This window comes from Manis javanica, chromosome 9 (assembly GCF_040802235.1).
Source record: "Manis javanica isolate MJ-LG chromosome 9, MJ_LKY, whole genome shotgun sequence".
In the NCBI taxonomy this organism is placed as follows: Eukaryota; Metazoa; Chordata; class Mammalia; order Pholidota; family Manidae; genus Manis; species Manis javanica.
This window is the reverse complement of record NC_133164.1, coordinates 103,901,564-104,045,742: the sequence shown is the minus strand read 5'-3', so window position 1 is coordinate 104,045,742 and position 144,179 is coordinate 103,901,564. Positions and strand designations below refer to the sequence as shown.

The 144,179-nt window shown below is 41.9% G+C and overlaps 2 protein-coding genes and 1 long non-coding RNA gene across 8 annotated transcripts; 2 read left to right on the top strand and 1 right to left on the bottom strand.

Moving 5' to 3' along the window:
- Positions 1-45,407: 45,407 nt before the first annotated feature.
- SKA1 (spindle and kinetochore associated complex subunit 1) lies at positions 45,408-61,275 on the bottom strand. Its single transcript, XM_017648627.3, has 7 exons — positions 61,146-61,275; positions 60,473-60,569; positions 54,243-54,367; positions 52,598-52,695; positions 51,608-51,745; positions 47,970-48,139; positions 45,408-47,123 (listed from the first exon to the last, which is right to left on the bottom strand). The coding sequence occupies exons 2-7, from the start codon at positions 60,558-60,560 to the stop codon at positions 46,975-46,977; spliced, it is 768 nt and encodes a 255-aa protein (XP_017504116.1). The 5' UTR covers positions 60,561-60,569; positions 61,146-61,275; the 3' UTR covers positions 45,408-46,974.
- Positions 61,276-61,528: 253 nt separating this feature from the next.
- Positions 61,529-135,857, top strand: LOC140843444 (uncharacterized). Of its 3 annotated transcripts, none has more exons than XR_012121220.1 (4): positions 61,529-61,664; positions 61,814-61,885; positions 76,121-76,211; positions 134,178-135,857. It is a non-coding gene; the product is annotated as an uncharacterized lncRNA (long non-coding RNA). The 3 variants fall into 3 exon arrangements; XR_012121219.1 differs by lacking the exon at positions 134,178-135,857 and adding an exon at positions 76,310-77,046; XR_012121221.1 differs by lacking the exon at positions 76,121-76,211.
- A 2,134-nt stretch (positions 135,858-137,991) lies between these two features.
- Positions 137,992-143,523, top strand: CXXC1 (CXXC finger protein 1). Of its 4 annotated transcripts, none has more exons than XM_017665468.3 (15): positions 137,993-138,213; positions 138,935-139,153; positions 139,255-139,355; positions 139,641-139,876; positions 139,964-140,140; positions 140,548-140,574; positions 140,657-140,902; positions 141,067-141,174; positions 141,339-141,520; positions 141,762-141,969; positions 142,048-142,158; positions 142,273-142,322; positions 142,464-142,560; positions 142,861-143,013; positions 143,093-143,523. In XM_017665468.3, the coding sequence occupies exons 2-15, from the start codon at positions 139,014-139,016 to the stop codon at positions 143,237-143,239; spliced, it is 1,983 nt and encodes a 660-aa protein (XP_017520957.1). In that variant the 5' UTR covers positions 137,993-138,213; positions 138,935-139,013; the 3' UTR covers positions 143,240-143,523. The 4 variants fall into 4 exon arrangements, with proteins under 4 accessions (XP_036872535.1, XP_017520957.1, XP_017520958.1 ...); XM_017665469.3 differs by having other exon boundaries at positions 137,996-138,213; positions 139,035-139,153; positions 141,336-141,520; XM_017665467.3 differs by having other exon boundaries at positions 137,996-138,213; positions 141,336-141,520.
- Positions 143,524-144,179: the final 656 nt, after the last annotated feature.

Below are 144,179 nucleotides of genomic sequence, written 5' to 3'. Positions count from 1 at the left end.
AGGGGGACCTGCCCCAGTCATTTCCTGGGTCACAAGGCACCTTGCTTTCTGGGCCAGCACATGTGGCAGGGGTGGGGTGCCATGCTGACCCACATCCCCTTCTTTTTCTCTCCTGAAAGCTTCTGTTTTTTCCTGTGACTGTCTTTTCCAGGGCTACTGCCCACCAGAAAAAAGTTAAGTAGGACTCTTCTAATAGGTGACCCTATTCTGACATCCCTCTTCCCTTGTCTCCAATAGAAGCAGCTGTCACACCCCTTGGGCTCAAGATTGGGGTCCCCAGAAGGGGTAGCTTGTAGTCTGCTTTGGTTCAAGGCCATTCAAGCCCAATTATTTTCAGTTCTAATATTGAACTTGGATCTAAAACCCCTCTGAACAGTAAGGAGTCACCTTTCCTTGCCTGGCTTCCCTTCTGCATTTTTCTCCCATGGCTACCGTGTGAAGAGGGTGTTCTGGGCTAAGGCAACATTTGCCAACACCTGAGTCCCACAGCCAAACGCATAATCAGGCATCTCCAACAAAAGGGTTTGAAGCCTATTAATATTTTTCACCATGTTCTATGATGAACATCTATTTTCCAAAAAGAAAAGGTCATTATTTTAAAAACTGTCATCATTACTCTCAACTGTACATTTTCCCAACTATATACAGTTCTGGGGTAACCCAAATGCAATCAGTTGCTCCTTGATTGACTTATTTTGCATAACAGACCAAGTATATGATGAATCATTGGGCTGATGATGTTTAGACAACAAAGATAAATAAATGTATGACTAGGTCATACTTGATCTTCTTTAGAATGGAAAGAAGAGGAGAAAAAAGGTAGATCCAAGGAAAGGACACATCTAAGAAAAAAAAGAAAGGAGGACCAAAGGGAAGGGTTCTGGTCTCAGGTTGTACGTGGCCACTACAGTCTTATACTAAAACTGTGGATGTTCAGGAATAAGAGAGAGGCTGGGAAACCACTGTAGAGCCAAGAGCCTGAGTGTGGCCTCCAGGCTTAGCCATTTGCTAGAATCAGTAAGTGCCTTGGGAGGTGGGTCATGAGTTTGTTCTGAAATTAGTACTTGGGGTGTGTGTGTGTGTGTGCATGTCTGTGTGTGTGTGTGTGTGTGTGTGTGTGTGTGTGTGCACGTGTGGTATATCAAGAAATTTAATATAAGTCTTAACTTTTGAAAAGATATTTTAATACTAGCACTTAGAGTATATTTGGTTAGATTATTATAGTTCTGTTGTTTTTTTAAGACAATTTTTTTGGAGCAGTTTTAGGTTCACAGCAAAATTGAGAGGAAGGCACAGAGAGTTTCCATATCCTCTCATCCCCAGACATGCACAGCCTCCCCAATTACCCACATCCCCCACCAGCATGGTGCACTTGTTATAAATGATGAGCCTATATTAACCATCATAATCACCCAAAGCCCATAGTTTACTTTATGGTTCACCCATTCTATGGGTTTGGACAAAAATATGACATGTACCCATCATGATAATATTATGCAGAGTATTTTCATTGCTCTAATTACTTTGCATTTTTACTCTGTCACAAAGGTGACTTTCTCCACTCTACCACAAAAAGATGTGCCCTACACAAATAGATGCTCCGTATTGCTAAGGAATATGGGATGCAAATCAAAACCACAAAGGAATATCACCTCAAATATCACAAATCAAGGAATGCAAATGAAAAACACAATGAGATACCACCTCATACGAGTCAGAATGACCACTATCCAACAGAAAAGAAACAACAAGTGTTGGTAAGGATGTGGAGAAAAGGGAACTCTCCTACACTGCTGGTGGGAATGTAAATTGGTGTAGCCACTGTGGAAAGCAATAAGGAGGTTCCTCAGAAACTAAAACTGGAAAGACCATTGGACCCAGTAACTGCACTTCTATGAATTTACCTGAGGAAAACAAAATCTCTGATTTGAAAAGATGTATGCACCCCTATGTTTATTGCAGCACTATTTACAATAGTCAAGATATGGAAACAACCAAAGGGTTCCATCAATAGATGAATCGATAAAGAAAAGTGGTACATATATACAATGGAATATTATTCAGCCATAAAAAAGAAATCCTGCCACTTTCAACAACATGGATGAACCTAGAAGGTATTATGCTAAGTGAAATAGGTGAAGAAAGACAAATACCTTATGATTTCACTCATTTGTGGACTACAAAAACAAAACAAAATGAAAAAAACAGCAATAGACTCATAGACACTGAGAAGTGACTGATGGTTCTCCAGGGGGAGTTTGGGGTGGGTGGGTAAGATAGAGGAAAGGGATAAATAGGCACAAAATTTCATCACAGTATCAATTAGTCACAGGGATGAAAGTACAGCATAGAGAATATAACATCTGAAACATCTTTCTATGGGAACAGTAACCACACTAGTTGGGGTGGGCATTTAATAATGTATGTAGTTGTTGTATCATTATGTTCTATACTTGAAACCAATATAATATTGTGTATCAACTATACTTCAATAAAAAATTTACTAAAGAAAAGATCTGCCCCTGACTTAAGTCTGCAAAACACGAGCATGGCTGAGCTCTGGAGGTTCTTCAGGGTTGTTCCCTGGAACAAGGAGAACTCAACCAGAGTGAGGACAGCTGAGAAAGGCAACTTGAGGGGGTGTGAACCTGCAGGAGGGCTGGAAGACACTCTCAGGCAAGGTGTTCCTCCTACTCCGCGGGAGCGCTACTGCCCTGAGGCTATTTAATTGAGCTTGGCCTTCTCTACAGATCTGATTACAGGAAGTCCTCTGTAACATCAAGAGCCTCAGGGTAGTAACCAACGAAGTTTGGCTGAAGTTCTCTGTGCAGTTTATTCAAAGGAGACGAACTGGAAGTTAGTTTGGTTGTTGGCCGGTTTGAATACTTGAAGAAAAATTAACAGCTAGAAAGGCTTAAAGTGGCTCCCAATTTTGTGTTTGTTTAGACCATTGCCAGATCACCCATTGAGAAATAAAGAGCATTCAGGGTTCCCTAATTCTTTTCGCAGGTACATTGCTAAATCAAATAGACCAGTAACATTTCTTTATCTTTATTATCTAAAAATCATCATCCAATTATTAACCTGTATTTGCACAATGTGTACTCTGAATAAGACCATTGATATAAATGATCTTCTTTTAATTTTGTCAATAGGCTTATGAGGTGAGCAGTGAAGGTTTGTCGTCCTATTTTGCAGATAAGGAATTTGAAGGTTCAAATCAAGTGGCAGAGCTGAGACCCACTCCTGGTCTGGAGTCTTCTGCATTGTTGATACAGCCAAATCCAGGGTACACTCAACACTCTTGCTACCAGTGGTAACTGTTAGAAGCAGTGATGAACTTGAACAATATTTGTTTTAAACACAGCCTTATACAAGAAATAAGTCATAACAGCAATGACTCAGAGAAGTTTAACTAAAATGCTTCTGTAGATTGAACCACTTTTATATGAAGTTGAACTGAACTGATTATAACTACTTAGGCTCAAAGGGAAAGACTGAAGGGAGCTTAGCTTTCATTTCGACATTAGAAACTAGAAACAATATCCCAAAGCTTGGGCCATGTTGTTTTAGGACAAGCACAAAAGAGCAAGGTCATGTCATTCACTATCAGCAAAGGAAGCCCTGCCTCTGAAGAGTTAGAGATGGTTTGCTCAAATGCCTGCCCCACAACTTGTAGACAGTCTAAGCTCTTACCCTAAATGTTTGCAAATTCCCAGAGCCTCATGTTTTCACAGTCCACTCTGGCTCTAATTTCTTTCTTCTGAGGAGCTGAGTTTATGAACTTTACTCTATTCCATGCTAATCCACCCTGATAGGAAACTTACCCTGTTTCTTTGATTCCTTTTGGAAATCTCTTCTTCTACCAAGAAAACAACAAGAAATAAACATAAGGTTTTGCTTGTATAGCAATATTTGGGGAAACCAAAGGTATTTACATATCAGAAACACAGTTCAAAATTGTATTAAGATTCCCTCTTCTGTGGGTCATTTTGGCCACTGAGCCACCAGACATTTCAACAAACAGACTCCCTACATAGAAGTCCTTGGACCAACTAGCTGGCTCCCTTTCCTCTACCATCTTTTTTCCTTACCCCTCCTCACAAATACTGTTCCCAGGAGCTACAGATTTTTGTTATTTATTGAGACTCACACTTCAATTCTTTTCAGCTCCTATTCCTTCACCCAGTACCTGGCCCATGTTAAAAGTCATCATGGCTGATGCTCAGTTGAAAAATAGGTCTGACTAGCATATTAGCACAGAAGACAGGCAAAGACAGGTATGTCTGACTTCTAGGGAATCTATTCTCCTTGAAGGCAATTGTGACTTTGAAAAGCATTCCCCCCTCTTCTTTCAATATTATCTTCTCAAAATATCAAGGAGTACCAGAAGGTTTTAAACTCAAAAAGTTGAAAGTTATTGATTACCCTGAGCATCTCTTGGGTTGTCAGGTTCACACACAGCCCCTAGGATGTGGCCCATTGAAGGTATTTCCAGAGAGACTGCATCCATGGACCACAGGGTTATGTCAGCATGGCTTCTTTATACTTATCTTGTTATAGGACCTAAATGTGGGGAGGAAAAATACAGGAAGGTTTCTTTTTGCCTTGTTTAGCAAATGGTCCTCAAAACGTAATGAGCCCCCCCAACCTATTAGGGACTGATCAAAAGTTATTTGAGTTAATTGTACATTGAAAGAGTATGTGTAAAACAAACTCAAAAGAGTGAAAAAGTTAGACCTCCTATCCATTTATCACACAAGACACTTTGCTTTTTATCTCATAGAAGCAATTTCAAAAGAAAATTCCTGTTCATTTAATTTTCTTTCTTTATGCTGAGTTTTGAAAGTATGAGGATATTAATGAGAAAAAGGAAGAAACTATTTAAGCCGGAAATGCCAGAAATAAACTGTCGTCTAGAAATATGAAGCCAAGGAAACTTGAACTGCTAACTTGAGAATTTTACTTTTTTAAGTTTCTTAATCACAGTCCAAGAACTTATTTATATGCAGTAGTTGAAATACTAAGTAAATATGTTAAATTGGAAGACAGAACCCTTACTTATCCAGTTGCTTTCTCCCAGTTAAGGTATAAGCTAACATAAATCATATCAATATTATCAACTTCAGTGTCTTTTATTAACTTTGTTGGTAAAAATTACTAGAATATTTTTCTAACATTCGATGCTTGTGATTATGCTTATATCTAACCTGTTTGAGTGCTTCCTGGGAGCAGAGGTAGACGGCATAGGCTATCTTTTTTTATTTTTTACTTTTCATTATGGAAAATTTCAAACCCACATAAAAGCAGAACATCCCTTTATATGAACACATCAGATTTCTGTATTCTTTTTTCATGCATTCCCCCTACATGCATTTTACAGTAGATCCCAAACATCATATCATTTCATCATAAACACTTTGGTGTATATCTCTAGAGGTGAGGACTTTTTAAAAAACCACAAAACCGTGTCACAACCAACAAAATTCATAACAATTCCTTGATGTCATATAATAGTTTGTGCATGTTCAAGTTTTCCTGCTTGTGGCAAAGAGGTCTTTCATAGCTGGCTTGTTCAATTCAGGATCCCGATGAAGTCTCTGCATTGCATTTTGTTCTTATAACTTAAGTCTCTTTTAGTTGTTTCCTCTCCCTTTTTTATAAGTGTAACTTAGTTTTTAATGAAGTGGGCACTTTCCTGTAGAATTAGAATTTCCCACTTTGGGCCTTGACTGATTGTGTCTTTGGGGTGTTGCTGAATATGTACCACTATCTCCTGTATTTCTCTGGTAGACGGAGAACTTGATTGGATTTAGGTTCAGTTTGGGAAAGGCAAGAATACTCAGTTTGGGAGAGGAAATGCTCTGTATATCCAATTATACTGATTAGGAGACACTTACTGACTAGACATCTACTTTTGATGATGCTAAGATTGATTAGTGGTTCAGTTGAAACCAGCCTGATCAAATCCTTTTTTGTACACTTAAATCTTGGATCCATCTGAAAGTTATTTAACTGCAAATAGTGAAATAGGAATCTAATCTTAAACCATAATTGGTTAAATAATCCATCTTTTGTCCAGTGGGATGGAATGACACCTTATTATGTACTATTTTCATGAACTAAAGACATTTCAAGACTCAGAAATTTACCATCCATAGACCCTCACTCAAACAACCACCAAAGAATATTCTCTATTGAACAGGAAAGTCAACCCAGAAAGAAGTAAAGAGAGGGAAGAAGTAATAATACACAGACAAAAAGTAAAATATATTAGAAATATTGTTTATAAAAATATTATTTAAAAAAGTAATTAAGTCTTAAATTCTAGATGATAACAACATGGGTGGGTATGTGCAAGGTTGCAGGGTGGCAGGGTTGCAGTAAGAAGTAAAAGTATACTTATGGTCTTGTCATGTCTGAAAATATATATGTGTGTGTATACATATATGTATTGATTAATTTGAGAGTTTTTGAGAAAAATATAAGCTTAAGTATGCATGTGAAACTTTAAAGATGGTCATACCTACCACAGTGGCTAAAATTTAAAAGTCTGACAATACCAAGAGTTGAAAATGATATGGAGGAACAAGAATACTCAAACACTTGTAGGGATAGTACACATTATTGCAATCACTTTGAAAAACAGTTTGGTGTTATCTACTAAAGTTGAAGGTTCTCATACCCTGTAACCAAACCCTTTCACTCCTAGATATAAATATTAGAGAAACTTGAGTATATATGTGCGGAGACACATACACAAGAAGGTTCATAGTAGCAGTGTTCTTAATATTCTAGAGCTAGACACACCAAAACAACCACCAGTAAAACAGAAATAATACACTGCATTATTTTAAACAATGAGAAGTTAAGTAACAATAAAGATGAACTACAGCATGGATGAATCTTAAAAACAATTTGGGTAAAAAAGGCCTGACATGAAAGGACATAAACTATTTCATTCCATTTATATTAAGTTTCAAAATAGGCTAAAACTATCTTATTCAGATACACAGACTGAGTGGTAGGCATTGATTACTATAAAGTTTGAATGGTGACTGCATCTGGGGAGAGGAAGGAGGATGTGGGTGGGAAGGTATAAAACAAATGTACAACATAATGCATTATGATAAAGCAAATGCCCTGGCATCATATGAAATAATAGAAAGCGTGCATGTTGGTTTCTGCCCCTAGTTCCTGGCAGACACCTTCTATTGTAATCTCGCAAGTTCTCAGAGCAGTAAGAGCATCTTTTGTTCTAATGAGGTGTTTAATGGTCTTTGACCCCAGTTCCTGACAATAGAGCTCCTAAATCCCTTGGAATTCCTTGGTGACAGGAGTGTCTTTTGTTTCAGTGAGATGACTTTTGCTGGGCTCTGGATGGGGCTGGTCACCAAAAAGACCAGCCATGATTAGAAGCTCAGAACTTTCAGCTCCATACCCCATCCTCCTGAAAGGGGAGAGGGCTGGAGAAGAGTACATGTCTGTGTGATGAAACCTCCATAAAAATCCCCAAAGTATAAGGTTCAGATTGCTTCTGGGTTGGTGAACACATCCATGTGCTGGGAGGGTGTCCCACCTCACCTGCATGGGGACAGAAGCTCCTGCATTCAGAACCCTTCCATCTGTTCTGTTCATCTGGCTGTTCATCTGTACCCTTTATCATATTCTGTAGAATAAACAAGTAAATGTAAGTATTTCCCTGAGATTTGTGGGCCCTTCTAGAAAATTATCAAACCCAAGGAGACAGTCATGAGAACCCTGATTTATACCATTTGGGCAGAGGTACAGATGACAACCTGGTACTTGTGATTGGCTTCTGAAATGAGGGGAGGGTGGGCAATCTTGTGGGACGGAACCCTTAACCTGAAGCTGCTGATTCTATCTCCCAGTAGATAGTATCAGAATTAATTTGAATTGTAGGACACCCAGTTGGTGATGGAAAGCTGCTTAATGTTTGGAAACCCCACACTTCTACTTCTGGGGTCTGAGTGAAGTGCAGAAGTAGTGTATGGGTAAAGGAGAAATAGGAGTTTTCTTTCGAACAGCACCACCCAGGTCCACAAATAAAATACTGCCAGTACCCTGGAAGCCCCCACATGCTCCTTCCTAAGTAGAAGAGCCAGTAGAAAGAATTCCAGACATATCAGTAATTTCCCAAAATATGAATGAGTTAAACACACTTAATAAAGTACATATCAACTGAGGGAGTATGGACATCTTTATAGCACTGAGTCTTCCTGTGTAGAAATTAGTTACACTTTCCCTTTAAATAAATCTTCCTTTATGATCTCCAAGAGAGTTTTAAAGTTTTCTTCATTCTCTTATGTCATTCTCAAGGGGTTCTTCCTCCTATCCTATATTTGATTTTTTTTTTTTGGTGGTATTTTGTAAAAGTCTGAGTAGAAGAGTTGGCATTTATTCCTGTTAAATTTTGAGCTTTGGATTTTTAATCTGTAAATCTAGTCTGTGCTTGCTTCACTAACAACTCTCTTCACACAAGTCACTGATGTAAAAGGGTGGTCAGGACAGAGCTTTAGTTCTATAACATGCTGCAAAAGATTTACACATGACTCATTAATCAAAAGTATTTAAGGATAGTGGTATAAACATCTGTAGCTTTATCTAACCATACTGTTTTATGATCTGCATTTCTCCATTTTGTCCTCAAGAATGTCATGGGAAAAATTTTAAGTGACTTTCTGAAATCCAAATAAAATAAACCACCATATGCCCTGATTTAGTTGTAAAGCAAATCTAAGGGAGAAAATAGATCTGAAATTAGATTGACCTGACTTATTCCTAAATGAAGTAATGAAGTTGTGCTGGCTCCTTACAGCCATCATTCTCTTTTCTAAGTACTCATGAACCATTCATTAAAGAATCCTTTTTTAGAATTTGCTGGGGATCAACAAGCTTATATTTTCCATAATCAACTTATATTTTCCCCTATACTTTCCATAATCAACTCTCTGTGATAGATTGGACTATTGCTACTGGCTCTCCTCTTCCCTGTATTAGAGCATCACATCCACATCTTTTGCTGCATGGTGTAACAGGATTCCCACAGGAGCTGCCAGATTCTATTTTCTGAGGTATGGACATTGGGCCTGGCCAGGAGGTTGCTGTAGCCAATGGGAGGAAGAGAAGCAGACAACACTGTGGTAGGTACAGGCCCAGACCTTAAAAGGCATAGTATGTCCACTCATTCCTCAGTATTCCTGCCATTTACCATGAAGATCACCCGTCCCAGGAATTGCAGAGCCAAAGATAATGACACAAATGGGGCTGACTTGAACCAGATCCACAGCCTGAAACAGAGCTGCCCCAGCCGACCTGCACATCTGGAAGTGAGAAAAATCAGTGTTGTTGTAAGGCACTGAGATTGTGAGGTTGCTTGCTGTGCAGCAAGAACTAACACATTCTCCTTGTCGAAAACTGGACAGAACTACTCTACCTGCAGCTTTCGGCACATCCAGTGTTCTCCATGAAGGCTTAAAGATTACAAAAGTATATATATACAATGGAATATTATTCATGCATGAAAAGGAATGAAATTCTTTTTGATAACAGCCATCTTAATTGTTGTCGGGAGTTACCTCATTACGGTTTTGCATTTCCCTGATGGTTAATGATGTTGAGCAACTTTTCATGTATCTGTTGGCCATTTGAACACCTTTTGAAGTGTTGAAAATGCTCTGTATCTTGATGTATGGTGGCAGTTCCACGACTGTGTCCATTTATCAAAACCATTGAACTGTATATCTCAAAAGGGTGAAAGTTACTATATGTAAATTGTACCTCAAAAAATCTGAATTTATTCTTTTAAAGGAATGCAAGTCTGATGCATGCTACAACATGGATGAACCTGGAAGACATTATGCTAAGGGAAATAAGCCGGACACAAACACTGCATGATTCCACGCCTGTGAGGTACCTGGAGTGGTCAGACTCCCAGAGACAGAAAGTAGAATGGTGGTTGCCAGAGTGGGGGTGGGATCTGTAGTTTAATGGGGACAGAGTTTCAGTTTGGGAAGGTGAAAAAGCTTTGGAGGTGGATGGGGGTGATGGCTGCACAACAAGGTGAATGCTCTGAATGTCACTGAACTGTATGCTTAAAAATGGTTAAAATGGTAAAAATTTTATGCATTTTTTAAATTATAATTTTAAAAAATTAAGATTTAATTTGGATTCCCAGAGAAGCAGATTTTGAGATAGGACTTGGGTTTAGGTTGTTTATTTGGGATTTGAAGCCAGGAAGCACCAGTGAGGAAACAGGGACCGTGAGACTGAAAGCCAGTCGCCAGCACCAGGGGCTGAGCGACAAGCGCGGCCTCTGTGGGCCGACCCTGAGCATGCGGATCGTGCCTTCAGAGCATCTCCGGGGGGGACGGGGAGGCTGCAGCATCTTGCACTGACTCCCATTCCCCATTGCCAGAGACTTGCCCCAGGGGGGCATTTACCCTTCTCCTGCTTTCTGGGCTGTTCCTGAGAGCAGTCAGGCAATATCCAGTGGTGACACAGAAAGCCATCACACAGAGAAGAGAGGCCAGGCTGCTCGAGGTGGGAGGCCAGCAGCAGGCTGGATCTGTCCACCTTAGCTGCAAACTCAGGTGCACCTCAGGTCCTGGAGCAAGGCACAAACACATCTCTGATGACAGCATGACAATCTTAACCACCTGGGAGCTGAGTCAGCTGGTCAACCAGGAGCTCTAACTTCTCACCTATCTTGGGTTTTAGGCACCAAGGCGCTGTTATTCCCATGTGTTCCAATTTGATTTTTCCAGCTCCTTGATAAAAACAGTGAAGAAGAAGGAGAGTTATGGCTTATTGCCATCACGTGTTCATATTACGACATCAACTCAAGCAACTGGATCCTATTCTTCCACTAACTCATAACAGGTAATTCAAGATGCTTCATATTTTTGTGGCTTTTCTTATTCCTCCTGATTTCACCACCCCACCACTGTCGCTTGTTTCTATAAGCAAGAGGGACCATTTAGAAAGGCCGAGTTGCTAATTCCAGTCTGTTTTGACAGTATGGTCAAAGCCTCATGTGAGTGTGTCAGAAAATACAAAAAGTTTCGGAGAATCCTCAGTTCGTATCTTTAGATATACTTGGCTTCATGGAATTTTTAAATTTTGAAAGTTGGGTTCCCTGATCTAGTAGGTGAGGGGCAAGTCCCCACTCTGAAGACTGTTGGGACTTTGCACGCTCTTACAGGGATTCATTTTGTGTGTTGGTCACTCATGGGGAAGGGGGTGGATAGAACATTTTATAATTGACCTACCACAAGAACAACTTGTTCTTTAAATTCAGAAGCCAAGAAATTTTGAATAGAATCAGTTGAGAGGGATTGGGTTGTTTTTTTAAAAATTCAAGTGGAGCAATTCTTATTCAGTCAGAACCAAAATCCTGTCTAACTTTATTTGCATCACACTCGTTGGCACAAATCGCCTGGTGATGAGAATAAAAGAGCCTGTGTAAAGGTCTGGGAATAAAAACATAAGAGAAAAACAACAAGAGTGAAAGGAGATGCAAGGGGAAAAAGGGCAAGAAGGGGAAATGGAGGAGGCAGGGAAAGGGGGAGGGAGAGCACAGTTAGAGGACATTCACATTGGAAGTGGCCTGAAGAACGGCTACACTAGCCCTTATTTTAATGGCTAGATGGTTGAGACTCAGGGAACCTAACGTGCACTGCATCCCCCAAGTAGTTAATGACAAAGCCTATAGCCATGGCTTCCCAGCCCTTGTTCAGTTTCCTTTCCTTACACCACCAATACATCCAAATTGCCCCATGTGGAGGGAAGGTTCACATGCAAGTTCATTCATTAATATTTTTAACACTGACTAATTTTTTAATTGGGTCGACTCATTGTAACCAAAGAAACAACTGCCTCCTAGAAAAGTTCAAGGAACGGTTGAATGTTTTTAGGAAAGTAGGCCAAAACCCAGGGCATTTTCATTCGAGCATCAGACACAGTGCTTTGTCCAAACACAGTTATTTGCTTATCTGAAAACTGAACTTTTGGGTTTTCTTCCAGGTGGAAGCTAGTCCCCCAACACAGTCTATGTGCCCATCAAGGTAACTCTTTCAGGCAGATTTCAAAGATCCATCCAGTTACTCTGGAAACTGGTTACTGTCCGCAGCCATCCCACCATGATCTCTCCGCAACCTGGACCCTGAGGTGTGCTGGGGTTTCCAGGTAGGAGTAGAATGAAGCTGACGGGGCTTCCATTCTAACGTTCTAATCTTGCCCTGAAGTACATGTGAGTCAACTTCACCTCCACCACCTCACAGTCACATAAAACACAAGTGCTCGAGGATTTTAGCCCTCTTCTTTTGTACCTTTTATCTACCTTTTGTACCAGTACCTTTGGCTATGGGTGGGGGGAAAGCACCATTCTAACTCACAAAAAGTTTGGAGATTCCTTCCCAGAAGTAAAGGTCCAGTTTCCAGAATTACTGTAACAGGATGTTACAAGTGTCTCTGACAGGTAGGTATGCAGAATCTGATTGTATCCAACATACTAGTGGGCAGGGTGGGGCAGTGAGGCCCAAATATTGTTTTACACCAGTTGAGACACTTGGAGGCAATGGTTAGTCTGTGGAGGAGGTGTAAGCCTAAATTCAAGTTAGGGACGATTGGACAAGACCTTGGGGCATTGATTTCATGAAGGAAAGCATAAAGTTTAGGGCACAAGCATTGTTGCTGAAGGGCCTAGTAGCCAGAGCCAGGCTAGACCTGGGCTGGAATTCCCCCCTGAGATGCAGTGTGGCTCTTGCAGTGTATAGACAGAGATGGAAGGGAACACAGACAACAGTGCTGGCAACCAAAGGGCTCTGCTGCCCTTTGCCCTGGAAGCAGCAGCCTTCAGCTGGCAAGAGCCATCGCTCTTGAGAGCAGACCCAGCAGCAGCGGTGGTGAGACACTGCCCTCAAGTGGCTTGTGGGCGGGGAGCTCAATGAGGAGCCAACAGCCAGCGTGGTCTGGGACGCACCTGAGACCCGAATCAATCAGGGACGCTGAAAACCCTGCAGTCATACAGGTGGCAACTGTGTGCTAGCAGATTCATGTGTTAATGTTGCCCAGGTGCCCACATGGTGGGGACACCTGCAAAGAGACCATGTTCTCATTCTTCCTCCTCCGCCTGTGCTCCATCTCCCTCCAGCATCTCTGGATTCCAGCTTCCCAAATCAAGCGGATTCTTGTCCCATAGCGCTCCCGCTCCCTACAGTTGTACAAGTTGTATACCTTTTATAGTTGTGCAAGTATGTATTACTTAACTGCAGGTACCCATTTGCCCCATAGACATCATGGAGTTGCATCATTACTGTGAATATTTTGGGACAGATGGCTGTGAAGAAACTTGAGATTCAGGACCTTTTTTCTAACTTGCACAAATTTGCCATATTAACTAGTAGAGGGCTTCCCCAGAGTTCCTTTAAGGCAGGCCTCTTTCGGTTATGGTAGCCCCAGAGATGCCCAGATGGATGGCCTTAGAAAAGACCCATCCCCAAGATTGAAACTAAAATGGAAGAACTATTAGACTTCCTGACAGTATTACTTAGCAGTACGGGATGGGGGAAGTGTAGAGAAAAACTTAGTAAATTCTCAGCAACTGACTTTTAAATCATGAGTTGATTTGTAAAGACAAACTTACCCCATCCAGGCACTAGTTCTGGGAGACAGTTCCGAGGGCAGAAGCTGTGTTTTATGCACCTCTGTCAGTCTCAACATAGTGCAGAGTGTGGTGTGGTAGTTCTGGGAAGTCTACCCAAAAAGAAAGAGTATAAGCCCCTCTCTATTCCTCTTGTCTGTTTGCTGGGACTTGAACATAACAGCTGGAGCTGGAGCAGCCATGTTGGGCCCTGGAGGGTCCATGCCAAGGATGGTAGGACAGCTAAAAGAAGCCTGGTTCCTGGTGACTCCGGAGCTACCACACAAGCCCTGGAGTGCTTACCTCTGGACTACTTTTAATGTGTGAGAGAAATAAACTTCTGTTTAGTTAAGCTACTACTTTATTTTTCTTCTTTTTGGTACATGCAGCCAAACTTGATTATATTTAAGTATTGAATCATCTGCCTTACACATAGCAGAATCTCAATGAACATTTGTAGAAGGAAGGAAGGCAGGAGGGAAGGAAGGAGAGCAGGCAGGTGGGCAGGCAGGCCCTGGTTGAGAGCGACAAGCACTGTATATGATGAACAGGTAAGCAAAAACCCACGAGAGCCCAGAAGACAGAAAAACTGATCCCAGCTAAGGTAATCTGGAAAATTCTCTCATTTGAATGTTCTGTTGCTTTCATAACTTGCTCTGTGCATCTCTAATGGCACTGCCATGCTGTGTTATTGCTTTTCTATTATATAAGTAATGTATGCTCATTGTAAAAAGAACGTTTTTTGAACATATGGAGGGTATAGTGTGGAAAGAAAAACGCTCCCTCCTTGCCTGTTTTTCCCAGAGCGAAGCCTCCAAAAATAACCAGTTATCCTGTATGTTTCCAGAAATGTTCCCTGCATATGGAAGCATATATGTCTTATATCTAGCTACAGGTATAAATATCTCTGTTACGCAGCTGGGATTGGGTATTACTCAGGCTGGCACGCCCCTTGCATTTTTCTCTGAATTATGAGTCTTTGGCCACCTCCAGGCTGCTTACATTGGTCTTTGTTGGTGTTTATCATGTACTAGACAGCAAGCCTTGTTAGAAGTGAATTCTGTTCTTGCTCATCTCTGTGAAGTTCTGGAACCGACAACAGGTGCTTAATAAAAAGGCTGCTGAATGAATGCTGAGGAAATATTTGAATTGGGCCTTGAAGCTGACTCAGGGCAAGTGGCAGAGGTGGAATTTTCCTCGCTGACAAGCTGTTCTTTTAAAGACAGCCTTTTGGCCACCGGCCACATCATTCTTCTGCCCCTGAGTCTCCTCAGGACTTGTTGACAAGCCCCAAGCAGTCATGCTTCAGACGCGGGGCACCAGCAGTGTCAAATGAGCTGGCCTCCGCAGACGGAGCTTGCAGTGCTGCCCAAGGCCCAGCCACCTGTGGGGTCTCAGGAACATGCAGATCCAGAGAAGTAGGGAGGGGAAGGCCCCTTCCAGGCCAGTCTGAGGAAAACAACCAGCTTTTTTTGTCCCTTTTCTTTTTTTTTCTTTTCTTTTTTTACCATGAAAAGGACACTGAAAAAAGATTCATGGCTGTTTCAGACCTGTGCCCTGTGGGCCCTTCCACTGAGAAAATGTGTCTGGAAATAAAACTGAGACACAACAGCAAAACAGAGCTTCTCCGAGTGTCCCCTTTACCAAAATTCTGTGTCACTTTTAGGTTTTGCTCACTTTTCATTTTCATTTATTAAAACCCAATTTTAACAGATCTGATGGAACATCAGGTTTGCTTTATGAAATTCAAATAGGTTTGAATAGAAATCTGTTATCACTGCGTACAGGGCCCGTGTTTGTAACGATCTCACTGGTTCTGTCTCCTCTTTTTCCCTCCCCTCCCCTCTTCAGTGTTCTCAGCCCTGACCCCCAGCTCGGAAACCAGCCCTGCTCTTAGGGAGAACCGAAGGCAACTCTTCTCCAGTTGACTATGAAGCAGCCCTGCCCTTTGATGTTCTCCAAGTTTTTGCCCAATTCTAGTAGCTACTCTCAGAAGGCGGCAACTGGAGTTGTCAAGTGTTTGCTGAGTGCTTATAGGGGAAAATTTGCTTCAGTGGAAACTGCATTCTCTAAAAGACATCCCTGGGGTTGTCTGCTTCTGTGGCAGAGATTTTCATAGCTGATAGCAATGCAAAACAAGTCTTGTCTATAGACATGTAAATACTGTCCTGTCTGATACGGGTTCAAACAACATTCAGTTGAACCCACTTTATTGCAAGCAGTAAGCAAACCTGCCCATTGTTAGGGAAGAAGATATCCTCAAGGTTGTTTGCTACAGACACAATCCTGAGAAATGGCCTTGTGTTTTTGGCATGCCCAGAAAGACACGCAGGAGCCCAAGAGAGCTGCAGAGAGCAGACTCTCCCAACAGTGACGTATGGCCATAGAATGCAGGCCATAGAATTGCATGGATGGTAACTCATTTCTATAAAGTCATATATAATACAGATTACAGATATATAATATATATTATTATATGTTGAATTATACATGTAATATATATATACATGCAGATGGCTGAAAGAATGTTTATCAAGCAGTTAACAGGGTTATGTCTGGGTGGTAGAAAGGTGATTTTTAAACTTTTCTCTTGGTGTCTTTTTGTGTTATTGGATTCATTTCAATGAGGATGTATAATTTTTATAAAAACAATAAAATTATTCTTTTAAAAATGGGTGGAATCACAGTTTGGGGTGAATTGCAAGACTAATTCACACTTGGGAACCTAGGTTGATAAAAACCAGAAGCAAACCAGAGGGTAAAGAGATTGGACATCCATCAGAAATATGGGAATGGGAGATAACCAGGCAGCCTGGCCTTGATACACACATTTACTGGTTGTTATGCCACAGACAAGGGAACAGCCAAGGCCATGATCAGATTCATTTTGACATTTGGAAAGCCTGGCTCCATGGTGAAAATCCAGGAATAACCAGGTCCATGTGGACCAGGACTCTTACATCATCTTAGCAGATCCCATCCCTTTGAAATGACAAGTCCAAATTAAGGAGAGACAGAAGGAAAAAACAGGGTTCCTCCCATTAAGTCAGTGTCTTTCTATATCTCTGGGCTAAGTGAAGTCACTTTTCAAATATAGCACCACTCTTATAATACAGCTTGTTAAGATATGCAAGGAGTTAAAACATGTGCATGAGCTATAATGGCAAAGGCATTATATATGGTTCTAGACTAATTTATGGGTTTCAATGTAATATCTGAATCCTTTAAAATGATATCAGGTTTTTGCTGGCAAAAAGACATCTCAATTATCATTGTTTTATTGCTAATGAGGATGCTCACCTATATTTGAAAATGACGGAATAAGTCAGTGGCATTCTCATTTGGAGATCCTGGCTTCTAGAGATCAAAGCTGTGTTTCCTGGTTGATCCTGAGTGTGGCAATTGTTTAAAATAAAGTTGCCAGAAGGCTCAATCCCAGCCTTGTCCCAGAAAAGTGATTGCTAATAGCTTTGAGCTGGGTGCAAACGGAGCCATTTGTGGAACTGGGGGACTGGAGCTGGAGTCTTCTGCCCTCAATGCTTCCCAGTTACCAGATTTTAAAAAAGAGGCTGGAGTTGTCAGAAGGGTTGTTTGTGGAGAACTGGGAGGTAATCCAGCAGACAGAGAGTCAGAGGAGGGAAGCCACAGAACGAGGAGGAGAATCAGAAAAGAGCGCGGGATCCAGCAGGTAAGACGAAGGTGCAGGTGCGAAGCACGGGCCACCATCAGAGAAGCAGCGCGCTCTGATGATACTGCACCAGCCCCAGGCTCTGGTTCTGCCAGAGGCTATGGCCCTGGTAGTGCCAGTTGCAGAGATCCTGACCTTGTCAGCATCTGGGAGAGGGATGGCAGCAGATGAGGTCTTGAAGCCCCTGTCAGCTCTCACATCTGCCCATCAGGTGTTTTATCATTGAGGCCCTCTCCATGCGCAATCCCCCAGAAGCACTCCCAGACCAGGGGCTGTGCAACAGGGCAGATCCCTGGCAGCTGCTACTTTCTGAACCAGAACACACATGAAATAATGCACAGCCATTGGCCCCACCACCATTTCTGCTCTGCTGCTTCATGACAGGAAGGCTAAGAATTTTATTTTCATGGTTAACTGAAAAATGCAAAATGTCAGATAAAAATCAAAGAAGTCTTGATTTGTTGTCTTCATGGTTTTAATTTTCTGTGTTTATCATGTTTTAATTTTCTGTGTATATATGTCAACACTATATATGCATTTATTCTCTATTACTATTGTAGCTCTATTACACTGTTCTTGGGGCATTTGATAAACGTCTTCTGTATAGGAAACACTCATCTTTCATGAAAAACCATGCTGGAATATACAGCACCTTCCAAAGAGTGAACATGTGACATCTATCAGTGGAATGAATAGATGAAACATCCATCGTGTAATGGTCAGAACCGGTCCCTTCCCCCTGAGGGTGGCCAGAAGGATTCTAAATCCTCGATGACTCTTCTTCTGTAAGGAGAATACCCCCGGCCGACAAATTCTAGTCTAAGAGCTAGAACTTCTATTTCAAGAGAAAGGCAAGGACACTTTAAATGCCTTTAGGGTAACTAAAGACATCTGGCAGGGACAGATGGTTCTGTCTTGAAGTGGCCCTCATTTCTTAAGACACCACAGGACCTCTGGGCATTGTCTATAAGCAGGAAAAAACCCCTGGGACTGCTCTGATTGTAATTGAAAGGGCATTATGGGAAGAAAGAATTGGGAGAGATTATGCTATATTCACAGAAAATAAGTTTCTCTTTTCTAAGGTGCTTAATACTTTGCAGTCTCTAATAATTATCGTTTGCTCACTGGAAGTGTGCTCATGTGCACACGTGTACACATGCATATTCCTTACTGCATTAAAATGTTTTCCAGGCTTTGCATTTTATTTAACTTATGATGTGTTTATGCTTTGTCTCTGCAACTAGACTGTAAGAACCCTGAAAGCGGGATTAGAGTTAAATCTCTGCACCTCTGTGGTCAACTATTCAAAAACAAGTAACAAACGGCAAATTAAAGTTCATTCCCCAACACAAGCTTCATTTTACCAGCTCTGTTCTGATTAGAGCAATAGCTCGACTGAGTAGAGCAAAAAGCGTCCTTGCCAGGAAAGCTGAACTTAGAAACGAACCATGATGGCGACTTTCTCAGTAGAACACTGATTTGCTGCAGCCGGTGGATCCAGGAGGCCAAGGAATAGGTGACCCTCCGCTTCACTCAGAGCCACCTTGTGCTTGACTTTTAAAGGCAGGGCAACTCAGAGTGACTGATAAATCTTGCTTTTCTAAATGTTCTGATTCAAATTGGATGAAAAGAGGCTAATTTTTATCACTCTTCTCTCCTTTGTCTTCCCTGTGCTTAAGAGCACATGTTGTCCCACTGTCTGGGCTGTCAGTGAGTAACTTCGGTACATTATGAGAACAGCAGGAGGCAGCAATGTCCCCTGCAGTGAAAAGTGACCCTGGACTCTGGGTCAGGAGACCTGCATGGGAATCCAGCCTCACTTACCAGCTGTGTGGCCTTGCGTGAGTTGCAATGCACATCGGCTCCTGGGTGATCCAGAGAGTGGCTCCACAAATCAACACATAATCCCAGAGGAACTCTGCTGAATCCTAGACCAGAGATTTGCCAAGTATAGCCCACAGGCCAAATCTAGCCCACCACCTGTTTTTGTAAATAAATTATGTTGGAACACAGCCATGCCCGTTTGTTTACATATGTCATGCTACAATGGCAGAGTTGAGTAGTTGCTACAGAGACTATGTAGCCTTTTATAGATAAACATTGGTGCACCTTATTCTAGATTCTTGCACTGACTTCTGTTGGCCTTGGAATTCCATTCCCTGCATGTCGTTTTCTTATCAACAAAGCCTGGGGTGCTATAGAGAATAACTAGTCATCAGAAGCTTTCCCAATAGGATGCCACAGAAAGAGGCCCCTCTCAGCAAGGAGAGCTAATGAACTTCTTTCTACAAAAAGCAGGTGCTCTCTCAGTCTCACAGAGCAGAGAGGGCCCTGTCTGCAGTGCTGAGTGGTTCTCATTTATTATTGATGCTTCTGCAGAGTGGGGGTGGGAGTAGCACCGGGCAGCTCCAGCCAGCACCAAGGGAGTCTTCTCGGCAGTCCTGCATTTCTTCCTGTTTTATTTCTCTGGATTTGAAGAAATTCACCAATGTGATAATGTGGCTGAAGTGCAGCAAGTGTGAAGTCTTGGAAAAGATTTCTCCACTAGTTCACGGTGGGTTACTGAGAGCTGGAAAAGGCTTTGGGCTGTTTCTAAGTTCAATCCTCTCATTTTATAGACGAGGAACTGGAGTCCCAGAAAGCCAAGTGATTGGCTTAGGGTCACCCATTTGGTTAAGGACAGAGCCATACTACAGTTCAAATTTCTCCCTTTCCAGGCCAGGGCTCTTGCCACACATTTATTTGGTCAATAGCCACTTAGGAGGCATCTGCTGTGGACCAGGAGCTTCAGTGGCTGCTGGTTGTAAGTCACAAAAGACAGACTTGCCAGCATCCTGAGCCTTTCAGTTAATGACCAGATGTTAGCTGAATGAAACATATTATAATACATATTACTAAAAATTGGGATAAGTGCTTTGAGGGAAGTGAATAAGGCTCAATGATAGAGAATAATAGGGAAAACCTACTTACCATATTTCATTGATTCTAGACATGCATTTTTTAAATATTTAAATATTTTTTGAAATCAAGATGCAACTTATCATAGATGAGACCTTAGATTCTAATGAGTGGCATTTTTACTTTCTGAGTGGTATGTACAATAGTGATATGTCTTACAATTGAGGGTCTCTTAGGTTCAATGGTACAGAGTAGATAAGGCAGTCTTTGTTCATTTAATCCAAGTCTGGAAAGCTAAGAAGGAGCCAGCTATGCAAATAACAGGGGAAAGAACATTCCAGGTAATGGTATTAGCAAGGGCAAAGTCTCAAAGGCAAAATGAAGGTAGGTGCCCTACAGGAACCAAGTGAAGGCCAGTGTGGCAGGAATGAGGAGGGATGTCCCAGGAGCACCTGAAAGTGTGTGCCAGCTCATCCAGAGGTTTGAAAGCTGTGCTCAGGAGTTTGGATTGAAACAGAAGAGTGACACAGACAGCTTTGTATTTCTAACAGATGGTCTTTCCAGAAGGGAAGTGTGAAATCTAGGTTATTTGTTTATGGGGCAAGTTTAGCATCAGGAAGCCCAGGTAGGGGGCAGTTTTAGCAGTGTAGGCAAGAGAAAGTCAAGGCCTCTATCAGAGTGGAGCGATAGAGGTAGAGAAAAAGGGGCTGATTTTCAAGATGCTTAAAAGTATCCCCCAACGTCTGACCCCACGCTGTGGAGATGATTGCAGCGGAGGGAGATGGAGAGGAACAACACAGGCCTTGAATAGGTTTGCTGCTGTCAGTGGGCGTGGTTTTCCCAGGTTTTTGTAGGTACCCCTTGAGGATATTCTGCACTCTCCCTAAGTCTTTTCCAAGCCTTACACAAAGAGCCCCCTTGGGGGTAAGGAGAGGGATCCCCAGGGTGAAGGGGTGGGATTGCCTTTCTCCACTTCTTGGCCCATCTTTCCTCTGCTCATATCTGCCCGATTAACCACTAGATACAAATCCTGCAGGAAGGTGGAACTCTGTATAATGCAATTCGCCACAGGCTCTTTGCAGCTTTCTCTTTCTCTCTAAAATGGTCTTGCCCAGATTGGTCAGCAGTAAATCTTCAGGGTTCCTGGAGCTCACTAAAAACCAGTCTGTTCCCATCTTGAAGCTCCACTCGGCACTTATCAGAGATGGAAAGGGAATGATGTGCTCTGCTCAGGCCCTCCAGCCCCAGAACACCCATGGCTGGGGTCCAGAGTATGGGGAGCCACGGCTCACTGCTCCTGCTGCCCAGGCCCCTAGTCTGTCTCCATTTTTCTAAGCCTGCATATGTCTGCTGTGAAGCCACCCAGAACTCTCGCAGAGCGCCCTCCCCCACCCAAAATGGCTCTTCTGCCTGTTGCTTCCCCAGGGATTTCAGAGCTCTGTGGGTGTAGATGAGTTTAAGTTCAGATAACGACAGGGAACCACGTGACTGTTCCTGGCGACCGGCACTCCTGCCGCGCGCCCACTCGCCAGCCTCCTGCAGCTTCAGCCAGTACCAGGAACATCGCCAAAGCCCCAGGAGCCCAGCCTGGAGGCAGGGCACCACCTCCTGCCTGCTCATTCTGCAGCACCTGGCTTTGCCTCCCCATCATTTGGCACTTGTGGGCCCGGGGCCAGTGACTGGGTGACGAATCAGGAGTTTCATCTGTTTGCTGTCTCTAAAAATACTTGCTCCTGTGTTTTGAGTTCCTCTAGCATTTGTCATCCTCTCTGCTCATTTAGCATTTAGCTTATGATGCCTAGAGTCTTAGGGTCATTTCACAGCAGCAGATCCTCTCTCTCCAACTAGATAGTCAGCTCACAGGGAACCAAGCCTGTCGCCTGTGTCAGTTTTCTCCTTCAGAGGGCTCTTCCCAGTACTGTGAGGAGGGCAGGCCTTCACTACACATTGGCTGACAAAGGCTTGATTCAGTCTCCAAAGATTTCAAAATACCCAGAACAATTGCCTCCATAACTCGTATCTTGGAATTGTTGTGTCTCAGGCAGACTTGGCCTCAAGACACCCAAGTTGAAGAGAGAAGAGAGAAGAGAGAAGCCAGGAGTAAGTGGGCCTGAGACCAGAAGTCCCAGGCATGCCAGCATTGCAAACTAGAGGACTGGGGGGTTGGAAAGCAGCCTGGATAGTATTGACATCCAAGGGGGCGGGGCTCTAGCCAAGAATGACAAATGGTTTCATCTTGATGGACAATGCTAATCCTTAAGAGTTGCTGCCTGGAGTACCATGTAGAAAGAAATTGTGAGGCTACAGCCATGACCAGTGGGAAAGATTGCTGGCTCATTGGCACTGCTTGCATAGGTCCAGGGTTGGGGAGAGGGCATGCATTAGCCATTCTCCTCTGGATAGTCTTGGGAGCTTGGAGTTGGGTGGACAACAGAATTCGTGGTTCCAGGAGCTACCTCTGTGAGGAGCAAAACCATGTCCAGAATTGAAGATGAGGAAGGATGGTCTGGCCTTCATGCCAGAGTGAGCTGGCCAAGCCACACAGTAGACCACTGAGGACAGCTCGCCTCTGGGACACCTGGAGCACATGTCAGGAAACAGAGACAGGTGTGCACAATCATGGAGATGAGGTGAAAGGAGATACGCCAGGGAAAGGCTTGGGCTCTCTGGGTTCATCTCATAAACCCCAGACACTAAGCTCTTGGCAACCAGACCAATTACAGACACCCTCATTAGTGGAGCTAAGCATTTTAACATAATGGCAGCCAGTTCAGATTTGCATGTGCAGCTGGGCCTCAGTGGGAAGCAGTGCTGCCAGGGACGGGAATTAGCAAGCAATGAGACCCTGTGTGCATCTTTAACCTAGGTAAGTACAATGGCTTCCAGCCTCCAGGTCTATTCTACTCTACTTCATCATGACTAATGCTTCTGTCTAAAGCACACATCTTTTCCTGGCAGCCCTTGGTTGAGACTCGTCAATGAAATTTCTCCATTTATAGAATAAAATCTACCTCTCTGGCCTAACAAGAGTGTCTTTGGTGGCCTTGGGCCCTGCTGGATAGTCTTTGCTGACAATGTGATTTGTGGTTGGGGGGCCTTGGGTCACATGGTATCAGCTCAGCCTCTGGAGGGGCTGGAGGCTGAAGTCAGCCATGCAGGTGATCAGCCATGCCTGTGTGGCTAATCCCCTCTAGAAACTCTGGACACCAAGGTTAAGGTGAGCTTCACTGGTTGGCAATACTCAGGTATACCATCACATATTGTTGCTGAAAGAAACTGGTGATGTCTGTTGTGCACTGAGGACTCAGCAGAGAATATCTGGAAACTATGCCTGGTGTCTCCTGGATCCCACCCTGTGTGCCTCTCCTCTTGTCTGGTTTTAATCTGTGTCCTTCAGCTAAAATAAATACAACTGTGTGTATAATGGCTTTGCTGAGTTCTGAGTCCTTCTAGCAAATTATTGAAACTAGAGGTGGTCTTAGGGCCCCCTGAACTTGGTATCAGAACAGAGGGTAGACTTGGGGACACTTGAATTTCTAATTTTACACTCTAATAAACACTGTAGATGTGTTTGGACAGTGATATGTTTAAGAGAAATTCCTGGAAGTTAGTTGCTGAGCCAATGTTTTTGAGCATTTTCAGTTGTAATAGATAACATTACACCATCCCTGTACCCCCAAATAGTTTACCCAATTGATACTTCCTCTTGCAGGTTGAGAAAGTCTGTTTTCTTATACTACCAATCTTCTCCCCCACAACATTTAATCATTAAAAAAATAACAAACAAAGCAACACATATTGTTTTGATTTGCATTTTAAAAATTGTTAGAGAGGTTGAAATATGAAAATATCTTTTCATACTGTGTTTGGATCATTTATATTTCTTTGGTGAAATATAAATTCTTGTCCTTTTTCTCTTCTCCTACTGCATTTCCACTTTTATCTTACTTAGTAGAAAAAGGTCTATGTATATCAGGGTTTTTAACATTTGGTCTTTGATTTGACCCAAAATGTTTAAAATTGGAAATCATGCTTTCCTGTAGAGAATTGTTCCTTCCACATGTCAGAGGTATTTCTGCATGGGGGGAAATTACTAAGACATTTCCCCAAAAGTAAAATTGTATTACTATTACTATTGTATTTCCCATATGCCATTGCATTAGCATACAAAAGACAATAAATTCCAGTGGCATTAGGAGCTCTGTGCCAGGAACTGGGAACAAGGACCAGATATTTATTCATTATACCACACACGGAGTTTTCAGTTTCAGGTTGCAAAGGTATACTTGTCAAAGCAGAAGGAGGACATATTTTAGTTAACAATTTGTTAGTTGGGTTTTAACTTTAAAATATTTAGATGTTTCACCATGTATGTGTAGGGACCAAGAGCAGGCTGCCCTGAGATGTGCCATTGTGAAGTGCACATTATTTCAGACTTGAAAACAATCAAAGTCCAAAAGGTTTAGAAAGAAACTTTGACCTCTCCCTTCCCCAAATGCATAAAAAGAATTTAGACCTGCTCCAGGAAGAGAGCTATCACCATTCATAACTACAATCATAATATCACCTAGGGGAGGTAGACTGGGAGGAATGTGGCAGAGTTTGTTAAAATTCCTTCCACATTTCCATTGTTTCTGTGGCCCAGAAAACATCTGTTTGCCGAACATTTACTCTTTTATATTCCTGTGAATTGCTTTCCTTTTCCTTTGAAATCTCAGCCCCCTACCCCCTTCTCCTTGGTTCAGGATGACATATCTACCTCACTGTCCCTGACTATCTTTGAAATCTCGTCTGTGTATTCCCTGTAAGTATGTGATTAAACTTTGGTTTTTCTCTCCCGTTAATCTGTCTATTGTTGGTCTGATTCTTAAACCAGCTAGAAGAACCTTGAGAGGTAGAGGAAATTTCTTACTCCCCAACATTTGCCACCATTTCAAACCTTGTCTAGGAGCAAGCCTGCCTGATGCCCTTGATCTCAGCCAGCTGGTTCAAGGGAGAGTTTGCACCTATGGGTCTCTCTCAGGGCTTGCAAGGATGCAGTTCGAATCTCTAAATTGGAATACTTGGGAGCTGCAGCTAGTGGCCAAGTAGCTTCTGAGTCACAGTCTGATTCCTGCTTTAGCTTTGCCACTTGCATTCTATATGACTTTGGGGAAAATTATTTCACCTTTCTGTTTCAAGTTCTTTGCCTGTAAAATGGGGATAATATCCATCTCACTGGGTTGTTAGAAGAATTCAGTAAGAATGACTCAAGTGCTTCACACAGTTCCAAGCACAACTTTCAATAAATGGTTTTTATGGTATTGTTGATATTACTACTACCTTTCTCTCTGGTCTAAGCAGCCCACACCATTTTAAGAGCTTGTAGAATGCTGGGCATACTAGTAAATGATCCCCACAGTTTTCCAACTAAGCATAGTCCTGGGAACCTCCCACCAAAGACCCGTTCAGGAAGGAGGATCCCTGGAGTCAATCCCCTGCTCTCAGACCCTAGGGACTCGCCCCATTTTGGAGTGTGCTTAAGTCCCAGGTGGCTAGGAGCAGGAAAATAGAGAATTTCATGTGGATCCGGAGGTTCCTGCACAGGATTTCCAGGAAGTGAGACTCCAGCGTGTGGCTGGAGATGGCAGGGTTCTCAGGACTGAAGATGTCTGAGTTTGTCCTGGGTCTGACCCCACCAAGGGTACTCAGCTGTGCCCACCCCAGCTAATTGGGAAAACTTAGCCAGAGACAGGCCTCTGAACTTCGTTGAGGACATAAATTTTCAGCCTAACTGTCCATCTCATTGCTCAAACTACTACCACTCTGGCCTCCAACTCAGCAGGGTAAAAGTAGTGCTATAGTCTGAATATTTGTCTCCCTCTCCCAATTTATATGTTGAAACCCTAATGCCCAATGTGATAGTGCTGGGAGGTGGAGCCTTTAAGGGGTGCTTAGGTCACAGAGGTGGAGCACTCACAAATGGGAGTAGTACCTCATAAAACAGACCCCACAGTCCTGCTAGGGCCTCCCAGCCAGGGTCTCTGGCCACCCTTCCTTTCTCTGACATGACACACTGGGCTGGTGGGCATAGTGTCTGCCCCCCTAGCCTCTTTGCCATGTGAGGACACAGTGAGAAATCTGTGACCCCAAAGAGGGCCTCACCCTGATCTCAGACTTCCAGAACCATGAGAAATAAATTTGTGTGTTTATAAGTCACCTAATCCATGGTATTTTGTTTCAGGAGCCTGAATAGACTGAGACACCCTCCAAGCTCAGAGGATGCAGAGATGGATCCTACATGATCATAGAGCTTGAAGTGTGAAAAGCATTTGGACACACCTTATGGAGGAAATTCAAACCATTATCATTGTTACTAATAATATTATAATAATATTTTTAATTTGGGGATGCAAAAGAACTTGGCACATATGCTCCAACAAAGCATCTTGACTGCTCTTTCTTGCATGCTCAACAAGTGTTATTTATATTTTCTTTTTCTACATAGCGAAAAGTGGTAGGCTACTGGGTTGGTTGCACTCTACCTGTTTAAAGTGTTCTCATCCACTCTTCCTGTATGAGTGAACTTTTCTTCCACTGACATGCAAGTCCATGTCATTTCTTTCCAGCTTAAGTGCTGACATATTTAACAAAAGGGGAGAAATCTCCACCACTGATATATTTAGCCTCTAATGGAAGATAACTCTGACCATTTATGAATGGGGAAAAAAAACATGAACTCCACATTCATTCAGCTACACAATCTGACCCAGCCAGTTGGGTCAGTTTACAAGAGGAGAACCTGGCTTCTAAGAAAAAGTGAATATGGGACAACAGGTATGAGAATGGGATGGACTTTCAGCCTGCCTAAATCCCCCTTTGCAAAGGGAGAAACTGAGGCCTGTGGGGTATGGGGGTTGACATGAATCACCCAGCATCATGGAAGACCAGAGCCAGTCTGATGCCATGCCCTCCAGCCAGTGTGTCACTTCAGAGGGAGGAAGGGCGCCCAGGGGCCAGAAACCCGGCTTGGAGACCCCAGCAGGATGACAGCACAATGGAACTGGAGTTGTCCTTCAGTGATGAAGACATCTACCTTTATAGGTCAAGGTCTATCAAGAATCTGCATAGAGAAGACTCTGGGAGAAAAATAATGACATTATTTCCCATGGTGGAAGATCATTTTATTATATACAAATGTTCAAAGCATAAAAAAAGCTCAGGAAATATAAAGCTTATCAAAAATTTTCTGCATTTGAAAAATCTCCTCTTTTAAGATTGGAAATAGAAAAACTGAGAGATGGGAGGAACTGATGCTGATTTATGTAAGATTTCTTAAAATGGTATGTGAGGGGAGTCCTGGGCAGAGACTGGCAGAGCTGAATTACATCACTGATGTACTGTGGAGGATGTGGGCAAGACATAACACCTCCCTAGACTTCAGTTTCTTTTCTTGTAAAATCGGGTTTTAAACTAAATAATTTCTCAGCACTCCTATAAGCATCAAAAGTTCCATGAAAGGTAATTTCAACCACTTGAAAATCCTTACCAGCTTCTTCCAACCTTTTGAGAGCTTTATTGATAATGATCACTTGAGAGAGTGCAGGGAGCCTTTATCTATTTTAATGAAAATGAGAATTATTTCTATCAAGCCAGGGACCCAGAGGCCCAATTGAATTAGCATAGATTGGCATTGTCACCATTCTCCATCAATTCAGCTTTTATTTTCCATCTTGGAGACAAAACTTTTCAATTTCTTATTTCTGAGCTGTCTTTAATGCTTAATGTACTCTGGGTGTATATAAGGTATGGCTTACTCTCTTTTCCAGATCATTTAAGTTAAAAACTGTTGGGCCAAGGAATAATTCTTCCAGCACTTTGCTGGATGCCACCAACTAAGCCACCATATGGTCTTTGTCTTGAGTATGGCCTTTCAGGCAGAGTCATTCTGTTTGGAATGAACAGATCTGAAGGTCAAGTCGCAGTGTACTGACCCTTGTATTTTCCTGTTTTAATTAGAAACCGTAATTCAAATCTTCAATCTACTTCCTAAGAAACATTTTCAATTGCATTGCAACAGAGCAGGCTTAATTCAGGTGGGTAGTGGTAATGTCGATGATGACAGGTAACATTTACAGAAGGTTTATGACACAGCAGGCTAAGTATGACTGTGATATAATAAAAAATATATTTGGTCTTTATTCCCAGTTCCTGGCACAGAGCTCCCAAAGCCTGTGGATTTTCCTGAATAATAGGAATATATTTTGTTATTCATATCCTTTCATCACACCTGAGTTTGTGCAAAGGAAGTGACTTAGGGTGGAGTCCCCCCAGATAGCTTCAAGATGGGACTCATCACCAAAAAGACCCAGTGATTGGCAAGAGGGAATTTCCAGCCCCACTCCAGTACCTCTGGGAAAGGGAGAGGGACTGAAATTGAGCTCTATAAACCCTAGAACAACATGATTCAGACAGCTTCCAGGGTGGTGAACACATAGAGGGGCTGGAAGTGTGGTGCATCCAGATAGAGTAAGGAAGCTCCGTGGCCTCCAGGACACCTGGCCCTGTGCATCTCTTCCATCTGGCTGTTCCTTATCTGTATCCTTTGTACTAAACCAGTCAACATAAGTAATTTGTTCTATAGCAAATTACCTAACTTGAGGAGGGGGCTATGGGACCCTCTGATTTATAGCTGGTTGATCAGAAATACAGGTGGCCTGGGACTTCTCACCAGTGTCTGAGGTGGAGGCAGTCCTGTGAGATGGAGCTCTTAAATATGCTGGAGATAGTGTCAGATTGACTGAACTGGCTTGTTGGGCACCCAGTTGGTGTCTGAGACCTGGATGTTGGTGTCGGAAAACATGTTGTATCCCATACTGAGTCTTCACAACAACCTTATGAGACAAGTATTCCATCATGGGAACTAATGCTCATTGCACAGATATGGACTCTGAAACTCAAAGAGGTCAAGTAATTTCCTCAAGGTCAACTGTAAGTAAGTGGTGCAGTAAGTTCAAACTGCAGCTGTCTGACTCCAGACTTATTTGATACTTTCAAGAATGAAAGGAGAATGGAATGGTCCCCATACCTGTAAGTGCCTTGGCATATCGACAGGGGAAGAAAAAGGCTTGGCTGTTGGCTTAGTCAGGCTGCAGTCACTTATGCAACAAGCCCTTATGAAAACTCTACCATGTGCTTAACCATGGGAGGCATCATGAAAGTCTACAGTGCCTAAGACAGTCTTTGCATTCAAGGAGTTTGCAAGCTAATAGCAGGAGCAACTAAATGTACATAAATTACTATAAAGGTAGAACAGAATGTGATATGTACCATGCAAGGGACAAAGTATGGGGGATTCAGGGCAGGCCAAGTATTTCAAGCTGGAGTCATCAACAGAAAAATAGAGGTTCTGTAAATAACTTTTCTTCTCTGGTTCATCTGAACACATGATAGCATACCACCTCAGTGCATCATTTCTTTGTGTGTGTGTTTTAGTAAAATGCACGTAAAAAGTCAAATGCCTATTGTCTCTTGTGGGTGAATTGGCTGCTTCATGCATATGCCATTAGGGTGAAGCCCAGCAAGTTATACTCCCAAAGAGGGGTAGGAGGCGCTCGCTATCTCTGGGGTGCATCGTGACCATATGACCTGAAGTTTCATCATCCCCTCCTCCCAGTGATAAAGGAGGCTCTCCATCTTTAGTCCTGCTTACCAAGATTCATCTTAGCAGGTGAGACTCCTGAGTGCAAGTACCATGTCAGTTTAATGCAGAGCTGTGAGGCATGTTCCAGGAAAATAGTGGAAAGAATTAGAAATCTACCCTGCTGCCCTGTGAGTGGTCTCCTTATCTGACTCAGTTGTAAATTTAATTTTTGTGAAATGTGGTTCCTGGAAACTTCATGAAGTACACTCTGAGGTAGGAGTCAGGAATCTTGGGTCAGGTCCTAGCTCTGGTACTCACCTGGATGACCTTGGGCGAAGGACTTCATACCCTGGAACCTCAGCTTTCTCATCTGTGAGTTAGTTTTCCAAAGGGAGCAAAACTGCCTTTTTAGTTGGGATGCTTCCTCTTGGGTAGAATTGCTCATGTGTGGCAGGACGCTTCATACCTTTGAGCCCCTGGCATCTGACTGCCAGTTAAAGAGCCTCCCACTCCGGTCATTATGAAAGCCCAAATGACCTCCAAACATTTCCAAATGACCTATGGCTGTCAGGGTGGGGATGAGGGGGGTGGAGTGGGAATGATACCACTTGTTAAGAGTCACTGATCTCTAAAAGGCCTTTTGGTGGTATGATTCTAGTTGACAAATGCAGGATGCACAGTTGTTTCCAGGCTATTTCCCGGAAGTATTTGATCTGTGCTGTGCCCACAAGGGCTTGCAAGGGCCTTATCCATAAAGACCTACTTGGTCATCAGGCATGCTGGCGTATTCTGTTTTAATGTTAGTGTCTTGTTCCATGTGAATGCCTGTAATTATGTGGCACATGGAACTGAAGCCATTTAGACCCCGGTAAAAGGTTATTGTTGATAGCCAGCTCTTTATTCTGACCAGACAGAACACCCACTCATGAGATAATGAGTTTGCTACTTCTTCACCTCCTCTAGCTGGTTTGCTATTTCTAATAGGGACCTTTTCTTAGCTATTAAGTAAAACTCAGATACTAAGACTTTCTGGCTTATTACTATAAATCATTGCAGATTAAGAAAAACCCAGCAATGGCTAAAATGTCTTTTCTATGGCCAAGGAGGCCAGTGTTTCCTGTATTCAAATTGGCTGCTGTGGCATTGAGCTTAGCAGCTAGCTGCCTCCTTGCAGGGGCACTCCCTACCACCAGCAGCTGGCAGAATTTGGGCTGCAAATGGCACCACTTTGCTATTGATTGAAGTGAAGTGGCATGCTGTGTTTAAGGGACTTGAAGGCCTGTGTGTTTATGAAGCATGAATAAGTTATGACTCTCTGTCTAAGAATCTCCTTTGAAAGCAGCGGCTCTGTGCTCCAGGCCTGGCCCTTGGTTTTGCGGCTGCTCGTAGACTGTGCTTTGCCTAGTCAACACCTGCGATGTGCAGCTAATTGTTCTGTCTTTTGAAATCTTCTTCTAGCTCAGGCTTCAGAAAGCATCCTGTAAAATGAAACATTTGTCACATTCGGCTTTGTGACCCTCTCTCCTGAGCCACCTGTGTAGGGACCTATGGCTGGAATTAACCTGCATTGATGGGGACCTAACGCAGCGTGCAGAGAGCAGGAAGTTTGGGCTGGCTTCACTGTGCCTTGGGTCCCCTCTGCTCAGGCCTGCAGTTCCAGGGGCTTCTCTCTAGCAGCTATAGACAAGATAAGCCACCTCAAAGGTGAGTGCCAGGACGCCATCCGGGATCAGGAGCCCAGACTTCAAATGTTCCCCAAGCTGAGGAGCACAGGCCAGGCACAAACGTACTGGCTGAGAGGAGGCTGGAGCCTGCCTGCATCAAGGCCAGTGGAAAAAGTTATTGACTGCTTTTGACAGTTTGTATTATGGCTAAATTGAAATATTAAATACTCTACTCTGTGCAGGATCAATCTTCGAATATGCCTCCCCTGAGAATGTCCACCACGCAGAAAATGGAAGACTCTTCCTCTCACTATCCTCAGCTACTGCCATGTTCTGTTCCTTATTTCTTCAGAAAGTTCCCGGTCTTGCCTTTCTTTCTGCATCCCTGGCCAACACCCTGATCTAGACCCTCACTGATGCACACTTGAATTATTTATCATAACCTCTGGGATAGAAACAAAATAGGAAGGGGTAGTAAATGCTCCTCTTCCCACAGATCAAAAACCTCAATAAGCTCTCAACAAGGAGCATTTAATTCGCTAATAACTGCTGTAGAATAAGTAAAAAATTCTGGTTATCCAGGATTAGTGGAACATTCTCTGAGGAAAAGACGGAGAGGGATCCCGTGTCTAATCCTCATTGCCGCCCCCACTCCTAAAGCACACCCACAGTGCCCTGTGCATTAGGCACCCCTCGCTGGAGACTAGCTGTCAGCACAACTGCTTAGGGACACAGGGAGGAAGCCGCAGATGGAGTCAGAGGTAAAGACAACCTCATTTGCCAGAATTCTCAGACAGGCACCACATCCAATCACCTCTCACGGCTGCCTTTGCAAATACCCTGGGCTACTTGATCATAGTCCTTTATTTGTGAACCTTTCTTTCTCGGTACTGAGACATCAACTCACATTATGCTGATCCAAATCCTATACTGAGGGACAGAGATAAGAACATTTCAAAAATGCAACATGGGACTTACCTGTGTGTGCTGAAATTTCATATTTTGCCACTAACACTTATATCAGATTCAGTCCATATTTCATATAACCACACTTGGAATTAAAACACAGGTTCTACTGCCAGAATTTCTTTTCTCAATCTTTTACCCTAAGACAGGGGTCAACACTCTACAACCTCAGAGCCCATCACCTGTTTTGGTAAATAAAGTTTTCATGGAGCACAGCCACACCCACTCCATTACATATTGTCTGTGGCTACTTCTGCTACAAGGAGTAATTAGGACAGAGACCACATGGCTCACAAAGCCTACAATATTTACTATCTCACCCTTGCCATCACTTGTCCTAGAACTACCAAGATGCTATTAATAAAAAGCCAAAGTTTCCTTCTATATGCAGTGCAGCAGTCTTCAGACCAACTGAAACCCCGGGCCTCTCACTTACTAGTTGTGAGATCTAGTGGCCTTGTCCTCCTCACCTATAACATATATCCCAACTCAGACAGGCTTAAGGGGTTATAAACGATGTCATCTCACGTAATAGGGGGTACAGAAGTAAAACAGCCTTCTAGGCCTAGTGGATTCAAAGACTTAGAAATGTCTTTCTGGCCCCAGGTTCCTGGCCTCATTCTCTCTGTCACTCTCAGTGATGTCAACATGCTCAAACTTATAGCAGGAGAGCCACAGCAGTGCCAAGCAACACATCGAGATTCACAGACTTTTAGAGAAGTAAGATACCATCTCTCCCTTTGGCTCTATCTAGGGAGCAAGAAAAAACTTCCCAAACCCACCTACTGGTCTTCTCTCCTCTTTCATTGGCAGGTGTCAGGCCACATGGCCACTCTTGACCCTATTGGAAAGAGGAGTGGGATTACCATTATGCTAATCAGGGCCCAGGAAGAATTAAAGGAGGGGTCAAGTTCCCCTGAGGCACATATCTTCATCAGAAAAAGGTAGATATAGGAACAAAATTGGGGGTTTGTTAGGAAAAGAGGGACACTAATGCTGAGAAACTAAACTGCTATTAAAAATTATCCCACTACTCTTGACCCCAGAAGCACTTTTTGTTCTGCCCAGACTCTCCTACGAACAATCTCATTCATACCTACTGTATTAGTTAGCTACGGCCACCACAACAAAATGCCACACACTGGGTGACTAAAAGAACAGAAATTTGTTTGCTCACATTTCAGAGGCTGGAAGTCCAAGACCAAAGTGTCAGCATCCTCGGCTTCTCCAGAGGCCTCTCCTCTTGGCTTGCAGACAGCCGCCTTATTGCTGTCTTCACATGGCCTTTCCTCTGTGTGCCCACATCCCTGGTGTCTCGCTCTTCTTATAAGGACACCAGTCCTATTGGATTAGGGCCCCACCCTTATGACCTAATTTAACCTTAATTATCTCCTTAAAGACCCTATCTTCAAATAGAGTCACTTTGGTAGGTAGAGCTTTAACATATGAATTTGAGGGGAACACAATTCAGTCCGTAACACCTTTGTTTTCAAATGCCACCTTATGAACCATTTGCTTATAAATTCATATTTTCAGCCCAGACCTTTCCTCTGAGATCCAGATTTATGTATCAGACTGCCTCCTTAAAATCACCTTTTGGATGGCTCAAAAACACTTCAAGTTCAGCTTACTCAGAAGCAGGTAGATAATCTTTAATACTTCTCACTATACAGAAAAACCCACATCCCTGCTCCAACTTGAACAAAGTACAGTGTCTCCTGTCTCAGTGAGGGGCACCACCATTCATCCAGGGACGTGAGCTAGAAGCTTGAAGGCATTCTTGATAGGTTCTTCAACCTCACTTTTCCATATCCAATTATCATCAGGTTTATTAAATTCCCCTCTTCCTCTTTGTCACCACCATTGCTCATGCTACCATCATCTCACCTGAATAAATGAAATCGCCCAAAGGGTGTACCCGTAACTCTCATGCCTCATCTGACCAGTTATCCAGAGTCATCTCTCTTACAATGCAAAAGCTGGTCATTTGACAACCCCCTCCAAATTTAAGACATTTTAAAAATCATTCCATTGATTTTAGAAAAACCCAAATCTTTGAAAAAATTCTCAAAGCTCTAATAATCTAGTTTCTCCTTATCTCTTCAACCTCATCTCACCCACTCACCCTTGATGTCTGTATTCAACCTCATGAGCTATGATGGACCCAGTATCTGAGCACCCTTCCTCTGTTTGGGGAATTTTCCTCCACCTTGTAAGTTTTTGTGGGCAAGGGGGACCTCTTCCAACTATTAAACCTGACAACTTGATTTCACTATGTCCCTTGTAGCACGGCATACACGTGAGCTTCACGCCAACCATCAATTGCCCTCATACCAGACTCTGGAGCTTGTGACGCAGAGGAATATTGCACGATGGAGTCTGTTGAGATGAGGATGAAAGTCATGGTTGAGGTTGCAACCAGTCTTTAGAGACAGGAGAGGAAGCAGCCATAGCAGCAATGGCCATGGCTAAGAACTGGTACTGTCAGAAGAGCCAGTAGAAGAGGCTGCATCCCACGGGAGCAGCAGTAGAGGCTGCCCAAGGCCGGGTCTGTAGCAGGATTTTGAAAGTTCCTCCTGCTCCTGACTGTTTCCTCTTCCTTCCTGGAGAGTTTGCTTGACATCCAGTAATAAATTATTTTTGTTCAAAAAATATACTTATACAAAATATATCTTTTTTGCCTGAGATAAAAGCCCTGACTTTAACAGAAATTGCTTCCTGGAGTAGTTGCAAGGAATAGACCCTTATAATAATGGGAAACCCAAACTTGTTAATCTAGTGTGATTGACGATGAAATCAGTAAAATCCAGCAAATCTATACATTAGAGCATCCAGTGATTAAACTGACAGCTAAAGTATTACCTGTATCAGATGGAACAAAGTGTCCACTAAAGTTAGGAGTTTGGGGGAACTAAATGGCATCTGCCAGAGAATAATTATGAAAAGTACACGCTAACTCAAGGACCAGGCGGGGAGGCGGTTGCTGTCTAACAACATAGAAGGGCTTAAAGAAATAAAAATGATAAACTCTATGTCTTAAATTCTCAATTCAAGGCATGAACAGAAACAATAACTACCGAAATAATTTGGCATCTTTTTGAAGCTGCAAGGCTGAGATATCCAAAAACTAAACTCTAACTTCGATCCTATGGATTGCCGAATTACAACCTTGGTGTAATTCACAGCTTCATTCATTCCATGTAAAAGTTTGGGTATCAATCAGTAATAGTGGATTGGGTTGGAATGGGCTACAATGGGAGGATTTGAATGCCTCAGAAGCATCGACACCCAGCAGCCGGAGCCTTTCCTGCTGGGATTATCCCTACCTTGTCTGCAGACCCCTAAAGATCATGGCTGAGTGGGTGCCTTGCCAAATGAACCCATTCTCCTGATTTAGCTCGGCCTCCCCTGTTCTTTTCCAAAAGGCTTTTGACTAGATTCCAGTTTCCAGTACCAGCATGGCTTTTCAGTGTCATTACAAACACAAACCCAGGAGATGTACACACCAAAATACATGCAAGACATTTTATTTTCAATAACTTGCAGAATATGGGTCTAGATCAAGGCGAAACACAATTTTAGATTAGGGTATTTTCTACTATTTATGCATGCTAGAAACTCTGAATTCAATATGCCAGGTTGAGCAGCTGCAAGTAATTTCAGTTGTGTTTTCAATTAGTTGACTGATACCTGGGCTCAGGGGTGGCCTAACGGCAAGATGTTGAGATGCCAGAAATTTGCTGGCCTAACTGGAGGTTAGTGCATCCCAAACTTTAACATACATATGAATAACATGGAGGTCTTGTTAAAATTCTGACTTAGAAAGATCTGGGGTTGAGTCCAAGGTTCTGAATTTTTGATAAGCTCCCAGGTGATACCCTGAGTCCTGATCCTCACACATTTTGAGCAATCAGGATACAGAGAAAGGATCTGATGCCTTGGGAATACAGGAATGTTGAAGTGGATTTATCACGGGCCTCCCACTCATCCATCTTCTGTGTAGCCTAAAAAACCCAGAAGACTCCCTCTACCAAGCTCTTGAGAATTACTTTGGTGAAAGTATTGCCATCACCTTCACAAGTAATGGTAGGGCACTGTCAAGGTCTAGGGGTTGCCATTGAAGTCTTGGGGTGATGTAAAGAGCAAAAAAGGAGGCGGGAGTCATCATGGAAGGTGCTCAAAAGAAGTCACTTTATTCTGCATAAAGCTGTACTTTTATACTGCTATAGTGCTAATTCATGGTTACATAAATATTGAAGATGTGCATGTGTGTGGCCTTCATGGCCAGGTGTCTGGCCTTCAAGGCCCTTATCTAGCTCCTTACTCATGGGTACAACATGCTGTTTTCAAGGTTTCAAGGCCAGACATATCTGGGGTGAAGCAGCAGAGAGCTATCCTTATAGAACAGTAGGGAAAGTGTGCGTGGGGGCGGGGGGGGGGGCTTCTCTACAGGCCGAGGATGCAGGTGGCAGAAACTGAAATGAAATGAGATTCATAGTTTTGGTGACAATGCTGGCATTCCAGGGTAGACAACACCCAGGAGCTGCATTTCAGAGCCAGAAGGAAGGTAGAGGTGGTTACGGAATAGGATGAGGGACCAAAGTCATAGAAGAGTGCCTCAACTCATCTCCCATCCCTTCTTGGTCTTCAGCTATTCAGGTAAAGGATATTTTATAAATCCTCAAAACATAGTTGATAGCATATACCGAAGTACAGAAACTGTGAAAACTTCACTCTGAATCTTCTGTAATCAAAACTAAATTACTAAAGTGAAAAAGACTTTTCAGTTGTGTTCTACTTGCACAAAGAATCCAAATGTCTTTCAAAGTTCCAGCTTGTTAAAGCTATTACAGTTCCTCATACCTCCACCTAAACGGCATGCCAGTAGAGCTCTCTAAGCTCAGAAGTGCTTTTTTGTTCTTAGATTCATTCATATTGCGTAGGCGTGTGCACACATTTCTGTCCCCCTGAGTGATAAATTTATTCGGTTGCACTCCTTGTTCTTAGCTTGAAGTACCAATTAGAAGCTGCTTGGAGGTAGCTAATGGAAGCATATGTGACTAAATATATACAGTTACATGAGGATTTACAAGGGAGGGTGTTCCATGCAGAACTCATGTGCACACATAGGGTGAGCTTACATGTTGGCACAGTCCCAGCCGCCCACACACAGCTCCACCGAGATGTTGCCATGGCATTTCTTCAACAACGAGAAAGGCTCCCTGTCTGAATGCTATTGTTATAGTGATCTTCCAGCACCTGCAAGGTCTGTTTAAATGTCAGGTCCCCAAACAAGGCCCTTAACTGCTTTATTATTCACTTTTGCCCTAACCAAACATAAGGCCACCAGTTAAGAGTACAGTCTCCTCCAAGGCATCAGAGGAAGGGACTATCCATTCAGAGGATTTTAATGGCTAAAGTTTTTTCATTCACTTAATCTTTTGTTAATTCAAAATGGTTTTTTTTTCTTAATCTGCTAATTTCTAGTTCCCCATTCAGTTTTATTTTGAAGGCTTAGATTAGGGAGAAAGTCTAAATTACCTTTGGAAGAAGGCAATTCAGTCCAAACTGCATTTTATGTAACTCACCCTAATTAGTCTGCAAGAGCTCAGCAAGGAATCCAGCTGTTTCATCATAGTGAATGCTCTGAAGTCTCTTCCTCTCCTGCTGAAATTAGAGCAGTCACCCATTTTACTATCCCCAAAACCAGACACATACATTCCGTAAATTATTATTCCTACCCGTGTGGGAGGAAATACAGCAAAGGAAGTCATTTATGCAGTAAAGAACAATCTAGCAGCACTGAGATAACACTCTCCTAGACTAATCCTAACTCCGTTATTTCAGAAAATCAACGAGCAGCATCAGGACCCGGCCGACACCCTCACTGGCCCAAACAGCTCCTGGCAAGAGAATGAGGGTCTGCCTCAAGTATGGCATCATAAAATCATAGTATATCAGCTTCCCTCAGATGCCGTACTGAAGTTTTATGAGGTGTGTGGGTTTTTCTTTTTATATCCACTCCATCTGCAATATTTACTTGCTGTTGTAGTTAAACCAGAACCTTACTGAACTGAGCCCTGAAAACACACTTTTCTTTGGGGGTTGGAGAAAAGAATTTATTTTCATTAAAACAGGAGAGTAGATTGACCTTGAAGTGGTGAACTTGAGTTCTAGTCATTGTTGCATCCACTGTCTAGCTCGGTACTTCGGCCAAATTACTTTCTCATTTCCAAAATTAGAGTTGGATTAGCCAACCTCTAAATATTGGAAATCAGCATGGAAATTTGTTACGCCAAACCTAATAAACCTAACCTGTTTCAGTAAAACAGACATTAATCAGAGACATGACACACAAAAAAAATAAAGCAGCAGAGATACCTGACTGTCCTTTGCCAAGCAGCAGTTCTATAAATATTTAGTAAAGACCTGCTTTGTGCTAGGCACTTTCATAAGTGGCTTTTCTTGGTGGTCTCCAGAAAAGGACTCTGAGGACCCAAATTTTTGCCCACATCGCTTATTACTGTTAAGCTCTGCAGGCCTGGCCTGTTTAAAAAGTCTTAGTATGGAGCAGCTCTCAGTACATTTGCACTTAAAGGACAGGAGTCTCTGAGTAAGGTGCCTTTCCTTTGGACCTAGTTTCTAAGGCTGTAGTGCAGCCTAACATCCTGAGGCTAACTGGCCTTAGGGCATATTCAGTGGGGAGATTAAAAAACATTTAACAATTGGTAAAGCCCCTGCTCTCATCAATCAGAATGAATACTGACCATCTTGATGGTCTGACCAGTGCAAATAGCTGAATGTCAGCTCAAGTTTATGCTAATCTTGATACAGCATCATGCCACAGGGCCTTTACATGTGCTGTTCACTCTATCTGGAATGATTTCTCTCCCCAGTCACCAAACTGTTGCCTACTGACTCACTCAGATAAGGTGAATCCAATTAACCTATGCAAGAAGTTACTGCCAAAATGCTAATTTTCTATGCAGATCTAATTGTCTTGCTTTGCCTGAAGCAGCACTGATTAAACACTAGCAGTACACATGGCATTGAAACATTTATATCTGTAGCTCTCTATGTGGAGTAGGAATGAGAGGAGTAGTTTAGCAAAAATTCCAAAGTTAATCATTTGGTTCCCCCATCTCCACCACCCTTTTCTGTGTAAGAAAATTATTAGTTTGGCTAGGCATGATCTTACATGTCAATTAATCATACATACAGACCAATAGATTCTATTGAATTTAGCTGTTTATGTAATAAAATTGGTATGTTCTTGAAAGTGGTTTGTAAGACAAATGTTTCTAACAGAAACATAATTTCCCATTGGTTTACATTAGAATTTCAAAGTTAATATTGCCACTGAGAAAATACTTGTCTTAGAGAACAATTGGGAATACTATTCAGCAATTAAAAGGTCACGAACTGTATGATTCTGCTAATATAACATTATGGAAAAGACAAAACGACAGGGACAGAAAGCAGATCAGTGGTCTAGGGGCTGGGATGAGGGAAGGGGATTGACTACCAAGGGGCAGGAGGAAACTTTTTGGGTGACAGTAATGTTTCATATTTTGACCATGGTGGAGGTTTCATGACTATATGTGTTTGTCAAAATTAAAAGATGCAAATGTCTTAAAAGAGAGAAATTTACTGTATTAATTTATACCTCAATAAATCTAACTAACAAAAAAAGTACAATTAAAGTGGGGTTGGATTTAGGAAGAGACGCAGGATGAGCTAAAGGGTACAGAGAAAAGATGACTCAGAGATGGCCAAAGTAGGAAGTCCAACCAGATAAGGAAGAGAAATTAGTAGCTGAGAAAACTGGGGCAGTGGTTTTCCATCCTTATAAAGAGTCACATGATCCCTTATAGCAAGAGGTAAATAAGCCTTTTACCATCTAAGATTATAGTCACCTAGAATTGGGTCTGTCAACATAACATGAGATGTAACTCCTTATAAAATTAAACATTATTCCCCACCAACCTTCTCTGGGCCCAATCTCTTGGTGTTGCAAACAAATAATTTAAACATGGAGATTGTCTTTATCATTGTGTCTCTGTCTCGCTGGCATACACAAGCAGAAAATTACATCTGACACATGAATTCTCAGTCTGTGGGGTTAGAATACTGCCGTTTACTAATCTCAGGGTGGGGAAGCGGGGCCGTTAACATGACATGGAGCCCCTTCTGATTTACACCAAGCCAAAGAGGCAAAAAGCAAATGCCCTTCGCACCTCTCCCCCAAGACAGAAGTCAGCTCATATTTCAAATGGCAAAGGTGTTTGTGAATAAGCATTTCTGAATCCAATCCCACCTCCGAGGAGAACCTCAGAATAGGAGAGAACCTCCCACCTCTATGCCCTGCCCACACTGAACAGCAGAGGCTTGGGTGTTTCAATTCAGGGAAGCAAATGATTGTATGATTTATCATGGTCTCTAACTTGGGAAAGATTACCAGAGGTGAATCATTACTCCTAGCTTATTAATACCAAGAGCTACTTCTGCTAACACAAAGGACCAGAGAAGAAGAGACAGCCGGCAGAAGTACTGTCCTCGATTATTAGCTTTGATAATAGAAGTATAAACAGATGTACAAATCTCTCAATATTCTTCCAAGGTCTGGAAATAGACCAGAACTGAGTCTTGGTATGTATGTATCCCGCTTGAAGAAAATCCTAAAATACAAAAGTCTAAAACAGAAAACTGTGGCTTTCATTGCCACTTATTCTCAGTAGAATATTAATGGACCCTACAGACATGACAGGCACATGGCATTTTTTTATTACTAGTGATCCAGGGAGATAAGGAGTAATATCTATATTCTAAAAGGTTACATTGCTGTTTCATCAAAAGGATTAAGCAATTGATTGCTAGGTTTTGGCTCCAGTAATTGAAGAGTAACTTAAAAATGACTAATTCTATTCAAAATATGCTAAAAGCCAACTATTTGAAAGCTCAGAAAATGACCAAAAATGTACAACTGGAGGGACTATGCCCCTTGGAAAAATAGAATTGCACTGCCTAAGATCCACATGCAGACACGTATTTTTTCCTGAAGGCTTTGCCTAGCTATATGCAGGTAAAATTCAGATAGAAAGCTGCACTCTTACCTGTTTGAGGCATCAAAGGACTTTGGGAGTGTCAGAGTGGCTGGAAATAGGAGGGTAGAATCCTGGAAATGAAGGAACCACAGAAGGAAAAGCTCCCAAATCTACTTACACATTCCACTCAGATACTGGGTGACTGGACAGGAGGGGTCTCCAAGGAGCAATAGCTGGAAGGACGAACAAGCTGAGTACAGCTATGAGCTGGCAACAGCATTTCAGTGTTTCTTGAAGCTTAATACTTTACAGATTCTTTGCTTAAAAGATAAGATTTCCTTGCAATTATCAGCAGAATGTTTGTTTTTATCATTTTTTGTAATCCAGCCACACAGAATATCCTTTAATTTTAACATGAATGTATTACCCAGGAGTAGCTGGAAATATGAGAATCAAAGAATATTAAAATCAGAAGTTTCTGAGAGAAATTTTGGTCAACCATCTCAATATATACAGGAGGAAACGGAGGCATGGAAAGATGCTGTCACTTGCCATGGCCACAAACTGTTTTCATCATGTGCATTAAGTAAATATTTATTTAGCGCCCCCTACTGTAAAGCCCTGTTAAGATTGGCTGGGGACATAGCAGTCTATCAAAAAAAGGTACTAAAACTCCTCTCTCAGTAGTTTCTATTCTAGCCAGTGGTGGGGAGACAAATAAATAGGTAAATGATGTAAACCATCAGATAGACACACATGCTGTGAAGGAAAGTAAAGCAGAGGAGGAGGAATGTTCCCGAAGGGAGATGTAATTTTAAATATAAGGTGGCCTAAGAAGGCCAAATGATCAAGTGACATTTGAGCAGATATAAAGGAAGGAGGAAGGAGGAAGGAGGAAGGTCACATGGGTAAAGGATGACAAGCTTTCTGGGCAGAGATAACAGCCAGTGCCAGGGTCTGGGGGAGACTCATACTTGGTCTGTTCCAGAAACAGCATGGAGGCCAGAGTCGCTGGAGTAGAGCTGGAACATGGAGGAGTAGATGATACCACTGAGTGGAGGAGGGACCCATGAAGGGCTTCTCCTCTGTAAAGACTCAGATTTTACTCTGTAAGAAGTGGGGAGCTATTGAAGGGCTTGTGAGAAGGGGTCACAATTTTGAAGGTGGAAGCAAAAGGGAGTAAATGGCAGAGGCTGGACTAGAACCCAGGTTTATGATACTTACGTTTTCTTTTTGATGCACTATGTTACAGAATTTTTTTAAGTTGAGAGAAATAATTTGGTTTGAGTTACAATTAAGTATCAGAGTTGTGATTTTTAGTACACAGCTGAGGCACTGCTCACAATCACCCAGACCAAGAAAACTTTTATAAGTTAAAAGAGCCCACACTGATCATGTTGACCTATCAGAAGGGAGGAAATTTCAATTACCTGAGGCTTTTGAGTTGTTACGTTGTTATGTTGATCCTAGATCTAAAACATTACTCTGAAATGGCATAATTGTTAAAAAGAAAAAGCGGACAAGTAGGCTCAGAATAATTAAGTTAAACCTGTATTAGAAATTAAAATCTGTCTACACTGATCACTTGCAGAGGGTATGTGCTGCCAAAAGCTCATTTGAAAAGTTCATTAAAAGTGGTATTTTTCATATATCGAGCTTCCTACACTGCATATCATTTCTCCATGCGTTAGATGTTAAATACTGTGCTTTGTGTATAAGCATGGTATTTAAATCCAGCATAATTGAAGAAATTCATGTCTTCACATGTTTCATAATGTACAAAGTTCAAACACCCAGCCTAGGCTCAGTGAACAGTGTTGGGAAGAACGGACGTAGGAGCTGAACTTCACGAGTGCCTGAAGTGGCACCTGAGCTCATAATTGATCTCTAGCAACTGATTTCCTTCCTTCCCAAACTCACTTCCTCAGCCCACACATTCCCATCAGCCTTTTCATGAAATGTACATATCTAATCAGTGTATTTGCTTCACATGGGCATTTTAAATTTTATTAGGAAAAGATTTTTAAACAATTCTAGAGTGAGAAAGAACATAATGAATACTATTACAACCATCTGCTAGGTTGAACAATGAACACTTTGCCATATATATTCTATGTATGTATGTATGTACCTATTGCCAGACCATTTGAGCATAGTACTGACATCACATGTATGCTTCTACAGAAAATAAGGGTATTCTCCTACATCACAATACTATTATCATACTTAAGAAAATGAATAATCATCCTCATGGCATCTAATATATAACCATATTTAATTTCCACACTTGTCCCTCTTTTTTTCAAAACTGAGTCCAATCAAGGTTCATGGTTTATATTTGGTTATGTTTAATCTAGAATGAGACTTTTTTTTCCTGCTATGACTTGTTTAAAGAGACTAGGTTATTTATATCTGGATTTGTCTGATTGTTTCTTTATTATGACATTTAGCTTGTTTCTCCATCCCCTTGGTTTCCTATAAACTAGATGGTAGAACTAAAGTCTTAATTAGATTCAGCTTTGCTGTTCTTGATGCTACTTCATAGGCTATCCTTCTACTTCATGTTGTGTCATATTAGGAGGCATATAATGTCAAGATGTTCCACTATTGGTGAAGCTAAGTTTGAGTAGTGTTTTCATTATCTCTTGTTGTATGATAAATTATGCAAAAACCTAGTGTCTTTAAACCACTATAATCATTTATTTTTCATGACCTCTGCAAGTTCTGAATGCAAACAGAGCACAGTGGTGGCAGCCTGATGTTTGTTGATGCCTGGGATCTCAGCAAGAACACTTGAAGGTCGGAGGCTAGAATCACTTGCTCACATGACTGGTTCTTCGTGCTGGCAGTTAAATGTGACCTCTCCATGTAGCCTGGGCTTTCTCTTAACATCGTGACAGGGTTCCAAGGGCGTACATCCCAAGAAAGAGACCACATGGAATTCATGTTGTCTTTAATAACTAGCTTGGAAATCATGCAGTGGCATTTCCTCTCCATCTTATTGGCTGAAGCAGTTACAAAGGTATGCTGATGGAAAGGGAGGGAAACAAAAATCCTGTCTCTTGATGGAAGAGTGTTGGCCTCACATTGAAAGAGCATATGGTATGGAATATGGAATTCTCTCATCCATACATCTTGGGAAAATATAATCTGCCATAAGAAGTGGTAGTTAGAGCTCTTCATTTAAAGCTACATCTCCCGCTTTCTAACTAGCAAGTAATATAAACACAAGCTTCTTATCTAGACATACAAACTGGATGAGGCCAAAAGAATCTGAAGAGACCCCTATCCAGTTAGGATATGTAAAAGGGAGCAGAGGATTCGTAGGCTAGGTAAGAGAGGACAGAGGATCGCATATAAATAGCCTGTTACCTGGAAAATAAGTCTTATCTACAACCAACCAGCTTTAAAAAAAAAACACAGAACCTATAAAGGAAGACTAAACATTTCATACCATAAAAATGAGCATCTCAAAATAAAAGCTCAAGTTAGTCCTACCTCTAGACTGGTAGGACTAGGTGGTAACCAGACCTCTGCCAGGTGGCACCTAGCTGGAGACAGCCAGCTAGAACTTGTTCCCCTCCAGGCTAGAGGACCTGCAGTGGGGAGCTGTGGGGTAAGGACAGGGGCCTCAGGTTCTGGAGAGAGTGATGCACTGGAGCCGAACTGTGCTTCAAGGCTGCAAGAGAAGATGGAGAGCAAAGAAAAAGGGGCAAGGAATGGGCCTGAGAGCAAAGAGGCACAGCACCACAGAATTCCTTCATAATTAGATTTCTTAATATTATTTTCAAAAGTAAGTAAGTAGAATAAACTTGCCATTTTGCTTCAAAATGAAGTTCAAGTAACAGATCAGTTCTTATTTGAAAATTAATGTCTTTATTATTCTTTGAATATTTTACCAACAGTAAAGCCTAAGTTAATGTAACAAATTGATTACAAGCTAACAATTAAAATAAAGACTCAACTGTTCACTTCAGTATCTCTTGGATAAGAATTAAACTTATGCACACAGTTGCCAATATGAGTTTTAGGAAGAAATAATTTAAACAGAGAAAACATTTTTCATAGGGAAAAAAGAGTCAGAAAAATCAAGCAAGACTTAGTAAAGGATAATGCCATTACTTTCCTTTAAAGCAAGACATGAAAAATTAAACATACCTGAATATAAATTAGGGAGAAAGGATAACAATAAATATGCAGTACCCATAATGTATTCTGTGGTCATTATTACAGTGATGGTGTTCAAGCCACTGGGCCTGTAAGATACTTTTTTTTCTGTTACAAGAATCAGACTGCCAAGCAGATGGCAGACATAGATTGTGATGGTTCATTTTATGTGTCAACTTGACCCACCACAGGGTGCCCAGATTAAACATTATTTCTGGACGTGTCTGTGAAGGTGTTTCCAGATGAAACATTAGAAATCAGTAGACTCAGTGGTGGGCTGAGCCCATGTTGGCCAACATCATCCAATCCCTCAAGGACCTAAGTAGAACAAAAGGTAAAGAAGGAATTCACTCCTTTCCCCTGACTCACTTCTGAGCTGCAATATCTCATGTCACCTCCCCAAGCCTGGCTCCCCTGGTTCTCAGTCCCTCAGACTCAGACTGAATTATACCATCAGTGTTCCTGGGTCTCCAGCTTATAGATGGACATTGGAGGACTTCTTAACTTCCATAACCACATGAGTCAATTCCTCATAATAAATCTTTTTTTATATATGCATCCTATTGGTTGTTTCTCTGGAAATTCTGCCTAAGACAGACCAGACAGTCTCCCCATATGTGGAAGAGAAACATGGCTAACTTCTTACAATCCAACCGTCCATTTTCCATGACCTCTATCAATCTGTTTACACATGCTATTTTATCATCTTTTTCATCTCAATAAACTTTTATTACAATTTCATTACAGGTTGATATTTACAGATAGCTTTATACTGAATGCATTTCAGGTAAGCTGTTTCCAGTGACATATGGGAAAGCAGAATAATTACATGGATGGGCTGCCACCAAATCCAACTTTTGCCTGGACTGAAATGCCATGGATAGAATTTAGACACTAATGGCCTTTAATTTCAAAGAGCCTTGACCTTATATTCCTGACCTTTTTCATCCATTATCACATCCACACCCATCTTACTTAGCTCTGCACCACTGTCACTAGATACAAAAACTAGACATGAACATTTTTAGTGCCATTATACACCTTGCACAGAGGCTCATATGGCAGGTGATTAAATATTTGCTGAAAGAAAGTGAATTTAAAAATGTATATGCTTTATGTAAGAAAAAGTTTTATTTTTATAAGAAGCTAGAAAAGAAAATGAAAAAGCTGAAGAAATTATATATGAAGATACTACATGTAAAGAAACCATAGGAATAGCCTCTATATCCTACTGTTGGCTGGTTCAAAAGCTCAAACGGGCCTCAGGTTATAACATATCGTGTAAGTCCTCCTCCCCGAACCTCTGATAGCCTCCGGCAATGTCGTAAAATATTCAGTATCACATGAAACCTCTTGTCAGCTTTCAAAGCTGTGAACTCCTTTATGTCAGCTTCCACTATAAAATATTGACCTGAAAATAAAGATATTAGTGCTAATTTTTATAAGGACAACTTTCAAGATGAGTCTTTAATGCATTACCTTATGAATATGAATGGCATTAATTATTTTTATCATTATCCAACCAAAGTGAGAACTGGTATTCTTGCTAAAATAATAATTACGCTTTCAACTGAAGTTGAAATCAAACATTCAACATAATGTTTACTGTAACATTTCAGAAATGTAGTCTTGCTTATTGATCACTAGCTGTCTGTTGGTATCTTTTGAAAAATTCACTTTTCAAGAGGCAATATGGTATAGTGGTTAAGAGAATGGAACCCTCAGCACCTCCATCACTTAACTAGCTAGCCTTAGGCAAGTCATTAAGCTCTCTTTGCCGAGTCTGAAAAATGGGGGTAAGAACAGTGTGTACCTCATAAGGATGCTGTGAGGATCAAAGCTCTCAGTACACTATGTGGCATATAGTAAGTGCCACATAAGCATGCCTGTTATCATTACTATTCTAATTCTGAACACACTGGGTATAGTTTCATAGCAGACTCTAAAGCAGTGTTTTCCAGCCTTGGCACTACAAACATCTGGGGCTAGGTAATTCTTTCATGTGTGACTTGTCCTGCGTAGCAAAAGGCACTTCAGCAGCACCCCTGGCCTCTATCCACTAGATGCCAGTAGCACCCCAACCCCTGTTGGAACAACCAAAGCTGTCTCCAGAGATTGCCAAATGTTTGGGGAAATCACCTCTGGGTGAGAACTACCTACCTAGATTTAGAATTTTCTAGAATTAGTTTTCTCATGATTTAGTTACACTTGAAACAGGTGACAAGTACACACATATATATATATGCTATCGTTTTACCTTTGGTATCCTTCGTTTCTTCATCAATAAATCTGTGATAGAGATTTCTGGCCACAGAATTTATGGACTTTTTTGGCTGATGTAAGATCTTATATTTACTAACAACTGCCTTGTTGATTTCTTTAATAACATCATTAATTTGACAATAGGTTAAACGAGATTTCATGTACCTGTAAATATATGATTAGTTTTTTAAAGAATCATTATACAAAATTATTTTCTTTACAGAACATTAATACATTTTATACAGTTGCAAAGCTATTAGTACTTATTTTAAAAATTTTATATCAATTTCAATATACACCAGATATGCCTCAACAGCTGAAAATTGAATAAAGACCACAATATATTAGTACCTGTCTTCCCTAGTTATATCTGGATGCATTAATCTCTTATCTTCCACCAGCAAATTAATATTATAACCTAAAATAAGTTCTCAAGTTCTCATTCAAATGGGCTGATTAGTTACAAGACAGCTTATTCAAACATTTTTAAATATGAACATGGGAAAGGAAAATCTAAATATTAGTAAGTTATATAACTCATACCACTCCAGTTTTCTGCTAAAACTTGTGTTCAGAAAGACAGAGAAAAAAAGAGGAGGAGGAGGAGGAGGGAATGAGGAATGATGACAAAAGAAACCACAACAAAGATGATGAGGCAGCTCAGGACAAGGATGCCCCGGTGACGCAGGGGCCGCAGAGACGGGGCTCTGGGTACAGGGCAGGGGGAGGGCAGAGGAGAGCCGGTGTGCAGCCGGACTCTTTCCTCTTCACCGGCTCACATCTCCTTCCAGCGCGGGCTCTTTCACTCTAAATGCTACTCTTTCCATCCGTATCTCCCTCTCGCCCATCACTCCCTCTTCCAGTCACTATTGAGTCCTAGACTATAAAAATAGGAGACTTTCTATTTGGAATGGTCTGTACAACCAAAAAAGGAACGATGTGCCTCAATTTTTCCCTTTAACAAACTGTGGATTAGTTATGTGAAACTCTGCCTCTCCCTTCCATTCAAAGGGGCAGTTTTCTAATCAAAACTTCCTTAATATAAAGTAAGATATAAATATGTTAAAAGGAAAATGTCCATATTGACCAAAACCATTCAATTTATCATTCTTTTCTAAATTCATTCTTTGCTGCTCTGCTTTTTCTAACTATAATTTTCAGAAACTTAATACCACAGCTCTCTACATGCAATTCCTTTAAATCCTCTGAACTGTTGCCTTCGTTTCCTCAATGCCCATCCCCACCTCTGCCAGTGTTATTCACTTTAATTCCACAATGGTATTAATTTTTAAGGTAAATAAATAAAAGCCCCCTGCTTAGAATACATTCTTCCTCATCCTAATCTAAATTCTCTCATTCATAAAATAACCCCGTGTTTAAAAGTGAATAATCTGCCATGACTAATCTCCTTCCTATATCTCTTCATAGAAACATTTCCTAAAATCTCTTCTACTCTACTATTCCTCACAGACATTTGCTCTTCCCTTTAGCTCAGCTGATGAGTAACAACAATTTGAAAAACTGAATAGTATCAAACAGAATTTTCATGAAAATAAAGAAAGGAAATAATTGAGTAACAACAACAAAAAGATTAAAGAGAAATGTCAGCCTCATTAGTCTCAGAATTGTGGAATAGCCAGTTATTTTTCAAGTGGCTAATGAGCATATGGAAAGGTGCTCGGCATCGTATGTCATTAGGAAACTGAAAACTAAAACAAGATACCATTAAATACCTGTTAGAATAGCTAAAACAGAAAAAGCTGACGAAACTAAATGTTGCCCAGGATATCAATCAACTGGAACATTCATTAACTGCTGGTGGGGATGAAAATGGCACAGTTACTGGAAGACAGTCTGGCAGTTTCTTACAAAGAACATACTCTTACCACATAATCCAGCAATTACACTGCTAGGTATTTACCCAAATGAACTGAAAACTTAGGTCCACATAAAAACATGCACACAGCTGTTTACAGTAGCACTGTTCACAACTGCCTAAAACTGCAAGCAACCAAGATGTCCTTTAACAGGTGAATGCACAAACTGTGGTACACCCAGACACTGGAATATTAGTCAGCAATAAAAAAAAGAACTATTTAAGCCATAGAAAAGACACGAGAAGAATCTTAAATGCATATTACTAAGTACAAATGAGTAAGTGGCAAGAAGCCAGTCTGAAAAGGCTACATAGTACAAAATTCCAACTATATGGCATTCTGGAAAAGGCAAAACTATAGAGACAGTAAAAAGATTAGTGGTTGCCTGGGGCACAGGGGAGAGATGAATAGGAGGAGCACACAGGAATTTTTTTAAGGCAGTAAAACTGTTTTGTATGACATTATAATCGTGGACACATGTCATCATGCATTTGCCAAAATCCACAGACTGTCCAACACAAAGAGTGAACCTTACTGTAAAACGTGGACTTTAGTTAATAATGTCACTATATGGGTTCATCAATTTTAACAAATGTACCACACCAATGCAAGATGTTAATAACAGGGAAAGCTGTTTTCAGGTATGGGAACACTCTATTATCTGCTCAACTTTTCTATAAATCTAAAACTGTTCTAACAAATAAAGTTTATTAGTTGAAAACCAAAGAATGAAAACAGAAACTGGTATGGACAACTCTCAGAGAAGTAAAATCATCATGCTCTTTGCCCCAAGAATTTTCCTCTGAGGAATCTCATCTCAAGGAAATAAATAATTACAATAGACTTGTCTAAAACAAATTTCACTGTGCCACTATTGAGAACATTGAAATCAACCCAAATATTTAATAAGAGAATGTTTAGACAACTTATATGCTAACTACATGATGAAATATACAACCATGAAAATACAAATTTATAATAATGATGGCAAAATAATAAATTGTATTTATAGTATAACTACACTGTTATAATAACCATCAGAAACAACCTGTTATATATGAGAAATTAAATAAAATCTGGAAGGAAATTATCTTATCTGAATGGTGGAATTACAGAAGAGTTATCTTCTGACAACAAACATTTTCTAACATGTACTATCATATGATGAAAAAGTAACAAGAAATACAATATAAAGCCAAGAATTTAAGCAAAGCCCTGGAATTATGAGAGTTTACAAACATGGATTTCCATAACTGGTTCCCCATTATTGCTATCTGTAAAGAACAAAGGCAACTTTCCTGTATTCTCTTCAGTAACCCAGGACCAGAAATACAGCACAGATTCAAGCAAGCATGTGGTGTAAGGGACAAATGGAAACCAAACAAATGTAGCATTCTCTAATTCTCAAATCTATACAACATGCCTTCTTTAACATTACAACAAAACTTAAGGCTACTTCTAAAAAGTAACTGGATAAATCTGTGTCACAGAATTGTTCCTGGAGAGGACTCAGCAATAAACGGTCCATCTCCAGATCACTCTATGGAAAGAGGTTTTACAACTAAATAAAAATTATGGCTTTAATCATCTTCAATAAATGACTTCCTACATTTTCATAATACAGTATAAAACTATTTTAGAAGAGATCAATATTTGAACACAGCATATTATGAATATAATCAAGCTTTGTAATTTAAACAGTCATGTATGTTGATTATTAAAGAGTTGAACATTTAAAATTATCTTAAATACTTACGCAGGAATGCCATTAAACTCATCAGATGTTATAAATGACATTTCTTTAATAGCTCTTTGTTCTTTTGGGGGCTTCTTTGTGGGTGGGGGTTCCTCACTTTTGCCTGGTTCTTCAGGGTCATGATCTGATACATTAACGCTACAGAATAGAGATGCACAGACATCTAGGTAATCATCAGAATTTGCAGCATGCTACAAAAGTTTTCCCAATTGAGTAAGTTTCAAACATATGACTCATCCTGTTATAATTTTACAGCCAGTATTTTTCTCTATATCTACCCCTTTTATTCAGGAAGATCTAAATAGTGAAGAGAACAATGAAAACTTAAGACCTTAAATTTTCAGTAATATAATTGTACTTACATACCCACAACATGGTGTACATAGTACATATGATAATATCTTTGACACCTATCCCACTGGCTCCTCAAAGTCAGTATATATAAAGGTGAATTTATCTTAACCTCTGAACATCTTCTCTTCCTGACTTCCTATTTCTGGACATGGAAACATCAATCATTGTATACTTTTATTTTTCTAATTTATCTTTTGATTGACTATCAGTTCCTGTTTGTTGCAGACTCATTTTAGTTGCCAGCAATGAACACAGATCACCCTTGCCCAATTTTTGGAGTTAGCAGATAGATCAAGGATGCTACTAAATGTCCTCGTCTCCCAGCAAAAATGATCTGGCCTAAAACATCAATAGAGCTCAAGTTAACAAACTCTGCTCTAAGGGAAAGAAATGAGGAAAAGTGGGAAGAGAGCCTGACGGAGACTCACCCTTGGGAAAAAGGGGCTCCAAGGCAGTGGAGTAAGAAAACTGGTGAAGATAGGGAAACATTCTTTCCAGTGTAAGTGACAAAAAAGTAACAAATCTAACATAATCACTAATAAAACTGCAAGTACCTGAAAAAGCAAAAAGATGTGAGGTGTTCGTCTTAATAGTTTTATAAATCCAGAAAGCAGGAATAATTAAAAATACACTTACAAATTCTGGGTTACTGTTACTTGAGGCAAATAGGGAGGAATGTTTTCTTTGAGATGTTCCACATCTTTATAATCTTCTTCAAGGGATTCATAGAGTTCCTAAAATTTAAAAAATGCTCAGAAATAAGCATTGGTCCAGGCTGTGTGTTTTTAAGATGTTATAAAGAACATGGAAGACTATGAGTGTTCAGAATGCAGAAGGGGAGAAAAAGCACTGAAGGCAGTATTTTTAACAGTGCCCTTTGGTTTCTGAAGCTTTTTAGATGGCAATAGAGTATTTTTCTCCACTGGATTTTTTTCAGAGAGCAATTCTTATAATCACATTGTAACAGACCAAGTTGACATTTGTCTTTCTAAAATACTCTAACCTTGGGAAGTAACTTAAAAAGAAATACTGGAAGATTAATGTTTGTCACTCTTGTAAATTGCTTTTGTTGACTTAGCAAATACTCCTCCTCAGTGTCATTTGTATAACAGCACCAGAGTGATAATGCATGCCTAGAATGCAAGTATGAGATGCAGTTCAGAATGACTTCTATTGCTGACATGCATATATGCCAGTTTAATGAATATTTCTACTGGATCATAATTGCTTGTTTAGGTTTTACGTTGTCTTAACTTTCACTAGAATTTCAGGCTATGAACTTATGTAAATTTAACAAGAAAAATATTGTACCTTTGAATTCTTGTCATCTGACTCTCAATCATAATATGAACAAAAATTCCAAATAGCCTTCAATTCTGAGTTGAGCATTCTCTAGGCCCACATCTAACCTTGGGCATTCTTGGGCAGGTTAGAATTGAGACCAATATTGGTTTCTATTTTGAATTTATATGATATCTTTCTTTAAAAGAGCTGAATGATGTTCACAGATAGTAATTTCAACTAATAGGATAGGCATAATCATGCTCATTCCTACAGTTGAAAAATATTTACAGACTTCAAGGATTATAAGCCTGAAAGGGACAGTAGAAGTCACCTTGTCCAATCCCACTGAAAACATCAATGGCGCTAACGGCACGAGTTAATTATGATACAGCCTGAGTTATTTTCCCAACAGGTAGTATACAAACTCTATTAGCTGAATTCAATTAGAAGGCTTATTTAGAACAAAATGTGTGGGTGAATGAGGCTCATGTTTTTCTTTACTTGAGAATCCTTATATTAAATTTTATAGAAATAGAGAAATGCAGAATAGACCTATGAAACAGTTCAGTGTGACCCAATATTTTCCAAATGAGGATCTTGATACCCCAAGAAGTAAAATGACTTTCTCAAGGTGGCAGAGGGTACAAAGGGCAACCAGGGATAGATTCCACATCTCCTCCCCCTAAAGCCGGTGTTCCCTCCACGCTGCTCTACAAGGATGTATTTGTTTAAATTAAACCTTCCAAGAATTATTTAGGAGATCTTCCTTTTCAGTATAAGTTAATTCCATTGGCTACCAGCATGAAGAAATATCTTTGGAGCTTTACAGTCCTTTATACTAAGAAAATAAAATGTAAATGGCACTATCTACCATTAATAATAATTTACAAAGCTAAGAACATTGTGAACTTAAAGAATCCTTAAGAATTCCCTGGGGATCATGGAGTTTGTATTTAATGCCTTTTTATTATTTTTCTTCATTATAGAAAAGCATTACCTTGAGTGAACTGTTGGTTTGTTCTTGATACTGAATTTCAAGTTCCAACTTATTTAGAAGGTCATTTACTACAATGATCTCATCTCCTATTTTATTTAACATAGTCTTCAAGGTAGGTTCTTGACCTATTAATAAACAAAGATGAAATGATAAATAAAATGTATGGAAAAGCAATAATACATGTAGCCAACTGAACTCTTGGAACAGAGTGTTACCACAGAGGGACATCAGGGGGTAGAGAAAGGATTAGTGTTTCCATCCCTAGGACCTGACTTCATAGCTAATCTTAAGACCTCATTTCTAAATAGTATGGAAGAGAAGGGAGAGGTAAGTACAAAGTGTTTCTGGCAAATTCTGCCTTTATATTAGAACATCTAGAAATGCTGGACAAAATAAACACCCTTCTGCAGGCATAGCTGAGCTTTCATGAGAATAAGGTAAATCCCCAAGGGCTCAAACACGGACAGAGAAGCACAGACCAGGCAGTACATGTAAACTGATGCTGCAGCAGCCCGCATCTGGGAGGTGGGGAGGAAAGCTGGACAGAGGAGGTGGTCAGTCTCAGCAACCTCAAGCATCTGGTGTTAATCGGGACAAGAGCCAAGGCTTTGAGACTTCAAATCACCGGGCATTGGAAGTGAGAATCCCAAATGAGGCCAAGACCCTTCTTTACTGGATGTATCTTCAGTGAAAGTGCAAACCTCAAAATTCCTAAAAATTGCCAGGGAGACAAGCTTATCTCTTGGATTGGTCCTCTGGTGTGGGTGTTAGGTGGGGGACAGTTCCTGTTCAGAATCTGTCTAACAGAAGTTTGGGATTCACCTGGGTTTAGGATTCATATTTATACTATTCACACTATTCATGATCCCTAAGCAGAAAAAAAGGTAACATAAAAAGTGGCAGGCTTGAGTTTCAAGATGGTGGCATGAGAGGTGAGATGGAGAACTCCTCCCAAATCCACAAATACTATGAAAATATAGTTAATTAACACAACTAACCCTAAAACAGCAACAAGAAAGAAGGCTGAACTAGACTGCATGTAGATCTCACTAAAGAGCAGACCTCATGAAACAGGGTAACAGACAAAAGCCTTAATCCAGTGGGACCCAGGCGCTTCCCCACCCCAGCTCACCGGCGGGAGGAAGAGAAACGGAGTGGGGAGGGAGTGGAAGCCTAGAACTGCTGAACACCTAGTGCTGGAGATTTGCTTTGTGAGCAGAAACCGACATTGTGTGGTGCTCTGGATGTTGGGGAGCTCAGATAGGCGGAGTGCTTGAGAGACTGAGATTCCGACCGTTTGTGGGGGAGGGGATCCACATCTGACAGCTCTGTGTCAGAGGAAAGGCCGGCAGTCTGAGAGGCTTCCTAGCACCAAGAGGGCTTGCTGCACAGGGGAGAGGAGAGCTGGACAAGGTTGTCTGGGTGTGCTCTGCACAGCTGGTAGGGAACTTTGAGGAGCTTCAGGTGCTCCATCCCCCTGGCTGCCTACTCAGCTCTGAGGCCCCCCACTGTGACACACAGCCTGCTGCGCCTTCCTCCTAGCCTGCTGGCACTAGGTCGCAAACCGGCAGTCACTGTGCTGGTGTCAGCTAGCCAGAGAGAGGCCCCACCTACAACAGCTAGAGACGCAAAGCACAAAGGCTTACACCTGTGTGCTTGGCTCACTGGCTCTGACACTGGAGACAGGCAGCACAGACAGGACCCAGGAAACAGATCTTTCCTTCCCCCAGGCACCAGCTCCGCTCTCCTATGACCCCCAACCTCACTCTAGGGGTGGAGCAGCTCCAGAGACTGGAGCTTCTGGGCACTAGTGGGCACCACACAGAAATATGAAACGTCAAAAGAACATGGTTCAGACCAAAATCTCACAAACCCCAGAAAAAGGCCCAAATGAAACTGAACTCACCAATCTTCCTGAAAGATTTATTCCAGGGATTCAAGGACGGTAAAACATTCGAAAATCCATCAACATCATCCACCACATCAACAAAAAGAAAGACAAAAACCACACGATCATCTCCATAGATGCTGAAAAAGCATTTGTCAAAATTCAACATCCATTTATGATAAAAACTATCCACAAAATGGGTATAGAGGGCAAGTACCTCAACATAATAAAGGCCATATATGGCAAACCCACAGCCAACATTATACTTAACAGCAAGAAGCTGAAAGCTTTTTCCTTTAAGATCTGGAACAAGACAAGGATGCCCACTCTCCCCACTTCTATTCAACATAGTACTGGGGGTCCTAGCCATGGCAATCAGACAAAACAAAGAAATACAAGGCATCCAGATTGGCAAGGAAGAAGTTAAACTGTCCCTGTTTGCAGATGACATGATATTGTACATAAAACACCCTAAAGAATCCACTCCAAAACTACTAGATCTAATATCTGAATGCAGCAAAGTTGCAGGATACAAAATTAATACACAGAAATCTGCTGCAATGAACTAGCAGAAAGAGAAATCAGGAAAACAATCCCATTCACAATTGCATCAAAAAGAATAAAATACCTAGGAATAAACCTAAACAAGGAAGTAAAAGACCTATACCCTGAAAACTACAAGACGCTCTTAAGAGAAATTAAAGAGGACACTAATAAATGGAAATTCATCCCATGCTCTGGGCTAGGAAGAATTAATATTGTCAAAATGTCCATCCTGCCTAAAGCAATCTACAGATTCAATGCAATCCCTATCAAAATACCTAAAGCATTCTTCAATGAACTGGAGCAAATAGTTCTAAAATTCTTATGGAACAACAAAAGACTCCGAATAGCCAAAGCAATCCTGAGAAGGAAGAATAAAGTGGGGGGAATTACGCTCCCTGACTTCAAGCTCTACTACAAAGTCACAGTAATCAAGACAATTTGGTACTGGCACAAGAACAGACCCATAGACCAGTGCAACAGAATAGAGAGCGCAGATATAAACCCAAGCATATATGGTGAATTAATATACGATAAAGGAGCCATGGATATACAATGGGGAAATGACAGCCTCTTCACCAGCTGGTGTTGGCCAAACTGGACAGCTACATGTAAGAGAATGAAATTGGATTATTGTCTAACCCCATACACAAAAGTAAACTCAAAATGGATCAAAGACCTGAATGTAAGTTATGAAACCATAAAACTCTCAGAAAAAAATATAGGCAAAAATCTCTGGGACATAAACATGAGCAACTTCTTCATGAACATATCTCCCCAGGCAAGGGAAACAAAAGCAAAAATGAACAAGTGGGACTATATTAAACTAAAAAGCTTCTGTACAGCAAAGGACACCATCAGTAGAACAAAAAGACATCCTACAGTATGGGAGAATATATTCATAAATGGCATGTCCGATAAGGGGTTGACATCCAAATTATATAAAGAGCTCACACACCTCAACAAACAAAAAGCAAATAAGCCAATTAAAAAATGGGCAGAGGAGCTGAACAGACAGTTCTCCAAAGATGAAATTCAGATGGCCAACAGGCACATGAAAAGATGTTCCACATCACTAATCATCAGAGAAATGCAAATTAAAATCACAATGACATATCACCTCATACCAGTTAGGATGGCCACCACCCAAAGGACAAACAACAACACATGTTGGCAAAGATGTGGAAAAAGGGGAACCCTCCTACACTGCTGCTGGGAATGTAAACTAGTTTAGCCATTGTGGAAAGCAGTATGGAGGTTCCTCCAAAAACTCAAAATAGAAATACCATTTGACCCAGGAATTCCACTCCTAGGAATTTACCCTATGAATACAGCAGCCCAGTTTGAAAAAGACATATGTACCTCTATGTTTATCACAGCACTATTTACAATAGCCGAGAAATGGAAGCAACCTAAGTGTCCATCAGTAGATGAATGGATAAAGAAGATGTGGTACATATACACAATAGAATATTATTCAGCCATAAGAAGAAAACAAATCCTACCATTTGCAACAACATGGATGGAGCTACAGGGTATTATGCTCAGTGAAATAAGCCAGGTGGAGAAGGACAGGTATCAAATGATTTCACTCATCTGTGGAGTATAGGAACAAGGAAAAAACTGAAGGAACAAAACAGCAGCAGACTCGCAGAACCCAAGAATGTACTAACAGTTACCAAAGGGAAATGGACTAGGGAGGATGGGTGGGAAGGGAGTGATAAGGGGGAAATGGGGGCATTATGATTAGCACATATAATGTAGTCGGAGGGGGACACAGGAAGGGCAGTATATACAGAGAAGACAAGTAATGATTCTATAGCATCTTAGTATGCTGATGGACAGTGACTGCAATGGGGTATGTGGGGGGACTTGATAATAGGGGGAGTCTAGTAATCATAATGTTCAAGTAATTGTACATTAACGATATAAAAAAAAAGTGACAGGCTTGTGATGACCCTGGGGTGCCTGACAGAAATGAACACAAGCAGCATGCTGTCATACTCCCAACCTCTCCTTCTGGAACCTCTCTTTAGCTTCAGAGATTTGAGGATGGGAAAACCAGTCTCCTCATCCTTAGAGAAAAAAAAAACTAATAATAAACAATATTCAAAGAGCAGATCAAAAGCACAAATGAAAAACTAGCCTTCTAATCAAATCTTTCCATCTTCACTTCTAGTCACCAAACAATGAAATTACACATAAGTAAAAGCACTGTTTGACCAAATCCGCACATTGAAGAAGCCGTAGAGTGAAATGGCTAGAAGCTCCAGGCCTACAGTCAGAGACACCACTACCTACCTCAAGGTTACTGGAATAAGTGAAAAAGTACATATAAATCGGGTTTAGCACTGTATCTGCAACACTGTAAAGCACTCAGTAAAGGCTACCTACTATTCAGCATCAAAATGAGAAGCTGTATATTAATTCTAACAGAGAATTGCTAATTGCATTTTCACTAAGTTAATAACAACTAAAACAAATTGATAAGTAAATGAGAGTATTGCTATCTCTACTGAGATAAATTTCAGGGGGTTAAATAACTAGTACTAGATAACTGGCATCTCAAATAACTATTAGTCACCTAAATTTTAGGGTCTCATTTGCTGATTTGTAGTAATATAATCAATTTAAGCCAATCCACTACTTTTGATAGTAGGGATCTAGTAAATTATAGCAGCCATATGGCAAACAAATTACTGGGCTTTATGAAATAGGCTATGGAACCAGACAAATTATTATTGCCACATACAAATAAGTTACTCTATGTGCAGTAATCTAATAGGTCAGACTGCTTCAGGTAGACCTTCTGCTTTGGTGGGATCATTTGAATTCACGGTTTGATAGTTTTACAGATCTCCAAATTATACCCGTGTATCCAACACTCATCATGCCCTCAGACAGAGAATCTAACTAAGACTAATTATTAAAAATTTAAATGTCCTTTTAGTATTTATCAATAAAAGTGGCATAGAAGTAGTACTAGACTGGAAATCAAGACAGAAAAACTATAGTCCTAACTGATTACCTCTGAGCTGAGGGACCTGGGCAAACCACTTGACTTCTGAGAGTCATGGGTGAAATGTGGGGTCTGGAGAAGATGAATCCAGATAAAGTTGAACCTTCAGCTTTAACTTTCTACAGAGAATGGGAGCCATGAACTACAAAATGTATGATGCTCCTTTATTAGAGGCTCTCAACAAGAGATGGGGAACACCAAAGTCCCTAGGAGGACATGTATAATTTGAAAGGGTATTCTAAGACTACAATTTCATAGTTGAAAATTTTTTAAAAATGACTAATTCCTAACATAAACCACAGTAAAGTTCAACATGATCTTCCCAGAAAATGAAATTCTATCAATAAATCTTTAGCTCTGATACATAGGGCTGGGGAGCACATCATTTTTGTAAACAACATTTTCCCAGACTTGATAAGGATCATCTATGTCTGTACTTTCATTGCATCATCTTCTTTCAGCACTTCAAAATATTTTGGAAGACAATTATCTCTACAACCACAAGTGCCACATAACCATCAAATCTCAGTATAGTGCCTTGTGTGTCTCTGAAAAACTTAAGTAAATAAATCTAACATTCTAGTTCATTGTTCAATGTAACTTACATTTTAGTATCCTTTGCAATATTCAAAATACTGATGCTGAAGTGCTTTAAAAATCACTATCAGAAACTTAAAGTTACCAACGGTACATTCACTTAACCAGGCATAAGGTATTCAAAGTGGAACAATAATCAAAATGCATTGCGTAGGTACAGTCGGTAGAATCTGTTCTACTTACCACAGTTTCTTAATGACAGCATTTTTTTAATATTGCCAATCTTTTCATTAATATGAGAGCATAATTGTTCTAGATCTGGGGAGGACATCCTTTAAGCCTGTGAAAGAAAAGATACACACGCATTTACAAAAAAAGAAAAGCCAAATTTCAGTTCACTTTCAAAATTCAAGAATGCTTAATACCCAGTAAATCACATCTTGAAAGGAAAATACAAAAACTCAAGAGCAATTTCTTTTGATTGTACAAAATTCAGTTTGTAAGCAAAGTCCAGTACTGATTTGTTTTAGAACTTCCTGTAGGCAGTGCGTCCAAACCAGGCTGCAGGGGATAAGCCTGCGTCATTTTTTTAAGGAAATAAATTAACTATTTATAAAGACATTGATATTTTCTTCAAACACGCAAAATACACTGACTTCTAAGGAAAAAGACAATTTAAGTGCAAAGAAAGGGGGCCAGGTAAGCATTCTCCTATGCTGCGGGCGATTGGGGACTAGGGTGAGGAAGGGGGCCGAGGCAGCGGAAGATCTAAAGCACCCATTAAAGCCGACCGAGCGGAAGTTCCATTCCCGCTCCTCCGCCCCGCGCGGCCGCGCGCCCCCCTTCCCACCCAGGGCGGAATGCCCAACTCCGGACTTCAGCCTCGCGCGGATCCGGGAGCACAGGGTCCACTCGCCTTCGACCGCCAGCAGCGGACACCAGCCTCTCGGCCGAAGGATGACGCGCGACTCCGTGAGCGAAATTCAAACTGCCCGCCAGCACTCAGCGCCGCGCAGGCGCACATCGGAACTCTTCGGCGACTGCGCGCGTCCCCGCGTTATCCGGGGCCTCGGCTGGGCGGAGCCGGGGTGGGGAAGAGGCCGGGCTCGGTGGGCTTGGGCTGGGAAATCTTCCGCGGCTGCTGGCAGTCCTGCTCCGGGTCCCCGACCGCCGCTCAGCCGGAGTCAATGGCGCTCCCAGGATCCAATGGCGAGCTAAAACAGCGGGTATCCAAATTGGCTGCACATTGGAATCACCGAAGGCAGCTCTTACAGATTCCAATGGCTAGACTGTACCCCGAATCGTTGAAATCAGGCACTCTGGACGTGGGGCCCAAGCCTTAATGTTTTTAAAAACACCGCAGGTAGTTCCAGAAAGCAGCCAAGTTCGTGAACTAAAACACAGGAAATCATTCTTCGTGGAGTTTACAGCCTCTGTAAGGAAAAATGCAAATTTAAAACAAAAAAGTGTGTGTTGTAGGGCGGGGGGTGGCCGCCCTGAGCTGGTGCGGGAGCTCCACAGTCATCAGGTATCCAGGTTCCTTCCATCTTGTGCTGCTGTCACATCAGGTATTCTTGTCTTCAGGTTGCCTGTGGTGGAAGATGACCCTGCCAGTGCCTGCCTTGGGTCTTTGTCCCAAGCAACAGAAAAGATGAGGTAAGGGTAACAGACTTACCTACCTACTGAGCCAACACCTTTAAAGAGTTTTCCTGGAAGCCACACCCCATGGCTTCTACCTGCTTTTCACTGGTCACTCATATCTGCAAGGGAATCTGAAAAAAGTAAATCATTAAAAAAAATCTAATCTGAACAGTTACATCGCATCCTCAGCAATATAGGGGTTCTTTTTGTAAAAGAAGAACAAGGGCATAGATTCTGGGCAGGTGAATGGCAGCCTTGGCCATTTCTCCTTGTTTTTTTTTAAGGAAATCTTTCATTATGGAAAATTGCAAGCATAAAGTTAGAATAGTGTGATGAGCCCCATGCTTGACCCATTACCAATCTTCAACCATTATTTGTTGCAAATCTTGTTCATCTCCATGCTTTGTCTCCTCCTCTCACTCCTTGCCTACTGGAATATTTCAAAGTAAATCTCAAACATTGTATTTTTTCATCCAAAAGTATTTCCATATTTATCTCCAAATGATAAAAACTCTTTAAAAATTATCACATGTAAATATTTTAACAGCTATTCCTGAATAAAAAAATATCCAATGTTCAATTTCCCTTGATTGTATCATAAAAGGGTTTATATTAAAAACTTGGTTTGTTTGATGCAGAATCCAAATCAAATTTACATATTGTTATTTGGTTGATAACATTTTTCAAACCTCTTTTAATCTCCAAACACCTGCTTATTTAGACTTTAGAAAGGTATAGAGGCTATTTCTATAGTTTCTTTAGATATATAATGTCCTTAGTGTTTTCTTTTTCTTTCCTAGTTTCTTGTAAAAATAAAACTTTATTGAATTCCTCTAGCAGGAACAAAGCCTTTCATTGTAGGACTAGATATAAGGCTTAAAATATAAATATTCTAGGAAAAATAATACAATAACAGAAATTTACCCTGTACCATCAAGGACAAACATTACAGATTATTTCGCTGAAAAAATAAAAAGGAAGAAGAAAGCATAAAGGTACTGAATGCAAGAGCAAAGGGAGAAAATGTGGAAAAAATATAAAAATCATCAATTAGATCACACTGCCTACTTTATATTATTCTCTAGGACTGGTTTATTTGTCAGGACTCCTTCAATTGCAATGACAGGAACTCGATCCAAACTGACTTAAGAAAAAGGGACTTTATTTGGCTTATAAAACCGGTGTGTGTGTGTGTGTGTGTGTGTGTGTGTGTGTGTGTGTGTGTGTGTGTTCTTCAGGTACAACTGAACTAAGGTACTCAAACATACTATTAGGAAACCGTCTCCATCTGTGAGTTCTGCATTTCTCTGTGTTCATTACATCCTCAGGCAGGCTTAGCCCCATGGTGACCTCTGGTACCACCAGACTTAGACCATTAAGGGTAAGCAGTTCTCACTTTCCTAAGAGACTTAGCAAAAGCCCTAGGATTACATCTCATTGGCCTGACTTGGGTGATCTGCCCATTCCTGAACCAATATTTACAGGGTGGAATGGTCTGATTGGCTAGCCACCTTGGACCTGGGGACCAGGTCAGCCGTACCCAAAACATGAGCTCTGGGAGTAGGACGGAGGTGGTTTCTTAAGGGAAAATCTAGCTGCTTTTATGAGACAATGGGGAGAGGGAGATGTACTGGAGGCATATAAAAATGAAACAAAAACAAACTGATTCCTTTAGTGTTGTAACCACATATATACAAAAGTGAAAAGTACAAGTGTAAGAAATTACTGAAATGTTCCTTGCAGAAGTACGAGCAAGAGTAAAAGTAAGATGAACTCTAATCCTCAAGGAAAAATAGTAATAACACTTATTGAGGACTTACTCTAATTCAGGTATTTTACTTAACCAGTTTAGTCTTTGTAGTAAACTGATGAATACTTACTTACAATCATGAATTGCACTTTACAGAAGAAGAAACTGAAGCTTATAATTAAATTGCTCAAGTCAATAAATGGCAAAGTGGGTCCCTGACTTCAGAGCCTGTCCTCTTTATCTTGATCCTCTGCCGCCTCCTAGGATCAAGGAGTCATTTGCTCCCATGCTTTGTGTTTCTGAACCTAAAGAATTCTGTAATTGTTTAATTCCTTCACGTCACATTACCACAGAACAATTCTAGATTGTTTATGAATTCCAAGTTTTTGCTACCCAACTGACTTTGATAGAAAATACTCTATCCACACTTGTAGTACTTTTCTTTGTCTTCTGCTTGCAGCTGGGTGTCAAGTATAGCTTCTGGATGTACCCAAGTCAGTATTGACCAAGGGCCCTATTGTACAATAGGATCAGGATCTGTCTAATAGCAACAGGACTCTGCATTTCTGGACAGCTTCAGAAATAATTATTTCTGTGGTTTTGTTCAATGACTAGTGGCCAGCTGGTCCAATAAGTTTGAGGATAGCTTTCTGATGCTGACAGATGTTCCTTTCAGAAAAGGGGAAGCCTATTCTAAGAGATGGAGCATATTCTGAGATGCCTCAATGATCATGTGGGATGGGTCTGACCCTTAGGGGAATTATCACATCCAAGGCAGATTATGTTTTTACATTTCCTACTAAATTACATTCCTTTGGCTTATTTTTAAAAGCCATTATCCAACTGACAAAATTAAAACCCAAGGCATTTACTTGTAATACAATTCCCATAGGGATCACTTCTCAATTCTCATTAGCTGACACAGCAGCCAAGGGGAATCACCCAGAAAATGCAATCCTTTATTTTTACAATGTCCCATATCTAAAATGATTTACAGTTCTGGTGAATTTTTTAAAAACCAGTGAGGAGAGGGAAAAGAAAAAAGCCTTCACTTACCCCTTGTGTTCTTTCTTCATTTTACTGAGCCTTTATTCAGTGTGTACTTTTTTAGTGTTATAGTCAGATCCCCAATTTTATGCCACCAGGCTGCCCTTAACAAAGGCCTAGAGGTATGTAGTATGCTTAGAGGCAGGAAGGGAAGGTCCCCAATATAAAGCGTACTCTCTCTCCCTCTCTCTTGTTCTCTGATATCTAAACCTCCACCCATTAGTGAGACAGAGGAAAATGGAAAAAAATACCAGGAGTCCTTTTTATAGTCCCATCCCAGTTATTAATTGGCTCTGTGAACTTAAAGTGGATGACTTATGAGATTGCTTCCAGCCCAAAGCATTAGGTTCTTTTCTTATGAAATTTATTTCCCCTTCCTGTAGCCTGCTTTTAAAATAAAATATGACCAGTAGCAGATAATAGACTTTTAAGTTAAAAAGGAGAATTAATACTGCCCCACAGATTTTCCCTTCCCCTACTTAACAAAAGTGCACCCAAATAAGTATTTTTTTTTAAAAAACCCTCTCAAAAAAACTTACTAGTAATTGCCAGCAAGAAAAAGAAGATAATGTAGGATAATAAAACCTTAAAAACTGATGTCAAGGAGGAAAACAGAACTTCTTGGAGCAGAGAGTGGAAGAGCATAGCCTGTCTCCTAACCAGCTCACTGCCCCTGAAATCATATTGGAGAGACCAAAAATCTGAGAATTGAAGGAAATCTGAAATTTGCTAACTGAGGGATAGCCTTTCTTTTTTTTCCCTACCCTTGGCCATGTCTCTTTCTCTCTGTCTAATTTGCCATTGAGAAATGACCTAGAGATTGAGAATATCCCCTAAAGAAATGGGCTACTCTTTGAAATTGTGAAAATCAGAACATTGGTTCAAGGCATTTAACAATCAAATCAAATGAAAGAAAAAAAAACAAGATAAAGGGAGGCAGGCAAGAAAGGAAGAAATTATGCAAAGATTAATAAGGAAAGTGACAGGAATGCATAACTAAATAAATAGCAAGAAATTTTTCTACATGAATTATATATACATTAATTAAAAATGGGACCTCAAAAAAGGGAATAAAGAGAAACAGAGGACAGAGATAAAAGGAGAGCATCAGACCTAAATATATAAATTGTTGGTCCAAACAACACCATTACAGAACAAATGCATTGAAGTACAAGTAAAAAGGAATAGAAAAGACACCATAGAAAATCAAGTTAAAATAAAAGCTTAAAGTGATTACAGTACATGCAGTTGGGGAAAAAAAACACAAATACAGAGAAGCCCACAGAAATAGAAGATAGAAATGATCCAACATGAGGATAATTGGTCCTAAATGCAGAGTTCCCCAAAACTTACCAGAAGAATCCAGAAAATGTGACAAATGTGATTACCTAGAAAAAAATACTGAGCCTCTAGATGTGGGTGCACGTTGCTTTCCAGGAAAATTCACTAAGAGACAGTCTACAACTAGAAATATCCAAGTCAAGTTATTCAATGTTGAGGATGAAGAAAGAATTCTTCAAGGATTCAGGTGAAAAGCAAATTGGCTATAATATGGGAAAAAATTCAGGCTGTCTGGCCTGGCCTTAGACAACAGCATATAGCTTTTTCATATATAAAAATAGAAAGAGTTGAACAATAAAAACTCACATACACTTCACTTAAATTCCTCAAATTTTAACATTTTGCAGTATTGTGCTTCCCATATATCTTTATGTATATAGTGGTGGGTTTAAAACTTCACAGATATTATAGTATATTGCAAATCTAGGGAAACCACTAAAATTTTAAAACAAGTATAATTGTTTACTAATAAAAAGTCCTCAACTGAAATCAGAGAGGATAGAAAAGAAGCCTCTGGCAACAAATAGAGGATAGTTACAAACATGGTTAATAGTAACCTAAAAATGTCAATAATTACTTTGAATGTGAGTCACTGATTACACAATTAAAAGACAAAGCTTGTCAAAGTGGATTAAAAAAAAAGACCCTACTATATGCTGTCTATAATAAGACCACGTTCAATATAAGGAATATGATAGATTAAAAAGTAAAGGGGAGAAAGATACACAGTGATAACACCTATGGGTCTTCTGCTGATAGCCTCTACTCCCATTGGCTGGATCCAACTTGAAGCCAGAAGGCAAAGGAGACTCTTGGTAGTCCATAAGGTCAGGCCTTCTGGGTCCAGGGCTGGATGGAAAACCATTGAGAGTGGATCTTGAGAGGCAAGCAGAAGACGGCACATAAACCTAGACTATGGCATTCACATAATGACATACTTTGTGAGATTGGTAAAATATTTCTTAGAACAGGCGTCCATACTTTATATATAAATATTTGAAATAAATTACTGTAAGTTACATAACGATCTTCTATTTGATTGAGACCTCTCATGCATTTAAGGTACTTGAAGCATGTTGGTCTTTACAAACTGAGAAGGTGTCCAGTTTTTGAGGCAAAGAAGAGTAAGGTCTGCCAAATTTTCCATAATCAGTTAATTGTGGAAACAACTACCAATCAGATCTTTGATAAAAGGTCACAGGAAAGCCAGAAAGGAGCATTTGTATTGTGCTAATTTTGCTGAATATATCCCAATTTCTTGGAACCCAGATCTTTTTCTTGCTTACCTTCTGAAAGTTCTCTTTCTTAACGAAAACTTAGCAGTAAAAAGGAAAACTCAGAATTTAATTTTATTAACTGTCATTATGATGTCGAAGTCTATAAAATGAGGTAATTTCCATGCTTTGGAAAACCTCTGTCTGTGTGGACATGACCAAGCACACTGAAGTACATTCTGTATAAGAGAGTTCAGTTATAAATACTGTGCAAGCTTTATATGGTATAAAGCTAAATTGATAGTAACTCATATATTTCAAAGATGCTTATAATAAATTGCAAGATTTCAGCTCTTTACATCATAGAGTTATCAAACATTAGAATACACTAAAGATTTACTGCATTCCCCAAACCTCCAAATAAACTTCCCAGACAATCTAGGAAATGTCAAATTACATCAGGAAATCTCTCACATAATGTTGCGATGCTGTTACAGCAGAGGGGATAAACCCAAGCACAGCAGATTTACCTACCCAGTTGCTATTGATACTTGAAAGAAGCTGAGGCCTCCCAGAAGGAGTGTGAACTGCAGAAAGCTCTTCCCACCCCTCTCCCCACCATGAGCCTGGCCACACTCATAGGGAACAGCCCAATCATGCCAGCTCATGTGCACTCATACCACTGTGGTGCTTAGAGCAGCAAGGCTCAGCCCCAGCCCCCATCCCACCATGTACAGCTTAAGGGTTGCATGCACATTCTGCAGTCGAGTGGCTCAGCTCTCCCTCACCAGACATCAGCGAAGCTGCTTCCAGGACCTTCATTAGCTCAGATTTCCCCTCTGCCTTTTCCCTTATATCCAGAATGGGTGCCTACACCCCACTGCCAGACCATGTACCTCCCCTCAATGCCTGGATGCACCTGTTCACCTCCCCTCCCTACTCCACACAGTGCATTTCTACATTATCTGTCCAGTTGTTTGTCTGAACCCAGACCTCCCCACCACCCATTGTGCTTCATGGGTCTTGCCTAGTTCTTGGTCCTGACCCTCTGTTCCAACCTGGCCCACTGCCATCCATGGCAGCTTTGAAGTTGGTAACAGCATCTTTCTTCCTGTTGATCAACTTACACTTTGTTACTGTTTGCCAAAGTAGAATCAGAATTGTGATTCAGCTGAGAGGAGGGCAGCCAATCAGGGAAGCAGGACAGAATGGTCAGGATTGAGCTCAGTGATCACCCTAAGCCTCAAGACTCCCTTTCTGAAATGCTGAAATTGATGCCCAGACCCCTTAGCATGATGCACAAGTCCACCCTTGATCTGGCCCAGCCTACCTCCTCAGCTTCATCTCCCAGTACCTCTTACCTGGAAATTTATCCCAGCAGCCTGTAGGGATGACCCCTGCAAAGACACAAAAACCCTGCCAGCCCACGCCTCTACATCTTCATTCATGATGTTCTTCTGTCTTTATTCCTCTTTATTTTCCATCCCAGTCATTTCCATTCATTTTTCAAAATTCAGCCAATGAGTCTTCTCCCATTTGAAACTGTCCTTGGTTCCTCCTTCTTGGAGGTTTCCCTGCAAATTTCCTTCAGCAAATCTGATTCAGTTGGTTTAGGGGTGGGGTCCAGGATTAGAAATTTTTTTCATTCCTCAGAGAATTCTAATGTGCATCAACATTGAAAACTATTTGGGGGTCAAAAAAGGAAGATGGGAAGAAATAAGGAGGTAGGGTTTTGGAGGTGTCACCTTGAGGAGGACTGGTCTCTTTCTGATACGGAACCTCAGGAGGTATTATGGGTTGAATGGGCACTGCCTCCTCCCCTCCAATTAGTCAGTTGTAGTCCTCATCCCACTGCCTCAGAATGTGACCTGATTTGGAGATAGGATCTTTACAGAGGGAATCAGGGTAAACTTAGGTCATTAGGTGGGCACTAACCCAATGACTGGTGTCTTCATTAAAAGGGGAAATTAGGACACAGAGATACATATAAATGTAAGATGAGGTGAAGAGGCAGAGATAGATGGCCATCCACAAGCCAAGGGGAGAGGCGTGGAACAGATTCCTTTCTTCACATCTCTCAGGAAGAACTGATCCTGCTGACACCTTGGTTTTGGACTTCTAGTCTCCACAGCTGAGACAGTAAAAGTCTGTTGCTTAAGTCACCCAGGCTGTGGCACTTTGTTATGGCAGCCCTAGCAAACTAATACAAGGTGTTACAGTAAGAAATGGCCACATCATGTCCTGGATGTACTGATTAGCTACAACTAAGCCTGGGATCTTCCTAGTGATGGAGCTACTGTTTAGAAAGACCATGAGCTCTGAAGGAAAGATGGTTGTGTTCAATATACTCTGTTTAAGAGAGAGATAAGAATATCCTTTTAATTTTTATGTAGTTCCTTCAGAGTTAAACTTTGAGTGGAGAAACTGCATACCTTGATGATGCCAAAGGATGAGATATTACCATAAAATAAAAGAGTTTATTTATGTTTGGTGTCAATAAGGTACCAAGCAAATGAAAGTTTTACCTAGAACATTGTATATTTGTTGTCTTCAAACGGTGAAACAGATTTTCTGTATTGAAATGCTGGTAGGAACGTTTCCTTGCCATATGACCACTAGATGGCAGGTCAGCACCACTCTTCTTGATGGCAAGCGCTAAAAAACAAACAAACTCAGGAATGTGTGGCCAGAGAGGAAGTCCACCTGCTCTAAAAGTTTTGAAGCTAAAGGGCACTGTCTTCTCTTTGAGTACTCACTTTTTCTATTATAAAATGAGCATAGTTGTTGGGGTCTGGGGGTTGCCGTTGAGGTCTTGGGGTGACACAAAGAGCAAAGAAGGTGGTGGGAGTCGTCACGGAGGGTGCTCACAAGAAGCCACTTTATTCTGCATAAAGCTGTACTTTTTTTACTGCTCTAGTGCTGATTCATGGTTGCATGCGTGTGGCCAGGTGTCTGGCTTTCAAAGCCCTTATGTAGCTCCTTACTCGTGTGTACAACATGCTGTTTTTTCAAGGTTTCATGGACAAGGCCAGACATATCTGGAGTGAAGCAACAGATAGTGTCCTCGTAGAACAGTAGGGAAAGTTGGGGGGCAGGGTGCTTCCCTACATCCCACCCCTTTCTATAGGACAGCAGCCATCTGCTTCTTTCTTGAACACAAAGTAGAGCTCTGTACCCATGTTGGATTCTCCCAGAGGAGGACGCCACCCCAAATCACTCACGAAAGGCGTCTCTTGATGCAACAAGCAAGAGGAATTTATTCAGGAACCAGCTAGCTGGGGTCCAAGTGTTAGCCCAATGCAGCGGGTCTCAACAAGGACCCTGAGCAGTCAAAGCCGGAGGTTTTTATAGCATTTTCTAAAAAGACAGTATTGTTCTACAAGCACGTAACAGGGTTTTTTTTCCAAGGACGCATAAATTTTCGGTTGGCGCCACATCCCGGGGGTTTCACGAGATAAGAACACCCTCAGCCATACAGTGTTTCAGCAAGATAAGCTTGGTATGTATGACTAACTGACCAAGGTTAGCTGTCTGAAGGCCGCAGCTGCCCACCACCTGGTGTTCATGATTAACTTGTTTTTCACCTTGTTTTTCAAGGGCTTTCTGAACATATTCAGAAAATGGCCTCTGGGTTTCTTAAGATGGCTGTGCTCAGGCTAACCTGCTGTCTTCACTGAATGTTTAGGTCCTACATTTCCCCACTTTCTCTTTGATCATTCCAATCATGGAATGTTCGTTTCTTCTTGCTGCGTAAGAGAGTGATACTGCTGCCTCAGCATTAGTACCTGAACGGCACTCACTCTTTCTCTAACAAAGGATATTAGCCGGTTTAAAACACAGGGACCAAAAGTGAGAAGCAATACAAGAATAAGCAGGGGTCCCGTTAGGGTGGATATCAGGGTGCAGGGACGGCCACCAGGTCTTAAGGGGGGCGGCCTTAGAAATAGACCACACTGCCTCTCCTGACTGGGAGTAGACCTGCCATGTCAGTAACCTAGGCTCATGAGGGTTAGTGTTCTGGAGGGTTGGGGTTAGTAGGAGCATTAGAGTCACTAATAACATAATTCTTCCTACACAAGCGAAGCTTAAGAGGGTTATCAGTCCAAGTTACTCGCCAATCCGAGTCCGACTGGGGCGCTTTCTTCAGATGTGAAGTGTGTACCCAGGAGGAGATGCCATCTACTTTCACGGCTGTGGGAGTGGTCAAGAGGACGATGAAGGGTCCTTTCCACCGAGGCTCAAGGTTTCCTGTTCGGTGTCATCTTATGTAAACGGGGTCTCCCACCTGGAACTGATGAGGCACCGACAGGTCTTCCGGCCGATAGGCTTCCCGGATGGTGGCCCACACTTCTCTCTGTACAACTTCTAGGGCCCGTAACCTTTCAAGCAGAAACTTATTAGTTACACATTCGGGGGATGCGTGGAGGTGAGCTGACTCAAGTGGAGCCGGGGCTCCAAACATTATCTCAAAAGGTGTTAGCCCAAAGCGGCCGGGAGTGTTTCGGACTTGAAATAAAGCGAAGGGAAGGAGGACCAACCAATCACACAAACCAGTCTCTATGGACAATTTAGTCAAGGTCTCTTTTAGAGTTCTATTCATCCTTTCTACCTGTCCTGAGCTCTGGGGCCTGTATGCACAATGCAATTTCCAATCTGTCCCCAGGATCTTGGCCAATCCCTGACTTACCTGGGCAACGAAAGCAGGTCCATTATCGGAACCGATTACCTTGGGGATTCCGAACCTCGGAAAAATTTCTTCAAGTATCTTTTTGGATACCGTCTGGGCTGTCTTGGTCTTGGTGGGGAAAGCCTCTGTCCATCCTGAAAAAGTATCTAAACAAACTAAAAGGTACTTATGTCCATATTTAGCAGGCTTAATTTCAGTGAAGTCAACTTCCCAGTAAGCTCCCGGCCGATCTCCGCGAAGCCTTTTTCCGCATATCATTTGATGTCTATTCACATTTACTAGTTGGCAAGGAACACAATTCTTCACCACCTCGTCTGCCATTTTTTCTAAACCAATGATATGATAAGGGGAGTGTAGAACCAGGGCTTTTAGGTTCTTGGCTCCTAAATGTGTCAATTGATGTAATTGCCTCAAATATTCTCCTGCCTCTTTCTGGGGCAGAATGTTTTTCCCATTTCCTGACTTACATGTTCCGAGGGGTGAAGATTTTTGGAACCCCAGTTTGTCCATCCGAGCGAGATCCTCAGGTGTATACTGGAAGCTCTTGATACATATTGCTTCCGGGTGCACCTGGAGGGGTAAAATGTTCATTCCCTGAGCTGCTTGTTTTGCGGCTTGGTCCACCCTCCGGTTTCCTTGAGCTATTGGAGAGTCATCTTTCTGATGTCCAGGGCAATGTATTATCGCTACTTCCTTAGGCCTATGGATGGCGTCTAACAAATCTAAAATTTCCTGTTTGTTTTTAACATCTTTCCCGGCAGAAGTTAACAGCCCTCTCTGTCTATAAATAGCCCCGTGTATATGAGCGGTGGCAAAAGCATATCGGCTGTCAGTGTAGACGTTAAGTCTCTTACCTTCTGCCATCCTTAGAGCCTGAGTCAAGGCAATGAGTTCCGCTCACTGTGCAGAAGTGCCCATTGGGAGTCCGCTGGCCCACACGATCCAGTCATCATCCACTACTGCAGCTCCCGCCATCCTCTTACCTTCCATGATGTAACTGCTCCCATCTGTGTACCAAGTCAGGAGTCCTGGTCCTTCCAGGGGCTGATCTCGTAAGCCCCGGCGGGTCCCTGTCTCCTCAGCCAGGATTTCCTGGCAGGTATGGAGTACTTCTTTCCCCGGATCGGAGAGCAGAGTAGCCAGGTTTAGGATGGCGGGCAGGGCAAATTCCACACGATCGCGATTTAGGAGCAAGGTTTGGTAGTGAGTCATTCTGGCATTTGACATCCATCTTTCGGGTGGTTGCCGAATTACACTTTCCAGTGCATGTGGAGCAACTACAACAAGCTTCTGTCCCAGAGTTAGTTTATCAGAATCTTTAACTAAGAGGGCCACAGCCGCCACCACTCTCAAGCAGGCAGGCCATCCACTACTCACTGGGTCTAATTTCTTTGACAAGTAAGCGACTGGTCTCTTCCAAGGTCCCCATTGCTGGGTCAACACTCCCCGAGCCACTCCGCTCCGTTCATCCACAAAGAGGACAAATGGCTTAGTCACACCTGGCAATGCCAGAGCAGGTGCCGACAAGAGGGCTTTCTTACTTAGGCCCAAAGGTTTTTTCTCCCGATTAGTCACTCGAGTGTCTTCAGCCTGAAAGGATATTTGGGCCCCGACTTTGGTCAAGATGTCTCTTCCTAATAGGGGTGTGGGGCATTCCGGTATGACAAGGAATGAGTGGTTTACTCATCCCACTCCTAAGTCTACCGTTCTTTGGGTAGTCCATGCATATTGTTTCTGACCTGTAGCCCCGAGCACCCAAGACTTTTTGCCAGAGAGGGGGCCCCTAGCTTGAGTCAGTACAGAATGTTGAGCACCGGTGTCCACCAGAAACTCAATGGGTTGCCCCTCCACCTTCAGGGTTACCCTAGGCTCGGGGAGGGGCTCCGAGCCCCGTCCTCCCTAATCTTCTTCCTCCAGCAGAGACAACACCTTCTTCGGAGGTCCCCGCGGTGGCTTCTTAGGGCACTCTTTCACCCAATGCCCCTTTTCTTTGCAGTATGCACATTGGTCCTTCTCTAAAGGGGTCCAGTTGCCCAGGTGCCCTGCCTTGTTAGTTCTGCCACTGGAGGGCGACTGTCCCTTACCTTCTACTACTGCGGCCAAGATCCTTGCTAAATTCTTCTCATGCCTTCTATCTCTTTTTTCTTCTTTACTTTCTCTTTCCTTCTCTTTCCTTAACTCTTTCTCTTCCTCAGTCTCCCTCTTGTGATAAACTTTCTCAGCCTTTTTTATCAAATCTTTCAACGACAAATCTTGTAAACCTTCTAGCCTCTGAAGCTTCTTTCTAATGTCGGGTGCTGACTGCCCGATAAAAGCAAGGGCCACTGAAGCACTATGCTCCTCAGAAGTGGGATCAAAAGGAGTGTACCGCCTGAAGGCTTCCATCAGGCATTCTAAGAACACTGCGGGTGCCTCGGTGGCTCCCTGACTGACCTCTCTTACCTTGGCCAAATTGGTGGGGCGTCTGGCGGCCCCACGGAGACCCGCCACCAAAGCCTGGCGATAGATGGTTAGTCGCTCCCTACCTTCTGGAGAATTAAAGTCCCAGTTGGGTCTGGTCAATGGAAAACCCCTCTCTATGTCATGAGGGAGTTGCGATGGTCGCCCATCGGTCCCAGGCACGTTCTTTCGTGCCTCCAGGAGGATCCTCTCTCTTTCTTCCGTGGTGAAGAGCACCTGCAAAAGCTGCTGACAATCATCCCAAGTGGGCTGGTGAGAAAACATTAAGGACTCTATTAGCCCAGTTAGTCTTTGTGGTTCCTCTGAAAAGGGAGGGTGATTAGCTTTCCAATTATATAAGTCAGCAGAGGAAAATGGCCAATATTGCAGAGGTTGGAAAGGGGGTTCTCCCTCTTCCCCGATGATGGGAACTCCATAGGACCGGAGAGGAAAAATACCCGATGGGTCCAAGGTGGCCCCTCGGAGGCGCCGAGTTCCCTGGGCAGGCCCCGGAGCCACCCCCACTGCCTCAGCATCAGGGACTGAGGGTGCCGGGGGTGGCGGCGCCAGCAGTGCTGGGGGAGCCGGGGGTGGCGGCGCTGGGGCCGGGGGTGCCGTAGGGGCAGGGGGAGCAGGGGGATAAGGAGGGGGATCATCAACCATAAGCAAATCTTGAGTGTCAGGGTGAACTCTGGTAGTAGTTTCTTTTTCCTTGCCCTGAAGCTTGGTCTGGGCAGCTAGAACTCGAGGGCCCTTTTTCTTTTGCACCCAGGGCTTTACCCAGGGCGGTGGGTTTTCCACCAACTCTTGCCAGACTACAATGTAGGGTTGCTGATCCGGATGTCCTTGAGGCGAATCCTGGAAGACAACGGCTTTTACTGCTAATAAAGTGGGGAAATCAAAAGTCCCCTCCGAGGCCCACCCAACATTGAAGGTGGGCCATTTGGAGGTACAGAAAGTCTGCCATGGTCCCTTTTTTACTTCTACTGACAAGTTATGCGCCCTCGCTCTGACTTCCATCCAATGATCTAACGTCAGGCTAAGGGGGGTCGTCACTGTCTGTCCCATTGTCAGTACAACAATAATTAGGCACGTAAAAGACACAAAAAACAAAGACACACACAAATTAGACACACAGCGGCCGCTTTTCGTTTTTCTCAGATTTTCAATCAGAAACCGAAATGAATCAGAGTGTTGATACTCCTGGCGTCCAAAAATCAACCCTATCTCATCAGGTTCACTTTGCCGGAAAAACAGATGAGAGGCTACCAGGCGTCCCTGGCCCTCCAATCTCCCCGAGGCGTCCCCCAGGGTTGCAGCCTGCGGCACTCCAAGTACGTCTACCGACCACAGTCTCGACCCCTTTATGGGATCGGGACGACTGCCAGACAGAGGGTACCCTTTCAGAATTCCGACCAGTCTCACTGAAAAACAGAAAACAGAACACAGACAACTCAAGGCGCCACTAACCTTACCTTTTCCTCCAAGAGCAACTTCGGGAGTGAAGCGGGGTGAGCGCACGATCCCGGACGAGCCCCCAAATGTTGGATTCTCCCAGAGGAGGACACCGCCCCAAATCACTCACGAAAGGCATCTCTTGATGCAACAAGCAAGAGGAATTTATTCAGGAACCAGCTAGCTGGGGTCCAAGTGTTAGCCCGACGCAGCGGGTCTCAACAAGGACCCCGAGCAGTCAAAGCCAGAGTTTTTTATAGCATTTTCTAAAAAGACAGTATTGTTCTACAAGCACGTAACAGGGTTTTTTTTCCAAGGACGCATAAATCTTCGGTTGGCGCCACATCCCGGGGGTTTCACGAGATAAGAACACCCTCAGCCATACAGTGTTTCAGCAAGATAAGCTTGGTATGTATGACTAACTGACCAAGGTTAGCTGTCTGAAGGCTGCAGCTGCCCACCACCTGGTGTTCATGATTAACTTGTTTTTCACCTTGTTTTTCAAGGGCTTTCTGAACATATTCAGAAAATGGCCTCTGGGTTTCTTAAGATGGCTGTGCTCAGGCTAACCTGCTGTCTTCACTGAATGTTTAGGTCCTACACCCAGAGCCCACAGAAACAATATAAAGAGCAACAACAGACAAGGAGGCCACATGCTCCAGCGGCCACTATGGTTAGGAACCACCGCCAAGTGGGACCAAGCTGTGACCACCAAGTAGACAGAGGGGTCTTGGGGTAAAGCTTGTATCTGAGGCACTTCATCATCCACTTCCTGGAGTGCAGCTTGTATTTGCTGCTGGTGGTTGGAGATATACACATAGCAGTCAATGTGCAGTAAAGCACAAGTGCCCAATTGTGCAGCTGTGAGTATAACCAGAGCCATTCTGTTTTTTTTCTTTTTTTTTTTTTGGGTACCATTAATCTACAATTACATGAGGAATATTATGTTTACTAGACTCCCTCCATCACCAAGTTCCCCCCACATACCCCATTACAGCCACTGTCCATCACCGTAGTAAAATGTTATAGAATCACAGTCTTCTCTGTGTTGTACAGCCCTCCCCGTACCCCCCCCACATTATGCATGCTAATTGTAATACCCCCTTTCTTTTCCCCCCCTCCCTTATCCCTCCCTTCCCACACATCCTCCCCGGTCCCTTTCCCTTTGGTAACTGTTAGTCCATTCTTGGGTTCTGTGAGTCTGCTGCTGTTTTGCTCCTTCAGTTTTTTCTTTGTTCTTATACTCCACAGATGAGTGAAATCATTTGATACTTATCTTTCTCCACCTGGCTTATTTCACTGAGCATAATACCCTGTAGCTCCATCCATGTTGTTGCAAATAGTACGATTTGTTTTCTTCTTATGGCTGAGTAATATTCCATTGTGTATATGTACCACATCTTCTTTATCTATTCATCTGCTGATGGACTTAGGTTGCTTCCATTTCTTGGCTATTGTAAATAGTGCTGTGATAAACATAGGGGTACATATGTCTTTTTCAAACTGGGCTGCTGCATTCTTAGGGTAAATTCCTGGGTCACATGGTATTTCTATTTTGAGTTTTTTGAGGAATCTCCATACTGCCTTCCACAATGGTTGAATTAATTCACATTCCCACCAGCAGTGTAGGAGGGTTCCCCTTTCTCCACAGCCTTGCCAACAACATTTGTTGTCGTTTGTCTTTTGAATGGTGGCGATCCTTACTGGTGAGGTGATATCTCATTGTGGTTTTAATTTGCATTCCTCTTATAACTAGTGATGTGGAGCATCTTTTCATGTGTCTGTTGGACATCTGAATTTCTTCTTTGGAGAACTGTCTGTTCAGCTCCTCTGACCATTTTTTGATTGGGTTATTTGCTTTTTGTTTGTTGAGATGCATGAGCTCTTTATATATTTTGGATGTCCACCCTTTATTGGATCTGTCATTTATGAATATATTCTCCCATACTGTAGGATGCCTTTTTGTTCTATTGGTAGTGTCCTTTGCTGTACAGAAGCTTTTCAGTTTGATGTAGTCCCACTTGTACATTTTTGTTTCCCTTGCCCGGGGAGATATGTTCATGAAGAAGTCACTCATGTTTATGTCCAAGAGATTTTTGCCAATGTTTTTCTAAGAGTTTTATGGTTTCACAGCTTACATTCAGGTCTTTAATCCATTTCGAATTTACTTTTGTGTATGGTGTTAGACAATGATCCAGTTTCATTCTCTTACATGTAGCTGTCCAGTTTTGCCAGCACCAACTGTTGAAGAGGCTGTCGTTTTCCCATTGTATATCCATGGCTCCTTTATCATATATTAATTGACCGTATATGTGTGGGTTAATATCTGGACTCTCTATTCTGTTTCACGGGTCTGTGGCTCTGTTCTTTTGCCGGTACCAAATTGTCTTGATTACTGTGGCTTTGTAGTAGAGCTTGAAGTTTGGAAGCGAGATCCCCCCTGCTTTTTTCTTCCTTCTCAGGATTGCTTTGGCTATTCGGGGTCTTTTGCTGTTCCATATGAATTTTAAAACTATTTCTTCCAGTTCATTGAAGAATGCTGTTGGTATTTTGATAGGCATTGCATTGAATCTGTAAATTGCTTTAGGCAGGATGGCCATTTTGACAATATTAATTCTTCCTAGCCAAGAGCATGGGATGTGTTTCCATTTGTTAGTGTCCTCTTTAATTTCTCTTAAGAGTGTCTTGTAGTTTTCAACATATAGGTCTTTCACTTTCTTGGTTAGGTTTATTCCTAGGTATTTTATTCTTTCTGATGCAATTGTGAATGGGATTTTTTTCCTGATTTCTCTATCTGTTAGTTCATTGTTAGTGTATAGCAGAGCCATTCTGTTTTGTAAAAACCACCTTCTGTATTTGGGCGACTTCATCTAGCAATAAGGCCAGCAAGGACCTTGTTATAATCAATGCATGAACAACATGCTGTGCCAGGGCTTCTATTTGTAATTCCACATCTATAGTGCCAGCTACTGGAAGGAAGATAGCCCAGCGGTAAAACCACCATTTGGGACAATGCCAATGGAAATATACAGCATCCCAATTATGTGTAGGCTATGGCAAGGTTTGTATTACCTGTCCTGATAAGTATGGGTGATCCCAAATACAACTGCCTATCCAGTTTGCAGGGAAATAGGATCAGCCATATTCCCCACATATCTAAATGTTTTCTCCCAGCAGGGCATCTGTCGGCACAATGCCCACATGGGCATTACCGTCCCACCAGTGCTTAGGGGTGTGATTAACACTGACATTGGCACACACATGGTTCTCTGAGTAACCAGCCAACCATGTGATTGCATATGGAAACCTGCTGTTCAGTGCAGAGCAGAGCTATGGTTTGCAAGGTTACACATCCATCCCTGCCCATTATACATGGTACTCCCCTGGGTGGAGTGTGTGCTGACTGTCGGATCAACTGCTTGGTTGCACATTGTTTTGCTTCACCTTCGGCATCACCACAATTCTGTGCTCAAAGGCGTTCCCGTGTGGACAGGTTGGCAGGAGCAATTTTCGATGGCAATCCATTAGTGATTCCAGTAGGCAGCCCCATACACACCCAGCAGTGGGAGACATTATGTACGTGGGCAAAAGTATGGGCCCATGCCTCCATACTATTGCTCTCTGTCAACCTCGGTGGAAAGAGCAGACAAAGACACCATCAGTGGCAAGTCCAGGTTATCTGGGAGGATGCAAGTGACCTTGTCATCTTTCAACAAAACAGTGGCTACCAGGGGGGTTTTCCTGGACTGTCATAGTAGATCATAGCACACGAAGACAGTGGCAGAGTATCAGGTTCAGCCTTCAACAGAAATTGTCATATTGGCCACATCTGCATGGCCAGAGTCCCTGTCAATATGGCTGTTGCCCTCTCCGGCAAGGAGGCAGTCAGTTTAAAAGGCCACTTTCCTATCCATGGGGTAATGTGTAGCCCATGGGTCAGCCCCTCCCCCCATACCTCATACAATGTGATCCATGGATGTTCATGGCCACGCCCACTCCTCTGGGCAGCCAGGAGACAGCATACATGGAGCAGGAAGGAGCAATGTTTCTTCTAGCAACTATGGCTGCAACTCACTGGGCCTTGTTTTAAATATTTCAAGACATATGGATGAGCCACCACCGACCTCTCTACGGGACTTTTCCCAGTTTTCTTTGGTTGCTCATTCAGCAAGCATACTGCTATGGGTAAGTACTTCACCCCCTGCATCTATCCTAAATGTTTCAATTTGTCCTTTAACAGCCTGTTATACCTTTCTATAATTCCAGCCACTTGGGGTCAATATGGCACATGTAATTGCCATACAATGTCCTGTTGTCGAGCCCATTTTTGTATTTCCTGTCCTGTAAAGTGCCTCCCTCAGTCACTGATGACTATTAGCAGATGCCCATAAATGGCACATAAGTGCTCCAAGGCCAGTTTAGTAGCCTGTTGAGTAACCTGGGTCACGGGATGGGCAAAACCCAATCCCATAACCATGTCCACTGCTGTTAACACATATTTACATCCCTGATCACTAGGCAAGAGCCCTATGTAATCTACTTGCCACACCTATAAGGGTTCTGGTGGGTGGGGGAGCTGTCCCTCTTGCATGAGTACCTGATGATGATGCAGGTAAAAGTGAGCACACTGAGCACATGCTTGCACTGCTTGTTTTGCATCAGCAAACATCAGCAGAATATGCCATGTCTGGGTGACTTTACACATGGTTCTAGGGCCTACATGCCCTAGTTTCTTTTTTTAAAATTTATTATTAAGGTATTATTGATATACACTCCTGTGAAGGTTTCACATGAAAAAACAATGTGGTTACTACATTTACCCATATTATCAAGTCCCCACCCACACCCCAATGCAGTCACTGTCCATCAGTGCAGCAAGTTGCCAGAGATCCACTATGTGCCTTCTCTGTGCTGCACTGTTCTCCCCATGATACCCCACACCATGTGTACTAAACATAATACCCCTCAATCCCCTTCTCTCTCCCTCCCACCCACCCTCCCACACCCCTCCCACACCCCTCCCCTTTGGTAACCACTAGTCCCTTCTTGGAGTCTCTGAGTCTGCTGCTATTTTGTTCCTTCAGTTTTGCTTCATTGTTAATACTCCACAAATGAGGAAAATCATTTGGCACTTATCTTTCTCTGGCTGGCTTATGTCACTGAGCATAATGTCCTCCAGCACCATCCATGTTGTTGCAAATGGTAGGATTTGTTTCTCTCTTATGGCTGAATAGTATTCCATTGTGTATATGTATCACCTCTTCTTTATCCATTCATCTACTGATGGACACTTAGGTTGCTTCCATACCATGGCTATTGTAAAAAGTGCTGCAATACACATAGGAGTCCATATGTCTCTTTGAATCTGAGAAGTTGTATTCTTTGGGCAAATTCCAAGGAGTGGGATTCCCAGGTCAAATGGTATTTCTATTTTGAGTTTTTTGAGGAACCTCCATATTGCTTTCCACAATGGTTGAACTAGCTTACATTTCCACCGGCAGTGTAGAAGGGTCCCCTTTCTCTGCATCCTTGCCACCATTTGTTGTTCTTAGTCTTTTCGATGCTGGCCATCCTTACTGGTGTGAAGTGATATCTCATTGTTGTTTTAATTTGCATTTCTCTGATGATTAGTGATGTGGAGCATCTTTTCATGTGTCTGTTGGATATCTGAATTTCTTTTTGGAGAAGTGTCTCTTCATGTCCTCTGTCCATTTGTTAATTGGGTTATTTGCTTTTTAGGTGTTGAGGCATGTAAGTTCTTTATATATTTTGGATGTTAATCCCTTGTCGGATATGTCATTTACAAATATATTCTCCCATACTGTAGGGTTCCATTTTGTTCTGTTGATGGTGTCCTTTGCCATACAGAAACTTTTTAGTTTGATTTAGTCCCATTTTTGCTTTTGTTTCCCTTGCTCAAGGAGATATGTTCAGGAAGAAGTTGCTCATGCTTATATTCAGGATATTTTTGCCTATGTTGTCTTCTAAGAGTTTTATGGTTTCATGACTTACATTCAGGTCTTTGATCCATTTCGAGTTTACTTTTGTGTATGGGGTTAAACAATAATCCAGTTTCATTCTCTTGCATGTAGCTGTCCAATTTTGCCTACACCAGCTGTTGAAGAGGCTGTCATTTCCCCATTGTATGTCCATGAATCCTTTATCATATATTAATTGACCATATATGGTTGCGTTTATATCAGGGCTCTCTAGTCTGTTCCATTGGTCTATGGGTCTGTTCTTGTGCTAGTACCAAATTGTCTTGATTACTGTAGCTTTGTAGTAGAGCTTGAAGTTGGGGAGCATAATCCCCCCAGCTTTATTCTTCCTTCTCAGGATTGCTTTGGCTATTTGTGGTCTTTTGTGGTTCCATATGAATTTTAGAACAATTTTCTCTAGTTTGTTGAAGAATGCTGTTGGAATTTTGATAGGAATTGCATTGAATCTGTAGATTGCTTTAGGCAGGATGGCCATTTTAACAATATTAATTCTTCCTATCCATGACCATGGGATGTGTTTCCATTTATTGACATCTTCTGTAATTTCTCATGAGTGTCTTGTAATTTTCAGAGTATAGGTTTTTCGCTTCCTCAGTTAAGTTTATTCCTAGGTATTTTATTCTTTTTGATGCAACTGTGAATGGAATTCTTTTCCTGATTTCTCTCTCTGCTAGTTAATTGTTAGTGTATAGAATGCCACAGATATCTGCATATTAATTTTGAATCCTGCAACTTTGCTGAATTCAGATATTAGATCTACTAGTTTCAGAGTCAATTCTTTAGGGTTTTTTATGTACAATATCATGTGATCTGCAAACAGGGACAGTTTGACTTCTTCCTTGCCAATCTGGATGCCTTTTATTTCTTTGTGTTGTCTGATTGCCATGTGTAGGACCTCCAGTACCATGTTGAATAGAAGTGAGGAGAGTGGGTATCCTTGTCTTGTTCCCAATCTTAAAGGAAAAGCTTTCAGCTTCTCACTGTCAAGTATAATGTTCGCTGTGGGTTTGTCATATATGGCCTTTGTTATGTTGAAGTACTTGCCCTCTATACCCATTTTGTTGAGAGTTTTTATCATGAATGAGTGTTGAATTTTGTCAAATGCTTTTTTCAGCATCTATGGAGATGATCATGTGGTTTTTGTCCTTTTTGTTGATGTGGTGGATGATGTTGATGGATTTTCAAATGTTTTACCATTCTTGCGTCCCTGGAATAAATCCTACTTGATCATGATGGATGATCTTTCTGATGTATTTTTGAATTCTGTTTTCTAATATTTTGTTGAGTATTTTTGCATCTATGTTCATCAGGGATATTGGTCTGTAATTTTCTTTTTTTGTGGTGTCTTTGCCTGATTTTGGTATTGGAGTGATGCTGGCTTCATAAAATGAGTTTGGAAGTATTCCCTCTTCTTCTATTCTTTGAAAAGTTCAAGGAGGATGGGTATTAGGTCTTCACTAAATGTTTGATAAAATTCAGCAGTGAAGCCATCTGGTTCAGTTTTTTGTTCTTAGGCAGTTTTTTGGTTACCAATTCAATTTTATTGCTAGTAATCGGTCTATTCAGATTTATGTTTCATCCTGGATCAGCCTTGAAAGGTTGTATTTTTCTAGAAAGTTGTCCATTTCTTCTAGGTTATCCAGTTTGCATATAATTTGTCATAGTATTCTCTAATAATTGTTTGTATTTCTGTGGTGTCCATAGTGATTTTTCCTTTATGACTTCTGGTTTTGTTTATGTGTGTAGACTCTCTTTTTTTCTTGATAAGTCTGGCTAGGGGTTTATCTATTTTGTTTATTTTCTCGATGAACCAGCTCTTAGTTTCATTGATTCTTTCTATTGTTTTATTCTTCTCAATTTTATTTATTTCTGCTCTAATCTTTATTATGTCTCTCTGTCTACTGACTTTGGGCCTCGTTTGTTCTTCTTTTTCTAATCTATTCTATCCTTCTATTTCTAATCTAATCTGTGAGTTTAGACTGCTTATATGGGATTGTTCTTCTTTCCTGAGGTAGGCCTGTATTGCAGTATACTTTTCTCTTAGCACGGCCTTCGCTGTTTCCCACAGATTTTGCGGTGTTGAATTATTGTTGTCATTTGTCTCCATATATTGCTTGATCTCTGTTTTTATTTGGTCATTGCTCCATTGGTTATTTAGGAGCATATTGTGAAGCCTCCATGTGTTTGTGGGATTTTTCATTTTCTTTACATAAGTTATTTCTAATTTCATACCTTTGTGGTCTGAGAAACTGGTTGGTAAATTTGAATCTTTTTTAATTTACTGAGGCTCTTTTTATGGCCTAGTATATTATCTATTCTTGAAAATGTTCCATGTGCACTTGAGAAGAATGTGTATTCTGCTGCTTTTGGGTGTAGACTTCTGTAGATGTGTGTTAGGTCCATCTGTTCTAATGTGTTGTTCAGTGCTTCTGTGTCCTTACTTATTTTCTTTCTGGTTGATATGTCCTTCAGAGTGAGTGGAGTGTTGAAATCTCCTAGAATGAAAGCATTGCCTTCTATTTCTCCTTTTTTTAAATTTATTTTTTATTTTTTATATTTACTTTATTATCATTAATCTACAATTACATGAAGAACATTATGGTTACTAGACTCCCCCCTTCACCAAGTCCCCCCCAACAAACCCCACTACAGTCATTGTCAATCAGCATAGTAAGATGCTGTAGACTCACTACTTGTCTTCTCTGTGTTGCACATCCCTCCCTATGCCCCCACATTATACATGCTAATCGTAATGACCCCTTTCTTTCTCCCTGCCCTTATCCCTTCCTTCCCACCCCTCCTGCCCAGTCCCTTTCCCTTTGGTAACCATTAGTCCATTCTTGGGTTCTGTGAGTCTGCTGCTGTTTTGTTCATTCAGTTTTTCTTTGTTCTTATACTCCACATATGAGTGAAATCATTTGGTACTTGTCTTTCTCCACCTGGCTTATTTCACTGAGCATAATACCCTGTAGCTCCATCCATGTTGTTGCAAATGGTAGAATCTGTTTTTTTCTTATGGCTGAGTAATATTCCATTGTGTATACATACCACATCTTCTTTATGCATTCATCTACTGATGGACATTTAGGTTGCTTCCATTTCTTGGCTATTGTAAATAGTGCTGCGATAAACATAGGGGTCCACCTGTCTTTTTCAAACTGGAGTGCTGCATTCCTAGAGTAAATTCCTAGAAGTGTAATTCCTGGGTCAAATGGTATTTCTATTTTGAGCATTTTGAGGAACCTCCGTACTGCTTTCCACAATGGTTGAACTAATTTACATTCCCACCAGCAGTGTAGGAAGGTTCCCCTTTCTCCACAACCTCACCAACATTTGTTGTTATTTTGGATGGTGGCAATCCTTACTGGTGTGCGGTGATATCTCATTGTGGTTTTAATTTGCATTTCTCTGATGACAAGTGATATGGAGCATCTTTTCATGTGTCTGTTGGCCATCTGAATTTCTTCTTTGGAGAACTGTCTGTTCAGCTTCTCTGCCCATTTTTTGATTGGGTTATTTGCTTTTTGTTTGTTGAGATGTGTGAGCTCTTTATATATTTTGGATATTAACCCTTTAACGGATCTGTCATTATGAATATATTCTCCCATCCTGTAGGGTACCTTTTTGTTCTATTGATGGTGTCCTTTGCTGTACAGAAGCTTTTCAGCTTGATATAGTCCCACTTGTTCATTTTTGCTTTTGTTTCTCTTGTCCGGGGAGATATGTTCATGAAGAAGTTGCTCATGTGTATGTCCAAGAGGTTTTGGCCTATGTATTTTTCTAAGAGTTTTATGGTTTCACGACTTACGTTCAAGTCTTTGATCCATTTCGAATTTACTTTTGTGTATGGGGTTAGACAGTGACCCAGTTTCATTCTCTTACATGTAGCTGTCCAGTTTTGCCAGCACCATCTGTTGAAGAGACTGTCATTTCCCCAATGTATGCCCATGGCTCCTTTATCATATATTAATTGACCATAAATATTTGGGTTAATATCTGGAGTCTCTATTCTGTCCCACTGGTTTGTGGCTCTGTTCTTGTGCTAGTACCAAACTGTCTTGATTACTGTGGCTTTTTAGTAGAGCTTGAAGTTGGGGAGCAAGATCCCCCCCAATTCATTCTTCCTTCTCAGGATTGCTTTGGCTGTTCGGGGTCTTTGGTGGTTCCCTATGAATTTTTGAACTATTTGTTCCAGGTCATTGAAGAATGGTATTGGTAATTTGATAAGGATTGCATCAAATGTGTATATTGCTTTGGGCAGGATGGCCATTTTGACGATATTAATTCTTCCTACCCAGGAGCATGGGATGTGTTTCCATTTGTTCGTGTCCTCTTTAATTTCTCTTAACAGGGTCATATAATTTTCAGGGTATAGGTCCTTCACTTCCTTGGTAAGGTTTATTCCTAAGTATTTTATTCTTTTTGATGCTATTGTGAATGGAATTGTTTTCCTGATTTCTCTTTCTATTAGTTCATTGTTAGTGTATAGGAAAGCCACAGATTTCTGTGTGTTAATTTTGTATCCTGCAACTTTGCCGAATTCTGATATTAGCTCTAGTAGTTTTGGAGTGGAGTCTTTAGGGTTTTTTATGTACAATATCATGTCATATGCAAATAGTGACAGTTTAACTTCTTCTTTACCAATCTGGATTCCTTGTATTTCTTTGATTTGTCTAATTGCTGTGGCTAGGACCTCCAGTACTATGTTGAATAACAGTGGGGATAGTGGGCATCCCTGTCTTGTTCCCGATTGCAGAGGAAAAGCTTCCAGCTTCTCGCTGTTCAGTATGATGTTGGCTGTGGGTTTATCATATATGGCCTTTATTATGTTGAGGTACTTGCCCTCTATACCCATTTTGCTGTGAGTTTTTATCATGAATGGATATTGAATTTTATTGAATGCTTTTTCAGCATCTATGGAGATGATCATGTGGTTTTTTTCTTTCTTTTTGTTGATGTGGTGGATGATGTTGATGGATTTTCGGATGTTGTACCATCCTTGCATCCCTGGGATGAATCCCACTTGGTCATGGTGTATGATCCTTTTGATGTATTTTTGAATTTGGTTTGCTAATATTTTGTTGAGTATTTTTGCATCTATGTTCGTCAGGTATATTGGTCTGTAATTTTCTTTTTTGGTAGGGTCTTTGCCTGGTTTTGGTATTAGTGTGATGTTGGCTTCACGGAATGAGTTTGGGAGTATTCCCTCCTCTTCTATTTTTTTAAAAACTTTAAGGAGAATGGGTATTATGTCCTCTCTGTATGTCAGATAAAATTCTGAGGTAAATCCATCTGGCCCGGGGGTTTTGTTCTATGGTAGTTTTTTGATTACCGCTTCAATTTCGTTGCTGGTAATTGGTCTGTTTAGATTTTGTTTCTTTCTGGGTCAGTCTTGGAAGATTATTTTTTTCTAGGAAGTTGTCCATTTCTCCTAGGTTTCCCAGCTTGTTAGCATATATGTTTTCATAGTACTCTCTAATAATTTTTGTATTTCTGTGGGGTCTGTCGTGATATTTCCTTTCTCATTTCTGATTCTGTTGATGTGTGTTGACTCTCTTTTCCTCTTAATAAGTCTGGCTAGAGGCTTATCTATTTTTTTTATTTTCTCGAAGAAACAGCTCTTGGCTTCATTGATCTTTGCTTGTGTTTTATTCTTCTCAATTTTATTTATTTCTTCTCTGATCTTTATTATGTCCCTCCTTCTGCTGACTTTAGGCCTCATTTGTTCTTCTTTTTCCAATTTTGATAATTGTGACATTAGACTATTCATTTGGATCTGTTCTTCCTTCTTTAAATATGCCTGGATTGCTATATACTTTCCTCTTAAGACTGCTTTCACTGCATCCCACAGAAGTTGGGGCTTTGTGTTGTTGTTGTCATTCATTTCCATATATTGATGGATCTCCATTTTAATTTGGTCATTGATCCATTGACTATTTAGGAGCATGTTGTTAAGCCTCCATGTGTTTGTGAGCCTTATTACTTTCTTTGTACAATTTATCTCTAGTTTTATACCTTTGTAGTCTGAAAAGTTGGTTGGTAGAATATCAATGTTTTTTAATTTACTGAGGCTCTTTTTGTGGCCTAGTATGTGGTCTATTCTGGAGAATGTTCCATGTGCACTTGAGAAGAATGTGTATCCTGTTGCTTTTGGGTGTTGAGTTCTATAGATGTCTATTAGGTCCATCTGTTCTAGTGTGTTGTTCAGTGCCTCTGTGTCCTTACTTATTTTCTGTCTGGTGGATCTGTCCTTTGGAGTGAATGGTGTGTTGAAGTCTCCCAAAATGAATGCATTGCATTCTATTTCCTCCTTTAGTTCTGTTAGTATTTGTTTCACATATGCTGGTGCTCCTGTGTTGGGTGCATATATATTTATAATGTTTATATCCTCTTTTTGGACTGAGCCCTTTATCATTATGTCATGTCCTTCTTTATCTCTTGTTACTTTCTTTGTTTTGAAGTCTATTTTGTCTGATACTAGTATTGCAACACCTGCTTTTTTCTCCCTATTGTTTGCTTGAAATATCTTTTTCCATCCCTTGACTTTAAGTCTGTTCATGTCTTTGGGTTTGAGGTGAGTCTCTTGTAAGCAGCATATAGATGGGTCTTGTTTTTTTAATCCATTCAGTGACTCTATGTCTTTTGATTGGTGCATTCAGTCCATTTACATTTAGGGTGATTATTGAAAGGTATGTACTTATTGCCATTTCAGGCTTTAGATTCGTGGTTACCAAAGGTTCCAGGTTACTTTCCTTACTATGTAAGAGTCTAACTTAACTCACTTAGTATGCTGTTACAAACACAATCTAAAGGTTCTTTTCTATTTCTCCTCCTTCATTCTTTATATATTAGGTATCAAATTCTGTACTTTTTGTCTATCCTTTGATTGACTTTGGGGATAGTTAATTTAATTTTGCATTTGCTTCATAATTAGCTGTTCTACTTTCTTCACTGTGGTTTTATTACCTCTGGTGACAGCTATTCAACCTTAGGAACACTTCCATCTATAGCAGTCCCTCCAAAATACACTGTAGAGATGGTTTGTGGGAGGTAAATTCTCTCAGCTTTTGCTTATCTGGAAATTGTTTAATCCCCCCTTCAAATTTAAATGATAATCTTGCTGGATAAAGTAATCTTGGTTCCAGGCCCTTCTGCTTCATGGCATTAAATACATCATGCCACTCCCTTCTGGCCTGTAAGTTGTCTACTGAGAAGTCTGATGATAGCCTGATGGGCTTTCCTTTGTATGTGATCTTATTTCTCTGGCTGGCTGCTTTTAGTAGTCTGTTCTTATCCTTGATCTTTCCCATTTTAATTACTATGTGTCTTGGTGTTGTCTTTCTTGGGTCCCTTGTGTTGGGAGATCTGTGGATCTCCATGGCCTGAGAGACTATCTCCTTCCCCAGTTTGGGGAAGTTTTCAGTAATTACCTTCTCAAAGACACTTTATATCCCTTTTTCTCTCTCTTCAGGTTCCCCTATAATGTGAATATTGTTTCATTTGGATTGGTCACACAGTTCTCTCAATATTCTTTCATTCTTAGCAATCCTTTTTTCTCTCTGTGCCTCAGTTTCTGTGTATTCCTCTTCTATATTTTCTATTTCATTTATCATCACCTCCACTGTATCTAATCTGCTTTTAATACCATCCGTTGTGCTCTTCAATGATTGGATTTCCAACTGGAATTCATTCCTGAGTTCTTGAATATCTTTCCATATCTCCATGAGCATGTTAATGATTTTTATTTTGAACTCCCTTTCAGGAAGATTCATGAAGTTGATGTCATCTTTCTCAGGAGTTGCATTAATAATTTTACTTTGAACCAGGTTCATTTGGTGTTTCATATTTGTATATGGTGCCCTCTAGTGTCCAGAAGCTCTACTCTCTGGAGCTGCTCAGCCCCTGAAGCAATGTTGGGGGTCGCAGGGGAGTGGTATTGGTGCCTGGAGGGAGGGAAGAGCTCTCTCCTGCTTCCCAGCTGCTATGCCTGTCTCCACTGCCTGAACCATTGGGCCAAGCACACAGGTATAAGCCTCTATGTTTTGCATTTGTAGATGCTGTAGACAGATCTTCCCTCTGGCTGGCCTTACGCCAGGGTAGGGTTTGCCAGTTTGCGAGCCAGGTGGGGCTGGCCAGGAGAAAGGCGCAGTGGGCTGCATATCACGAAGGGTGTCCTTGGAGCTGTGTAACCTGCCAGGGAGCTGGAGCACCTGAAAATCATGAAAGCTCCCAACCTGCTTGGCAGAGTGCACCCAGACAATTTTGTCTACCTGTCCTTTCTCCTGAGCAGTAACCTCTGTGCAATCCTTTCCCCTTTAGCAGCTCTCTTCCTAAGGGCTTCCTTGTTAGGAAGTCTCTCAGACTTCCCACCTTTCTTTTGTCCCAGAGCAGCCAGATCCCTGCTTTCCACAAGTGGCTGGAATCTCAGTCTCTCCAGGAATTCTGCCTGTCTTAGCTTTCCAACCCCTTAATCTTGAGAGTCTCATGAAAGCACCATGAAATATAGGTTTGTGCTCCCAGAGCAGATCTCCAGAATAAGGTATTCAGCAGTGCCAGGCCTCCACTTCCTCCCCACTCTGTTTTTCTTCCTTCTGCCAGTAAGCTGGGGTGGGGGAAGGGCTTGGGTCCCGCTGGGCCACAGCTTCGGTACGTTACCCTGTTCCATGAGGTCTGCTCTTTTTCTCCAGGTGTCTGCAGTCTGGCCCAGTCCTCTTTCCTGTTGCTCTTTCAGGATTAGTTTTATTAATTATATTTTTGTATTATATGTGGTTTTAGGAGGAAGCCTCTGTCTCACTTGTCATGCTGCCATCTTTAATCACCTAGTTTCTTATACAACCATGGTCCCATGTCCATAGGAGGCAGCTCCTGATGCATACAAGCCCTGGCCAGGGAGTTGGCCATGTCATTCCCAGGGATTAATGCTGGGCAATGTCCTGAGATGCGATATATCAAGACACCTTCCTTTAACTCACAATTCCAAAGGTCTTTCCACATCATTTGTCCCCACAGTGAGCAATGGCTGGTTTCCCAGTCCTGTCTGTGCCCTGAGGCAACCAGACAGTGAGGCCATGAAACACAGCCCAGATATCAGTACAAACGGTTTTCTGACCTGATTCACTAGTCGAAACAAGCCATACTGCCCATAATTCAGCCCATTGGCTGAATTGCCCTACCCCAGACTCATACCAGAACTCTTCCTGTAAGGGCTGAGTGGCAACGGCCACCCTTGTCTGTGGGTGGCCCTTTGTGGATCCATCTGTATACCAGGCTTCCGCTGGTGATGTCCCTGACTCCTCCTCACAGGGGCTTACCGTTGGCACTTCCACACTTGGTAAGTTGGATGCAGATTCAACCACAAAGGTTAATAGTCCCAAGACTTGTGCAATTCTTGTGAGAGAGGGCTTTTGGAGAATCTAGCCCATTGTTCTAAATAAGCTCCCCAGTTGGTTAGGGTGGGTGTCTAGGAAACCTCAGTTTGGGGACCTGTAGCCCAGACTCGCACCCACCCCTCAATCGGGAGGGCAGTAATGACCTGTACTGCTTGTATTCCTGTGATTCCTTCAGTAGTCAATAAGGCAGCATACACTGCTGCCAGCTGTTTTTCCAACAACAAATAGCAAATCTCTGCTGCCTTCCACAACTGAGGCCAAAACCCTATTGGGACTTTATGGGCCCCATGCTTCTCCCATAATCCCCATCCAAACCCTTCCATGCTGACAGACACCATCAGCAGGAATGGTATAGAGGTGTCAGTGACTCGCAGCGTCTGGGCCTGAGCCACTGCTCTTTTTGTCTCAGCAAAAGCCCTTTCCACCTCTGGCGTCTAGTCCCACGTTTCCCCTCACTTTATAAGGTGATCCAGTGGTTTCACCAGCATGGCTGAATGAGGGATAAACGTTCTCCAATACCCTAACAAGCCCACATATTTGTACCTGTTTAACAGTTTCTGGGCAGGGGTACTGTTCTATTTTTTTTTTTTTTTTTTTTTGAGAGGGCATCTCTCATATTTATTGATCAAATGGTTGTTAACAACAATAAAATTCAGTATAGGGGGCTCAATGCTCAATGTACAATCATTAATCCATCTCAAGCCTAATTCTCGTCAGTCTCCAATCTTCTGAAGCATAACGAACAAGTTCTTACATGGTGAACGAATTCTTACAGAGTGAATAAATTCTTACATGGTGAACAGTACAAGGGCATTCATCACAGAAACTTTCGGTTTTGATCATGCAATATGACCTATAAACCATCAGGTCAAATATGAATATTCATTTGATTTTTGTACTTGATTTATATGTTGATCCCACATTTCTCCTATTATTATTATTATTTTTATTTTTAATAAAATGCTGAAGTGGTAGGTAGATGCAAGATAAAGGTAGAAAACATAGTTTAGTGCTGTAAGAAGGCAAATGTAGATGATCAGATGATCAGGTGTGTGCCTATGGACTAAGTATTAATCCAGGCTAGACAAGGGCAGCAAGACATCCACGGATGCAGAAGATTTCTCTCAAAGCAGGGGGGGTGAGGTTCTGAGCCTCACCTCTGTTGATCCCCAAATTCTCACCTGATGGCCCCCCTGCGACTGTGCCTGTCTTAGGTTGTTCCTCCCTTGAGGAATCTTACCCGTCTCTGGCTAACCAGTCATCTTCTGGGGCCATACAGGGAAATGTAAAGTTGGTAAGTGAGAGAGAAGCCATATTGTTTGCAAAGGTTAGCTTTTAACTTCTTTGCAGATTTATGCCCTGTGGCTTCTATGCCCAGCACTTGTCTCGAGGTATCTTTACCACCTGGAGGAATTATGATACTCGGTAAATTCGATATGAGGCACGAATTCTATTTAAGGTTTGTAATTAGGAAGGAAGAAGAAAAGCTATAGATGTAGCATATGAAGGAAACTTGGGAGGATTGATTATTTCTTTGACATATCTTCTTGTATAGTACCTTAAGTATGTATAGGTTTTAAACTACTAACTAATTTGCACACACATATTAACATAATAGGAATACGGTGACATAAACAAAGCAAATCTATAATTACCAGCCATCTCCAGTGAAGCCAAGAAAACCATTTAGGCACCCTAGGCATTTGTGAAAATTTATCTATGATATGATGGATATTTTCGAACTGTACTTGAACCATCAGACAAATTAAAGCAGCCCATTTCTGGGATCTGTTCACATCCCATATGTTCTTTTAACCATAGATAGTCTATAGTCATGAGATTTTGGGGTGCTACAACTTGCACCCCTCCCAACTCCTGGTTGAGTTCCAACAGTACAGATCCAGTCAAATTCGTTGTCTCACTGTATGCACATGCCAGCCTAGACATCTCCCTCCTCCTTCTTATGGCAAGTCCAGGAGACGGTGGGCTGGATGCAGCCACAACCGCAGCATCGTCCGGATCCCTGTGGAGGCTTTTTGATGATCATCCCCCGGCACGAGTCCTCCAGAGAGTGCTGATGCCGGAAGCTCCTCCTCATATCGTATCTTAGTTCATTTTCTGGGTATCCAAGCTAGGCCTTGATCTTCTGCGTAGAAACAAACAGACCCTTTGCCCACACTTTGACATGCCCTCTATACCACTGTGCAGAACTCATTGGAGGTCAGCACACAGTAACTGCTTTTTTTTTTTTTTTTTTTAATTAAGAGAAAGGAATATTATCAGAAAAGAGTACCTCCATAGCTGATCATCTGACACCCTTTAAGTGATCAACATTAAGGATATTTAAAGCATGCGTTGATCTTTGATTTACCAATAGTTTTATCCTGTTAAGGAGTAATCCCCCTTTTCTTTCTTTCTTTCTTTTTTTTTTTTTTAAATTTTTAATCTACACTTACCTGAAGAATACTATGTTTACTATGCTCTCCCCTATATCAGGTCCCCCCTAACAACCACATTACGGTTACTGTCCATCAGCTTAGCAAAATGTGGTAGAGTCACTACTTGTCCTCTCTGTGTTGTGCAGCCCACCCTCCCCTTTCTCCCTCCCCCCCATGCATGCTAATCTTAATACCCCCCTTCTTCTTCCCCCCCCTTATCCCTCCCTGCCCACCCATCCTCCCCAGTTCCTTTCCCTTTGGTACCTGTTAGTCCATTTTTGGGTTCTGTAATTCTGCTGCTGTTTTGTTCCTTCAGTTTTTCCTTTGTTCCTATACTCCTCAGATGAGTGAAATCATTTGGTATTTCTCTTTCTCCGCTTGGCTTATTTCACTGAGCATAATACTCTCCAGCTCCATCCATGTTGCTGCAAATGGTTGGATTTTTCCACTTCTTATGGCTGAGTAGTATTCCATTGTGTATATGTACCACATCTTCTTTATCCATTCATCTACAGATGGACATTTAGGTTGCTTCCAATTCTTGGCTATTGTAAATAGTGCTGCGATAAACATAGGAGTGCATCTGTCTTTCTCAAACTTGATTGCTGCGTTCTTAGGGTAAATTCCTAGGAGTGGAATTCCTGGGTCAAATGGTAGGTCTGTTTTGAGCATTTTGATGCACCTCCATACTGCTTTCCACAATGGTTGAACTAATTTACATTCCCACCAGCAGTGTAGGAGGGTTCCCCTTTCTCCACAGCCTCGCCAACATTTGTTGTTGTTTGTCTTTTGGATGGCAGCTATCCTTACTGGTGTGAGGTGATACCTCATTGTAGTTTTAATTTGCATTTCTCTGATAATTAGCGATGTGGAGCATCTTTTCATGTGTCTCTTGGCCATCTGTATTTCTTTTTTGGAGAACTGTCTGTTCAGTTCCTCTGCCCATTTTTTAATTGGGTTATTTGTTTTTTGTTTGTTGAGGCGTGTGAGCTCTTTATATATTCTGGACGTCAAGCCTTTATCAGATCTGTCATTTTCAAATATATTCTCCCATACTGTAGGGTTCCTTTTTGTTCTATTGATGGTGTCTTTCGCTGTACAGAAGCTTTTCAGCTTAATGTAGTCCCACTTGCTCATTTTTGCTGTTGTTTTCCTTGCCCGGGGAGATATGTTCAAGAAGAGATCACTCATGTTTATGTCTAAGAGGTTTTTGCCTATGTTTTTTTCCAAGAGTTTAATGGTTTCGTGACTTACATTCAGGTCTTTGATCCATTTTGAGTTTACCTTTGTATATGGGGTTAGACAATGGTCCAGTTTCATTCTCCTACATGTAGCTGTCCAGTTTTGCCAGCACCATCTGTTGAAGAGACTGTCATTTTGCCATTGTATGTCCATGGCTCCTTTATCAAATATTAATTGACCATATATGTTTGGGTTAATTTCTGGGGTCTCTAATCTGTTCCACTGGTCTGTGGCTCTGTTCTTGTGCCAGTACCAAATTGTCTTGATTACTATGGCTTTGTAGTAGAGCTTGAAGTTGGGGAGTGAGATCCCCCCTACTTTATTCTTCTTTTTCAGGATTGCTTTGGCTATTCGGGGTCTTTGGTGTTTCCATATGAATTTTTGAATTATTTGTTCCAATTCATTGAAGAATGTTGCTGGTAATTTGAGAGGGATTGCATCAAATTTGTATATTGCTTTCGGCAGGATGGCCATTTTGACGATATTAATTCTTCCTAGCCATGAGCATGGGATGAGTTTCCATTTATTAGTGTCCCCTTTAATTTCTCTTAAGAGTGACTTGTAGTTTTCAGAGTATAAGTCTTTCACTTCCTTGGTTAGGTTTATTCCTAGGTATTTTGTTCTTTTTGATGCAATGGTGAATGGAATTGTTTTCCTGATTTCTCTTTCTATTGATTCGTTGTTAGTGTATAGGAAAGCTACAGATTTCTGTGTGTTGATTTTGTATCCTGCAACTTTGCTGTATTCCGATATCAGTTCTAGTAGTTTTGGAGTGGAGTCTTTAGGGTTTTTTATGTACAGTATCATATCATCTGCAAATAGTGACAGTTTAACTTCTTCTTTACCAATCTGGATTCCTTGTATTTCTTTGTTTTGTCTGATTGCCGTGGCTAGGACCTCCAGTACTATGTTAAATAACAGTGGGGAGAGTGGGCATCCCTGTCTGGTTCCCGATCTCAGTGGAAATGCTTTCAGCTTCTCGCTGTTCAGTATAATGCTGGCTGTGGGTTTATCATATATGGCCTTTATTATGTTGAGGTACTTGCCCTCTATTCCCATTTTGCTGAGAGTTTTTATCATGAATGGATGTTGAATTTTGTCAAATCCTTTTTCAGCATCTATGGAGATGATCATGTGGTTTTTGTCTTTCTTTTTGTTGATGTGGTGGATGATGTTGATGGATTTTCGAATGTTGTACCATCCTTGCATCCCTGGGATGAACCCCACTTGGTCATGGTGTATGATCCTTTTGATATACTGTTGAATTCTGTTTGCTAATATTTTATTGAGTATTTTTGCATCTACATTCATCAGGGATATTGGTCTGTAATTTTCTTTTTTGGTGGGGTCTTTTCCTGGTTTTGGTATTAGGGTGATGTTGGCTTCATAGAATGAGTTTGGGAGTATTCCCTCTTCTTCTATTTTGTGGAACACTTTAAGGAGAATGGGTATTATGTCTTCTCTGTGTGTCTGATAAAATTCCGAGGTAAATCCGTCCGGCCCCGGGGTTTTGTTCTTGGGTAGTTTTTTGATTACTGTTTCAATTTCTTTGCTTGTAATTGGTTTGTTTAACTTTTGTGTTTCTTCCTTGGTCAATCTTGGAAGGTTGTATTTTTCTAGGAAGTTGTCCATTTCTTCTAGGTTTTCCAGCTTGTTGGCATATAGGTTTTCATAGTAGTCTTTAATAATTCTTTGTATTTCTGTGGAGTCTGTCGTGATTTTTCCATTCTCATTTCTGATTATGTTGATTTGTGTTGACTCTCTTTTTCTCTTAATAAGTTGGGCTAGAGGCTTATCTATTTTGTTTATTTTCTCAAAGAACCAGCTCTTGGTTTCGTTGATTTTTGCTATTGTTTTATTCTTCTCAATTTTGTTTATTTCTTCTCTGATCTTTATTATGTCCCTCCTTCTGCTGACTTTAGGCCTCATTTGTTCTTCTTTTTCCAGTTTTAATAATTGTGATGTTAGACTATTCATTTGGGATTGTTCTTCCTTCTTCAAGTGTGCCTGGATTGCTATATACTTTCCTCTTAAGACTGCTTTCGCTGCATCCCACAGAAGTTGGGGCTTAGTGTTGTTGTTGTCATTTGTTTCTATATATTCCTTGATCTCTATTTTGATTTGTTCATTGATCCATTGATTATTTAGTAGCATGTTGTTAAGCCTCCATGTGTTTGTGAGCCTTTTTGTTTTCTTTGTAGAATTTATTTCTACTTTCATACCTTTGTGGTCTGAAAAATTGGTTGGTAGAATTTCAATATTGTGGAATTTACTGAGGCTCTTTTTGTGAGCTAGTATGTGGTCTATTCTGGAGAATGTTCCATGTGCACTTGAGAAGAATGTATATCCTGTTGCTTTTGGATGTAAAGTTCTATAGATGTCTATTAGGTCCATCTGTTCTAGTGTGTTGTTCAGTGCCTGTGTGTCTTTACTTATTTTCTGCCCGGTGGATCTATCCTTTGGGGTGAGTGGTGTGTTGAAGTCTCCTACAATGAATGCATTGCAGTCTATTTCCCTCTTTAGTTCTGTTAGTATTTGCTTCACATATGCTGGTGCTCCTGTATTGGGTGCATATATATTTAGAATGGTTATATCCTCTTGTTGGACTAAGCCCTTTATCATTATGTAGTGGCCTTCTTTATCTCTTGTTACTTTCTTTGTTTTGAAGTCTATTTTGTCTGATATTAGTACTGCAACCCCTGCTTTCTTCTCACTGTTGTTTGCCTGAAATATGTTTTTCCATCCCTTGACTTTTAGTCTATGCTTATCTTTGGGTTTAAGGTGAGTTTCTTGTAAGCAGCATATAGATGGGTCTTGCTTTTTTATCCATTCTATTACTCTATGTCTTTTGATTGATGCATTAAGTCCATTTACATTTAGGGTGACTATTGAAAGATATGTACTTATTGCCATTGCAGGCTTTAGATTCGTGGTTACCAAAGGTTCAAGGTTAGCTTCTTTAGTATCTTACTGCCTAACTTAGCTCGCTTATTGAGCTGTTATATACACTGTCTGGAGAGTCTTTTCTTCTCTCCCTTCTTATTCCTCCTCCTCCATTCTTCATATGTTGTGTGTTTTGTTCTGTGCTCTTTTTAGGGGTGCTCCCATCTAGAGCAGTCCCTGTAGGATGCCCTGTAGAGGTGGTTTGTGGGAAGCAAATTCCCTCAGCTTTTGCTTGTCTGGGAATTGTTTGATCCCACCATCATATTTAAATGATAGTCGTGCTGGATACAGTATCCTTGGTTCAAGGCCCTTCTGTTTCATTGCATTAAGTATATCATGCCATTCTCTTCTGGCCTGTAGGGTTTCTGTTGAGAAGTCTGATGTTAGCCTGATTGGTTTTCCTTTATAGGTGACCTTTTTCTCTCTAGCTGCCTTTAAAACTCTTTCCTTGTCCTTGATCCTTGCCATTTTAATTATTATGTGTCTTGGTGTTGTCCTCCTTGGATCCTTTCTGTTGGGGGTTCTGTATAATTCCATGGTCTGTTCGATTATTTCCTCCCCCAGTTTGGGGAAGTTTTCAGCAATTATTTCTTCAAAGACACTTTCTATCCCTTTTCCTCTTTCTTCCTCTTCTGGTATCCCTATAATACGAATGTTTTTCCTTTTGTATTGGTCACATATTTCTCTTAGTGTTGTTTCATTCCTGGAGATCCTTTTATCTCTCTCTATGTCAGCTTCTATACGTTCCTGTTCTCTGGCTTCTATTCCTTCAATGGCCTCTTGCATCTTATCCATTCTGCTTATAAATCCTTCCAGGGATTGTTTCACTTCTGTGATCTCTTTCCTGACATCTGTGATCTCCTTCCGGACTTCATCCCACTGCTCTTGCATTTTTCTCTGCATCTCATCCCACTGCTCTTGCATTTTTCTCTGCATCTCATCCCATTGCTCTTGCATTTTTCTCTGCATCTCTGTCAGCATGTTCATGATTTTTATTTTGAATTCTTTTTCAGGAAGACTAGTTAGGTCTGTCTCCTTCTCAGGTGTTGTCTCTGTGATCTTTGTCTGCCTGTAGTTTTGCCTTTTCATGGTGATAGAGATAGTTTGCAGAGCTGGTACAAGTGACCGCTGGAAGAGCTTCCCTTCTTGTTGGTTTGTAGCCTTTTCCTGGGAGAATAGCGACCTCTAGTGGCTTGTGCTGGGCAGCTGCGCGCAGACAGGGCTTCTGCTTCCTGCCCAGTTGCTTTGGGGTTTATCTCCGCTGTTGCTGTGGGCTTGGCCTGGCTGGGGCTGTTCCTCCAAAATGGTGGAGCCCCGTTGGAGGGGGAGCAGCCAGGAGACTATTTATCTCCGTAAGGGGCCTCTGTGCTCCCTGCTGCCCAGGGGGTTAGAGTGCCCAGAGATCCCCAGATTCCCTGCTTCTGGTCTAAGTGACCTGTCCTGCCCCTTTAAGATTTCCAAAAAGCACTCTCCAAACCAAAACAACAGCAGCAACAATGAGAGAGGGAACAGAAAGAAAGAGAAAAAAAAAAGGAAAAAAAGGGGAAAAACAAGCGATTTTTTTTTTTTTTTTTTTTGTCCTCAGGTGCCGGTCCCAGGCACCCGCTCACTGGTCCTGCTGCCCTGTCTCCCTAGCACCAGGGTCCCTGTCCTTTCAAGGCTTCCAAAAAGCACCCACCCACCAGTCCCGCAGGGAAGGAACGCTCAATATTCTTTGTCCTCAGGCACTGGTCCCACGCACCCGCTCACCAGTCCCGCCGCCCTGCCTCCCTAGCACCGGGGTCCCTGTCCCTTCAAGGCTTCCAAAAAGCACTCGGCAAAAAGAGAGAAAAAAAAGGGGAAAAACGCGCGATTTCTACCGTCCTCAGGTGCTGGTCTCAGGCACCCACCCATCGGTCCCACAGGGAAAAATGCGGGATATTCTTTGTCCTCAGGTGCCGGTCCCAGGCACCCGCTCACCAGTCCCGCCGCCCTGCCTCCCTAGCACCGGGGTCCCTGTCCCTTTTAGGCTTCCAAAAAGCACTCACAGAAAAGAGAAAAAAAAAAGGGGAAAAACGCGCGATTTCCTCTGTTCTCAAGTGCCGGTCTCAGGCACCCGCCCACCGGTCCCGCAGGGAAAAACGGGGGATATTCTTTGTCCTCAGGCGCCGGTCCCAGCCACCCGCTCACCAGTCCCGCCACCGTGCCTCCCTAGCACTGGGGTCCCCGTCCCTTCAAGGCTTCCAAAAAGCGCTCGCCAAAAAGAGAAAAAAAAAAAGGGGGAAAAACGCGCGACCTCCTCCGTCCTCAGGCACCGGTCTCAGGCACCCGCCCCCAGGTCTCGCAGGGAGAAACGCAGGATATTCTTTGTCCTCCGGCGCCGTTCCCAGGCACCTCCTCACCGGTCCCGCCACCCTGCCTCCCCAGCAATGGGGGCCCGTCCCTCTAAGGCTTCCAAAAAGCGCTCGCCAAAAAAAAAAAAAAAAAAACCGCTCCGGTTTCTCTCCACCCGCCGGGAGCCAGGGGGAGGGGCGCTCGGGTCCCGCCGGGCTGGGGCTTGTATCTTACCCCCTTCACAAGGCGCTGGGTTCTCGCAGGTGTGGATGTAGTCTGGATGTTGTCGTGTGTCCTGTGGTCTCTATTTTAGGAAGATTTTTCTTTGTTATATTTTCATAGCTCTATGTGTTTTTGGGAGGAAATTTCCACTGCTCTACTCATGCCGCCATCTTGGCTCCGCTCCGGTACTGTTCTATTTTATCAATAATTGTTTCAGGTAACACTTTTGTCTTACTTGACCAGACAACACCCAAGAACTTGACAGAATAACCAGGTCCCTGCACCTTGTCTTGGTTGATGGCCCATCCTACCCCTGGTGGGCCTGGTGCAAACTATGAGCCTCAGCTTCTAGGTCTGGAAGAAAATCAGACATTAACAATATATCATTGATATAATGGAACACTGGAACCGAGGGCAGATGGGACCAGGTGGCCAGGTCACTAGCTACCAAGCCATCACACAAAGTAGGACTGTGCAAGTATCCTTGTGGGAGGACCACAAACTTCCATTGGCAGCCCTCCCATGTGAAAGTGAATTGATCCTGGCTTTCCTGTGCAATGTCCATGGAAAAGAAGTCAGCCAAGTCCAACACAAAGTGATAAGTCCCCAAAGTCACAGTCAGTTTATCCAACAGGTCAGTAATGTTTGGTACTACAGCATGCAGTGGGGGAGTCACTTTGTCCTTATAGTCCACTGTCATTCTCCAAGTGCTGTCTGGCTTCTTCACAGGCCACACAGGTAAATTAAAAGGGCTGTGTGCCGGTGGATGATGTGTGCTTCCTCTAACTGCAAAATGGTTTGGCCAATTTCCTCCTGTCCACCAGGCAGCAGGTATTGTTTAATGTTCACTATACGATGGCTTGTGGCAACATCAAAGGTGTGTGGTGGGGATGACTTCATCGCTCCATTTTCATGGCACACATATGCAACCAAAACTTCCCAAAACGTTTGCATCATTCAACCGTGCAGTACATTCACCCCTAGAATATATTCCGCTATCAGAGATACATAAACAGCATACTGATATGGGGGCAAGTATCCAATTCCCAAAGTCAGAGTCACTTGCCACACCCACACTATTTGTCCACCATACCCCTCTATGACTAGAGAGTGGCCCTGGAACCTATTCAGGTTTCCATAAAGGAGAGTTGAGTCAGCACCTGTATCCCCAGCACCAACACCTGCTGTACGTTCTGTGGGGAACAGTGAACAGCAAGTTCAACAAATAGCCTCCGGTCCTCTGGTGTCCCAATATGCTGGGTACCTCAACCCCACCCCTAGTCAGGGAGGAAATCAGTCAGTGTGTAAGGCCCGAGTTCCTGGTCTGCCACAGTATTCACCTGCACCTGCTAAGGGGGCAGTGGGCAATATTGTTGGTCAGGATGCAACTGTTTCCATAGCCCCATCAAGATCTCTAAAGGCTGTCCATCAAGCTTTTCACGAGCCAAATCAGCAACCAAAAGGTCGGTTCATACCTGTCTGTGGCTTACTTTCAGTGGTCCAACTGTGGCCGTCTCTGGTGCTGTTTTCACTGCTGTCATTTTCTCTTTTCCCTTGTGCTTCTTCACTGCTGTAGTTCTCACCTTGGTCACTTGAGGTCACTTTACTTCTGCATCTCTCAAGTGAGCTAACACCGATGCTGCTTTGTATATTGGGTGGTCAGCACATGGCACTAGCAATGCAGCGACAGTTATAAAGGTACCTGCAGGACTGTTGGCTAGGATAAGATCTTTCATACAACACATTAACAGTTTTTCATCTGGACTACGGTTATGGGGAGCAAACATCATCTGCCTCATACCCATTTCACGAAGTACGCACACCAACTCCAGATACGCGCTCCACTTTGTTACATGTTCTGGCATGTCCCCTGGGGTATCCCACACCACCTTTGCTGCAGTCATTAACTAATTTATCAGGGTCTTATTGTCAGCTGTGGGTATGTGCCCCTAGTGTGCTGCAATATGCGTTGCATAGAGGGCACGACTGTTATGATGGCAAGTTGTGGCACCTCAGAGGGTGAGAACTCAGTATTCTCAGTGCCCCATCCCACAGCTGCAACAGCCAAGCAAGCACAATTTCCCCCAAACGCTGCTTACACTGCTTGGCCAAATCCTGCAATTCCATGGCCATATATGTTGCTTACATTGTTTGCTGGGTAGCTATCAAGGGCCACCCAGCTGTCTCCCTGCAGCTATGGGTTCTTGTATCTCCACATGTTGCTGCACATTGGGCGAGCATGCAAAACCAATGGTGATGTGCCACACTCGGGGCTTTCAGCCCGCAATAACAGGACGGTACTCATTGATCCCCATAATACGTTCGGCGGCCACCAGCCATTGCTCCAAGTCTTCTTCCTTCTATTGTAGACTCTGCATTTGCTGCTGCAGCTGCACAGTTTCGCAGGCAGCATGGCAGAAGACCATTAGGAACATCCATGCCACTCGCCCAGCCAATTCCCGGTGGGCCAGAGGAACTAAGGATTCTAGCATCTCCAATGCCATCAGTATAGCCTCTGGGATCGGCTGTATGGACTCCCAGTCCCCCTGGCGCCACCCAAGCGGTCAAGTATATTGCCACCAGGTGCCAAATAGAGGCTGGGGGCCACATCTCCTTCACCAGCCCATCTGTGTCCAGGGAAGCTGAAGGACCATTGCTCTCTCATGACCACCTACCTCATCTTGCTCACAGTGCCAAGTGTTGGGGTCCAGGGGTTGACATTGAGGTGTTGGGGCAACACGAAGAGCAAAGAAGGTGGTGGGAGTCATCATAGAGGGTGCTTAAAAGAAGCCACTTTATTCTGCATGAAGCTGTACTTTTTATACTGCTGTAGTGGTGATTCAAGGTTGCATAAGTATTGAAGACACACGTGTGTGGCCAGGTTTCTGGCCTTCAAGGCCCCTACCTAGCTCCTTACTCATGGGTACAGCGAGCTATGTTTTCAAGGTTTCATGGACAAGGCCAGACATATCTGGAGTGAAGCAACGGACAGCTCTCCTCATAGAACAGTAGGTAAAGTTGGGGAGTGGGAAGCCTTCCCTACAATACTTTAATTGAACATTTGAGCAACATAGAAAAGTATAAAGAATAAATGAAAATTGTCATTATTTTACGAGTCAGAAACAAACACAGGGCCCAAGTCCTACTCCTGAGGATAAAATGGCTAAGTGTGAACCATTTGCAGCATTCTCTGGAAACACCACCCACTCAGGGTCTCCTCCCCTCTCACTCACTATGAGTTTCACCCAAACCTAGCCCTAATCCCAACTCCAATCTAGTCCTACCCCAACCCATAATCTCCCTTTTTAAAATGTGTAGTGGCTGCTTTTTGAAATTTGTAACCACTCTGGATGACCGACCACCACAGGGTTCACAATGATCACCATGAATACCAAGTCTTGTGACACCTGCAGCCCAGTCTAGGTAAAATTGATCAGCCCTGTCATTTTTAGAGATGGCTAAGATGGCTAGAACACTGACACCTGAAGAGACATCACAGACGAATAAGATTTCAGTTAAAGAAACAAATATATGTCACCTTTGGTGGTCAGACATAGTGGGTTTACTTAAGTTTTAACTTAATTGAAAAATGCGTATTTTTCAATTAAGTTAAAATACAATAAAATAGACTTTTTATGGGTTTAACACAGGTACTGACTTGTGTAAATTCTATCACAGTCAAGATCCAGAAGAGTTGCATCACCCCAAAACAATTCTTTTGTCTCTGTCATCACACCCTAATGGCTAGTGATGTAGAGCATTGAGCATCTTTTCATGAGCGTATTGGTGCAATATCTGCTCACATCTATTGCCTGTTTTTGAAATGGGGTTGTTTCATTTTCTTACTGTTGAGTTTTGAAAGTTCTCTGTATATTCTAGATAGTTGTCCTTTGTTGGATATATTTTTCAAATATATTTTTCAGCATTTATCTTGCCTTTTTATTCTTTAAACAGTGTCTTTCACAGAACAAAAGTTTTGGATTTTGATGAAGTGTCCTGTTAATTTTTTTCTTTAGTGGATCTTACTGTTGATGTCATGTCTAAAGAACTCTGCTTAAATCCAGGTCATCAAAATTCTCTTTGTTTTCTTCTACAAGCTTCATAGTTATATGTTTTACATTTAGTTGTATGGTTCATTTTCAGTAACTGTGTAAGGTGTGAGGTTGGGTTGAGGTTCTGTTTTTTTCTTTTGCACATGGATCTCCAGCTTTTTTTTTTTTTGGTATTTTATTTATATATTTATTTATTTTGGTATCATTAATCTACAATTACATGAACGACCTTATGTTTACTAGGCTCCCCCCTTCACCAAGTCCTCCCCACATCCCCGTTCACAGTCACTGTCCATCAAAATAGTAAGATGCTGTAAAATCACTACTTGTCACCAAGTTCACAGTCACTGTCCTTCAACATAGTAAGATGGTGTAAAATCACTACTTGTGTTCTCTGTGTTGCACAGCCCTTCCCGTGCCCCCCCACAACACTATACATGCTAATGTCCCCTTTCTTTTCTTCCCGCCCTTATCCCTTCCTTCCCACCCATCCTCCCCAGTCCCTTCCCTTTGGTAACTATTAGTCCATTCTTGGGTTCTGTGCTTCTGCTGCTGTTTTGTTCCTTCAGTTTTCTTTTGTTCTTATACTCCACATATGAGTGAAATCATCTGGTACTTGTCTTTCTCCGCCTGGCTTATTTCACTGAGCATAATACCCTGTAGCTCCATCCATGTTGTTGAGAATGGTAGGATTTGTTTTTTTGTTGTGGCTGAGTAATATTCCATTGTGTATATGTACCACATCTTCTTTATCCATTCATCTACTGATGGACATTTAGGTTGCTTCCGTATCTTGGCTATTGTAAATAGTGCAGCGATAAACATAGGGGTGCATCTGTCTTTTTCAAACTGGAGTGCTGCATTCTTAGGGTAAATTCCTAGGAGTGGAACTCCTGGGTCAAATGGTATTTCAATTTTGAGCATTTTGAGGAACCTCCATACTGCTTTCCACAATGGTTGAAATAATTTACATTCCCACCAGCAGTGTAGGAAGGTTCCCCTTTCTCCACAACCTCAGCAACATTTGTTGTTTGCTTTTGGATGGTAGCCATCCTTACTGGGGTGAGATGATATCTCATTGTGGTTTTAATTTGCATTTCTCTGATGACAAGCGATGTGGAGCATCTTTTCATGTGTCTGTTGGCCATCTGAATTTCTTCTTTGGAGAACTGTCTATTCAGCTCCTCTGCCCATTTTTTAATTGGATTATTTGCTTTTTGTTTATTGAGGTGTGTGAGCTCTTTATATATGTTGGATGTCAACCCATTATCAGATCTGTCATTTTCGAATATATTCTCCCACACTGTAGGATACCTTTTTGTTCTATTGATGGTGTCCTTTGCTGTACAGAAGCTTTTCAGCTTGACATAGTCCCACTTGTTCATTTTTGCCTTTGTTTCCCTTGCCCGGGGAGATATGTTCAAGAAGAGGTCACTCATGTTTATGTCTAAGAGATTTTTGCCTATGTTTTTTTCTAAGAGTTTTATGGTTTCATGACTTACATTCAAGTCTTTGATCCATTTCGAGTTTACGTTTGTGTATGGGGTTAGACAGTGACCCAGTTTCATTCTCTTACATGTAGCTGTCCAGTTTTGCCAGCACCATCTGTTGAAGAGACTGTTATTTCCCCATTGTATGTCCATGGCCCCTTTATTGAATATTAGTTGACCATATATGTTTGGGTGAATGTTTGGAGTCTCTATTCTGTTCCATTGGTCTGTGGCTCTGTTCTTGTGCCAGTACCAAATTGTCTTGATTACTGTGGCTTTGTAGTAGAGCTTGAAGTTGGGGAGTAAGATCCACCCCACTTCATTCTTCCTTCTCAGGATTGCTTTAGCTATTCGGGGTTTTTGGTGTTTCCATATGAATTTTTGAACTATTTGTTCCAGTTCATTGAAGAAAGCTGTTGGTAATTTGATAGGGATTGCATCGAATCTGTATATTGCTTTGGGCAGGATGGCCATTTTGACGATATTAATTCTTCCTACCCAGGAGCATGGGATGAGTTTCCATTTATTAGTGACCTTTCTAATTTCTCTTAAGAGGGTCTTATAGTTTTCAGGGTATAGGTCTTTCACTTCCTTGGTTAGGTTTATTCCTAAGTATTTTATTCTTTTTGATGCTATTGTGAATGGAATTGTTTTCCTGATTTCTCTTTCTATTAGTTCATTGTTAGTGTATAGGAAAGCCACAGATTTCTGTGTGTTAATTTTGTATCCTGCAACTTTGCTGAATTCCGATATTAGCTCTAGTAGTTTTGGAGTGGAGTCTTTAGGGTTTTTTATGTACAATATCATGTCATATGCAAATAGTGACAGTTTAAGTTCTTCTTTACCAATCTGGATTCCTTGTATTTCTTTGATTTGTCTAATTGCTGTGGCTAGGACCTCCAGTACTATGTTGAATAACAGTGGGGATAGTGGGCATCCCTGTCTTGTTCCCGATTGCAGAGGAAAAGCTTCCAGCTTCTTGCTGTTCAGTATGATGTTGGCTGTGGGTTTATCATATATGGCCTTTGTTATGTTGAGGTACTTGTCCTCTATACCCATTTTGCTGTGAGTTTTTATCATGAATGGATATTGAATTTTATTGAATGCTTTTTCAGCATCTATGGAGATGATCATGTGGTTTTTTTCTTTCTTTTTGTTGATGTGGTGGATGATGTTGATGGATTTTCGGATGTTGTACCATCCTTGCATCCCTGGGATGAATCCCACTTGGTCATGGTGTATGATCCTTTTGATGTATTTTTGAATTTGGTTTGCTAATATTTTGTTGAGTATTTTTGCATCTATGTTCGTCAGGTATATTGGTCTGTAATTTTCTTTTTTGGTGCGGTCTTTGCCTGGTTTTGGTATTAGTGTGATGTTGGCTTCACGGAATGAGTTTGGGAGTATTCCCTCCTCTTCTATTTTTTTAAAAACTTTAAGGAGAATGGGTATTATGTCCTCTCTGTATGTCAGATAAAATTCCGAGGTAAATCCATCTGGCCCGGGGGTTTTGTTCTATGGTAGTTTTTTGATTACCGCTTCAATTTCGTTGCTGGTAATTGGTCTGTTTAGATTTTGTTTCTTTCTGCGTCAGTCTTGGAAGATTATTTTTTTCTAGGAAGTTGTCCATTTCTCCTAGGTTTCCCAGCTTGTTAGCATATATGTTTTCATAGTACTCTCTAATAATTTTTGTATTTCTGTGGGGTCTGTCGTGATATTTCCTTTCTCATTTCTGATTCTGTTGATGTGTGTTGACTCACTTTTCCTCTTAATAAGTCTGGCTAGAGGCTTATCTATTTTGTTTATTTTCTCGAAGAAACAGCTCTTGGCTTCATTGATTTTTGCTTGTGTTTTATTCTTCTCAATTTTATTTATTTCTTCTCTGATCTTTATTATGTCCCTCCTTCTGCTGACCTTAGACCTCATTTGCTCTTCTTTCTCCAATTTCAATAATTGTGACATTAGACTATTCATTTGGATCTGTTCTTCCTTCTTTAAATATGCCTGGATTGCTATATACTTTCCTCTAAAGGCTGCTTTTGCTGTATCCCACAGAAGTTGGGGCTTTGTGTTGTTGTTGTTGTCGTTTGTTTCCATATATTGCTGGATCTCCATTTTGATTTGGTCATTGATCCATTGACTATTTAGGAGCGTGTTGTTAAGCCTCCATGTGTTTGTGAGCCTTTTTGCTTTCTTTGTACAGTTTATTTCTAGTTTTATGCCTTTGTGGTCTGAGAAGTTGGTTGGTAGGATTTCAATCTTTTGGAATTTACTGAGGCTCTTAAGTGGCCTAGTATGTGGTCTATTCTGGAGAATGTTCCATGTGCACTTGAGAAGAATGTGTATCCTTTTGTTTTTTGATGTCGAGTTCTGTAGATGTCTATTAGGCCCATCTGTTCTAGTGTGTTTTTCAGTGCCTCTGTGTCTTTACTTATTTTCTGTCTGGTGGATCTGTCCTTTGGAGTGAATGGTGTGTTGAAGTCTCCTAAAGTGAATGCATTGCATTCTGTTTCCTCCTTTAGTTCTGTTAGTATTTGTTTCACATATGCTGGTGCTCCTGTGTTGGGTGCATATATATTTATAATGGTTATATCCTTTTGTTGGACTGAGCCCTTTATCATTATGTCATGTCCTTCTTTATCTCTTGTTACTTTCTTTGTTTTGAAGTCTATTTTGTCTGATACTAGTATTGCAACACCTGCTTTTTTCTCCCTATTGTTTGCTTGAAATATCTTTTTCCATCCCTTGACTTTAAGTCTGTTCATGTCTTTGGGTTTGAGGTGAGTCTCTTGTAAGCAGCATATGGATGGGTCTTGTTTTTTTATCCATTCTATTACTCTGTGTCTTTTGATTGGTGCATTCAGTCTATTTACATTTAGGGTGATTATTGAAAGGTATGTACTTATTGCCATTGCAGGCTTTAAGTTTGTGGTTACCAAAGGTTCAAGGTTAGTTTCTTTACTATCTTACTGTCTAACTTCACTCACTTATTGAGCTATTATAAACACGGACTGATGATTCTTTATTTCTCTCCTTTCTTATTCCTCCTCCTCCCTTCTTCATATGTTGGGTGTTTTGTTCTGTGATCTTTTTAGGAGTGCTCCCATCTTGAGCAGTCCCTGTAAGATGCCTTGTAGAGGTGGTTTGTGGGAGGCATATGCCCTCAACTTTTGCATGTCTGAGAATTGTTTAATCCCTCCTTCATATTTAAATGATAATAATGCTGGATACAGTAATCTTGGTTCGAGGCCCTTGTGTTTCATTGCATTAAGTATATCATGCCATTCTCTTCTGGCCTGTAAGGTTTCTGTTGAGAAGTCTGATGATAGCCTGATGGGTTTTCCTTTGTAGGTGACCTTTTTCCTCTCTCTAGCTGCCTTTAATACTTTGTCCTTGTCTTTGATCTTTGCCATTTTAATTATTATGTGTCTTGGTGTTGCCCTCCTTGGATCCCTTGTCATGGGAGTTCTGTGTACCTCTGTGGTCTGAGAGGCCATTTCCTCTCCTAGTTTGGGAAAGTTTTCAGCAATTATTTCTTCAAAGACACTTTCTATCCCTTTTTCTCTCTCTTCTTCTGGTACCCCTATAATGTGGATATTGTTCTGTTTTGATTGGTCACTCAGTTCTCTTAAAATTCTTTCATTCCTGGAGATCCTTTTATCTCTTTCTGCATCAGCTTCCCTGCATTCCTGTTCTCTGTTTTCTAGTCCATTAGTGGTCTCTTGCATCTTGTCAATTCTGTTTTGAAGTCCTTCCAGATCTTGTTTTATTTCTGTATTCTCCCTCCTTAGTTCTTGCATATTTATCTGCAAGTCCATCAGCATGGTTATGACTTTTGTTTTGAATTCTTTTTCAGGAAGACTGGTTAAATCTATCTCCCCAGGTTCCTTCTCAGGGGAAGATGTAGCAGATGTCGAAGCTGTCTGGGTTAGTCTTGTCTGGATCAAATTTTTTTGCCTTTTCATGTTGACAGGTGCAATGGTGAGCTATTGACTTTCTGTCAGCTGGGAGAGCCAAGGCTTTCCACTATCTCCTGGCCTTTCTTTACTGGGACAACTGCAACCCCTAGTGGCTTGTGTTGGGCAATTGCGTGTAGACTGGGTCTTTGTATCTTGCCCAGCCGGTATGGAGGAAGTTCCCTTGCTGTGGGTGTGGCCAGCCTCAGGCTGCTGCTCTGCTATGGCCGGGCCCCGCAAGGGTAATGGACAGGGGGCTGTTTGGCTGTTTACCTCTGTGAGGGGTCTCAGAGCTGTTGCTCAGGGGGTTAGTGCGCCCAGGGTTCCCTGGAATTTCCAGCTGCTGGACTGTGACCCGGGATGCTTCCGTCCAGCTGTGGCATCCCTGTCCCTTTAAGACTTTCACAAAGCACTCGCTTTTCTTTGTCACAGGGGCGCCAGCTTCGGGACCCACTCAACGGTCTTGCTGCTCTGTTTCCCTAGTTTCCAGCACTCCACGCATGCACTGTGTCTGCACTCTGGTGCAGATGGCTGGGGCTGGGTGTTTAGCAGTCCTGGGCTCCCTCTCCCTCCCTGCTCCAACTCCTCTCCTCCCTCTGGGAGCTGGGGTGAGGGGTGCTTGGGTCCCACCGGGCCGGGGCTTGTATCTTACCCCTTTCACCAGGCGCTGGGTTCTTGCAGGTGTGGATGTAGTCTGGCTGTTGTCCTGTGTCTTCTGGTCTCTCTTTTAGAATTAGTTGTATTTGTTGTATTTTCAAAAATATATGTTTTTGGGAGGAGATTTTCACTGTCCTACTCATGCCACCATCTTGGCTCTGCCCTCTCCAGCTGTTTTAACATAATTTGTTGAAAATACTATCCTTTGTCCATTGAGTTTCTTTGTTTCTTTGCAAAAAGTCAATTTTCTACATTTGAATGGGTCTGTTTTTGGACTTTCTATTATGTTGCCTTGATGTATATGCTTATCCCTTCGCTCATACCCTACTGTCTTGATTACTATAGTTTTATGTCTTAAAACCAAGTCATGTGAATCCACCAAATTTCTTCTTCTTTTAAAAATTGTTTTGACTATTCTAGTTCCTTTGTTTCCATATGCATTTTAAAATCAACTTGTGTGTATATACACCAAAATCCTGAGGATATTTTTACTGGAATTGTGTTAAATCTGTAGCTCAACTTGGGAATGATTTACATCTTAATATACTTAGTCATCCAATCCATGTACCTGACATGTCTCTCCATTTAAGTAGATCTTCTTTGATTTTTCTCATTGAAATCTTGTAGATTTCAGCATACAGATACAGCACATATTTTGGTAGATTTATACTTATGTGTTTCATTATTTTGGAGTTATTATTTATGGTATTATTTAAAACTTTTTAGTTTCAAGTTGATATGAAGTCCATGCAAGTGTATAATTGATTTTGTGTGTTGACTCTTTATCCTGTGACATTACAAAGGTATTTAAAAGTTTTAGGAGCCTCTTTTAAAGGAGATTCCTTTGGATCCTCTATGTAGAAAATTATATTATTTGAAAATAGAGGAAGTTTTATTTCTTCTTTTTCAATCTGTATGCCTTTTACTTCTTTCCATTGTCTCATTTTACTAAGTTGTAAGTATGATGTTGAACAGGAGTAGAGAGAGCAGATGTTAAGCAAATGGCACCTGTTACTTAGGAGCAACAATCCCAGGATGTCAACCTGGGTTTGCATGAAAATATTATCCTTTCTCCACTGCTGGTTTGCAGGTGTCAGAGTAGCCAAGAAAGACATGACTTATATGGACAATTGATAGAACAGTGCTTTACTTATGTGGAGAAGAAACAGAGCAAGAGCAGCTTCAGTAGAGAGTGTCTATCTGTCATGGCTAGCAGGGCTTGATCCACAGCTGACACAAGGATATGGTCTGCATGTACCACTCCTGTGCTGCAGGCAAAAGACTCCATTACCTCCCTTCCAGGAGATATAGCAGTGGGGTTGGCTGGGTGCCATATGACACAAAACACTTAAGCAGAACAAAGAGGTACACATTAAGCCTGAAACAGGGAAAGATATTCCCAAAGAGGTATGCCCAGCACTGAATGTGAGAGCTCTTTATCTTTTTGCAAGGAAATATTAGAGATATTAGTGCTCAGTTTTATTTCCTTGTGATGTCTTTGTCTACTTTGGTATCAAGTCTGTTGGCCTCATAAAATGAGTTAATAAGTTACTGTAGACTGAACACTGTGTCATAGCCCATATTCATATGTTGAAACCTAATTCCCAATGTAATGGTATTTGGAGGTGGGGCCTTTGGGCAGTTATATCATGAAGGTGAAGTTTTCTGAATAGGATTAGTGTCCTTAGAAAGAGAATCTCAGGATCTCCCTTGTTCCTTCTGCTATGTGAGGACACAGTGGGGTGACAACCTTCTATGAACAAGGAATCAGCCTTTCACCAGACACAGAATCTCCTGGTGCCCTGATCTTGAGCTTCTTAGTCTCCAGAAATGTAAGAAATAAATATCTTGTTTATAAGCTACTAGGTCTGTGATATTCTGTTATAGTAGTTCATATAACCAAGAAGTGTTCACTCTTCAATTTTTGAAAAATTGGGAAAGAATTAATGTTAAATTTTTAATGTGTGATAAAATTCACCAGTGAAACCATCTGGTCCTGGATTTTTCTTTGTTGGGAGTTTTATTTTTTTTAAAGAATTTTTAACTTGGGAAATCTACTTCTTTGTGTGGTAAAATATGCATAACATACACTTTACCATCTCAACCACTTTAAAATATATAGTTCAGTGGTGTTAATTACATACACATTTTTCTGTGACTATTACCATCATCCATCTCCAGAACTTTTCCATCTTTCTAAACTGAAACTCTACTCATGAAGAAACAACTCCCCACTCATCTCTTTCCCCTGCCCCTGGCAACCACCTGGGAGATATTTTTATTATTCATTCCATCTTTTTAGTTGATATAGGTCTGTTTAGATTTTCTATTTCTTCTTGAGTCAGTTTTGGTAAATTTTGTGTTTCTAGGTGTTTGTTCATTTCATCTAGGTTATCTAATTTGTTGGTGTATAATTGTTTATAGTATTCTCTTAGAGTTCTTTTATGTCTGCAAGATTGGAGGTAAGGTCTCCACTTTCATTTATGATTTAGTTATTTATGTCCTCTCTCACACACACACACTCTTTCTCTCTCTGTAAGTCTACCTAAATTTTGTCAATTTGGTTGATCTTTTCTAAGAACTAATTTTTGTTTTTGGAGATTTTCTCTATTTTTCTATTCTCTATTTCATTTATCTCCACTCTAAGCTTGATGATGTCCTTCCTTCTGCTAACTGCAGGTTTAGTTTGCCCTTCTTTTTTCTGGTATGTTAAAATATAAAGTTAAGTTACTGTTTGAGGTTTTTTTCAAATGTAGGCATTTATAACTATAAATTTCCCTTTGAGCCCTGCTTTTGCTGCATACCATAAGTTTTGGTATGCTGTATTTTCATTTTCAACTTACCTACAGAGGCACAAGGATAAGACTTCAACTAGACTTCTCTTCAGAAACTGCAAGCAGGAAGAGAGTGGAGTGAAATATTTAAGGTTTGAAAGAAAAATATTGCCAATCTATAATTTTATATCCAGTGAAATGATTGTTCATTGTGAAGGATAAATAGTTTCTTAGACAAACAGAATTTGAGGAAATGTTTTGCTAGTAGATCTGCCTTGCAAGAAATGATAAAAGGAAGTTTGTCAGAAAGATGGAAAATTACACAGGTCAAAAATTCAGATCTATGCAAAGAAAGGAAGAGTAAATAATGTACATAAATAAATGAAAGTAAAATAAAACTTATTTTTCTTATTCTTAATTGGTCTAACATAAATTTGTTTAAAATAAAATAACAACAATGATGTATTTGGTAATTACAGCTTCTGCATAGGTGAAATGAATGATAACAATGTTATAGGGGTGGGGGGGATTGGGATTATTTTGTTACTATAAGGCACTTGGCACTACCCATTAAGTGGTAGTGTGTTATTTGAAAGTGGACTTGGATTAGTTGTAACTTTATATTGCAAATTCAAGAGCAACCACCAGAAAAGAAACATAATTGATATGTAAAGAGAGAAGAGAAAGTACAATCATAACATTCTCACTTAAAACCAGAGAAAGCAGAAGAGTGGAAGATTTAAAAAAAAAAAAAAGAAACAAAGAACAAGGGCTACAAATAGAAAATAGCAACAAATATAGTGGATATTAGTCCAACTGTATCAATAATGACTTTAAATGGCAAGGGTCTAAATACACCAATAAGAAGACAGACACTATCAGAATGAATAGAGAACTGAGAACCAACTATATGTTGTCTTCAAGAAACCCACTTTAAATATAAGGAGACAGATTAAAAGTAAATGGATGGAGAAAGATTTACTATGCAGACACTAATCAAAATAAAGCTATAGTAATTTCAGTCAGCAAACTTCAAAGCAAGGAAAATTATTATGGATAAAGGGGCATTGCATAATGATAAAAGTGTCATGAAGACACAACAATCCTTAGTGTGTACACATCTGCCACATGCTGTTGGTAGGAAGTACGTGGATGTACTTAAAGGCAAGAAGCTGGAGGAAAGGGAACCCTTGTTATGTCCTGGTTGAAAGTAAAGCAAAATAGTTACCTGCCATCATGTGGAAAATAGGCATTTTAATCTTATGCAATGAGATGATTTATCTAAGGAGATTTTGAGATGTCCTCAGCCTTGCCAGATGACAAAGGCAAAATTAAGAAATGGCTTCTAAGTATATACCCAGTCCACAGTATTGTCAGAAAAACCTCCCCTAAAGTTGAATGCAGGTGCATGACTGTCGTAAACCCCTTTGTGATGACCTCAGGAAGATTTAAGTTGATCCGCCCAAGAGACAAAAGCTTTTCTAGGAATCTCTTTAGGGTTTCCTAAACTCACTTCCAATGTTGGAGGGTCTCCCTCCCTTCTAACACCAAATGATTCTTGGGCAGCAACAGGGTGTGTGAGAATTCAACTCAATTCTGACACTGTCTACCTGGAGGTAGCATCAGATTCCATAGGTTAATGTCTCAGTCCTGCAAAACTGCCCTGTTACCTGTCCTGCTACCTGTGCTTCTGACCAAGAGGCTACAGATTGGAGGTTCTAGTTACCTCCACCTTAGGTTCCATTAATTTTCTAGAGTGGTTCATGGAACTCAGGGAAACAGTTACCTGTTTACCAGTTTATTAAAGGACATGGTAAGGATAAAAATCAAGAGCCAGATGAAGAGATAGAAAGGGCAAGGGCCTGAACAACAGAGCTTCTGTCCTCATGGAGCTTGGGGCATAGCTTGGAAGCATCCTCAAGCAGGAGAGTTGGGGGGATGGTGGAGCTGTTCTCTTGGGTTTTTATAGGTGCTTCATTAGGTAGACATGATTGACTAAGTCACTGGTCATTGGTTGATTCAGTCTCTAGCCCCTCTCCCCTCCTCAGAGGTCAGGAGGTGGGGATGAAAGTTCCAACCATCTAATCACATGGTGGTAACCAGCCCTTGTCCTTGGGTAGAGTACACAAGTCACTATTAATAAAAAGACACCCATTTCACCTTTATGAATCTGAAGCATTTTTAAGAACTTTGAATGCAGACCAAATATATTTCTTAAAAGTCATTATACTGCAGAATCTTAAGGGTATGGCTTGTAGGTACTTTCTGTTAAACATTAGGTTTCAATGTCCCACAGCCTTCTTAAATGAAGCCCACAATGGAAAAGGGCTTATTGACAAGATTTGTGTTTGTAGCCTCTTTTCTAATGGAGGGAAGCCCAAAAAACCTAAAGTAATTGAATTAGTAATTGAGTATATACTATGATGATTTTCTTTTGCAATAGCAATTAAAGTTAGTTACTGGAGTGAAGAGATACCAGTTAAAGAACAATGTAAATTTTCATCATAGATTCTGTGATACAAATACATTTACCTTTAATAAAGATTTTCACACTTCATATATTCAATTGGGAGCCATTAAAATATTGTATAAATTGTCCATTCAATACAATTTTATCACTTCTCTTTCAGACAATGTAATTTTTCTTAAAACGTATGCATAGTCTTCATAAGTTTTTGAAACCAGATCTGGATTTAGGTTTTCTGTTCCTGATGACTCATCATGAGTTCCTAGAGGAGGGCCATGGGATGGAGTTTACATTCAGCAGCATCTTAATTTCATGCTTACATTTTTCCAACTCTCTTGGACCCATTGGCAAGTAGGTCTCCATACTATCTGGAAATGAGGAGCCATTGGCTTGCAGTTGGAACCCCTGAGTTTCCCTACAGAATACAATTTATATTAAGTACTCAACTGTCATGAAGATTTCAAACCTAAGGACCCTACCTGGCCTTCTAGCAATAGAGCTGAGTAAGGTCTGTTCTGTAGATTGTCGATGAGGAATCTGGCCCTGATCTCTGCCTGTCTCTCACCAGTCAGGCTTAGTTTAATTGACAATGATTTTCTAACTTTTAACACTTCAAGTTGGGTTGCTTATATTTCTCCAATTTTGATTTGTTGGAATCTTTGTGGAAAATTCTAATTCTGGAGAGCTCGGATTCGAGAGCTTTTATTCTTATTTCCATGTTCATATTGAAACCGTGATGCTCCAAAGTGGGGAGTCAGAGCCCAGGAGAAATGGGGCATCCAAGTTGTGGGAGAAGTCCAGCATGGGGTGTCAGAGACCAAGTACAGTGAGAAGGGTGTCCGCAAAGAGAATGACCCAGAATGGGGAATCAAACCCTGACCAGAGTGAGTAGGGCATCTGTGTGGAAGGACAGCCTAGCAGGGTCAGAATGTGAGTAAAGTTGGGAGTGATTTCCTTTGGGAACAGTGGCATATATGGAAGAGTGGTTACATACAACAGCTTGATGAAATGAACATAGTAAGGATAATAGGTATGAGTCTCCCAGTCAGAAAAGGGAACTACGAATATGGAAAGGGAAAAAAGTGGAATGACCTCATGATGTTGGGCTGAAGCTGGAGATATTTGTATGAACTCACAGTTTTTGAAAGGGTGACAGATACATAAATAGATTTAGATTTAAATGTGTATATGTGTAAATACATACTATGTTTATGGGTAATCACATATATACATACATAGTATTGCCAAACTCTTTCTGTGCCTGGGTGCTAGTATACCCCAATTGCAATGAACACGTGTAACACCTAGATTTTGGCTTCCACATAGCATTTTCATTAAAAAGAGCCAGGACATATTGGAAAAGTGTCTGATTCTAAGGCTTCAGCAAGGCAAATGCAAGTAAAGCCTGGAACATTGTGTTGCAGCATGAAGCATTGTGTCCCTCCAACAATGGTAGGAATGTGTCAGAAGTACATGAAGCCATCTTAATAAGGGCCCCATTTGTCAAACTGGGAACAGTTTGGACATCAAAATAAATAATAATAGATAATAACCATTGAAATAAAATACCATGGGTTTTTGCAAAACATTTTACATTCCCAGTATCAATGTTTGAGAGTTGCTTTTGCTTTTTGCATCCTCTTCAACACTTGATATCTTAGTCTTTCTATTTATTTCTATTCTAGTGAGTGTGTAGTGCTAGCTCATTGTGGATTAATTTATAATTCCCTGATAAACTGACAAAATGTCTTTTCATGCACTTACTTGCTCTTTGAAAGCACATATTCCTTTATGAAGTGTCTGTTCACATCTCTTGCCTATTTCTTTTATTCTTGAATTGTAGCTTATCCTCTGTTCTTATTCTTGAATTGTAGAATTGTAGCTTATCCTCTGAATGCAAGTGCTTTGTCAAACATATGTATTCCAAATGTTTTCTCCTGGAGTGTGGTTTGCAGTTTCATCTTCTTAATAGGGTTGTTAAAAAATCAGGCTTTTCAAATTATGCTGATGTCTTTTTATCTATTTTTCCCTCTATGGCTCATGTTTATACTGTCCTAAGATGTAAGATGTATTTGCCTACTCCGAAGTCCCTAAAGCTATCTGCTATGTTTTCTTCTTACAGTTTTATAATTTCAACGTTACATTTAGGTGTATACGTTTTCAGCTCATGTTTGTGTATGGTTCAAAGGCCAAAGTTCTTTTCTTTTTTTCTTTTCTAATGGATACTCAGTTGTTTCAGTATCATTTGTTGAAAAGACTTCTTTCTTTAATAAATAACTTTGGCATATTTACTGAAAACCACTTACCCATATATTTTGAAGTGTTTTTCTGGACTCTCTGTTCTCTTGATCTATGTCTAACCTTACACCAATATAGTCTTGAAATCAGAGTTTGAAGAATTTTCTAATGTTCTTTTTTAAAAATGTCTTGGCTAGTCCAGGGTTTTTGTGTTCCCATAGAAAGATTAAAATCTGTTTGCTAACTCCCCTTTTCAAAAAGGCCTCCTGAGACTATGGACTGGACTTGTTTTCATTCTACATTTTAAAAATATTTGCTCACTCCCTTTCAACATCTGTTTTTTAATGAGAAGTAAGTAGTCATGTAAATTGCCTTAATGCTATATATAATGTGTTGTTTTTCTCTGGCAATGTTGAAGGTTTTCTGTTTGTTTTGGCACACTGACTATGATGTGCTGATGGGTGGCTTTTTAAATATATATATTTAGTTTGCTTTAGGATTGCCGAATTTCTTGAATCTCAATGTATTTTTTCACCAAATTTGGGAAATTTTTGCCATTATTTTGTCAAATAGTGTTTTATGCTCTTATCTCTATCCTAGTTCCCCTTATAAAATTCCAGTTACATGTATAGTTGACTCTTTGATATTGTTCTAAGGACTGTGGCTCTGTTCAGCTTTTAAAGATGTTTTTGTTTTAAGATTGGATGATTTTTATTGCTCTAGTTTCAAACATCTTTTCATATTTTGAATTTTGCTACATATTCCCTACAAGAAAACTTAAGATGAATGCAGAAATGAAAAAAATAGGATTAAAAAAATTGGTTACCAGGTTTTGGTTTTTGCTTCTGCAGCAGTGCTGATAGATCCATATTCAACAAGTTATTTACAATATTGCTGTGAGAATTAAATGAGTTAAATATGTACAGAGAGTTTAGAACAGTGCTTAGCATGGGCAAAGTGCCTGTAATACAGCAAGTGATTATTATTGAGAGGGTCACACCTAGCAATTTGAATACAATTCAAATACTTACTGGCTCAATTATTTAAGCAAGTTAATTTTCAGTGACTCAGTTACCTGATTATTTTGTTGGATAACAATAGTACTTGTCTCATAAGATTTTTTTAGGGATGAATTAATACACTTCAGAGTTCAGAACTATAAGCATTTAATAATGATTAAATTGTTATGTTCATTATCAATTGCAATGTTTCAAATGTAAAAACTATATATGAAGCTGAGCTGAGTAAAATATAGTGGGATTAAATCCTGGTAAGGTCCATTATCTGTATAAAGAAAATTATTTTGTGGTATGACCAAATATGGGAACAGGCTGCAGCAGTCAGATTTCCCAGAAAATGTCTGCTCCAGGAAGCCTCAGGTCGCCTGCCTAAGGAGGCTGGTGACAGAGATCCCTTGCTCCAGCCAACCCACAAGGAGGGTTTTCTCAGCCTCATACTGTCCCTTGTGAACAGGTCTCCTGAGGCTTGCTGTGCCCTTCCTGGCTTCCCTGAGATCAATCCCATACCCACTGGGGGTGCCCCTTGTCCCACCTGCCTCAAACCTGAACAGGCTGGGCCCTGGGCCCTGGCTCCATGCTCCGCCTCTCCCTTCCCGATGCAGAGGTGGAGGAGTCCTCCAGACATACCCGGGTTTCCTGATGAGAGCAAAAGGCAGCTGCTGGCTGGCTGCTCACCCCGGCCTAGGAAGGCACGTGGCCCCCACAGCACCCCAGGCTGTGGGCAGTGTACACAGGGGTCTCCCTGGGACACTGCTGGCTCAGGGACAGCCCAGCATCTCCTGTCGCTGAGCCAAGGCCCCTCCTGATCCTGGTGTGCCAACCATCCAGGGATGCAGGATTTGCATTATGGAAACTTACTTGCCCAGGAGCAGGCTCAGAGGGTAGACAAACCTGCACACGGCCACTGACTCCACCTGGGACCAGATTTTTGGGGAGCTCCTCTGTGGGATGCAGAATTCATGGAGTGCCCACAGTCTCCGGGTGGGGTGCTTCCACCAATGCCATAATGGAGGCAATGACCTGCAGCACAGTGGCCAGCGAACGGCAGGGCTGTAGCTGCTGGGGTATCTGGGGGGGACCACTGTGGCTGCCACCTTGACCTCCGCATGCTCCCACCTGCTCCAAGATGGTGCTCCTGCCCACCTGCTCCCTTTAAAGCAGGTGCAATAAATAGCAAAACAGCAAAAGCATCCTTGGGTGCGATGAAAGACTTTTCAACTAGATGCGATCTACCTAGGACTTTACAGTTATTGTAGTGTATAAATTGCAGGTTATAAAGGAATTGTGATTAGAGCCTCTACTTTTCTTTTTCTGGTTAAGAAAACTCTACCTGCCTTTGGGTGAAGTGATGGGAGGAACAAAAATAGTGTGAAGATTGCGCAGACTCAGCACCTTCTGCAGGAGAAAGTTACCAGTTCCTGTGTTCTTGGTTTCCATGTTGACAGGGCACCTTCCCTCTATGCCTAGCAGGATACATACATCATGGCAACCAGACCTTCATGTCACAGTGGGTCCCTTGGCCCTGCAGGTTGCTTGGATTGTGGATTGCCCCCTTCAGAGGGGCCTTGGATAGCGGGCAGTGGGAGGCAAAGTGATGACTCCCTGTGTAGTGATCATGGTGTAGCGCGTGTCTCGGACACTAAGGACCCCCACTCCCAGCCTATCCAGTCCAACTGGTCCCACAGTGAGAATTTCCCTACAAGAGCATGGCCTATAATGTCATGTTGAGATTTGAAAGAGGAAGAAATAAGTATAATCCCTGCCTCCCCCCACCCACACACCACAAAATCTCCATGCAGCTCCATAATCTATGTTTATGAGGATCTATATTGAGAGCTATATGGGATCTATATGTAAAGAATCAGGAGGAGCCAAGATGGCGGCATGAGTAGGGCAGCAGAAATCTCCTCCCAAAACCATATATATTTTTGAAAATACAACAAATACAACTGTGCCTAACAGAGAGACCAGAAGATATAGTACAATAAATAGCCAGACTACATCTACATCTGCAAGAACTCAGCATCCCACAAAAAGGGTAAGATACAAAGCCGCGACCTGGTGGGACCCAAGCAATCCCTCCACCCCAGCTCACTGGTGGGAGGAAAGGAGTCAGAGTGGGGAGTGAGTGGAAGCACAGGGCTGCTAAATAACCAGCCCCAGTAATCTGCACTGGGAGCACAGACACACATTGCATGGTGCGCTGGATATTAGAGAAACAGAAAAGTAAAATATGCGAGTAGGTCCCCACAGCCAGCTCCCCTGGGACAAAAGAAAAGTGAGTGCTTTTTGAAAGTCATAAAGGGACAGGGGCTTAACAGCTGGATGGAAGCATCCCGGCCCACTCAGCCCAGCAAGCTGGGAATCCTGAGGAACTTCAGACGCCCTAACCCCCTGGGTGGCAATGCAGCTTTGAAGCCCCTCATGGGGATAAGCAGCCTGCCATTCATTCCCCCCAGCTGGCACTGCCCCACCACAGTGGCGGAGCAGCCAGAGAGCAGCCGCTCCCACAGCAGCTGCCCAGAGTCTCCTGCCAGCATGCAGCTGCCCGGGACAGACCCAGAGGCTGCCGCCGGCGTGTAGCTGCCCGGCACAGACAGAGGAAGCCAGGGCAAGGCATGGAGGGGTGCTGTTCTTGCAGGAGAGCACACCTGGCACGCCTTCTGCTCCCTGCATGGGCTCTGGGATACTCTAAGGGCTGTCCCACCCATGGCAGCTCAGGGGATTAACTTGGAGGCTGCTCCTGGTGTGCGGGTAACCCACACAGGCAGCGGAGAAAGGCGAGGTGACCAGCAAGCAGGAAGGGACTTTGTTCTCCCAGCTGAAATATGCGCCACCTGCCTACGACTACCTCTATCACCATGAAAAGGCAGAAGAATCTGGTCCTGTCAAGAATCACCCAGACAACCCCAGAGAGAGGGCCTGGGGAGACAGATATAACCAATCTTCCTGAAAAAGAATTCAAAATAAAGGTCATAACCATGCTGATGGACCTGCAGAGAAATATGCAAGAGCTAAGGGATGAAGTCAGGAGAGAGATTACAGAAATGAAACAATCTTTGGAAGGACTTAATAGCAGACTGGATGAGGTGCAAGAGACTGTCAATGGAATACAAATCAGAGAACAGGAATATAGAGAAGCCGAGGCAGAGAGAGATAAAAGGATTTCCAGGAATGAAAGAATATTAAGAGAACTGTGTGACCAATCCAAATGGAACAATATTTGCATTATAGGGGTACCAGAAGAAGGAGAGAGAGAAAAAGGGATAGAAAGTGTCTTTGAAGAAATAATTGCTGAAAACTTCCCCAAACTGGGAGAGGAAATAGTCTCTCAGGCCATGGAAGCCCACAGATATCTCAACACAAAGGACCCCAGGAGGACAACACCAAGACACATAATAATTAAAATGGCAAAGATCAAAGACAAGGACAGAGTATTAAAGGCAGCCAGGGAGAGAAAAAAGATCACCTACAAAGGAAAACCCATCAAGCTGTCATCAGACTTCTCAACAGAAACCTTACAGGCCAGAAGAGAATGGCATGATATATTTAATACAATGAAACAGAAGGGCCTTGAACCAAGAATACTGTATCCAGCACGATTATCATTTAAATATGAAGGAGGGATTAAACAATTCCCAGACAAGCAAAAGCTGAAGGAATTTGCCTCCCACAAGCCACCTCTACAGGATATTATAAAGGGAATGCTCTAGAGGGAAGCACTCCTAAGGCTAAATAGATGTCACCAGAGAAAATAAAACCACACCAAAGAAAGCAGACCAAAAAAATACTAACTAAAAGCAAAAAATAAAATCAACTATTCACAAAAGCAGTCAAAGGAAACACAAAAGAGTATAGAATAAAACACCTAATGTATAAAGAATGGAGGAGGAAGAATAAGAATGAAGAGAAATAAAGATCATCAGACTGTGTTTATTATAGCTTAATAAGTGAGTTAAGTTAGATGGTTAGATAGTAAAGAAGCTACCCTTGAACCTTTGTTAAACACGAATCTAAAGCCTGCAATTGCAATAAATACATATCTTTCAATAATCACCCTAAATGTAAATGGACTGAATGCACCAATCAAAAGACACAGAGTAATAGAATGGATAAAATAGCAAGACCCATCTATATGCTGCTTGCAAGAGACTCACCTCAAACCCAAAGACATACATAGAATAAAAGTGAAGGGATGGAAAAAGATATTTCACACAAACAATAGGGAGAAAAAAGCAGGTGTTGCAGTACTTGTATCAGACAAAATAGACTTCAAAACAAAGAAAGTAACAAGAGATAAAGAAGGACATTACATAATGATAAAGGGCTCAGTCCAACAAGAGCATATAACCATTATAAATACATATATATGCACCCAATACAGGAGCACCGACATATGTGAAACAAATACTAACAGAATTAAAGGAGGAAACAGAATGCAATGCATTCATTCTAGGAGACTTCAACACACCACTCACTCCAAAGGACAGGTCCACCAAACAGAAAATAAGTAAGGACACAGAGGCACTGAACAATATACTAGAACAGATGGACCTAACAGACATCTACAGAAGTCTACACCCAAAAGCAGCAGGATACACATTCTTCTCAAGTGCACATGGAACATTTTCCAGAATAGATCACATACTAGGCCAAAAAAGAGCCTCAGTAAAGTCAAAAAGATTGAAATGCTACCAACCAACTTTTCAGACCACAAAGGTATAAAGCTAGAAATAAATTGCACAAAGAAAACAAACACATGGAGGCTTAACAACATGCTCCTAAATAATCAATGGATCAATGACCAAATAAAAACAGAGATCAAACAATATATGGAGACAAATGACAACAACAATTCAACACCGCAAAATCTGTGGGACGCAGCCAAGGCTGTGCTAAGAGGAAAGTATATTGCAATACAGGCCTATCTTAAGAAAGAAGAATAATCCCATATAAGCAGTCTAAACTCACAATTAATGAAACTAGTAAAAGAACAACTAATGAGGCCCAAAGTCAGTAGAAGGAGGGACATAATAAAGATTAGAGCAGAAATAAATAAAATTGAAAAGAATAAAACAATAGAAAGAATCAATGAAAGCTGGAGCTGGTTCTTCTAGAAAATAAACAAAATAGGTAAACCCCTAGCCAGACTTATCAAGAGACAAAGAGTCTACACACATAAACAGAATCAGAAATGAGAAAGGAAAAATCACAACAGACACCACAGAAATACAAAGAATTATGAGAGAATACTATGGAAAATTATATGATAACAAACTGGATAACCTAGAAGAAATCAACAAATTTCTAGAAAAATACAACCTTCCGAGGCTGACCCAGGAAGAAACAGAAAATCTGAATAGACCAATTACCAGCAAAGAAATTGAATCAGTAATCATGAAACTACCTAAGAACAAAACCCCTTGACCAGATGGTTTCACTGCTGAATTTTATCAAACATTTAGTGAAGACCTAATACCCAACCTCCATAAAGTTTTCCAAAAAGTAGAAGAGGAGGAAATACTCCCAAACTCATACTACTAAGCCAACATCACCCTAATACCAAAACCAGGCAAAGACACCACAAAAAAAGAAAACTACAGACCTATATCCCTGATGGACATAGATGCAAAAATACTCAACAAAATATTAGCAAACCGAATTCAAAAATACATTGAAGATCATACACCATGATGAAGTGGGATTCATCTCAGGGATGTAAGGATGGTACAACATTAGAAAATTCATCAACATCATCCACCACACCAATAAAAAGAAGGACAGCAACCACATGATCACCTCCATAGATGCTGAAAAAGCATTTGACAAAATTCAACATCCATTCATGATAAAAACTCTCAACAAAATGGCTATAGAGGGCAAGTACCTCAACATAACAAAGGCCAAAACCCACAGCCAACATCATACTTAACAGTGAGAAGCTGGAAGCTTTTCCTCTAAGATTGGGAACAAGACGGGGATGCTCACTCTCCCCACTGTTATTCAACATAGTACTGGAGGTCCTACCCATGGTAATCAGACAAAACAAAGAAATATAAGGCATCCAGATTGGTAAAGAAGAAGTCAAACTGTCACTATTTGCAGATGACATAATATTGTACATAAAAAATCCTAAAGACTCCATTCCAAAACTACTAGAACTAATATCTGAATTCAGCAAAGTTGCAGGATACAAAATTAATGCACAGAAATCTGTTGCTTTCCTATAGACTAACGATGAAATAGCAGAGAGAAAAATCCGGAAAACAATTGCATTCACAATTGCATCAAAAAGAATAATACCTAGGAATAAACCTAATCAAGTAAGTGAAAGATCTATAGCCTGAAAACTATGAGACACTCTTAAGAGGAATTAAAGAGGACACTAACAAATGGAAACTCATCCCATGCTCTTGGGTAGGAAGAATTAATATTGTCAAAATGGCCATCCTGCCTAAAGCAATCTACAGATTCAGTGCAATCCCTATCAAAATACCAACAGCATTCTTCAATGAACAGGAACAAATAGTTCTAAAATACATATGGAACCACAAAACACCCTGAATAGCCAAAGCAGTCCTGAGAAGGAAGAATAAAGTGGGGAGATCTTGCTCCCCAACTTCAAGCTCTACTACAAAGCCACAGTAATCAAGACAATTTGGTACTGGCACAAGAACAGACCCACAGACAGTGGAACAGAATAGAGTCCAGATTTTAACCCAAACGTATATGGTCAATTAATATACAATAAAGGAGCCATAGACATACAATGGGGAAATGACAACCTCTTAAACAGCTGGTGTTGGCAAAACCGGATAGCTATATGTAAGAGAATGAAACTGGATCATTGTCTAACCTCATACACAAAAGTAAATTCGAAATGGATCAAAGACCTGAATGTAAGTCAGAAAACCATAAAACTCTTAGAAAAAAAACATAGTTAAAAATCTCTTGGACAGGCTGCTCTCTCTGCTCTCTCTGTCCTCTCTGTCTGTCTGTCCTGCTCTCGCTCTCTCTCTCTCTCTCTCTCTGCGCCCCCCCCTCCCTCTGGGGCAGCCACTTTCTCTCTCAGATAATAAAAACTCTTGCATGGGGAAAAAAAAATCACTTGGACATAAACACAAGCAACTTCTTCATGAACATATCTCCCCGGACAAGAGAAACAAAAGCAAAAATGAACAAGTGGGACTATATCAAGCTGAAAAGCTTCTGTACAGCAAAGGACACATCAATAGAACATAAAGGCATCCTACAGTATGGGAGAATATATTCATAAATGACAAATCCATAAAAGGCTGACATCCAAAATATATATAAAGAGCTCACACACCTCAACAAACAAAAAGCAAATAATCCAATTAAAAAATGGGCACAGGATCTGAACAGACACTTCTCCAAAGAAGAAATTCAGATGGTCAACAGGCACATGAAAAGATGCTCCACATCGCTAATCATCAGAGAAATGCAAATTAAAACCACAATAAGATATCACCTTACACAAGTAAGGATCAGCACCATCCAAAAGACAAACAACAACAAATGTTGGTGAGGTTGTGGAGAAAGGGGAACCCTTCTACACTGCTGGTGGAAATGTAAATTAATTTAACCATTGTGGAAAGCAGTATGGAGGTTCCTCCAAAAACTCAAAATAGAAATACCATTTGACCCAGGAATTCCACTCCTAGGAATTTACCCTAAGAATGCAGCAGCCCAGTTTGAAAAAGACATATGCACCCCTATGTTTATTGCAACACTATTTACAATGGCCAAGAAATGGAAGCAGCCTAAGTGTCCATCAGTAGATGAATGGATAAAGAAGATGTGGTACATTTACGCAATGGAATATTATTCAGCTGTAAGAAGAAAACAAATCCTATCATTTGCAACAACATGGATGGAGCTACAGGGTATTATGCTCAGTGAAATAAGCCAGGTGGACAAAGACAAGTATCAAATGATTTCACTTATCTGTGGAGTATAAGAACAAAGAAAAAAACTGAAGGAACAAAACAGCAGCAGACTCACAGAACCCAAGAATGGACTAACAGTTACCAAAGGGAAAGGGACTGGGGAGGATGGGTGGGAAGGGAGGGATAAGGCGGGAAAAAAGGGGGCATTACTATTAGCAGACATAATGTGTGTGGGGGCATGGGGAGTGCTGTACAACACAGAGAAGACAAGTAGTGATTCTATAGCATCTTACTATGCTGATCGACAGTGACTGTAATGGGGTATGTGGGGGGGACTTGGTGATGAGGGGATTCTGGTAAACATAATGTTCCTCATGTAATTATAGATTAATGATCCCACCCCCCCAAAAGAATCATAACCTGAGCATCTTAAAGGTCCTTCACTCTAAGGTACACCTGGAAAGGCCTTGAGATGGGGAGCAGATGTCACCTGTGCTGGGTGAAGGGGTCTGGGTCCTGAGGAGATCTGGCCATTATGCACCTGTGTGATCTCTACTGTCCTGCACTTCCTGGAGCATCCTCTTTGGAAGGGATAGGGATGGATAGGGATGTGAATGTTTCTCAAGCCTTTTTCTGAGTTTGCTTGAATTTATTTACAACAGCTGCACAGAACTGTCCCTGCTGGCCTAGCAGTAGACAAAAGGTAAGTGCCTTGTGAGGACTGGGATGGTCGGAGGAGGACTGGGGAATGCTGACAGGAGGGGAACCAGATCAGGATGGTTTGAGACACAATGGCTAGGAGTAAGCAGGTAATTGTGGCAGGACTCCGCACTTCCCTGACAAAAAGACCTTCAGGGCTCGCTAAGGAAAGCCCAGGTTCCTTCAAACCTTGGCAGAAGACCTACCTCACTAGTCTCAGCAACTAGCCCCAGTTTCCTGGCAGTTGATCTCCCAGGAACAGCTGTGGTCGTTGCTGCTTATGTGTGCGTCCCAACCCCACTCCACCTACCTACATGCTGTTTGAAAACTCTATGTCTTTGTTAATGATATTCTTCTATCTAGAATATCTTTCAACCCATAACTTCTTTTAGTCCTCTCTGAAAATTTCTGAATCATCTTTCAAAATTTTAGCTCAGTAATTACTTCTGCAAGAGATCTTCCTTGAGCCCTTCAGAATGGGCCAGATTTCCTGAAATTTGCATTCCTCTATTATTAATAGTGATTTTTAAAAATTACTGAAATTGTTAAGTTTATATCATCTAACTACATTGTGAGTTTCTCATGGGAAAGGATGAGGCATTCACCATGATCCATTGCCTGAGTCTCCACTTTCAGTCTAAACCAGAAAGCACGCAAAACCCGTAGACTGGGGGCGTGACCAATGAAGAGGCGAGGACTGCGCAGACTCAGCAATTCAACCCCAATAGGAAGTTGCGGATCTTGGCGTCTCCGGTTCCTACGGAGATATATTCTACTTCCGGTCTCTTACCACAATAGTATCCCTTCCGAGCGTGGGGTGCAGAAATATATAAGGCTAGTTGTTTGACATCGCCGCGGGAGGCTAAGGGTCTCAGTCCCAACACGGCCACCTAGGTAAAACGCAGGAGTTGGAGTACGCAAGACCCTGTGATTTCTTCGGCTTTCCCCGCCCCCAGGCCCAGCCCAGCTAGACTGCAGTCAGGGCTTTCCTTAAAAAGGGAGTGTGCTCTGGTGTAGTAAGGAGACTTGAGAATGAGTTCACCACACTATCTCCAAGAAATATCCTCCACGCGTCAGCTTTAATATGTAAATTATGTCCCTGGAAAATTCTCTAAGACACACAGGAGGGCTGTCACCTTGTGATAGGGTATCCCAAGAGAGACACAGGGCGGGGAAGTAGGAGATCTGGGCGGTAAGCTGGCTGTCACCAGCCTGAAATCTGGAACTAGTTCTGCATCTCATGGAGTGTGGTCAGTGGGATGACACTGAGAGTGTCACGCCCATGTCTCCCAGACTTCTATGGCTGCTTCAATGTGATCGTCTCAACCCTGACAGCTGCTTAGCCGAACTGATCCTACAGAGCTAGAAACTGGAGGTAGGATAGATGACTGGAAGGACTGTGGTTGGAGGAAGAGACCAAGGGAATGCTGCTTGCCATAGAACATTGATAGGTCCAGCAGAGCACTGAAGACTGTTGGTATAAGCATCCGAATTCCTTTGTTTCTGTGTAGTCCATACGGTATACTTAAGAAACCCCTCCATCTGCACTTATGCAATTACAGAGATATTGATTTAGTCCTGCAGTGTGTACAGCATAATGGAAAAAGCAAGTGGTTACAATTATCCTATACATTACTAGTGGAACTGTAAAATGATGCAGCCACTTTGGAAAACAGCCTTGGAGGTCAACAACGGATTAAATATAGAGTTACCATTTGATCCAACAATTCCTTTCCCAGGTATATACCCAAAATAATGAAAAATATATCCATTGCAAAAACATGTACACAAATGTTCTTAGCAGCATTATTTTTAATTGTCAAAAAAGTGGAAATGACCCAAATGTCTGTTAATGAATCAATGGATAAAATTTGGTATAAATTTGGTATATCTAAGAATGGAGTATTATTTGGCCATAAAAAAGATGAAGTACTAATACATGCTGCCACCTGAATGAAGCTTGAAATTATGCTAAGAAACCAGGCACAAAAGACTACATATTGTGTGATTCCATTAATAAGAAATATCCAGTCTAAACAAATCTATAGAAACAGAAGTAGATTTTGGATTGCCTAGAATTGGAGAGGTTGAAGGGAAATGAGGAGTGTCTACTAATGTACAGAATGTCTTTTCTGAGGTGATGGAAATGTTCTAAATTGATGGTGGTAATCATTGCACAATTCTATGAATATACTAAAAACCACTGATTTGTATGCTTTAAATGGGTGAATTTTATGACATCCAAATTATATCTCAAAGTTTTTTAAAATGAGACAGACAAAATACTTTGCTGGTGAAACTGCTACAGCAACTTTGGAAAAGTTTGGCAGCTTAAAAATGTTAAACATACACTTACCATATCACCCTGCTATCCCATGTAGACATTTACTCAAAAAAAAGAGAAACTTTATATTCACCCAAAAAAATTTTAAGCAAATATTTACAGCAAATTTGTTCATAACCACCAAAACACGAAAACAACCTAAATGCCATTCAATAGATAAAACATGGTCCATCCATACAGAGAATACTACCACCACAATTAAAACGAAGGAACTACTGATATATGCAGTAACTTGGATGAATTTCAAAAATATTAACCCATGTAAAAGTGGCCTACATAAAGGGTTCCTTTTACATGACATTTTGGAAAAGGCAAAATTATAGAAAAAGAAAACAGTGGTTTCCCGGTGCTAAGAATTAGGGAAGAAGTTGACCACAATGAGGTAGCACAAGGGAGTTTTCTGGGGAAAGGAGAGTTCTGTGTCTTGTGGTAGTTGTTTTATAATTGCGTGCATTTATTAAAATTCATGGAACTGTACACTAGAAGGAGCAAATGTTATTGTATGTAAATTAAAATAAATGAACTAAAAATATATTTAGTTGTGACTATGGGATAGTGCTCCCATCTTTGTAAATGAAGGGCAGCAGTTTAAGAGACACAACAAGGATTTGCAGTGTTACTTTCAATATAAGTACAGCTCATGTGCTGAAGAGTAGGGAGGGCTGGTAGAGAGCTAGGAAAATGAAATGTGAATTGGGGTCAACTTGTCTGCTATCTCAGAATGTGGTCAATAAGGAAGAAGCGGGGACATCCTTGCGACCAAGATGTTGTCTTGTAAGCATGGTGCAGCAACTAGAGAGATGGGACAGTCACTGCATAGAAGAGGAAGCTACATTTTCAGAAATAGTAAGAGTTGAGTCTCAAGATGTAATCACAACCAAGAAAAATGACATATTTTTAAAACCCAATTTATGAAGTACAGAAGAACAAATTACAGTGGCCCTTTTCTCCTCTTTAAGACAAGAAGAAAAGATAAGTTCCAAGTGTCCTCCCAAGAACCACCTGCATCGTCTCCATTGCCAGCGTGAGGGACATAGCTTAAAGCCAATTAACAAAGTGCCTGTAGGATCTCAGAATGTGATCAGTGACAAGCTCGAGCTTTTAGCAGCTTTGCCCCTCTCTGAGTGAGTAAAGCCTTGCTCTGTCCAGTGCTTTTGTGAGTCACATCTGTATTAGTGACCCTGATCCTGACAAACTATGGAGTATGTTGACACCCTGAGACTGCTACTCCTGCTGGTGGGCATTTTTGTGCTATATGCTGTCCTCCATGCAGTGGACTCTTCCCCTGGAGGTGGCAACAGATGCCATTTGCTTGACATCAGCAGACTGTAGGACTCAAGGAGAGACTGGCTTTATGAGGGATAGACGATTACCTACTCAGAGGCTTGACCGTAGATTGGTTGCTAGGAATTGTGTGGCAATCAAAGTAACTCAAGTCTATCACTAAACCAGAGAAGCAGGCCTTTGTGCTTTTAGAGTAAGTAAGTAGAAAAAGAAGATAAGATCCGAGTGAAAATTGATGAATCCACTCCTCCCCAGGAATCCAAATGTGATAAGAGGGTTGGGGGAGCTGGAGGCAAGGATGGGCATTTATGCAGGATAGAATTAAAATAACTACAAAGGTCATTTATGAAAGGTCAACCCCATAAATGTTTTTAAATGACTGGTTCACGACACTTAGCAGCGTCTCTAAACATCTCAGGGAAACAGTAGTTCGAAAACATAGTATCTAAAGGAAAAAAATACTTGACCCCAAGACCACCCTGAGGTTCAGTGATTTCAAGGACTCACTGAACACAGAAAAGCTGTTAAACTCACAGTTATGGCTTATTACAACTAAAGGATACAAATGAAAATCAGCAAAGACAAAAGGCCCATAGGGCAGAGTCCAGGAAGACCATGCTTCCAGTTGTCCTCATCCAGCGGATTCACATGCACAGTACTTAGGAGTGTCATAGGAGTCTTTGATAGAGACCTCTCCTGTTCTGCGGTCTCAGCTTGTACTAAGGCCCCATACTTGGTTGCTCATTCCACGATGCTTATTTCCCTAAGATCCTGATCCCTGGGGTCTAATCACCTGGACTCTGATCCATTTCCTGTCATAGATCATCTGTGCTTCTCAACTTTCAGAACTCACTCCATTCTGTGGCTGTCTCCTCAGCCATTTCATCTAGTTTTTCCCATCATGGTCCCTCAGGCTATGCCTATTTCAGCCCCCTGACAGCACTCAAAGTAGGGATATTTTATTAATATATCAGATTCATTATTACTGACTGTGTGGCCCAGTGAGAGATTTATGCTACTTGAGTCTTTAATTGCTTTCACTGTAAAGTGGGGCTAGTAATCCTTGCTTTCAGGGATTAAAAAAATATTGAAATTACTTTAGGAATTAATTTAAAAATATTTAAAGACATAAAAAAGTATTCCTCAAAATATGTTGGATCAAAACATCAAAATATAGGGTTAGACATGCCATACAACCCCAAATCAATTTTTTAAATGTTCATGTACATATATGTACACATGTAAATACATTAGCAAGTTAACCATGCTTATCTTTAATGATAGGATTATTGGTAATTTTTGTTTCATGTACTCAGATTTCCTAGATTTTCTGCAGCATATTAATGTCATAAGTAGAAAAGAAGCAAAGGTAAGTATCACAGATACTTTCTTTTCTTTATGTTTTAGGCCCCTGTGTCCAGTCCTTTGGTGGTTGGTGCAGTGCAGTGAGTGCAATCTTGATCAGCAGCTTAATTACAGTCAATTTCATTAGAGAATAGTCTCTTACGTTGACATCTACATGAGTGATCAGATGATCTGATAAGCAGCTGCAGTTTGTATAATTCACAGTACCAAAAAAGAGTGTCCTACTTTGCCAGTTGGTACTCTTAATGGCAGAGCAACAGCCCAGGGATCAGTTAAAAAAAAAAACCCACAGGTTCATGAAGCAGGGAGAATTGACTGGGACTATGGGAATGGCTGGAGTTCCTTCCCACAAAGCACAACCAGTACACCTGATTTTGATTTTTGTAGCTAACAGTGAGGTTTAACAGTGGTGGTAGAGTAGTTGGCACCCTTTCATGCAAAACCAAGATGACCGTAAGAGTCGGCCAACTACACTCAGCAAAATGTTTATCTGACATGACACACTCTCTCTGGGAAAGAGGGAGCAGTTTTTTTCTTGACTGCCAGGTATATTAAGTAGTGTGAGCACATAAATCCCAAAATCTTAGCAAATAGTTCCCTGAATTTGGTTTATCAGCCATCCCAATGAGTAGTGGGATGGTAATAGCTTTGGTCATTGACTTGCCATTATCATCTAGTAACAGGTTGGATAATGGGGGTCCCTTACTCCCCCATCATCTACCACTAAGACAAGAGCATTTGCTACTGGTTTCCAGGGAGTCTTAATGTTTGCTGTCCCAAACTGTCAACTGAACAAGCAGTTCCTAAGCAGTAGTGTGGTGGCTAGTGAGGCTACATGTGTCATTACTATAGCTGTTCAGTTGGCTTACCATGCTTCCATAGACCTAGTTGGTTAGGAGACAAACCCAATACATTGTTTATCACATTTAGCAAAGCAAGATCGTCATGGTATCAATTTTTTGCATCCCTTGTCCCCCATCCTAACCCCCCTCCACACACACAAAAATAAGAGGAGCCATATGATGGGTATGACAGGTGGTGGGCACTCTTTTGCTGAAGAGTCAGCTCTAAGCTTCAATGAAGTGCTTTTATAACCTGCAGCCATATCCAAACTGGAGGTGAAGTGGAAAGTCTTATGCTGAACTTCAATGCAGCTGGGGAGGTGGATGAGAGATGGTCTTTTGGCTATTTCTCATATGGCTGACTGTCTCTTTTTTCTCCTTGTTTTCATGGGAATCCAGGGTATTCCGCCAAGACTCCGTATGACTGCAATTAAGCTTTGCTTAGTTGGCCTACATGGAGATGTATGAAGTAAACAGGGTGCCATGGTATAACTATTCCCCTGCAGTATTTCAAATCTTAAACCAATCTTGCATTCCTCAGATCACTCCTGGCATAGATACACTTGCCCACAGCAATTTTATAAATTATCAAAGATTCAGTTTATTTGTATCTTCTTAAAGACTTTTGTATTTGTGCAGTAAAAAATTTAACCTTGCCCAAAGAGAGGTCTGGCCTTTGCCCTCCTTGGCTTCTGAGAGGTAATCTCTAAATCCATTATCATTCCTGACAGGAGGGTCTTTGGGAGTCTTCAGTCACTGTATGGGCTAACAGTGTGATTTAGAGCGAGGACTTCGTGTCACATGGTACTAGCTCCACCTCCTGAGGGGATAGATGAGCAGTCAGCAGTGCCTGCGTAATGGGGCTCCAATAAAGGCTGGACACCAAGGCTCAGGTAGGCTTCCCTGGTTGACAGTTCTTTGTGTGCATTGTTACATATTGTCACTGGAAACAGCAAACTCTGTCAATAATTCCTCAGAGGATACCTGGAAGCTCTATATTTGGAACCCTTCTGGACTCTGTTCTATGGCTGGTTTAATCTGTGTCATCTCCTTTTTTATTTTTGAGAGGGCATCTCTCATATTTATTGATCAAGTGGTTGTTAACAACAATAAAATTCTGTATAGGGGACTCAATGCACAATCATTAATCAACCCCCAGCCTAATTCTCAACAGTCTCCAGTCTTCTGAAGCATAACGAACAAGTTCTTACATGGTGAACAAATTCTTACATAGTGAATAAGTTCTTACATGGTGAACAGTGCAAGGGCAGTCATCACAGAAACTTTCGGTTTTGATCACACATCATGAACTATAAACAATCAAGTCAGATATGATTATTCATTTGATTTTTATACTTGATTTATATGTGAATCCCACATTTCTCCCTTATTTTTTTTTAATAAAATGCTGAAGTGGTAGGTAGATGCAAGATAAAGGTAGAAAACATAATTTAGTGCTGTAAGAGGGCAAATGTAGATGATCAGGTCTGTGCCTATAGACTAAGTATTAATCCAAGCTAGACAAGGGCAACAAAACATCCATGGATGCAGAAGATTTCTCTCAAAACAGCGGGGGTGAGGTTCTAAGTCTCACCTCTGTTGATCCCCAGTTTCTCACCTGATGGCCCCCCTGCGACTGTGCTGTCTTAGGTTGTTCCTCCCTTGAGAAATCTTACCCATCTCTGACTAACCAGCCATCTTCCGGGGCCATACAGGGAAATGTAAAGTTGGTAAGTGAGAGAGAAGCAATATTCTTTAAAAAGGTTAGCTTTTTTACTTCTTTGCAGATTTATGCCCTGTGGCTTCTATGCCCAGCATTTATCTTGAGGTATCTTTACCACCTGGAAGAATTATGATACTCGGTAATTTTCGATATGAGGCACAAATTCTACTAAAGGGTTGTAATTAGGAAGGAAGAAGAAAAGCTATAGAAGTAGCAGACAGAAGAAAACATGGGAAGGTTGATTATTTCTTTGACATAACTTCTTGTAGAGTAACATAAGCATGTATAGGTTTTAACAAACTACTAATTAAATTGCGTACACACATTAACAGAATAGGAATACAGATACATAACAAAAGTAGCCGTGTCATCTCCTTTTAATAATTGTGAGTAATAACAGTTCTGTGAGTCCTTCTAGCAATTAGTTGAGGACCCCTGAACTTGCAATTGGTGTCAGAAGTTAAGCATGGCCTTGGGGATCCAGTTTACAGTGATGCCAGAAGTAAAGGTATTCTTTTGGAGATTCCCTTAAACTTTGCACCATCTATGCTCATGGACTATATTGGTCTAATATTTTCTTTTCTTGTAATGTTTTTGTCTGGTTTGGTATCAGGGAAGTGATTCCCAAAATGAATTGGGCAGTACTCTTCCTTCCTCTATTTTCCCAAAGACCATATAGAATTTTCTTTTTTCCTCCTTAAATATTTGACAGAATTTACTAATGAAGCATCTGAGCTTGGAGCGTTCTTTGTAAGAAAGTTTTTAATTAGAAATACAAATAACTATATAGCTATATATATAGCTGCTCAAATGTTCAATTTCTTCATGTGTTGTAAGTCGTCTTTTTCAAGGGATTTGTCCATTTTATTGAGGTAGGCAAATATATTGCATTAGGTTGGTATAAATGTGTAAACAATATTCTCTTTTTAACATTTGAACAATCTGTACTGATGGCTCTTTTTTCATTCATGATGTGGGTAATTTGTGTTTTCTGTTTTTTTAAAATCATTTTTAATTTAATCTATATTTTAAAATATAGTAATCGAATACAAATTTAGTTAAGTCAGTATAATTATGTGACATTAAAATTTAGTTTAATGAGTTAAGGTGAATGTGAATTAAAATTTAAATGTTAAATTGTTGAGTGAACTGTATTACAACTAAATAAGATGTAATATAATAAACTAAAATTAAATGATACACAATGATATTGAATTTAATAGGTTACTAATTATAAAACAAATTTAACAAGCCAAAAATCAATTATGTTGAAGTTAATTTGAGTAATTAAAGTTAAACTTGACTATATTCTCTTAAACTTGTTTTCATATATCAAATTGTAATCAAATTGAAATTGAATTATATATAAAATTCATTAATTGATGTTAAATTTAAGTACCCTATCAACATATTCAGTTAAACTATTTAAATTAATACACTAAATGGAAAACTAAATTTAAAGGATTAAATTATGCTAACTAAAATAAATAACAATCAGATTAAGGTTAATTAAACATTAATATTAAAAACGAGGCAAGCCTTATCTAAAGGCCTGTTTCTGTTTTGTGGATTAAAAACCCCTTTTAGGAGGAGAGGGTCATAGAACTCATGTTTTGGCTCTTGTGTTTTAGTGTCTGTTACAGTGTGGAGGGGACTGGGAGTAAAAATATTTAGGAAAAGTATAAAAATCAGACCTGATAAACCAAAAGCAGCAGAATCACCAGTAACAGGTTGCCACTACGTCCAAAGCCCAGAAATCTAGAAAAATTGTCAGCAGCGGGTTGAAATCTCATTTTTCCCAGGCCCCTCTCTGCAGCTCGAAATAAAGTCATTCTGTCTTTAAACATGGACATGTGGGCATTTACTATGGCCACGACTGCGCCATGGGGGCGGGGTGGCCACTGGCACGTTGTATCTCATTTGACTTACGTGGTGGCCCAGGTTAGATCACTACCCTGAGAGGTCTAGCTGATCTGTACCTTGTTTTAATTGTACAAGACATACATTTAAAAAATAATTTTATAGGAAAGATTATTGAATATATATGAAACCAAATACGAGAACCAAAGAGGACATCACCAGGCACCGGGCAAAATCTACACTCTAGTGGTGGCGGGGTCGTGAAGACTGGAAACCGTTTGTGTCGCATTTCAAATCTCCTTTGGTTCGGTAAAAATCTAGTTTCTCACCGAAGATGGTCAGGCCACCATTCTCTATGGCCTTGCCTCGTTGTTGAGACTAATTCCGAGGTATGAGAGTGAGCGCTCCTGCCAAGGCCCGGAGGCTGAACCGTGCCAGGCCTGGCTGAGGAACGGATCCGAGCGAAAGCGGCAAAGTGGTGGGCGGCGATGTCAGAGACATTACGGGGAGGTTGGTTTCCTTCACAGCGCAAAGCGCAGGCTGGCCGCACCACATTAAATACATGTGGAACAGAAAATGATTCTGTGGAAGAAGGAGCGGAACTTGATTCAAGCAGTGTTGCGGAAGCGACCGATTTTTATTCCAACTTCTCTAAAGGTACCGGCTTACGGAATTAGTCCTCAGGATGGCGGCACCTACGCGGAAGCCGGGAGTAGGACGCTGCCGTGCGTTGCCTGTGAACGTACGGACTCGGCCATCTTACGGAATCATATTCCAAGATGACGGCGTCTGCGTATAAATCGCGCGGTAGGCGCAGCCATGTTTCTTGTAACGTCGAGGCCGTACAAGTGGTCACGGTACGGACTCAGCCGACAAAGTGGCGGCGCCCTCAGGATAGCAGCGAAACAGGTGCGGCCATGTTTCCTGGAACTGTATGCATTCGGCCGCCGTACGGTCTCGGGGGTCAAGATGGCGGCACCTGGGAGAGTCGGAGCTCGGGAATCTACGTAGTTGCCGTGAAGCCGACGCATTGGGCCTGCGCAGTGGGAGTGTCCGGGAAGCGCGATTAGAAAGGGAAGTAGTTGCGGGCGCCTCACAACCGCCGCGGAGCCCGTGAGTGGTCTGTGTAGTTTTGCGGGTCGCTGGCGGGGCTTGCCAGGGCGTGCGCCGTGAGCAGAGAGATGGTGAGTAAGAGGTCTTGGGAGGGCGTCGGTGGCAGAGATCAGTGGGGTTGGTCTTGGAGGGGTCCGTCTGCTGACGTTTGGCGGTCTGTGGTGAACCGTAACGGGACTTTGTGGGCAGAATGGTGGGGGGCTTGTTATGAGCTTTGAGAGGGGGGTCTATGGGCAGAAAGATGGGGGTCTGATGGGCTGATTTTTTTTGATGTGCGAACCATCTGGGTGTTCCGTGATGGGCCATTATGGGGGTCCGTAGCGGAAGTTTGGTGGGGATCCCGGATAGCTGTTCCGTGGGTTCCGGATGGGGGCTTCTCTGGGCAGAGTGTTAAGGGGCTCGCGAGGAGCGGTACTGGGCAGTCCGTAGTGAGCCGTGTTCGGCCCGTTCGGGGGTTCCGTGGCGAACTGTGAGGGGGGCGGGGCTGTCTGTGAAGGTAAGAACGGGGATCTGTGGGGAACCGTGATGGGAAACTTGGGGAATAAATCACATGGTGTAAGTGAGAACCTGTGATGGGGGCCTGAGAGGAGCCGTCATGTGGGCTGTGTTTGGTGAGTGGTAGAGTGTTTGTAATGAACCATTGTGTGTGTGAAAAATGATGGGAGGTCTGGGGCAGAGTGATGGGGATTTATAAACAGTATTGCGGTGTCCAGGGTGACTGATGAGGGGAGAGTCTGTGGGGACTGGAATGGAGAGATATATAAGGAGCCATGACAAGAGGTCTATTGGCAGAGTATTGGGGTCTCTGGTGAGCCATGATGGGGTTGCAATGGAAAAATGAGGCACCATGACGGCGGTTCTCTGAGGAGCCATGATCGGGGGGACTCCACAGGAGGGGGATGGTTCAGACCTGGAGCCTCCAGATGCTGGGGAGGACAGCAAGTCGGAGAATGGGGAGAATGCACCCATCTACTGCATCTGCCGAAAGCCGGACATCAACTGCTTCATGATGTGAGCCGGGGAGAGGTGGCTGGGTCTGACACCTGGCAAGTTTGGGTGAGGTGAATAGGCCCAGCCCCTCACATCTCCACCACTCACCCCATCCTCTGCAGCGGGTGTGACAACTGCAATGAGTGGTTCCATGGGGACTGCATCCGGATCACTGAGAAGATGGCCAAGGCCATCCGAGAGTGGTACTGTCGGGATTGTCGAGGTGAGGGGGATGGAATGGACATGCAGGCAGATGGGGCTTCGCAGGAGAAGGAACCTAATGGGAGGTCGGGTCATGGGGAGAAGTTATATATGTCTGTGGGCAGAGTGATTGTTGGTCTGTGGTGAGCTGACATAGAGGGTCCCACCAGAGAGGGCAGTTCTGCCCTGGAGTAGGGGGCAGAGGAGGTGGGTGCAACAGAAAAAGGAGAGAAGAGGAAGAAAGAGTTTTGGGACCATCCAAATTCCCGAGTGCCAACCCACCTCGGGCCCTCTTTCCGCCCCACAGAGAAAGACCCAAAGCTGGAGATCCGCTATCGGCACAAGAAGTCACGAGAGCGGGACAGCAGTGAGCGAGATGGCAGTGAACCCCGGGATGAGAGTGGAGGGCGCAAGCGACCGGCCCCGGATCCGGACCTGCAGCGCCGGGCAGGGTCAGGGACAGGGGTTGGGGCCATGCTTGCTCGGGGCTCTGCTTCACCCCACAAATCCTCTCCACAGCCCTTGGTGGCCACATCCAGCCAGGTGAGTGGCTGCAGTGGCTGGGAAGGCAAGGTGGCCCTATCTCGGGTCTGCTTGGTTCCTGATAGCTGTTCGGGTTCTTCGCCTCAGCATCACCAGCAGCAGCAGCAGATCAAACGGTCGGCCCGCATGTGTGGTGAGTGTGAGGCCTGCCGACGCACTGAGGACTGTGGCCACTGTGACTTCTGCCGGGACATGAAGAAATTTGGGGGTCCCAACAAGATCCGGCAGAAGTGCCGGCTACGCCAGTGCCAGCTTCGGGCTCGGGTGAGCATGGACAGAGCTGGGCAGGGTTGGTGGGGGGTGTGCCAGTGTGTCCAGAAAGAGCTGATTAAAGCTAGGATGGGTGGGCCAGGCAGGGCAGGGCCTAATTATATACAGGTGGGTGGGAAGGTGCCTGTCCTGTCCAGATGAATGGGGCATGACCAGGTGTGCTTGACTAGCAGAGGAGCCCTCCAATCCCAGGTGGGCTGTGCAGGGCCAGAGGTTTCTAGGTGGTCATGGGCAGGTGGAGAAGAGCTGAGCATGTCCTCGTGATGAGGGTGGGGGAGCAGGTGTGTCTGGGGATGCAAGGCTGGGCTCGTTGGTGGGACCAGGCACTTGAGGGAGGGGCTAGGGCAGGGCCACCCTCCATCCACCTGGGGCTGACCTGGGCCTTCCTCCTGCCGGCACAGGAATCGTACAAGTACTTCCCTTCCTCGGTGAGTCCAGTCCCCCAGGGCAGGGCGGGGTGGGGCATGCGGGCAGGATGGTCAGGGCCAGTCCTGAGATTCTGCCCCGCAGCTCTCGCCAGTGACGCCCTCAGAGTCCCTGCCAAGGCCTCGCAGGCCACTGCCCACCCAGCAGCAGCCACAGCCATCACAGAAGCTGGGGCGCATCCGTGACGACGAGGGGGCAGTGGCATCTTCAGCAGTCAAGGAGCCACCTGAGGCTATGGCCACACCTGAGCCACTCTCAGATGAGGACCTACCACTGGACCCTGACCTGTACCAGGACTTCTGTGCGGGGGCTTTTGATGACCATGGCCTGGTGAGCAGGCAGAGTGTCCCCTAGTGGAAGGGTGGAGATTACAGCAGCAGAGAGGAGTACCCATGAGGAGAGAGAAGACAGAGTATGGAAGACTGACTTGGGCCTGAGTAGGTGGTGGGGAGTCATGAGCAGGGCAGGTAGGTCACTGTGTGTTTCACTTGCAGCCCTGGATGAGTGACACAGAGGAGTCCCCATTTCTGGACCCTGCACTGCGAAAGAGGGCAGTGAAAGTGAAACATGTGAAACGTCGGGAGAAGAAGTCTGAGAAGAAGGTGATAGAGAGTGAAATGGGTGTGGGAAAGCACAGGGCAGGTGGGGAAGAAGCCAAGATCAGGGGCTGAACATGGCAAGAGCTAGAAGAGGGTGGAATGCAGGGGACATGGGTCTACGGCTGACTTAGGCTCCTCCTGATCTGACTTGCCTTGTCCCATAGAAGGAGGAGAGATACAAACGGCATCGGCAGAAGCAGAAGCACAAGGACAAGTGGAAACACCCGGAGCGCGCTGATGCCAAGGACCCTGCATCACTACCACAGTGCCTGGGGCCTGGCTGTGTGCGCCCTGCCCAGCCCGGCTCCAAGTATTGCTCAGATGACTGTGGCATGAAACTGGCAGCCAAGTAAGTTCTTCCTAGAGGGTTTATGGGTGTACAGGGTAAGGCATGACCAGAGCCCATTGTATATCCTGAATGACAGGACAGTCACCACCTGTTCACCACACACTCAACTAAGCACCCACCCACCCATTCATCTCTCTGTCATCACCCATCCATTCTGCCATCCTTGGATCACCCCATTTAATCAATCATCTTATTGCTTGCCACCTTCCCTGCCTACACCCATCTCATTGCCTCCCTGCAGTCGCATCTACGAGATCCTCCCCCAGCGCATCCAGCAGTGGCAGCAGAGCCCCTGCATTGCTGAGGAGCATGGCAAGAAGCTGCTTGAACGCATCCGCCGTGAGCAGCAGAGTGCCCGCACCCGCCTTCAGGAGATGGAGCGCCGATTTCATGAGCTGGAGGCCATCATTCTGCGTGCCAAGCAGCAGGCTGTGCGCGAGGATGAAGAAGTAAGCTAGCGTGTGTGCAGTAGTGTGGGGCCCAGGACATGGGCCTACCCGGCTCATCTTTCCTTCCACCCCATGCAGAGCAATGAGGGTGACAGTGATGACACGGACCTGCAGATTTTCTGTGTCTCCTGTGGGCACCCCATCAACCCACGTGTTGCCTTACGCCACATGGAGCGCTGCTATGCCAAGGTCAGGGTGTCAGCCTGAGGGGGCGTTGGGCGACAAATGTGTTGTCTGGGTGTTGTCTTGGGAGGGCATGCAGCACACATCCACAGTTCCCTCCATTTGTGCTCTTCCCTCCAGTATGAGAGCCAGACGTCCTTTGGGTCCATGTACCCCACACGCATTGAAGGGTGAGTGTGCATGCTATGTGCAGTTAGAGCAGGGAGATTGAGGGGGAGTCAGAAGTGGAATGTTGGGGCAGGATATGGTTATGGCTAAGGGTAAATGGGCTCCTCCTCTCCCTCCACTACCCTCTGTACTCCAAACCCCAGGGCCACACGACTTTTCTGTGATGTCTACAATCCTCAGAGCAAGACATACTGTAAACGGCTCCAGGTGCTGTGCCCTGAGCACTCACGGGACCCCAAAGTAAGGTTTTTTCCTCAATTACCCCCATTCTGTCCTTCTCTTCCTCACTACCCCACATTCTTTCCTTCCATCCCATCTTTCCTGCCCCCTACCTGACCACTTCTGTACTCTCACTTCCCCTGCCATCTCATCCTCCATTCCTCTCCTTTGTCCTTTCTCATCACCTCCTATTCCTCCCCTTTGCCATTCCTCTCCACGCTCCTCAGCTATCCATTTCTTCCCTCCTCCCTGACCACTCCCCATTCCCATCTTCCTTCCTGCCTCCACACCCCTCTTCATCCCCATCCCTGGTCTCTGCAGGTGCCAGCTGATGAGGTATGTGGGTGCCCCCTTGTACGTGATGTCTTTGAGCTCACAGGTGACTTCTGCCGCCTGCCCAAGCGCCAGTGTAACCGCCATTACTGCTGGGAGAAGTTGAGGCGTGCTGAAGTGGACTTGGAGCGTGTGCGCGTGGTAGGTTTGGGTGCAGGATTGGGCCATGGTCAGGTGGATTCTGGAACCCTTTCTCATGGGTCTTTCTGCTCCCCTGCAGTGGTACAAGTTGGATGAGCTGTTTGAGCAGGAGCGCAATGTACGCACAGCCATGACAAACCGGGCAGGATTACTGGCCCTGATGCTGCACCAGACAATCCAGCACGATCCACTCACAACAGACCTGCGCTCCAGTGCTGACCGTTGAGTCTCCCTCGCCCAGACATCCTCACACCCTGCATTCCAGGCTGGGGAGCTACCCTAAATCCCCAGTTTTTTCATTTTGTCATTTATCTGTTTCTCCATTGGTTCCCGAATTCCTCCCTCTGCTCATCCACCATTTGACTGCCTGTCTGCCCTGGCAGACGGTATCAGAATTTTCTCCTGTCCTTGACTATTTCTTTGTGCCTGGTGGGATTATGGAACCTGCTCAACCTTGTATTCTCCCTCACTGGTTTTGTTAATAAAATTTTGAAGAACCAAGAAAGATAACTACTAATGGTCTCCAAACTTTATCCAGTTGCAACTGCATTCCAAAACCCCTGAGGTAGATAACAAGCTGTGGCACATCTGTATCCAGCAGTGGCTGTAGTACATGCGTGGGTTTTGATTTAACAGTTGGCTTCTGCTGTGTGGTCTGTAGTGCCTCCTCACCACTGCCACCACCATCCCCCTCCTTGGGCTATGTGGATATGACCTGCTGAGGGTGATGTTGGGGTTCTCCTGAGCCTGATTTAAGGTCCAGGTTCCTGTCTTTGCTGTAATAGAGAATTCAGAGACAAAGGGCAATGAGCCAAGCAGCAGAGTTTTATTTAAAGTGAAAAGTACATACTAAGGAGTGCAGGCAATCTCAGAGGAGAGGTGTGTTTAAAGTTTTAGGGTTTTTTTATAGGGCCTTTTGAGTACAGGTCGGTATAAGGCAAGATTTATATACATTTATATATTTGAAGTTTATATATTTATATACATTAATATTTGAAGTTTAGTATTAGTAGTTGTCCAGGTGACCATGTTGATTATTGTCTTGGTGACCTTTATTCAATCAAAGTTGACACTCTGGAGATCTGTTCTTTATCCTGGATATAACATTAATTGGTTAATGTGACAGGAAGAAGGAAAAACATTAAAGATCATGTTAACAAATAAAC

Excerpts from the sequence above, each read along its gene's own strand:
- SKA1 (XM_017648627.3), bottom strand. The coding sequence starts at position 60,560 with ATGTCCTCCCCAGATCTAGAACAATTATGCTCTCATATTAATGAAAAG. Across the intron at positions 52,696-54,242 it reads AAACCAACAGTTCACTCAAG|GAACTCTATGAATCCCTTGA; the intron begins GTAATGCTTTTC and ends TTTAAATTTTAG. Across the intron at positions 47,124-47,969 it reads AGAAACGAAGGATACCAAAG|GTCAATATTTTATAGTGGAA; the intron begins GTAAAACGATAG and ends CTTTATTTTCAG.
- CXXC1 (XM_017665467.3), top strand. The coding sequence starts at position 139,014 with ATGATCGGGGGGACTCCACAGGAGGGGGATGGTTCAGACCTGGAGCCT. Across the intron at positions 141,521-141,761 it reads GGCATGAAACTGGCAGCCAA|TCGCATCTACGAGATCCTCC; the intron begins GTAAGTTCTTCC and ends GCCTCCCTGCAG. Across the intron at positions 142,561-142,860 it reads AGCACTCACGGGACCCCAAA|GTGCCAGCTGATGAGGTATG; the intron begins GTAAGGTTTTTT and ends TGGTCTCTGCAG.